The following is a 144,179-nucleotide window of genomic DNA, read 5'->3' on the forward strand; positions in this document are numbered from 1 at the left end:
TATATTTTTTTTCTTGCGCAAAGCGGTCTTTTAAAAAGTGTTTTTCTTACTGCCTCCCCGCCACCGCCGGCACCTTTTCAGTCGCTATCTAAGGGCGTCCTCCGGAGGAGCATCCGGCCCTCCGAGCGGGTTTAAAATGTTCAAATGACTATATTGTTTTTCCACTGCCATTGTAAATATGTTCGTGTGATTATGTAAATATATTTTTAAATTTGTAATGCACTTAACTATATATTAAAGAAAACAGGTATATTATATTTTGACTATTTATTCAAGAGATTGAGGTTAGATTTCGTTTGTTGTAATTTGAAATTGAAGGAGTATGTATCAATTTTAAACATCATTCAGATCATTTCTTTGCGAATTATCAATGTCTGGCAAGACAACACTATTAATGAAAATAATTCAAAACCGTGACTAAAAGGATTTTAAAGAATCCGAAAAATATCTATTATTGCTATAGTGTATGGCAAGAGTCCTATGACAAAATAAAGAGTATTGCACCAAGCATAAAATTCATACGAGGACTTGACGTGTTTAATAGGGTTGCGCCAAACTCTTCGTTGATTATTGATGATTTAGCTGAATCTATTGAAGAATGGTCTCAGGAGATGTTACAGTTATTCATCGTCCGATCACATCATGAAAAAATATCCCTTAACCGCTGTTTTCCATAATGTTTTTCATCAGAGTAAATGTATGAGAACACTTACTTTGAATTGTACTTACTATAATATATAAGGTTTTTCGCTATTCAAGTTCTCTTATAACTCTAAACAAACAAATCTACTCTGGCGAACCAAAAGTTTTACTCTCCGCATACAATCAAGCTACTAATAAACCTTATGGGTATATTCTACTGGATTTGAGTCAAAACACACCTGAAGAGTTACGCGTAGACATTGATATTTTTGATAATGAAATTTATGTGTATCTACCCGTGAATAGTAAAAAAAATCATTAGTCGTCATCACGATGTTGAAGAATACATGAAAACAGACATTTATTTTCCGCCCTAGCTAATTCAAAACCAAAGCTATACTCAAACATGGTATTGACAATGAATTCATTAATCTCTTATCTGAACTTTGTTTAAATTACACGGAAGGCAATACTCAACTGCCAGAAGGTGCTAGACAACAGACAAAGCAACATCGTACACTTGTACGTGCCCTAGCCTGCAAAACAAAAATTAATAGCAAAAGAAAACGACTTTTTCAAGTAGAAGGTAGTTTGTTTTCATTGTTACTGCCGATAAATCACCCGAATTGTAAACACTATTCTCTAGAAATGGCTAAATCCAATAAATTGACTCCAATTGAACTTTCTCTTTCACCAACAGAGCACTTGGAAGATAATATTGATAAATTTATTAACAATGAAACAATTGCCAATGATCAAAAAGTAATGTTGCTTCAAAATGCCCTTTGACAGGTCAACAAACATAAACCTTACCGTGAAAGACCACTAAAAATCAATGTCATTGATCAACCTTCTGAAAGTAATGAAGTTTTTGAAACTTTGAAAACACCTAAAAAAGAAGAAGAGGATTTATTAACAAGTGTTGTAGACATGTTACCCTCATTCTACCGTGAGCAAAGTAAAGGACTCTAGACATATTTCGATGAAAATGAACAAATTGACGATAAGAAAATGAAGTTATAATCCAAGGCAAAGGTTACAATTTAATTGATTTGTTATCAGATTTGATTGAAAATCGTAAGACTTGAATCCTTTGATAGTCATTTCTATAAATTTTTAAAGTCGCCAAATTTTCCCAAAAGTCTTATTAGGAATAAGCATGATAAAACAATTAAAGGAATTAGGAGAAATATCACGAGATTTGTCAATGGATAGCACGACAAGTGGGCCTGGTAAGGGTATCAAACGAACGCGTCTCTCCACCTCATTTAGTATGCAAAAGGATTGCGGGCGCTTCACACCACGATTATGTTCAAAATAGATCAAGTTTTGAAACGGGTTTATAAAAGTATTGGAGAGGTGAGAAGTTTGAGTTCTCCCACTAAACTTTATAAAGTCGCTCGAGTTGAAAAGAAGGTAGCAAAAGAGTATTTACAGAAGGAACCCAGTTACACACTTCATTGAAATCATAGGACCAGAGGTTGTGACTATCGAAATACTAAAGCCTTTTTCCAATTGCTTATATTACAAAGTTGATCTTCTGACTCTATACAAGATTCAAAGACGTCATAATATACCTTTCAGGTATATCTTATTTGCCATAGGTATTTTTAGTCGCCATGCATATGCAGTTACATTGCAGTCAAAGAGAGGCGATGAAGTTGCTAAGGCTCTTGAAAGTATTCTTGAACAGGATTCATACAGGAAAATTTAAACAGATCGGAGATGTTAATTTGTTCATCCACATGTTAAAAGGTTTTATTGAGATATAATACAATACTCTATCATAATCATTGTCATAGTGGCATTGGCTGAACATTTGATAAGAACTGTTCGACTTTTAATTTCAAGATATTGTACACTAATAAATACTGCTGCTTTTATCCATGATTTAGATAAAATCATATTGATTTATATCCTCATCGATCCTTGTCCAATGTTAGTGCTCTTGAAGTTCATCATTGCTTGTTCGCTGGCTAGGATGCAACGATAATTTTAATTCCTGGATTGGTGTTGAAGACGTTCAAAATGACTAATGATTTTTGTGTGACATTCATGTCTAATGTTTCTGAACCTCTCTATCACGATATGAATAAAACGAGCAGTTTTTGGACAAAAATCTCCCCTGCTGTCAAATTTGAGGGAAGGTATGAAGTTGCTCTTGTTGATTGTTTTCTTAGAAATAAACATGATATCCTAAGAAAGGATCGTCCACATGAGATTAAAGTATGACCGTTTGACTTTTCCGACGAGGGTGCAGAGGCAAATTTTGACTCTGATGATTACCCCTTTGCAATTATACCTTATGAGGAATACAGCAATATGAGTGATTTATGTCGAGTTATCAACAAAAATATTGCATGTCGAAAAAAAGGGCGGATTCACATTCAGCTAGTCACTGGAACAGAGAAGAATTTACATTACCAATCCATTTGAGAATGAAAAAGATTCTTCAGTGAGGTTTTACGTGAGTCTCTCGGTTTTAAAGATTGTATTATTAAAGTAAACAATTTCAATGGCAAGCAGCATGTTATTTATGCAGACTATGCACCCGCCTTCTCATGTGACATTTGTATATTTCTTTAAATCAAAAAATTTTGATTGGATGTGTTTCGGGAAATGGTATGCCCACCAATCACTGTCGACTATTAAAAACGGCACTAGCCCTTTCAATTTCCAACCAAATGAGCCCCTTTTTAAGTTTCTACGACAACACTTTCTAAAAAGTGTATGCCAACACTTATATGCCCCAAGGGCATAACTTGCAATCCTTGCCCTGAGGGATATGGGTTGCCATCCTCAAAAAGATATTTTCCAGAACTTTCAACTGCGTTGAAAAACATGGTTATCTCAAAATTTTGATTGGATGTGTTTGGGGAAATGGTGGGCGTGAGAGGGGGTTAGTTGCCTTCTCATCACTTTCTACTGTTAAAAAGGGCATTAGCCGTTTCAATTGCCAATCGAATTCTACGACAAACCTTTCTATAAGAACCTTATATGCCCCCAGGGCATAATCTACAACCCTTACCCTGAGGGCTCTGGAGGGGGGTGTCATCCTACAAGACGTAATTTCCAGATTTTGCAACTACGTTGCAAAAAATCTTAAATGGCTAATTAATGCCTATCTAAAATCTTAATTGGATGTGCTTGGGGAAATGGTGGGCGTGAGAGAGGGGTTAGTTGCCGTCCAATCACTTTCGACTATTAAAATGGGCACTAGCCCTTTCAATTTCCAATTGAATGGAACCTTTTTGCAGTTTCTACGACAACTCTATCTATAAAAACCTTATATTCCCCCAGGGCATAAATTACAACCTTTGCCCTGAAGGGTCTGGGGGGTTTGTCATCCTCAAAGACATAATTTCCAGAACTTTCAACTACGCCGAACAAAATGGCTATCTCAAAATTTTTATTGGATGTCTGGAGAAATAGTGGTCGTGAGAGGGGGGGGGGGGTTAGTTGCTCTCCAATCACTTTTGACTATTAAAAAGGGCGCAAGTCCTTTCAATTTCCAATCAAATTAGCCCTTTTTGAAGTTTCTACGACAATACTTTCTGTAAAAACCTTATATACTCCCAGGGTAAACTTAAAACCTTTGACCTGAGGGCTCCGAGGAGGTTATCATCTTCAAATACCTAATTTCCAGAACTTTCAACAACGTTGAACAAAATAGATACTCAAAAATAGATAATCAAAATTTTAAAAACCTTATTTTTCCCCCAGGGCATAACTTACAACCCTTTCCCTGAGGGCTGTGGGGTAGGGGGGTTGTCATCCTCAAAGACCTAATTTCCAGAACTGTCAACAACGTTAAACAAAATGGCTATCTCAAAATTTTGATTGTATGTATGTTGGGAAATAGTGGTCGTGAAAGGGGGGTTAGTTGCCCTCCAATCACTTTCAACTATTAAAAAGGGCACTAGCTTTTTGAATTTCCAATCGAATGAGCTCTTTTTGAAGTTTCTACGACAACACTTTCTATAAAAAACCTTATATACCCCCAGGGCATAATTTACAACCCTTGCCCTGAGGGCTGTGGGGGGAGTGTCCTCCTCAAAGACATAATTTCCAGATCTTTCAATTGGGTTGAACAAAATGGCTGTCCCAAAATTTTGATTGGATGTGTTTGGGGAAATCGTGGGCGTGAAGGGGTGTTAGTTGCCTCCCAATCACTTTCGGCTATTAAAAAGGGCACAAGGCCTTCCATTTTCCAATCGAATGAGCACTTTTCAAAGTTTATACTACAACTCCTTCGATACGAAGTGCCCTGGTCTAAAACAAAGAAAGAAATAAATAATACATTGTACCAACATCGTTTTTTGCTTAGGCAGCGCTATTGCGCTGCCTATGATATTTGATTATTAAAGCAAGTCCGATTTTTAACAACGATATCTACTAGGCTTCAAACTTTTGCAACTACAAGCCACCGTCCCTCGGCACTTGGCAAGCGGAAGACTTCTATATATGGATTCTCATTGTCCCTTGTCTTCTAACCGCAGACAGTTTGCTGTCTTTTCAAACTGATGTGTTTTCAAAGATATTTGATTATTAAAGCAAGTCTGATTTCTTGCATCGGTATCTACTAAGCTTCAAACTTTTAGTTTTCTTTTTTATGGTTTTTAAATTGTTGTAATCCCTTGCTAAATTATGTATAAATATTTTTGTAACTACCAATTTTTTCTCTTTGCGCAATTTAATGTATTTTAATGCTGGATCTTTTCAAAGATATCTGATTATTAAAGCTAGTCCAATTTCTAACAACGATTTCTACTAAGCTTCAAAATTTTGGTTTTCTTTTTAAGGTTTTTGAATTATGTAATCCCTTTTAAAATATATACAAATATTTTTGCAATTACCAGTTTTTTTTTCTTTAAGCAATTTATTATCTTTTCATAGTGAAATTTGTTCAAAGATATTTGATCATTGAAGCTAGTCTTATTTCTAACAACGATATGTACTAAGCTTCAAACTTTTGATTTTCTTTTTTAAGATTTTTTAATTGTTGTAATCACTTGTCAAAACAGAGAATCGTCATTTGTAATAGTTGCAAATTATCGTTTTTTGGACGACATTGAATCATCATTTGTAATAATCACAAATTTTCGTTTTTTGGGCCTTCTTACTGACATTATATAAGTGGTTGCGTTCAAACCTGTAAGCTTCATCCCGTAGCGGGTTGATATTATCTAACAAATAAAAAACTAGTTTTAAAATTTTCAGGTATTTTTCCAGTTTGAAATGAAATATTAAAATTATTGCTCAGGCACCGTAAATATTTTTGCAGTTTAAATAATAACCTTAGCAATTCTGAACTGAACTTGAATACTTTGCATTTGTAATGTTATATGTGTCATAGATAGAGAATATTGGTTTATTACAGAAAGTCCGATTTCTAGCAACGATTTCTACTAAGGTTCAAAATTTGGTTCTCTTTTTTATGGTTTTGAAATTGTTGTAATCTCTTGTTAAAATATATACGAATATTTTTGCAATTACCAGTGTTATGTTCTTTAGGCAATTCAATGTCTTTTCATACGGCAGTCTATAAAAAAATATTTGATTTTTACAGCAAGTCCAATTTCTAACAAAGATTGCCACTAGGCTTCAAACTTTTGGTTTTCATTTTTAAGATTTTGGAATTGTTGTAATTCCTTGTCAAAATATATAAAATATTTTTGCAATTACCAGTTTTTTGCTATTTCAGCATGTGACAACGTTATTGCAATACTGATGTATATAAAAATGACGCCACTCATATAAATAGTTTTTTCCAAAATTAAGGCTCTTAACGAACTTTCTCAAACATCTGAGCTTTCTAAATCGTTTTTTTTCAGGCCAGAATATATCAGGATGCCAATTTTCCCGAAAAAGTAAGGAGGTGTTTTCGAGAAAAAAAATACACAATTATTGCTCACTTGTAAGGATATTATATTATATATATACATATATATATATATATATATATATATATATATATATATATATATATATATATATATATATATATATATATATATATATATATATATATATATATATATATATATATATATATATATATATATATATATATATATATATACTGAAGTACAATTAACAAAAACTGTTATTAAGATCGATTTCGGAAGCGTAAGGGATAGTTGCAGATAAAAAGGAAATGAAATAGAAAAACTACAATAAAGATCAAATTGACAGCTAAAGATAACCCCCACCTGTCCAATATTTCTCTAGCAAAAAATAAATTCTAACCTCTTCCTTTTACTCACCCTTCTGCTCATTCCTTTTATTTCCACGTTTTATTCTTCTTAGCATGGACTAAGAGCTGCATTTACCTGCGTTTCACTTACTGAAACAGCTCATTATAAACTTCTCTTTACCCCACCCTAGTTCAGGCATCACCTCAAACCTAGAAATACCATCAGGTCGACTTACTTGTAACCGCTTCATCGATTTTCGAAATAACCAATAAGGCACACAGTTTTAGAAGGTTGTATTCCTTCATTCTTTATTATTATTGAAGCCGTAGGTCTATATCCTCCAGAAGCCATGGAAGAACTAAAATGTCCCAGCTCTAGTTTTCTGGAGAGTTCTGTGTGGCGCAATAAGTGACCAAGAATATTTGCAATCAGCTCTAAAAAAAAGAATAACAAGGACGATATTGCTAATGCCCGAGGAAAGAATAATGAAAATCAAGACTAAGGTAATAAAAGTATTAGGAGGAGGATTCCGAGGATAAATTACTTGTGTTAATCAGGAAATTGGAAACAAAAGTAATTAATTCTGTTGTGCTTTTATCCTCTTATAGACTTGCGTCAGATATATAGATAATATAGAAAGTAGCTTTTACAAACAGAGAATATGAGATAAAACCACCATTCACAGTCAGGTTTGTCTAATGCCGAGTTTCGGCTAACATCAGGATTTTAGTAAACGTCAGGCCCATTTGTAATACACTTCACCTAATTGGCCAGTTTAAGGCTAGTTAAGGTAGAAAATGTTCGCCATTTAGTTAAATTCCTCTAAATTTTCGTATATAAGCAGCTAAGGTTGGTAATGAGGCTCTCTGATTCGCTGGCTTTAACTAAATTCCAAAAAAGTTCAAATAAATTAAACCTGGGTGCTGGCTGTAGCAAGCCCTAGAATTTAACTAGATCTTACTGTGAATGAGTCCAGCCGTAACTAAGATCTTAGTGGTAGATATATCTCCACGTTAACTAAATCTCAATGTGAATGAGACTCTAGCCTTTTCTAGTTCAATCATTACAGCTAAATAATGATCCACCACTACCATAGATAGCCCAAGACCTTTTGTTCTTTTTCGCAGTTCTGTTTTGCACGCCTCAATTTAGTGCTATTACGAAGACTGGTCAATTACACCCAGCATTAGATCCAAATTAGTAACAGCTAACAAGGTAAGTACATGAAAGTAAAACTGAACTGCAAAAGCAGCTGCAGCAGTAGAATACGCCTAGGAATAGTATTTCAAAATGTATTTTGATCCCTATTGATCTTCTGATGTTGAAAGTGAAAGCTGATTCTATTGTGGCCAGAAAGATAAAGATTTGTCAACCATACGAAACTAAACCACACAAATCTAACTTTTTTCGTGATATTATTAGGTACATCATGTACAGCTATCGAGCCTACTCTATTGATTGTATAGGAGATTAAACAAAAAAGAAAAAAGTTTGTTTAATTGAAAGTAAGGAGCGACATTAGAACTTAAAACGAACAGAAATTATTCCGTATATGAAAGAGGCTGTCCCCTCTTCAACGCCTCACTCTTTACGCTAAAATTTTGACTTTCTCACAACTCTACTTTTTAAAACAATAAAAAACTTTAGCGTAAAGAGCGAGGCGTTGAGGAGGGGGCAGCCCCTTTTATTTACGGAATAATTTCTCTTCATTTTAATGTTTAATGTTGCTCCTTACTTTCAGTTAAAAAAAAACTTTTTTTTTATTAAATTTCTGAAGGTTTTCGAATTAATGCAGGTTTTGATTTTGGCTCACCGTGCATTAATAATTAAAACGAATTTTGCCTGTTAATTTTACTTTTTTTGCCTAAATGGCTTTCCCAAAATTTTGATCGGACGATTTTGAGAAAAAGGGGCGGAGAGGGGGCCTAGTTGCCCTCCAATTTTTTTGGTTACTTAAAACGGGCACTAGAACTTTTAATTTTATTTACGTTTTTTTTAGCAATGAAAATACGTAACTTATGAATTAACTTACATAACAGACTTCTATACTCGTATAATTTTATTACGTATATGAGGGGGTTCGCCCCCTCGTCAATACCTCGCTCTTTACACTAACGTTCGAATTTTGTTCCAATTCTTTAACAATGACCCCTCAATCACAAAAGCTATTTAATAAGAATAAATAGCTCTTTTTAAATTACTAAAAATACTTTGGCTTAATGAGCGACGTACTGAGGAGGAGACGAACACCCTCATATACGTAATAATTTCTCTTCGTTTTAATGTTGCTTCTTACTTTCAGTTGAAAATTTGATTTCTTTTTATTTAATTTTTGATTTTTTTTTTCTTTAAATAATGCTGGGAAATCCAGCGTCTCCTTCATAGAAATTCTATTCCCCCATGAAAAACTCCTCCATGGAAAGATCTTACCAAATAACCATGGAAAGATCTTCCTAAGTTACAAAATAAGCGTAGGAGAGCGCCTAGTTGCCTTCCAAATTTTCGGTCACTTGAAAAGGACACTAGAACTTTTAATTTCTGTTCAAATGAGCCCTCTCATTCTAGGACGACTGGGTCGATACGATCACCCCTGGGAAAAAATAAAAAAACAAATAAACACGCATCCGTTATCTATCTTCTGGCAAAAAAAAAATAATACAAAATTCCACATTTTTGCAGATAGGAGCTTAATACCTCTTTCAGTAGGGTTCTCTGATGCACTGAATCTGATGGTGTGACAAGCATTAAGATTCTATGACATTAGAGGGTGTTCCCCCTTTTTTGAACACAGGGCAAATTTTCACAGGCTCGTAACTTTTGATGGGTAACTCTAAACTTGATGAAACTAATACATTTGAAATTAGCATAAAAATACTATTTTTGTAATGTATCTATTGGTATCAAAATTCCGTTTTTTAGAGTTTCTGTTACTATTGAGTCAGGTCGCTCCTTACTTACAGTTCGTTAACCACGAACTGTTTGAAAATTTTCATTTTTTGTAATTCAACCAGGATATGTATCATCAGGATATGTATGTATGAGATGGCTAGGGCATGTTCTGCGGATGAGGGATGACAGATTGCCAAAGATTGTCCTTTTCGGCCAACCGTCTAGGGCTAAACAGAAAGCAGGTGGTCCTCGTCTGGGGTGGGAGGATGTCATAAGGAAAGATTTAAAGGAAATTGGAACTTCCTGGGAGACTTTGAATAGATCGGGATGGAGGAGGAGCTTGCGTAGCTATGATGGCCTCGCGCGGCTTGATGCTGCGGTGAGTTTTTAGTTGTAGTATATATCATCATTTCCATCTAACCTGGTAACTTTATTAGGATTCATTCTTGTTTATGTTCCTATAGTTGAGGTTTTTTTTTAACTAATTACAGATCTGTGGCCATCATGGGTATGACCAAAGTGCTGACTATTTAAGAGGCGACAGTTGCCAAACATCCCTTCTAATTCTCTAAATTTCGGCTCGAAACTCTAAGCAACGTAAACATTTATGTTTTTTTTCAAGAGCAGTCAATACTTATTAAAGACCCAATTTTCCGTGGAAGGCTCAATTGCCCCCTATGGGGTGTTATTGTAGATTTTTATGGCATTTTTAGCGTAGCATTGAAAGCCAATAGTATTAGAAACGTGTCTCTAACCTCTGTTCATTTCATTTGATAATAACCTAGAATTCTTAATGGGTCTACTTAGTTTTCTCAGAAGTGCTATTTTTGGATCCAAAGTTTATTTTCCTTCATTCTAATTCTAACAGACATTTTGAACAGCAGATTATAAACTATTAAATTACATTCAAATTTTCTGGCTGAAAAATAAATAGATTTCAATTTTTCCCAGAATGAAAATAATAAAAATGAAAATCATTCAAAGTCGGCACATTAAATGATTCAAAAAACATTCTTTAACCGTATTCGACCATGACTGGAGGATGGTTTCAGGCCTTTCCCGAGAGAAACACACATTTTGAAACTGGTATCTAGTGACCAAAAGACCCCTAAACCCTTTCACAGAACAACGCAATATTTCTTTCCTTTAATAATTTGAGAATTGTTTAAATTCTGGAATTCAATCTTTATTAGAATTTCGAGCCCCAACAAAAAATGGTTCCAACTTAAGTGCCTGCATCGGCTACACTGTTTCTCATAAGAATGAAGAATCAAACTTGCTTCTTTTTTTTAGATCGCTGTCACTCAGCAAACTGGAGGTAGACTGGCTATGCCAACTGCACAACCAAAAACCATGTTTTTGAAAAATCGAAAACTGTGAAAAAAAAAATGCCAAAATATCATTGATCCAGGTTCCCAAAGTAGTGCAAGAGTTACCAAGGCTATTGTGAATAAACTAAATGTAGGGTTTCCCCAGTAAGGAAGGATTATGCATACCAGGCTCACAGAAGAACTCAATATTCATGGTTCTATGACTTACCGAGTGATCAAAATATCTCTAGTTCTCCAATTTTCCTTCTTTTTTCGCGTGTTCTTTTTGCTGCAAGGTCAGAAGATGAAAGCCCCAAAATAAACAGGTATAGATGTGTTTTGCATCACATGAAGTCCTTAGGCTAAAAGGACATAATCCTTTGGTGGTCATCGTACTCACTAACATGTTCGACTTAGATTACGTAGAACTAAAACAATTTCAATCTAAAAAAACGAAAAACACTTAGTGTGAACAAGGGTGTCAATTCTCCCCCCCCCCCCAACTGGAAACCAAAAGTGTGTAGAACTTTCCATGTTTTGCTTATTTGGGCATTCAAGCAATTTTCTTTGAGCCGACATTTTGAGTAAATTTTGCATATTTAGAATCAGCATGAACAATGTATTTCGTTGTTACGTGCATTATAATCAAAACTTCATTCCTTAGAGTTTGGTTTTCTGTTGACAAGGATCGCTCTTTACCTACGGTTTGTTGTTGCGAGGTTTTTGATCCAAGACTCCCTAAATGTAAAGTTTGTAGAGGCTACTCCTCCCTTCTTCAACCCCTATTTTTTACATTCAAGTTGAATATTCGTTTAACAATGCTTTGAGAATGATATTTATCCATGAAAAGAAAATGCATCTCTCCAAATATTTATTAGGAGGCTGGTCTTAAATACAAAAAAATAAACAATAGTTTCATCTTTTCCAGGATTTTCAATGAATTCTTTGACCCATTTCCGGGAAATTTTCTGAGATTACTCATAATCCCCCCCCCCACCGCCTTTTATGCTGGTAAGTATGTGAACGTAATCTTTTATGGCACACAGAAAAAAATTGCCTGCAAATATTTTGCAGCAACCATATTAAAAGCGTGAGCTTAAACAATCTTGTGAATCATGTGAGGTTGCGGAATAAATTCGTCCCCTCCCCTCTTCAAAAATCTTCTCTTAGTTTTGCTTTTATATTTACCTGAAGGCTCACGGAGAGGTAGGAGTCTATGGCATAAAAAACACTTTTGAGGTTCAAGAAAACTACCCCATCTACATAAATACCCACTGGCTCTTCTTTATAATGGCTGATGTGAAACTATACACCAGTGAAAGTAATTTACCAAGCCTTAAACGAATCAGCTTGGTTAAATGAACATTAAATAAATGTCAAGACGAACCGTCTGTATTGATTTCATACATCTTTAGGGAAGAATTTGTCACCGCGCTGCATTGTTGCTTCTGAAACTAGAAATCTCAAAAAGCAATTTTTAACATAATTTTAAATCTATTGGCTATTCGAAAATCAACATCCGATGATAGTTCTCAAATTTTGCACCACAAAATGGCAGAAAATGCCGGTATAGTGTGGAACAATCTTTATTACTACTTAAAAGAGGCACTAGAGCTATTAATTATCGTTCGAACGAACCTTTTCCGTATTTTTTTATGACCACTGGTTCAATATGTCCCCCCCACACCCAAAAAAAACAAGAAAAAACGCATTGTGACTTTTTTTTTCTTGGAAAAATTGAAAAATTCCGCATTTTTGTAGATAGGTGCTTGACAACTCTTTAATAGGGTTCTCTGATATGCTGAACAGAATCAGGTAGTTTTCATTAGCGTCACTTATTCCTTTGGTGGTGTTATGCCCTTTTTTCAAATAGAGCAAGTTTTCTGAGGCTCACAATTTCTAATAGGTAACTTCAAACTCAATCTTTTTCGCGGTAACACACTGTAAGTAAGGGGCGACTCGGCTCAATAGCGACCAAAACTCTAAAAAACGGAATTTTGATACCAATAGATATATCGAAATTGGCTTATTATGCTGATTTTAAATATATAAGTTTCATTAAGTATAGGCTTACCTATTAACGGCTACGAGCCTGAGAAAATTTGTCTGATTTTCGAAAAAAGGGGGAATCACCCCCTAAAAGTTAATTAATCTTAAAACTTAAAACGAACAGAAATAATCACGTACATGAATGGGATTGCCTCCTCCTCAATACATCGCTATTTGTGCTAAAGTTTAAATTTTATCTTTAAGAACGACTCCGAAAACACAAGGTTCGTTTAATTGACTTCTGAAGGGGGGGGGGGTCTCAAACAGCAACTGCTTTTAAACCATCAAACAGTTCGTGATAACGAATTGTAAGTAAGGGGCAAACCGGCTCAATAGTAACATAAAACTCTAAAAAAAATGGAATTTGATACCAATAGACATATCAAAAGAATTGGCTTATTATGCTGATTTCAAATATATAAGTTTCGTTAAGTATAGTCTTACCTATTAACGGCTACGAGCCTGAGAAAATTTGCCTGATCAGAGGCAACGCTGTAGCGTTGCCTATAGTAAAGGCCATACGGCTCCAATGTTTTATGATTATTTATTATTTATTTTTTTCCCAGAGGCACTTCATATGGAAGGGGTCGTCGTAGAAGCTTCAAAGGGGGCTCATTCGATTGGAAATCGAGATTTTTTGTGTCTTTCTTAATAGTGGAAAGTGATTGGAGGGCCAATAGCCCCCCCCCACACCCATCAGTTCCCCCAACACATCCCATCAAAATTTTGAGATAGCCATTTTATTTAACGTAATTGCTTTGCCGATATAAAATATTTTTTTGAGGAGGATACTCCACCACAACCCTCAGGGCAAGGGTTTTAAGTTATACCCTGGGGGCATATAAGGTTTTTATAGAAGGCATTGTCATAGAAACTTCAAAATAGGCTCATTCGATTGGAAATTAAAAGGCTAGTGCCCTTTTTAATAGTCGAAAGTGATTGGAGTGTAAATAGCCCCCTCCCCCCCCCACGCCCATAATTTCCCCAAACACATCCAATGAAAATTTTCAGATAGCCATTTTTTTCAGCGTAGTTGATTTCCAGATAGAAAATATGTTTTTGAGGAGGATACTCCCCCACAACCTTCAGGGCAAGGGTTTTAAGATATGACCTGGGGGCATATAAGGTTTTTATAGAAGGCGTTGTCGTAGAAACTTTAAAAAAGGATAATTCGATTGTGAATTCAAAGGAATTGTGTCCTTTTTGATAGTTGAAAGTGACTGGAGGGCAACAAGCCCCCCCTCCACGCCCATTATTCCCCCAGTCAACTCAAATGAAAATTCTGAGATAGCTATTTCCTTCAGCGTAGTTGATTTTAAAATAGAAAATATATATTTTTGAGGGAGGACACTCCCCCACAACCCTCAGGGCAAGGTTTTAAGTTATGCCCTGGGGGCATATAAGGTTTTTACAGAAGGCGGTGTCGTAGAAACTTCAAAAAAGGCCCATTCGAATGGAAATACAAAGGGCTAGTGCCCTTTTCAATATTCGAAAGTGAGTTGAGGGCAAATAGCCCCCCTCTCACGGCCACATTTTCCCCAAACACATCCAATCAAGATATTGTGGCAACCATTTTAATAAACGTAGTTTTAAGTTCCGAAAATTAAGTCTTTGAGGATGACAACTTCTCCACAGCCTCAGGGCAAGAGTTGTAATTTAAGGATTCTCCGAATCCTTCCTATTATTTCTTATGGAAGGGATGCTTGTATAAATTTTGGAGAGGTCTCATTTGATTGAAAATTGAAATTTCTTGTCCACTTTTTAGGATTCAAAAGAGATTGGTGGGTGACTAGCCCCCCCCCCTCCTCCACGCCCGAAATGCCTCCGGTAAAAATTTTGAGATTGACATTTTGTTAAAATAATTCAAAGGTCTTATAACAAAAAACTCCGGTGTCGACACAGCCCACCCGGGCCCGGCGGTAGGCGTTGTAAGTTATGCCCTGGGGCATAACTTATTAAAGGGGTTTATAACTTATAGGAAGGGGTTTTGTATGGGAAGACAACATAGGAAATCTATTATAATTATCTAATTATAAGGTTAAAATACATACTCTGAGATAGATGTAAAATTGCTTTGGCACACAAAATCCTATTAAGGTCAATTCCAAACAGTCGTGATCCCTTTGTGTCAGCAAGTGAAATGGTTTAAACCCCCTTATTGGAGGTATTTTTTCAATCCATTCATTGTTGTCAATCGCTGTCCACAAGTTATGCAGGCTGTCTATTGTTCATATATAATGTTTTTATAAAAGAGGTAATCTTATATACTTTTAAAAAAGTCTAATTCGATTTCAATTGACAGTTCTAGATCCGGTTTTTAAAGTAAAAATCAAATGTAAAGAAAGAACCCCCCCCCCATGCCATACAAACTTGAAAATTTTTGCAATCAAAAACGAGCAAAAATTAATTAGAAAAAAACTTTCAAAAAAATAAGTTTTTAAAATAAATTTAAAGGCAATTTTAAAATTAACCTAAGTATATAAAAATAACTGTAAAAATTCAAACAAAAAACGACCATGAATTATTATTAAATAATAAATGAAATACAAAACGAAAGTAAATTAAATAAAAAACCATAGCAAAAACATACAACAAGTAATAATATAAATGAATAAATATATCTTAAAGCGAGTAATGCTTAAAACGAAAACAAATATTTTGCTATTAAAGTATAAATGAAACTTAAAACGAACAGAAATTAAATAACAATCAATGCGAACAAATATACAATATATATTAATGTAAATGAATAAATAAATCTTAAAACGAGTGAAACTTAAATTGAATATGCAAGTTAAGTTTGAATCGAATAAAAATAACTACAAACAAGAGTTTGGGTATCGCCTCACTGCAGAAGCCTAAAACCTGCTGCGTCATTGGCGCTTTACTGAAAACGAATTATATTACAAATGTTTTCTTTTGTACTTAATATTGAAAATAAATATTAAAATTACAGTAAAATTTTGAACTGATGAGCTTTTAGCAATTAATATCATTATACATCAAATATTCAGTTTAATTTATTAGTTCTTTTCAAGATTGGTCAAGACAAATAGTTTAACTACAAACAAAATTTGGATACTGCCCCCTTCGTAATTGGCGCTTCACTGAAAACGAATTACTCGTATATTACAAATTTATTATTTTCCAGCTCTTACAGCATTGAAAAGGACAATTAAATTACAGTAAAAAAAAAATCTTGAACTGATGGATCTTTCAACAATTAATATCATTATATATCTAATTTTCAATTTGATTTTGTTTATGATATCTAAGACTGTTCAAGACTCATATAGTTTTGCCATTTTTTTTTAACTCTGCCATTTTTACTAACTAATCGTGTTGGTTTGTTATATTCTATGGCTTCTAGGCATTTCTATTTGAGCGGAAAACTGCACCTCAAACTTTGTGGAACATGCATTTTCTTGCATGAAACACCACAATATAATAAAATATAAAGTTTCGGAATGTTCCACCACTCGCAAGTAAGTTCCATTGGTATTTTTGATTCCACATGGTCAATTTAGGGGGTGGAGGGTAGGATAATTCTCGTAGCAGCCCCATTCCGTCGTGGTATGATTCACACTTTCAACACATGGCGTCCGGACTATCATATAATCTACCAAGCATACAACTACCCCAAATCAGTATCAATAAATAAATGAAACCCAAAACGAACAAATATTAAAATAAATATTAGAGTCAAACTCAAAACGATCATAAATTAATGTGAGTAGGGTTCAAAACCCCTATGCTTTCTAAAAGCCAGAATATATTTTGTAATTTACTGAAAAAAAAATTCAAATGAGTTTACTGAAAAAAAAATGTGCATTGTCAATTTAATATACATATGCTGATATTTATTCCCTAAAATTTTAATTAATGAAAGAATTGTTTTCAGTAAAGCGCCAATGACGCAGCAGGTTTTAGGCTTCTGCAATGAGGCGATACCCAATCTCTTATTTGTAGTTACTTTTATTCGATTCAACCTTGCTTTGCATATTCAATTTAAGCCTCACTCGTTTTAAGATTTATTTATTAATTTACATTAATATATATTATATGTTTGTTCGCATTGATTGTTTATTTAATTTCTGTTCGTTTTAAGTTTCTTTTATACTTAAATAGCAAACTATTTTGTCCGTTTTCAGCTTTATTTTCATATTCAAGCTAAGCATTACTCACTTTATGATCTATTCTTTCATTTATATCATTACTTGTTGAATGTTTTTTGCTATGATTGATCGTTTAATTTTTGGTCGTTTTGGGTTTTATTTATTCTTTTATAGTAATTTCTGGTCGTTTTGGGTTTGAATTTTAACAGTTATTGGTATAAACATAGCTTAAGTTTAAAAATGCCATTAATTATCTTTGAAAAACTTATTTTTAAGACAGTTTTTTTTTTAATTAATTTTCAAAAAAAAGGGAATCACCCCCTAAAGGTTATAGAATCTTAGAACTTAAAACGAACAGAAATTAAGTACTTTAAGGGTGTTGCCTCCTCCTCAACACCTCACTCTTTATGCTTAAGTTTAAATTCTATCCTGTTTCTATAAGAACGACTCCAAAAACTCAAGGGTCGTTTAATTAGAACAATAAGAAGCTTTTTTTTAAAAGTACCAAAAACCTTTAGCGTAAAGAGTGAGGTGTTGATGAGGGGGCAACCCCCTTCAAATATATAATAATTCCTGCTCGTTTTTAGTTTTAATGCTGCTCCTTACTTTCAGTTAAAAAAACTTGTTTTTTTATTTAACCATCCAAAGCTCATACGGGATCTACCGTTATTAAAAAAAAAAACTTTTCAGATTTTATTTGAGCTTTTCCTATGTTGGTCTTGTTTTTTTTTTTAAGTAAGAGCTTATATATTTGATTGTAGCTCACAAAATCACTTACATTTAAACCATGAATGTGAGAATAAGCATTGCATCTAGACAGGAAGAATCATTACAGCTTTTCATACATGAAGAACATGGTGGACTTGCTGTTACTGGGAAAAGTTAGTGATACCAGCCAATATTAAGCAACTTTTATAGCTAAGATCGAATAATATCGATAAGTTTTAAGCCTAATTAAACAGAAATTGAAAAAAAACTACTTAAACTTCATTATATGTTCAAAAACCTGCCGTATAAACTTCGGAAGGGGCATAATCGATTAGATATCAGAAGTTCTAGTGCTCTTTTTAAGAGTCAAAAGTGATCGCAGCACCACCAGCCCCTCTCCCCTCCCATGCCTCCTCCCCAAATGCATCCGATTAATTCTTTGAGCTTGCCGTTTTGTTCAAAATAGTACAAAGGTCAATTAACTGTGCCTTCGGGGTTGATCGTCCCCAGGACAAGGACTGTAAGTTATTGTCAACATACAAGGTTTTATGGAAGAGGTGATCGCATCAACTTTGTAGGGGGCTCTTTCGATAGGAAATCGAAAATTCGAGTTATGTTTTTAAGAGTATAAAGTGACCGGGGGCAACCAGCCCTCCCCCCCCCCCCAGCTCTTTTTCGTCAAATGCATCCGATCAAAGTTTTGATATAGCTATTTTGTTCAAAACAGTTCAAAGGTTAAATAACTGTGCCTCCAGGGCTGGCAGCCCTCCTTCCCCCATTTCCCAGGGTAAGGGTTGTAAGTTATGCAAGTTGCCAATTTTTAACATATAAGGATTTTTATGGGAAAAGAGGGCATGTTTCATCCTGAGCCTTCAAAAAAGCTTAGGGTGTTAAGCTGAAACTTTAAGAAACTGTTGAGAGAATTGCTAAATACAAACACTACGAGCTTGCTGGCTGTGAAAAGCAATATCTAAAGAACGACTGAGGGTATTAAGATGGAACTTTCGGGGTATACTGAGGAGATGTTAAAGAGAGACTGGAGGGCAACCAGACCCGCCTCCTCGCCCTTTTTAGATATACCTCTCTGCTCAATGTTGATTAAAATTTTGGATTTGCCATTTTGTTCAAACTAGTCAAAAGGTATAATAAGTATACTTCCAGGCATACTATGCCCCGTAGTACCGGGGCAAGAATTGTAAATTATGCAATTTGCCCATTGTTTACGTGCAAGACCTATCATTAGGATAAGGGGAAATAATTGATTCAGGGTGTATCAGAAAAGGTTAAGGCCATTAACATGAAACTTTGGAGAATGTTCAGGGGTATGTTATACTAAATCAAAAGGCACTATATGCATCCAGTTTATCAAAAAGAAGGATCTGCAATATTTTAAGAATCGCTGAGGCTGTTAAGTTGAAAATTTCAGGACATGTTGAGCTGGATGTTGGAAAGTGGTTGGAGGGCTGCCATACCCACCACATGCCCTTTTTAGATGACCTCCCTCCAAAAAGATTCGATCAAGTTTTGATATAAAAATCTTGTTCAAAATAGTCTAAAACTCAAATAAATATACCTGTCGGGATGACATGTACGAAAACAGCTGTAGAGGGTTCTAGGCGTTTACCCCCCCCCCCCCTGGAAAATACCCACCGTGGAAAACACCCCCAATAGAAAATGCCCCCCCCCCCCCGAAAAATATCCCTCCCCCGTGGAAAATGAGGCTTTCCAAATTTGAGAATTTTATTTGAGTTTTTTTTCCGTAGGGAAAAGTAATTTTGGTACTTATGTATTATACGCCACTCACTCAAGTTTACGCTGTGTAAAACTCGAGAACAAACCGGTTTCTTCATTAGTTTCTTTCAGATTAGCATGAGACAAGACAAGACAAAGACAAGTGAAAGAATAGATGGAAAATACATATTTAAATATATAAATTTGGGTTATATATTTGCACACAAGCGGAGGGGGGGGGGTAAAGTATTAGGACGGTTTGAAGCCAGAAAACAATTCTTACTCAATAATATGCAGAATAATTGCACCTATCACATTTTGCATGCAGACCAGCTATACTTTATCCCCCCCCCCCTAATGTGCAAACATATAGTCCAAATTCGTTTCTAAAGTAACGAAGAAACTAACGAAGAAAACGGTTTGTTCTCGAGTTTTACACATCGTAAACTTGAGTGATTGGCGTATCAAACAGTTCGTGGTAACGAACTTTAAGTAAAGAGTGACCCGGCTCAGTAGTAACCGAAACTCTAAAAAACGAAATTTTGATACCAATTGATTCATCAAAATAATCAGATTTTTATGCTAATTTCAAATATATAAGTTTGATCAAGTTTAATCTTACATATCAAAAGTAACGCGCCTGAGAAAATTTGGCTGATTTTCAAAAAAAGGGGGAAAGACCCCCTAAAAGTTATAGAACCTTAATGAAAATCACACCATCATATTCATCACATCAGAGAACCCTACTGCAGAGGTTTCAAGCTCCTATCTACAAAAATGTGGAATTTTGCATTTTTTGCCAGAAGAAAAATCACGGATGCGTGTTTATTAGTTTTTTGTTTTTGTTTTTCTTTTTCCCAGGGGTAATCATATTGACCCAGTGGTCCTAGAATATCGTAGAAGGGCTCATTGGAACGGAAATTAAAAGTTCTAGTTCCCTTTTTAAGTGACCAAAAAAATGGAGGGCAACTAGGCCCCTTCCCACGCTAATTTTTTTCTCAAAGTCACCGAATTGAAATTTTGAGATAGCCATTTTGTTCAGCATAGTCGAAAATCTAATAAATATGTCTTTTAGGAAGACTTAATCCCCACAGTTCCCAGGGGAAGGGTTGCAAGTTATGAACTTTGCCCATTGCTTACATATTGTATTGGTTATTGGGAAGTATACAGACATTTTCAGGAAGGATTTTTTTCTAGTAGGGGGGAGGGGCTAAAGGAGGGGGTGACTTGGGAGAATCTTTCCGTGGAGGATGTTTCTTTGGGGTAAGGGACATTTCTATGAAGGGGGCGCCGGATTTCCAAGCATTATTTAAAAAACGATCAGAAATTAAATTTAAAAAAAAAACTAGTTCTTTCAACTGAAATTAGGAAGCAACATTAGAACTTAAAACGAACAGAAATTATTACGTATATGAGGGGGTTCTGCCCCCAGTCAACACCTCGCTCGTTACGCTACAGTTTTTTTTAGTGCTTTCAAAAGAGCTATCTATTCTAATTAAACGGCCTTTGTGATTCAGGGGTTTAGGAATTAAAAAGTTTTTTAACTTTTAACGTAAAGAGCGTGTTATTTACTAAGGGGAGAACCCCCTCATATACGTAATAAAATATACGTAATAAAAAAAACACAAAAAAAAAAAAACAAGCGATAAGGCTCAATAGTAATCGAATCTTCTAAAAATGGAGTTTTGATGTCAATAAAATTATCAAAAGAATGGGTCTATAATGCTTATCCTGAATATACAAAATGTATTCTGTTTATCACTGCTTATCAAGTGCTAAAAACCTCAAGCAACTTATATTATTTTTTAAAGAGGGGGGAAAAATCCCCTGCAAGTGAAAGAATTTAAATGAAAATCACACCGTCAGATTCAGCGTATCAGAAAAGCCTATTACATAGGTTTCAAGCTCATATCTGCAAAAATCTGCAACTTTGTATTTTTTGCCAGAAGAAAAATATACGAATATAGAACTTCGTTACGTAAGTTACTTTGTAAATTACGTCAGAACCAAATTTAGAGACAGCCATTTAGCAAAAGAAAAGTAAAATTTTTATGCAAATTTTGTTTACTTATTCAATGACGTGAGCCAAAATAAAAGCTGCATTAACTAAAAAACGATCAGAAATTTTCAGAAAAAAAAAAAGTTTTTTAAACTGAAAGTAAGGAACGACATTAAAACTTAAAACGAACAGAAATTATTCCGTATATGAAAGGGGCTATCCCCTCCTCAACGCCTCGCTCTTTACGCTAAAGTTTGCCTCTGTCTCACAACTTTATTTTTTAAAACAATAAAAAAAAACTTTAGCGTAAAGAGCGAGGCGTTGAGGAGGGGCCAGCCCCTTTCATATACGGAATAATTTCTGTTCGTTTTAAGTTTTAATGTCGTTCCTTACTTTCAGTTTAAAAAACTTATTTTTTTTATTTAATAATAAACAAGTATCGGAATTTTTCATGGACAGAGAGCCAGATTTCCCGGTATTATTTAAAAAAGATAAGAAATTAAATTTAAAAAAAAACAAGCTTTTACAACTGAAAGTAAGGAGCAACATCAAAACTTAAAACGAACAGAAATTATTACGTATATGAAAGGAGTTGGCCCTTCCACAATATTTTCAAATCATTTTTCAAAACAAAATAGAAATCTCCTTCTCTGCAATACCACGCCCCTCCCTCCTTGGGTCGTTGATCCTGTTAAAAATTCTTCCATGGATAATTTATGCCTGGAAAATTACCCCATGAAAAATTTATCTCGTAGAAATCCCCCCGCCATGAAAAAATCGCCTAGGAAATACCAACCCAGCTGAAAATTTCTCCTCGAAAATTTTCCAGGAACAACTCCACATGCAAAATTGAGACGGCAAAGAGAGAGTATGACATATACAAAATAGTTTCGCATAGAAATTCTGTCAAATTGCCCTAGCACAAGATTTCCCAATGAAAGATCACCCCCGGAAATTTCCTTCCCAGTGGAAAATTCTCCCCATGGAAAACTACCCCTCCCACACATAAACTGTTAGTATACCTCCCAATAAAATGTTTGTATGTATATAAATTTCCAAACTTACAGCTCTTTCCCCAGAGGCTGGGGAGGGTCATGGTATCCCCAAAGGCATAGTTGCTAGACCTTTCATTTATTCTGACAGAAATGGCTATCTCAAAATTCTTGTCAGACGACGTTAGGGAAAAGGGTGTGGGAGGGAGAGTAGTTACCAGCCAATATTTTTATTCACTTACAAAGGGCAGTAGAGCTTTTAATTTCCGTTCAAATCATCCCACTTCCAATCTTTTAGGTCAATTGGGCCGACAAAACCACCCCTGGGAAAAATAAATAGTAAAAATAACACGCTCATTGGATTGGAAAATGAAATTTCTAGTGCCCTTTGAAATAGTCGAAAGTGACTCGAGGGCAACAACAGCACCCCCCCCCCCGCCCATCATATCCCCAAACCCTTATATTAAGACTACTACAAATGCGTCAGCTCTTTAATAGCTTTAAATTTACAGATAAATAGATTCAGCGTGCTTAGGCAGAGTGGAGTTAGATATTAATAATAGTGCAATATTGTTAACTGGTGGAAATCCATTTGGAACTAATATAGAAATAAGAAGAACTTTGGGTCCAGAATGCTTATATCTGAAATTAATCCTTACTTTGATTATTATTTTCTCATCATAAAAGTCATATCTAACATCACCTGTTATCACTTCGGCAGTAGCGGGTGCCAAATTAAAAAAAAAAAGATTGAAGTAGAAAAAAAGTATAGGCGAACAATCATCAAAATTAAGCGAAAACAAATGGCACCAAAAAGTTTAAGAAGGTTTAGCTATCCTTTGAAAGGATAGTTGGCTTTGGGAACCAACAAATTCTAAACTGTTTTAAGATTTTACGGACGAAAGCGTTGTCAAATCCTACGAGTTTGTTTTTCTTATCTTCCAGGTGAAAAACTACCACAAATCACCATTAACAAATAAACAAAACTCAAAACTAACCGAGATTACAATAGAGAGCCTAGTCAAACTCATAACGAGCAAAAATTAAAAGCATCATGGCTGACAACACCCATGTCTTCTTCAGGCCAAAAAATAATTTGCATTTTACTTAAAAAAAAAACAAAAAAAAAAAAAAAAAAAATAACCACGTATTGTCAGTTTGATATACATATTCTGATATCTATTCCTTTTATTCTTAATAATTCTTTTTTTGTTAGTAAAAAAAGGGAAAAGATTTAAAATGTATTTTGTTTTCAGTAAAGTGTAAATTATGTTCTGGTCTTGAGGCGGGGGGGGGGTGTCAGCCCTACTCATGCTAATTGTTGCAATTTTTAGTTTGAATAGGTTATTTATTGCAATTTCTGTTCGCTTTGGGTTTTATTTATTTATTTATTGTGATTTGCGGTAGTTTTACGCTTGGAAAATTATTTGAATTTATTTCTACTCATTTTTGGCTTAAAGAGGATGTTTACTATTGTTTGACAAACTTGTTTTGCGGAAAAAGTTTTTTTATATTTAATTTCCGTTCATTTTTTATTGACATCTTTTTCACATAAGAATATTTCATATCTTTTTAATTTTTTTTCTATTAGACTCCATAGTTTTTATTTAAAGATTATTTGACTTTATTTCTGCTCGTTTTTGGTTTAATGAGGCTCTTTAATTTTCTTTAGAAAACCTATGAATCCCATTGACAAATACTATCTGTAAATAATTCAATAAAAAAAACAAGTTTTTCGACTGAAAGTGAGGAGCAACATCAAACCTTAAAACGAACTGAAATTATGACATACACAAGTCCAAATTATTACATATACAATATATTACATACAATTATTACCTGTATGAAAGGGGTTGCCTTCTCCTCAAGACCTCGCTCTTTACGTTAAGTTTTTTTTATAGAATTTTAAAACAAAGCTTATTGTTCTAATTAAACTGCCATTGTGTTTCAGGAATTGTTCTTAAAAACTTGGGACAGAAATTCAAAACTTTAACGTAAAGAGCAAGTTCTTGTGGAAGGGGAAACTTCTTTCATATACGTAATAATTTCTGTTCGTTTAAGTTTTGAGTTTGCTCCATACTTTCAGTTGAAAAAACTTGTTTTTTTTCATTTAATTTCTGATCGTTTTTAAAACAATACCGGGAAACCCAAATCTCTTTCCATGAAAAATTCCGATACTTGTTTGTTAAACGCCACTCACTCAAGATTACGATGTGTAAAAATCGAGAACAAACTCGTTTCTTCGTTACTTAGGAAACAAATCTGGGCTATATATTTGCACATTAAAGGGGGGGTGTAAAGTAGGTACAATTATTCTGGATATTATGAAGTAAGAATTGTTTTCTGACTTCAAACTGTCCAAATACTTTACCCCTCCCCCCTTATGTGCAAATGTATAGTCCAAATTATATATTTCCCATCTATTGTATCACTTGTCTTTTGCCTTGTCTCGTGCTACCCCGAAAGAAAGTAACGAAGAAACCGGTTTGTTCTCGAGTTTTACACAGCGTAAACTTGAGTGAGTGGCGTATAATGCACAAGTACCAAAACTTCTTCCCCTACGGAAAAAAACTCAGTATTTTCTGGGGGGTATTTTCCACGGGAGGTCTTTTCCGTGGGGGGGGGGATTTCCGCGGGGGGTATTTTCCGTGGGGGGGGGGGGTATTTCCCGGTCGGGTAAACGCTGGCCACCGCTGTAGAGAGGGATGCCTAGCACAATAAAACACACTATGTACAAGCTGGTTGTCAAAAGGGCGCATCACCAAAACCTAAGGAACAGCTTAAGGTAACAAGTTGAAAATTTCAGGGGATGTTGAAGAGCTATCGGTGGGCAACCAATCCAGCTTGCCGTTTTTAGATGCTCCCTTTCCTCATCACAGATTAAAATTTGAAAAATCGATTTGACTAAGGACATTCACAAAGTCTATTAACTATTCCTCCGGGGATGCAATGCCCCCGCAACCCCCAGGGCAAGGATTGTAAATTTTGCAATAGGCCCTTTTTAACATGCGAGATTATTAATGGAAAAAGGGGGAGATGTTTGATTCTAGATGTTCGAAAAGGCTAAGGGTATTAAGGTGAAACTTCAGGGAATGTCGATGGGCATGTGAAACTAAGTCAAAAGATACTACGTGTATCCAGTTTATCAAAAAGGCGTATCTGCAATATCTCAAGAACAGCAGAGGGGATTCAGTTTACACTTTCAGGACATGTTAAAATGTGGTCGAAGGACAACCAGTCCCCCTTCCAGTCACTTTTTAAGTAGGCTATTTTTTATCAGATGTCTCCAATGATATCTGATCGAAACTTTGGAATAGCCACATTGTTCAAAATAGTCGAAAAGTCAAATAATTATAGCTCTGGCGATTAAATAACCCCACCCGCACCTGCAGAAAGTGTTATAAGTTATATAAGTTGCCCATTGATTATATACGAGGTGGGTTTTTGGGAGAAGGGGACATGTTTGATTCCAATTCTCCAAAAAGGCCAAGAGTATTGAGATCCAACCTTCCGAAAATATTGATGGGAATGACAAACAAAATAAAAACACACAATATACAGGAAGGATGTGAAAAGGACACAACTGCAATATCTAGAGGTATTCAGTTAAAACTTTAAAGGTACGTTGAATAAGCAACGAAGGGAAACCAGACCTCCCCCCTCCTGTCCTTTTAGATACCCCCTAACACTGATAGAGATCTTCAAAAGCCATTTTATTGTAAATAGTTACAGCATCTAATAGCTGTGTCTCTGTGGATGCCATGCCCCCACAGCCCATGGGGCAAGGAATGTGAATTATGACGTTTGTCCATTTTCTCACGCAGGATTTATCATTCGGAAAGGGGGGAATGTTTGATCCTGGGTGTGTCCGAAAAGGCTAAGGGTAAGGAGGCAAAATTTCGGGGAAAGTTTAGAGGCACGTTGAGCTAAATCCAAAGAAACTGTCTGCATCCAAGTTATCAAAAAGGCATATTTACAATATCTTAGGAACGGGTAAGGGTATTAACTTGAAACTTTCAGGGCCACTACTATTACTGCTACTATTGTGGCTGCAAATGAGACTGGTTGCGACTGCAACTGCTACTACTTCCAACTCCGACAGCTTTCAACTCTGCCTCCGACTGCTTGCAACTGCTACTACACCTACTTTCAAGGTGATGACTACTTTCAGGAAAAGTTGAGTGGGATGTTGAACTTTGAAACTTTGATTTTGAAAAACATTACCTTGATGTTTTGAAACTTTGATGCTGAAAAAAAACTATGATGTTGAAATAGGGGATGTTGAACAAAATTACTATTAAAAAATAAATGAAACCCTACACGAACAGAAATTAAATAAACAGTCATAGCAAACATAAAGATCCACTTTACTGAAAACGAACTATATTACAAATATTGTCTTTTACGACATTAAAAAATAAAAATGAAACTACAGTGAAATAAAATCTTGAATTGCTGAGCTTTCATCAATTAATGTTCTATTTCAAATATTCAGTTTATTTTTATTAGCTCTTTCCAAGGAATGTTCAAGACTCATATAGTTTTCAATAAAACGCAAATGATACAATATGCTTTATTTTTATGGTAAGGCGAGCGGGAAGGGGGCAGTAGCCAAACTCCTGTTTGTAGTGATTTTTGTTAGTTTGAAGTTTGACTTGAATACTTGTTTTTACCTGTTTCAAGAAGTTTTACTTGTTTTAAGATTTATTTATTTATTTGTGTTAGTACCTGTTTTCTGTATGTTTGCTCTGATTGTTCGTTTAATTTCTGTTCGTTTTGGATATCATTTCTTCTTAAATAGTAATTTCTATTCGTTTTGAGTTTGATTTATTATAGGAATTTATTCCTGCTGGTCTTAAGTTTAATATGGCTCTTAGACTTTTTTTGAAAAACTTCTTTTTCGGACCGTTTTTTTTAATTAATTCTTTTAAAAAGTGGAGCTAATACGAACAGAGGAAAAACAACTAGTGGCAAAACGAACAATATTTGAGATTCAATTTCGAAGATAGTCTAAAATCTGTCAGATCATTGACATTTTTTCAAGGATGAAGGACCCAGCTTGAGGACGTCGTCAAGGTTGAAACTTGAGTGATATTATAATCTGTGCATAATTGTAATAAATCAGTCGTCTAGTTAAAAAAATCAGTTTGAAAAAAACTCAGGATAGCACACATCTTCTATGATTTTAGACGGCTACTTACAATAATCCAAGAAACTGCCCTTTAAAGGTTTATACCTATACAACAAGGCAGGAACCAGGTTAAGGAAGATCAATTACTCTATGAAGACAATACTTCTATAATAACATAGCTTAAACGTTACAAAATCCAAACATTTTGATTTACAGATGTGTAGAACAGTCCTTCAGATACGAGATTCTTTCAAAGATATTACTGACATATATTATTGCATACCATAGAGCAAGTTAGAAGAAACAGAATTCACACAAAAGTTTAACTTGAAAAGGCTTGTATTCCAGTTATAGCTCGTCCCAAAATCAATGCATGGATATCGTGTGTACCTGAAAAATAATAACAGATGCTTTAAAAAAAAGAAACTACAATTTAATATTGCTTTACTTATCCTGAATGTTGGTTACAAAATAGATAACTTATCTTTAACACTCTGTGCATTAGGCTTGATGAGTTGGCAACTTCGTGTATTTATTTGAGATAGAGCTTGAGACAGATTTTAGTTTGTTGTTAAGACCACCACTGTCATTAAAAGATAAGACAAAATTGCTATTTGGTATCTACAGCGTTCAGAAATAGAGGGAAAGTCAAATTTAACAGCATTTCAGCTACAGAAAGGGCATCAGAAAAAAAACACTAAAATTCTCTTGATTTTTGCTTAGCGCCATTAAAAATTCGGTTTCACCAACCAGACACCAGATTACACTCTTTTTCTTTGAGAATCAGGCAAAACAGAAATTGCAATGATGTAACCGATTCCTTGCATTAATTTTGGTAGTCATGGAATTCCTATTAGTCCTTCCACAAAGTAGCCAAATTGTCATTATTGCATTGATTTTTTTCTTTTCCTTTTGCATTTCAGACATCCCAGGGATCTGAAGGTTGAGTCCCAAATCCATCTTGTTGGAAACTTGTTTCACAAAGATTATAACGGAGAGTTACAAAAAGATAATTCTCAAAGTACCAAGGACACTAAAACTAACAAATTGATTCTTTAAACTGGTAAAGTTAAGCCTATACAGTCACATGTGTCTTATCAGAGACAACGCTATAGCGTTGCCTATAGTAAAAGCCATACGGCTCCAATGTTTTTATTTTATTTTTCCAGAGGTACTTCACATGGAAGGATCCGACGCATAAACTTCGGAAGGGGTCATTCAATGGAAATCGGAAGTTCTAGTGCCCTTTTTAAGAGTCAAAAGTGATCAGAGGGCCACTAGCCCCCCTCCCCACGCCCTTTTTTCCCAATCAATCCGATAAAAATTTTGAGATAGCCACTTTGTTGAAAATATTTCAAAGATCATATAACAAAACTACGGTATCGACACAACCCCCTAGGGCCTGGGGCCAGGCCTTGCAAGTTATGCCCTTGGGGCATGTATGGTTTTTATGGAAGGGATGCTCGTATAAACTTCAGAGAGGGCTCATTTAATTGGAAATCGAAATTTATAGTTCACTTTTTAAGAGTCAAAAGAGATCAGAGGACAACTTACTCCCCCCCCCTCCACGCCCTTTTTTCCTCAAACCCACCCGATAAGAATTTTGAGATAACCATTTTGTTTAATATAGTTCGACGATTATAAAACAAAAACTCTGCTGTCGACACAACCCCCAGAGCCCGGGGGCAGGCGTTGTAAGTGCTCTGGGGGCATATATGATTCTTTTTGAAGGGATGCTCGTATAAACTTCAGAGAGGGCTCATTTGATTGGAAATTGAAAGTTCTAGTTCACTTTTTCAAAGTCAAAAGAGATCTGAGGGCAACTAGATCTGAGGCGCATTTTAAGAGTCAAAAGAGATCAAAGGGCAATTAGCTCTCCCTCCCACCACGCCCCTTTTTCTACAAATGCATCCGAAAAAGTTTTGAGATAGCCATTTCGTTAAAACTAGTTTAAAGGTTCGATAACAAAAACTCAGGTGTCGACACAACTCCCCAGGGTCCGGGGGCAGGCCAACTGTAATTTATGCCCTGGGGGCATATATGGTCCTTATGAAAAAAAAAAATACTCGTATAAACTTCAGAGAGGGCTCATTTGATTGGAAATTGAAATTTCTAGTTCACTTTTTAAGAATCAAAAGAGATCTGAGGGCAACTAGTCCCCTCCTGCACTTTTTCCCCAGACCATTCGATACAAATTTTGAGAGAGCAATTTTTTAAAAATAGTTCAAAATTAGATAACCAAAAACTCCGGTGTCGACACAACCCAAAGGGCCCGGGGGGCAGGCGTTGTAAGTTATGTCCTGAGGGGGGGGGGCGTATATGGTTCTTATGAAGGGGATGCTCGTATAAACTCCCGAGAGGACTCATTTGGTTAGAAATTGAAAGTTCTAATTCCTTTTTTTAAAGTCAAAAGAGACCCGAGGGCAACTAGCCCCCCCAACATCCTTTTCCTCCAAACGCATCCGAATTTTTTTTGCCATTTTGTTAAAAATCGTTCTAAGGTCAGAAAAGAAAAGCTCCTGTGTCGACGTAACCCCCCCGGGCCCGGGGCAGGTGTTGTTAGTTATGCTCTGGGGTCATATATGGTTCTTACGGAAGGAATGCTGGTATAAACTTCGGAGAGAGCTCATTTGATTGGAAATTGAAAGTTCTTTTACACTTTTTAAGAGTCATAAGAGATCAGAGGGCAGCTACCCCCCCCCCCCCTCCACGCCCTATTTTCCTCAAACCCATCCGACAAGAACTTTGAGACAGCCACTGTTTTAAAAATAGTTCAAAGATCATATAATGAAAACTCTGTGGTCGATAGAGCCCCCCAGAGACCGGGGGCAGGCGTTGTAAGTTATGCCCTGGGAGCAAATACGGTTCTAATAGAAGGGATGGTTGTACTAACTTCAGAGAGGGCTCATTTGATTGCAAATTGAAAGTTCTAGTTAATTTTCTGAGAGTCAAAAGAAATTGGAGGGCAGCTAGACCTTCCCCACGCCCTCTTTCCTCCAAATGCATCCGATAAAAATTTTGAGATAGCCATTTTGTTAAAAATAATTCAAAGGTCGGATAACAAAAACTTAGGTGTCGACACAACCCCCCAGGGTCCGGGGGCAGGTGATGTAAGTTATGCCCTGGGGGTATATATGGTTCTTATGAAAGGAATACTCGTATAAACTTCAGAAAGGGCTCATTTGATTGGAAATTGAAAGTTCTAGTTCACTTTTTAAAAGTGAACCCCTAGCCCTTTTTCCCCACAACCCATCCGAATTTTGAGACATATATTTTGTTAAAAATAGTTCAAAGGTCAGATAAGAAAAACCCTGGTGTCAATACAACCCCCAGGGCCCGGGAGCAGGCGTACTAAGTTATACTCTGGAGACATATATGGTTCATACAGAAGGGATGCTTGTAAAACCTTCATAGAGGGCTCATATTTGATTGGAAATCGAAAATTCTAATTCACTTTTTAAGAGTCAAAATAGATAGGATGGAAACTAGCCCCCCCCCCCCCCTCCCACGCTTTTTTTCTCCAAACCCATCTGATACAAACTTTGAGAGAGCTATTTTTTTTTATAATAGTTCAAAAATTAGATAACAAAAACTCCGGTGGCGAAAAAAAAACCTAGGGCCCGGGGGACAGGTTTTGTAAGTTATGTCCTGAGGGCGTACATGATTCTAATGAAAGGGATGCTCGTAAAAACTTCAAAGAGGACTCATTTGATTGGATATTGAAAGTTCTAGTTCCTTTTTTAAGAGTCAAAAGAGATACGAGGGCAACTAGCCCCCCCCCCCCCCCCAACATGCTTTCTTCCCCAAACCCATCCGACTAAAGTATTAAGACAGCCATTTTGTTGAAAATAGTTCAAAGGTCAGATAAGAAAAACTCTTGTGTCGACGCAACCCCCCAGGGCCCGGGGAAAGGCGTTATAAGTTATGCTCTGGGGGCATATATGGTTCTTATAGAAGGGACGCTCGTATAAACTTTGGAGAGGGCTCATAATACTTCTAGTTCTTTTTTAAGAGTCAAAAGAGATCGAAGGGCATCTAGCCGCCCCAACGCCCCTTTTCCCCAAATGCATCTGATAAATATTCTGAGAGAGCCATTTTGTTAAAAATAGTTTAAAGATCAGTTTAAAAAAAAAACTCCGGTGTCGACACAACCCCCCAGTGCCCGGGAACAGACGATGTAATTTATGCCCTGGGGACATATATGGTTCTTTGGAAAGGATGCTTGTAAAAACTTCAGAGAGGGCTCATTTGATTTCAAATTGAAATTTCTAGTTCACTTTGTAAGAGGCCACGCCCTTTTGTCCCCAAACCCATCTGATACAAACTTTGAGATAGTTACTTGATTAAAAATAGCTCAAAGATCATATAACAAAACTACAGGGTCGACACAACCCTCCAGGGCCTGGGGCGTTGTAAGTTATTTCCTGGGGACATATATGGTTCTTATTGAAGTAATGCTCGTATAAACTTTAGAGAGAGCTCATTTGGATGGAAATTGAAAGTTCTAGTTCACTTTTTAAGAGTCAAAAGAGATCGAAGGGCAACCAGTCCCCCTCTACGCCTTTTTCCCCCAAACCCATCCGATACAACTTTTTAGATAGCCATTTTTTTAAATAGTTCAAGGTCAGATAACAAAAACTACAACTATAAGATAACAAAAACTTCATCGTCAACATACCCGCCCCCCCCCCCCCGAGAGCCAGAGGAAAAGCTGCAACTTATGTCACGGGGATATAGTTTTTATGGAAAAGGTGGTAGTATAAACTTTGGAGGCGGCTAAAATGATTAGATATTGGAAGTTCTAATTGACCTTTTAAGAGTCAAAAGTGATGCGAGGGCGACAAGCACCCCCCCCCCCAATCCCTCACCACCATCTTTTCACCAAATGCGTCCAATCGAATTTTTATATAGCTATTTAGATCAAAATCTACCAAATATATTACAACAAAAACTCAACGGATAAAACGGCCCTCCCCAGAATCCGAGAACTTGTTGTAAAATGTGCCTTGGGGACATATATGGTTCTTATGGAAGGGATGGTTGTATACACTTCGGAGGGGGCTTATTAGATTTTAAATCATAATTTCTAGTGCCCTTTTTAAGAGTCAAAAATAATCGGAGGGCAACTAGCCCTCCCTCCCTCTCCAAGACCCTTTTCCCACAAAAGCATCCAATAAAAATGTTTAGATAGCTATTTTCTTCCAAACAGCTAAAAGATCAAATAACAGAACTCCGGGGTCGACAAATTCCCCGGAGCCTGGAGGTAAGGATTTTAACTTATGTAAGTTGCCCATTATAAGAATATAAGTTTCTGTTGAAGGGGTAGTCGTTTCAACTTTGGAGGGGGCCCGCCCATTCGATCGTAAATTGAAACTTCTAGCTCTTTCTTAAGAGTCAAAAATGATCAATGGCCAACTAGCCCACGTTCCGCTTTCCCAAAAGGCATGTCGTCAAAATTTGGAGATAGCCATTTTGTTCAAAATAGTTCAAAGGCCAAATAACTATGCTTCCGGGGTTGACCCCCCCCACCGCCCAAGGAAATGGTCCTGAGTTATGGAACTTAATTATTGTTACTCTGATACTTCTTTTTACTTTGGTACTTGGATTTAGTGATTTACGTCGTGTCTTTGATTTACGGTACGAGGACGGTAAGTTGTGCAAGTCGCTTATTGTTGGTTTGATGCTTTATTTACTTTTAAGCTTAGTTAACTTTTATCCTTCTTTACTTTGATACTTTGGTGCTTTGATATTGTTACTTTGATTATAGTTTTGATACTTTGATGAAATTTTGATTTTGAAAAAAAAAAAATCTTATTTTGAAATAAGGGGTTTTTTAAGAACTTAAAACTTTTAGCAATAAAAAACGAAACAAAATTAATTGAAAAAAAAATTCGGAATTTTTTCCCCGCTTTTTTCCGAAAGAATTGGGGTTATGTACTTCAAATGAATGGTGTCTTCACCGCAAAAAACGATAAAAGTATCATTCTCTTACTTAAATAACCAATTCTCTTACTTAGAATCATCATTCTCTTACTTAACTGGCTACAAAGTTCTGTAAAATTAGTTTACCTTTTTTTTATTATAATAATTGGGAGATCAGAATTCAAAGACATGTGAGAAATGGATTAAGGATTTGTTTTTAGACCGCAGTCATTTTCAGGGAGTAGGGGTTATGTACTTCTAATAAATGGTGTCTTCACTACAAACAAGAGTATGGCTACTGCCTGTTTTCATAACTGTAGAAGTATCATTCTCTTACTTAAATAACCAATTCTCTTACTGAGAATTATCATTCTCTTACTTAAGTGGGTAAAAAGATCTGCAAAATTAGTTTACCTTTTATTATTATAATAATTAGGAGAACAGAAATCAAACAGAAGTAAGGGATTGGGGAAAAGAAGGTTGGGAGGGAGGGGCGCTAGTCCCCATCAGACCACTTTTGACTCTTAAAAGGTGAATTAGACCTTTCAATTTCTAATCATTTTAGTCTCCTCTAAAGTTTATATAACCAACTATTCCATAAAAGTTAAACTCTTCCTCTGGCTCTGGGGGGGGGGGGGTATTTTGACAACGAATTTTTGTTATCTTATCGTTGGATCATTTCAAACGAATTGGGTATCTCAAAATTTTCATTTGATGCATTTAGGGAAAAGAGGGTGTTTGTGTCAGGGGGGAGTAGATGTCCTTCGTTCTCTGAACTTTCGATTTCCAATCAAATGGGCCATCTTTGAAGTTCATACGACCATCCCTTACATAAAAACCTTACACGACCCCGGGGCATAACTTAAAACACTTGCCCCGGGCTCTGTTTCGACCCCAGAGTTTTTGTTATTTGACGTTTGAACTATTTTTGAAAAATGGCTACCTCAAAATCTGTATCGGATGGATTTGGGAAAAAAAGGGCTAGGAGGGGGGCTAGTTGGGCTCGGATCTCTTTTAACTCTTAAAAAGTGAACTAGAACTTTCAACTTCTAATCAAATGAGCCACCTTCGAAGTTTATACGACCACCCCTTACGTAAAAATCTTAGACGCCTCCGGGGCATAACTTAAAACACTTGCCCCCGGGCCCTGGGGAATTGTGTCGACCCCGAAGTTTTTATTATCTCACGTTTGAACTATCTGAAAAAATAGCTACCTCAAAATTTGAAAGAACCATATACAAGGTATGCCCCCAGAGAACAACTTACAACGCCTGCTCCCGGGCCCTGGGGGGTTGCGTCGACACCAGAGTTCTTCGTATCTGACCTTTGAACTATTTTTAACAAAATTGCTATCTCAAATTTTTATCAGATGGGTTTTGGGAAAAAAGAGCAAGGAGGGGGGGGGGGGCGGGCTAGTTGCCATCGGGTCTCTTTTGACCCTTTAAAAATAGAACTAGAACTGTCAATTTCCAATAAAATGAGCCCTCTCTGAAGTTTATAAGAGCATCCCGTTCATAAGAACATATATGCCCCACGGAAATAACTTACAACGCCTGCCCCCAAACCCTGTGGGGTTGTGTGGACACCAGACTTTTGAACTATTTTTTTTTAATGGCTATCTCAAATTTGTATCAGATGAGTTTGGGGAAAAAGGGCGTGGGGAGACTAGTTGCCCTCTGATCTCTTTGACTCTTAAAAAGTGAACAAGAACTTTCAGTTTACAAGTGAGCCCTATCTAAAGTTTGTGCGAGCATCCCTCATGCCCCCATACATGCCCCCAGGACAAAACTTACAACGCCCCAGGCCCTGGGGGGGGGGGGGGTGTCAACCCCAGAGTTTTCGTTATATAGTCTATGAATTATTTTTAACAAAACAGCTATCTCAAAATTTTTATCGAATGTGTTTGGGAAGACCAGGTGGGGGAGGGGCTAGTTGCGATCGGATATCTTTTGACTCTTAAAAAAATGAACTACAATTTACCATTTCCAATCAAATGAGCCCTCTCTCAAGCTTATACTAGCATCCTTTCCATAAGAACCATATATGACCCGAGGGCAGAACTTACAACGCCTGCCCCCGTGTCCTGGGGGGGGTGTTGACACCAGTTTTTATTATCTGACCTTTGGACTATTTTTAACATAATGCTTATCTCAAAATATTTATCGGATGAATTAGGTGAAAAGGGACATAGGAAGAGGGGGGGGGGGGGCTAGGTGCCCACCGATCTCTTTTGACTATTAAAATCTGAACTCGAACTTTCAATTTCCAATCAAATGAGTCCTCTATGAAGTTTCTACGAGCATCTCTTCCATAACAACCATATATGTCCCCAGAGCATAATTTAAAAAGCCTGCCCCTGGGCCCTGAGGGGTTGTGTTGACCCCGGAGTTTTTGTTATATAGTCTTTGAACTATTTTTAACAAAATGGATATCTTAAAATTTTTGTCGGATAGGTTTGGGGGGAAACGGTGTGGGGGGAGGCTAGTTGCCCTCGGATCTCTTTTGATTCTTAAAAAGGGAACTAGAACTTTCAATTTCAAATCAAATTACTCCTCTCTGAAGTTTCTACGAGCATCCCTATCATAAGAACCATACAGGTCTACGCCCCCAGGACATAACTTACAACGCCTGCCCCCCCCCCCCGGCCCTGGGGGGCTGTGTCGGCATCCGAGCTTTTGTTATCTAATTTTTGACTATTTAAAAAATGGCTATCTCAAAATTTGAATCGGATTAATTTTGGGAAAAAGTGCGTGGGGGGGGGGCTAATTGCCCTACGATCTCTTTTGACTCTCAAAAAGTGAATTAGAACTTTCAATTTCCAATAAAATGAGCCCTCTATGAATTTTGTACAAGCATCCCTTCTAAAAAACAATATATGCCCCCAGGGCACAACTTAGAACGCCTGCCCCGGGCCCTGGGGGTTTTATCGACACCGGAATTTCTTATCTGACCTTTGAACTATTTTTAACAAAACGTCTATCTCAAAATATTTATAAGATGGGTTTGGGGAAAAAAGGGCTAGGGGGGGGATAGTTACCCCGGGGTCTCTTTTGACTCTTAAAAAGTGAACTAGAACTTTCAATTTCCAATCAAATCAGCCCTCTCTGAATTTTATACGAGTATTCCTTTCACAAGAACCATATATTCCCCCAGGGCATAACTTACAACGCCTGCCCCCGGGCCCTGGGAGGTTGTGTCAACACCTGAGTTTTTGTTATTCGACCTTTGAACTCTTTTTAACAAAATGGCTATCTTAAAATTTTATCGGATGCATTTGGAGAAAAAGGGACTTGGGGTGGGGGCTAGTTGCCCTCCAATTAACAGCTTGAAAAATTTGTTCAACAAGACAGGCTTGCTTCCTAATAGTAACAGCCGGGGCTCGTCCAAAAAAGAAGAAAAAGAGACCTTGTAGTAAATATGACCTTAATAACATTTCTTTAGTAATATTAATAAATGCAAATCTAATACTAATACCAACAGTTCCAAATCCGAAAAAAGCAACGACGAAGTCTTGCTAGTGGGGACGCAAACACATGTGAAAAGGCAATACACAAAGTTGACAGGCCTTAGGCTTACACAGAGATGACCGATGGCGGCACTTAAGAGGGGTTAGAGTTAGCCTCCAAGACCATTTTAGGCAAAAAACGCCTTTTTTCCAGGCCTTTGCTCATTCTCTCTGGGAGAGCAGTTCTGGGAACCGAGTAAGCGTGTGAAATAAGCAGTTTATTTTTGTTTTCAGGGTGTTCGAAAGATAGCTGAAATAAAATTTGAAATACAAAAAAAACAAAAAAAAAACAACTACTCAATGGGATATGGTTATTTCATGTCCTGAAATACGGAATTCCTATTTTATATAATCCAAACCTTTTACAGAACATTTTTGACACATTCAATTTTCATGACGTCCATTGTTATGATTTAATTGTAATTGGAAGGGCGCAGACACCGTTAGTTTTCTCAACAGAGAAAGAGACTTCTCAAACTAAAGAATGCCTTTGAGAAAAAAAAAACTTTAAGAAGCTACAAAGTGGAGTCACATTGGTGTTCCTAAATAAATAGAACGAAAATAAATGCCAGTGCCAGGGCAAAAGCTTGAAGACGACTCCTCTAAATATCTCTTGCTCTGTTCTTGCCCTTGCAGTTCTTGCTCTGTAACTTCTTCGTCTTATGATTTATATGTTTCCCTTGTATTTTGCATCTTATTCCGGTATATTCGAGTCTTCATTATCATATTTTCCTCGCTCTAATATAATAAAAATCCTACTGTATATTAAAGGCTACATCACGGGTATGTATCGTATCACCAATAATATTTATAATTCGGAAACTACACTTTGAATCTTTAGTTCGAAAGATAATTTGTATTTAGATAAATAGAATACCAAGCAACGATTGTAATTTGTGCTCAGTCATACCTTACGCTTAATATTAATCAAAGATATTGCAAGTTAAAAACTGTTTATTTTTCTACGGCAGTTGCCCTGACTGTTTCTCTTATATTATTGACGTCTTGAACTACTTGGAAAAAAGAAAAAGCTGGAAGAAGTTCGAAAACCTTTCTAGTCATATTATCAATAATATGGCAAATAATAACTCATGCTCGTTCTTTTTTTGATTCATCCCGAAAATACGAATGTACGAATAAATCGTCTTAATAGACATTGTGACCAATAATTTTGGTACAAATTGTCATTCCTAGCAAGAAAAATGCTCATAAAAACAAAAATGAAAGAGTAGTTGGTATGCATTCGTTATTACATCAATATTAACGCTTTATTCCAGAATAACAAAGAAAGGGTAGAAGCAGTAATACAGAATTCTTTTTCATTTGCACACAAATAAAATCGAAATTTAGCTACTTATCGATTAGAAACTGTTTCACAAGAAAGAAATTGGCAACATAAATTTCAACTTTAAAGACATTAAAGAAGACAAAGTACTTAAGAAGCAGTTTTGCTCAACTTAGAGCGTTCATTTGAAACGGTTCTCATCGAGATAGACAAAGATTCAAAGATTCAAAACATTATGAAGAAACTAAACACAGGATTAGTGGCCCATCGAGTGTAATTAAAGAGGAGAAAATGGCAATAAAAATGCAAAAACGAGGAAAAAACAAGAAGCGAACCAGTACTTGAGAAATGGATTTGTTCAGTTGTGCAGATCAATTTCAAGCTAGAAATAAGGGAAAAACAGGGTATTTTTTATGTGACTGGCAGACTGAACTACGTTATTAAAAACATCAAAGCCAAGTCAGACACTACGGTCCGTTTCCGTTAGCATATTTATCAAAAGAAAAAATCAAGTTAATGGTATCTCAATTTTAGTACCGAGCGGGAAAGACTTTTGCTCTAAAATTCTCAAACAGCTTTCAATCTATTATTTCAAAATAGCCATGTACGCTATATGGAGGTCTCAGATATGTGCCCCTTTCAAAACAAGTTGGCGTTTCAAAAACGTTGTTAAATTGATAAAATGTTCCACATTAAACAACGGGGAAGCCGGGTTCTGTTATGGAAACTCTCTTTCAAGCTACAGGGGCCAAAAGTAGCTTATTCTAAATCCCCTAGTTTTAAGATCTATTCTTACACTGATGTCTTTTTCAGGCATGAGCTGGTTTCTCCCAAGGTATTTGTCCCACGTCTGCTGCAGGAGGTAATAAAGCACATCTTTCTGGGTATTAGGCGAGTCGTACATCATACCTTATATGCTGTGATAATCATGATATTAAAGATGGATCCATTCAATCTCGGCACTCCAATCTAAGACATGTCACCTCGTTGATAGCAGTGCTGTAAGCCCGATTTACATACGTGGCTCTTGAGGCCTTTTATCAGGTGGACATTAAATAGCTTCGTGTTTTTTTTTTTTTTTTTTTTTTTTTTTTTTTTTTTTTTTTTTATCATGGTCTCTATCCGACATAAAATACCAAGCTTATAACGGTGGAATTTGTGGCAGTAAAACTTAGCAACAGCTGAAAATAGTTGATCAAATATACATTCCGAGTAACTACTTTGAGAGTCGTATTCATCAAAATGACTCTGCTGACATCTAATATTTTGCTCGAAGCGTCGACTTTCAACGTGCCAAGGACTTAAAAAGATGAGCTGAACATACTCTAATAAAAAAATTATAATATTGTGGCAAAGAAAGTAAATCTATTCGACGCTATCGTATATATTATTTAAAAAGACACTGGCCAACTATTATAACTACCGTCCAAAATCAAAACGCATTCATTGCAAATATTCTTTTTGCTTTATCGATTGGTAATATCCATACCATTGCTAGATCTACCCTTTTATTTATGTTTATCTTAACATTAGGCGGGAGTACGGCCTCAACCTCGGATTGCGCAAAGCTTTGATTCTGATTCGGGGTGAGCGGTTCGGTCTAAAAAACATAACGAATTGGTGAGTTTCTTTCGTCAATATCTAAACACATACAAGATAAAGACAGGAAAAAAAAAATTAATGATCTCATTCATTTATTCAACAAACAAACTTGTTTTATTTGCCTTATTCATTTCCCTTCTCTTTAGCAGTTTAGAATCCTTCCAAATAACAAGAAGATTCCTCTTCTTGGGAGCTAATTAAAAATTTCCCTCATAAGACTCTAGAATCCTGTTTTACTAGCTTAATTTGAAATTCCAAATCTGGAGACCGTTTTCAATTTTAAGGGATGAGATAAGTAAAGAAAAGTTGAACATATATAATGCAAAGTGTTGTCTTGTTTTTCTTTTCTCTTGCATATTTAAATCTGAGATCAAAATATACCAAAACAATGTCAAGAGAGAGGAATATACTCAGAAGCCAGAAAATTCCAAACCATAAAAATAAGATATGCTTTATTTATCCATAAAACTACGCAGGCGGGCCAAGGCCTTTTGTATCGTGAATAATGGTCTAAATATCGAAGTATTGACAATGGCGTAGCCATAATTGTATTTCGGGTTTATTTAAATTCTCTTCGGACAAAAGGAGGATCGAAATACTGAAAAGACCATTTTACTACCAAAGGATATTTTGAACACATACACCAGACTTAGAAAATCAAGTCTGAACCCCTCCACTCAACTCGCCCACAAAAATTTACGTTTGTTGCGGGCCCAAGAAATAGTTTTAGCAATATGTTATTTACAACCCATATCATAAACACCAAACATCAGTTTGATGTCTGGACTTTTTTATTCTTTTGTAGGTATTATAATGGAGCTCGTAAAATCTACAAGCCGAGACAAATGGCTCTGCATGCACACAGGTGGAGGAATGCATTTAAAATAGTATCCAAGAAAAAAAAATAAAGATTTTAGGTATTAAAATAAATTTTTTCAGATGCTCCGTAGAGACATTTTCTGATATCCCTCAAGTACATATGGCAATAACATAACTTTTGAGAAGCGAAAAAATTCTAAGGTTAAGGTAACGAATATATCTTTCAAATAAATGTGAGCTTCTTTTGAAAATATGTCAATTATATTTTCCTTATTGTGAAAAATTCTATTCTTAAACTTATCTGATTTTTAAATGAAAAAAAAGTTTTCAGGCGGAATTAAAGATCAAAGTTGAAATTTAAAACGAGCAAAAATTATTGCTCCGCAGCCAATGCAGCATAAGCAAACATAAACCGCTCTAGGATTTTTTACAATATAATAATAATAAAAAAATTGAGTTTCTATATATGGTTTGAATTGGCGTAATTTGATACGACTTCTGCAGACTTAGCCAAACCTTTTTCCGCTAGAAAAATGAATATTTAGCTGCTATTTTTTAGACAAGTCCGAAATGAAGCCGGTTTGGTACTTTTAGGCCTTAAAAAATAACTTCAGAATTCACATTAAAATTTAAAATTCTACGTTCTAAAGACAGAAATAAATAGATATATGAAGCTTATATTATGGTTTAGTTCTTTGTTTTGAGTAGAACTAAAGCTTTTGTATAAACTTTTCAGTTTCTAAAAATATGGCTGCTTAAAAACATAGAGGGACTTCAATATTCGTTTATTATTTTCTGCAGATTCATTAATGACTTTTTGGCTCCTAAAGAATATTAATTTTCTATGCTTGGGTTTTGTGTTTTCATTAAAGCACTGGCTTTGCATGATAGGAAAAAGAAAATGAATTATCATCAGTCAATTTATTTACACTATTTTTATAGATATGCTGAATAGACCTCAAAGCATTAATTTTTGTTCTTTTTAAGCTTCAACTTAACTCTTTATTTCCATCAGAAAAACTCTGTTTGCCTTTAAATTAGTTTTTCTAATTTTTAATTCAGAAAAATAAATACACAACGAATGTGACAAAAGATCTTTTGTGGAACTTAGGCGAATATTCAAAACAGGTGAACGATATAGTAATTACTAAAACAGGGTAATATAAGTTTGACTTCCTATGTCGGTCCAACCTCCCCACAAACATGTGTCATCTAATCAATACATAAGAATCCCGAGAGAATACTATCGCTAGATGGAAAATTTCTGGCACAGGTAGAAAATTTAACCGATTGTAAAGAGTCTTCCTCCAGCTATGAAATTACATTTATCAGGTAACTTTCATTAGAATCACTTAGTCGAAAAGTTTAGTTCTTAGTCATTCCAATAAAACTATCTCTTGTTTTTCTTTAGGGCAATTGAGAAAGTCATTTACATACACATGAGAGGGGGGGGGGGTGGACAAACTTGTCAAATATGCAAAAAACGGGCGTAGTTTATAAGAACAAGTAAGAAAAAAGATATTTTTCAGTTCTGATACGCACAGTGTTTGTGCGTGCCTTTTCAATAATTCTCCACACATTGGCTATTTCAGAGTTTCACTCAATGGCATTCTAGTCTTATTTAGCAAAAATTGTTGTTTCGTGACAGAAAATAACACTTTGTTATGGCGCGATCTCTTCTTTGAATCATGGTTGTTATGGTAGTGAAGACCTAGTAAAGAGCGTACCACGAATGGTAACCATTATTTTGAATAATCTTGATAGTAGTATGTTATTGAGAAAAAAAATTTATAGGGGTTTCGAAAGAGAGGAGGAAACCCCTCAAAAATGGTGCCGGATGAAAATGAAAAAGGTGCCATTTACGACGGCGCCCTTTCAACATCTCAGGTTTGTAAAATCGATGTATAATATTATATAGAATAATATTTATCAAATTATCTTTCATAAATAATAAACAATTTTGTTTATAAGAACCTCAAAGATGCCAAGGATAATATACTCCATGGAGATTTTATGTGACAAATATTGGAAATCTTTTTATAAATTCTTATTGTCTAAATTTTTAAAAACTAAAAAACACAAAAAAACTAAAAAACACAACCAAGTTAATTTAAAAAAGAAGTTTTTTCTAGTGAAAGTAGAGAACTAAGTAGAAACTCAAAACGAACAAAAAAAAGTTTCTATGCCTAGGTTAGAAAATTATATTTTATAATTTTTTTTGTCTAGAATTTTAAAAACTAAAAAATACAAAGAAAAATAAAACATGCAACCAAGTTAATTTAAAAAAATAAATTTCTAGTGAAAGTAAAGAACTAAGTTGAAACACAAAACGAACAAAAATTACTGCTTCGCAGTTTATACAGGATGTTTTTGAAAAACTCTTTCAAATAAATTGGCTCGCAATATGTCCCTGCATTTTGTAGAATTCCGAAACACTAGCACTTTACTGAAAACTAAGCTTGTTTGATTTTTCTCGAAAATCAATATTGTATAGTAAAATTTGTTGCTCTCATGGCCGGTAAAAGCCTACTGATAGCTTTGTAAATTAGTCTTTTATTTTCAGCAGGTCACATAAGAATTTTCTGCTTCTAACCCTGTTCTGTTGCGTCCGTTTTGTGTTTTAGTGAAGCTCTAGCTTTTTAGAATTCCACAAATATAGGGAAATATCACAGACAAGTTTATTTGAAATATCTTTTTCATGAAACATGTTGCATAAACTGCGAAGCAGCAATTTGTTTTCGTTTTAAGTCTCATTTTCGCTCTTTAATTTCATCAAAAAAACATTCATTTTAGTCAATTAAAAAAGGCACTAAAACATTCCTCCTCTTCTTCGTCTCCTCTTCTTGATTTTATCTACGATGTCTGGTTCGGTGGCCGAAGTTTAACCCCCCCCCCCCGGAAAATACCCCCGCGGAAAATACCTCCCGCGGAAAATACCCCCGTGGAAAATAAGACTTTCCAAATTTGAAACTTTTATTTGTTTTTTTTTTTTTGTGTTTTTTTTTTAACTCAAAAAGATAATCCCTTCAAAACGATAACCACTGGTTCAAAACGATAAACCCTTGGGAAAAAAATAGGAATAAAAGAGATACATCAGTGTTATCCCATTGATAAATAGAATTTTCATTGCTGTCCAAGGTAGGGGACTGTAAGCCTCAATTCGGGGTATGTCACAGTGTAATTAATATTGTACTTTTACTTTGGCTCTTTTTGAAATTCTCAAAAATTTCGTCTTGTATTTTCAAAATATATTTCAGTTGAATTTGAATGAAAAGTAATATTTTTAGAACTGAAACTACTGTGGGTTGTTCGCTCTTTACTAGGTAGCAGCTATTGCTGCAACCATGCTATTAGCTAAAAGTTGTTAAATAAAACAGATTTCAGAAGAAAAAGTAGATTTTAGTAAAACGAATCTAGCAGATGAAATTAAATTTTATATCTGCACAGTAATTTTAAAACATTTCTATCATGTTACAACGGTCAAAAAAATCCTGCAACGTTCACACGAATGTTTAAGCCTAATAAAACAAAAGTGAAAGAAATGGCATAAATTTCAGCGAGTATTCCGATCCATCCTTACTTGCCATAACAGCAAAATAAAAAAACGAAAAGGAAATACCTAGCGTTTCTTTCACTTCCGTTTTTACCCACCTACCCTGCTTTGATTATTTAACAATATTGGATCTTTGCATGAGATATTTGGCTCAAAACTCAATATGAAATGCGCCAAATTTAATATCAAACCATTGCTAATCTGCCCCACCTCACAGGTATGGCAGTTAGTACAAGTACAATCAGAATAGCAGTAAAAAAGCATAATCTATGTCAAGAACTCTGAGGAAATAGGCATCATTGGGACAAATGAGAGAGATATAGATCAACTGAGATGGAATTCTCTTGTTTGGTTATTGATCTATCCAAATTCCCCGTCACGTTCAAGCACGGACCGTAACGGTTACGCACCATGGCTCTTACTTTCAGTTAACCAAGCATTGAATAAATCTCCCTTTGCTTAAAATATAATATTAGCTAATATATTGTACTAAACATCCATGCGTTTAAATTTCAAGCATTTATTGGAAGTACTAATTCCGAACAACTCATTAATATATTTGTATACACACACACATATATATATATATATATATATATATATATATATATATATATATATATATATATATATATATATATATATATGTATCCAAATATATTAATGAGTTGTTCGGAATATAATAATAATAATAATAATTTAATTTCAACCCTTCATACAAATACAATGTAAATGATCGAAGGAGTTATAAAAACGAAAGAAAAAAACCAAAAAATCTCACAACAAAACAAAATTAATCTGCAATAACTATGAAAGAGAGAAAAACAAACGAAAGCAAAATCACGATTTTACTACACAAGACTAGCCAATGGAAAGTCGTGGACTGTTCTATTTCGACTTGTGAAACGGGCTGACAACTCATCCATTTTCTTACTTATCTCAAAAATATGGTATCTCTGCGAGACATAAGAGTTTCTGAACCATATGGGAACCCCAATAAATATTTGCAATAATGAAAAAAATTTAAACGAATTTGGTTACGTTCGGTTTTACTAAAGCAATTCCATAAAGGGGTATAAAAAAAGACATGTGGCGCAAACATGGCATTACAGAGACGACCGAGCGTAATTTTGTCAAATTGACCTTCAGTTCGTGCTAACATACCGTAAGTTTTCCGCAGTTTTTCTTGTGGCCACAATAACTAGATTTTTAGTAGATTCGATAGAATTCCCATATCGGAGTCCGAGATACTCAAACGCATCCTTTTGGACAACTGTCTTCCCGCAAACATCAACAACACGATTTGGCAGTGTTTCGTCGTTCAAAACGACGAATTCAGTCTTAGACGACTCTATTGTTAGCCCAAAATCTCCAAGTACAGACGAAACGGCGTTAATAGCTTTCTGTAGAGATTCTAAATTATCACTTATCAAAAGTAGATCATCTGCGCAAGATAGATGACTAGCATCAATTTCATCTTCTATCAAAAATTCTTCTATCGATTTTGTCGCACACCGTAATGCATTGTTAAATATCACAGGGCTGATTACTGAGCCTTGTTTAACACCTCTAAGTATGTCTATAGGTCCAAAAAGCTGACCTGCAGACCGAATTCTTACTTGAGATTTTCGATACAATTAACACAGACATTTACAGACAAAGGGACCAACTCCTGCCCTTAGTAGTGACAGGACTGCTTGCGAATTGTGGACAGATTCAAACGCCTTAGATATGTCTATTGCGCAGACAAATAACGGAGTTTCTCGTTTCTAAAAACTTTTCAACAATTGAGATAAAAAAAACATGTACATTCTGAACAGCGAGACCGGACCGGAAACCGAACTGATTGTCACCCACATCCGCTCGCACTATCACTATAGGCCACAGTATCTTCTGCAGTAACTTTGCTAGAACTGAACATATAGTGATTGGCCTATACGAAGAACAATCTTTAGGGTCTTTCCCCTTCTTATGTATAAATGTAACGAGCTCCTGACACAAACCTTGTAGGACAGACTGTTGTGATACTATTGCTTGGACAATAAAGCTATGTGACAAAACAGTCTAGGGGTACTCTACCTCAAATGTTCCGGCTGAATACCATCTGTCCCAGGGGATTTACCTAGAGAAAGACGACGAACAAAAGATTCAACACACGACGGGGTAATAATAAGCCAGTTACTGTATTGGTTTAGTCGATCAAAATGCTGCATAAAAATGTCCCGGAAATTACTTTCTAATGATGGAGGATCAGCCGCAAAAATTGAAGAAAAATGTTCAAACCATTTATTTATTTCAATGCTATCGGGCGGCGACGAAGAAGAAGAACGGATAAGTTTAGACACTTCTCGCCATAGCTGATGAGGATTATTTTTTGTTTCCCGCGATAGCTCCTTAACACGACATCTTTTCCAGGATTTCACCTTCTTTTGATATAGGTGTTTATTCGACTTCATAATTTTGAGAACCCATCCTGATCGTGGTCTTTCACAACATCCCAGATTTGTCTCCAAAACACATGGCGACTTTTCAACCTTCAAACCAGGAAAATCTTATCAGCCTCTCTTACGGGTATTCAGCTTTATTTTTTCCAGGAACTGCAACAGATGCAGCCGTTTTCATACTATGCATCAAATCTAGCAAATAAAATTCAAATCGAGAAGCCGGTCAGATTTTACCCGCGAAAGCAAATGAAACGGAACCCTTATCTCATCTAAGTATGAATCAAGTAACATCTGGTAAGTAAATATATAAATACGACTCCAGTTCTGTTTAGTGAACCAATTGGTTCTAGAAGGAGCAAATGTCTCAAAAGAACTGAGTGGTAGATGAAACTCAAGATGCAAATGGTCGCTTAAAATAAAGTCGTCAGAAATATTAACTATCTGCCGCTGGCGATTCCCCATATCAGTAAACACAAAATCGAGATCAGAAGTGCTACCACTATTCTGTACACAGGTAAATGATCTTTTCTTCTTTAGACAATAGAAATTTTGTGGCAATATAGCATTTAACATTTGTGAGCGACCAATGGTATTATCATTAATGTCCGTATTACAATCACCCATAATAACACAAGCTTTAGGGGTAGGAGCTATTCTTTCAAGTAGTTTCGACAATGACGAGCAAGCAGACGCAAACTTCTGACTCGATCGGTCATTTCTATAATTTGTAGGCATATACACACAAACAACAATAAAACCACTAAATTCTACCGCAATACATATATCATTAGACTCAAACAGATTACATTGTACTTATATCTAACAGCTATCATTAAGCCCCCCCCCCCGAGGGTCGACCCCCAGTACTTTTAGCTGGGCAGATAAAAAACTGATGATCAGAAGAAGTAATCAGTCTTGTGCTAATATCTTCATTAAGCAGATGCTCATTAACACAAATTATATCGAAAGCACCATAAACTATTTGAAGTATGTCTAATTTTTCTCTAGCACCGTTTATGTTTTGACAGAACACAAGTACTTCACCATTTATTAAGCCGTTTTACGATTTGAGTTCTTCGGCGCAGCTTGGTCTGGAGTTGTACCACGAGCTGCATTTTTCAGGTTCGGGCACCGAAAGCAGTTATTTGCATGGTTGGATCCGCAGTTGGCACATTTGAGCACGTCTGAGGTGCACTCGGAGTAACTATGATCACCGGCACACTTGCTACATTTAGTGTCCTTCTGACACAGGTTTGCACGATGACCGAAACCTTGACATTTGTAGCACTGCAGCGGCTTTGCAAGTGGCTGATACAGAAAAAATGGTGTATTCCACTTTGATTCCAAACTTGAGAGCCTGATCGAAGTCAAGCTTGGTAACGAACGTGAGCTGGACAACTGAGGAATTCCCGAAGCACTTGGTTTGGGAAACACCGCTAATTAGGTTGGGAATTAAGACGGCGCATAAGACGGGGCAATTTTAAATAATCTAATTTTAAATTAATTTATTCCAATACATATAAGAAAATCGGTAATTAGAAGTGCAATGTTATTATTAGATGTTTTTTAGGAATTACAAGTATATTTCGAAGTCTTGAGTTGGTTTCAAAGGCATTTTGAGAAAGTTTCAGCCAAAATACGTGTTCCAGGGTAATTGGGCCGCTGATGGAAGATCAAATGAGAGGAGCTGTTTATATATATATATATATATATATAAATAAAAATTGATCTCATCTGGAACCCTTATCGCTATCTAAATTCACAAAGTGCAATGATTTTTAAACAGAGGTTTTTATTCTTTAACATTCAGGAAGCGTCTAAGAATTTGATACAAAAACTTTCGTACACCCCCAAAGTAGTTCTTATCTCGGCTCCCTGCCAAAACAGGTTATTACCCTTTGTCAAGTCACACACAAACTACAATATGAGAAAATATAAATCACGGCGTGTAATATATTAAAAAAAAATGATAACTATCACAGCTATTCCACCATTTATTAGAAGAAAAAAAAAGATCTTCTATCAAATTTCGAATGACATTTCTATGGCCCAAAAAAGAGCATAAACGAGGAAAAATTAAATGAAAATTAACGGAAATTAAAAGGGAAACAAAATAAAATGGAAATTAAAGGGACATTTTTCTTTACCAATAAAAAAACAATAAGAACAAGTTTTGACGCTCCATGGCGCAATATTACTATCTAAAACCACAGACTATTGCGAAACCTAATAGATAATCTGTGCTAAAACTATTTGGTTGTCCTTTTGTGGTAAAAGATTTTGTAACCAATTTCAAAAACTCCCGCCTCTTTGTAAATCTCTTTCTTATATGAAGTGTTGGGTATTTATGTTTTCGGTATTGATTAGAAGTTAGCACTAGAAATTTCCTTATTTTCACATATTTCATGAATCCCCCGCCGACGGGTTTAGAAATCCTACATAGGCCATTCAGTTAAGTCCACTGTATATAAATAATAGATTAAGTCATAATTTGTATATAAATTAAGTCATACCTTTGAGAGGGGACAGTTGTAAACCACTTCGCCGGCTCACCAAGTTTCTTTCTGCTTTCGCAATTACGAATAATACAATTTCGAACTATTTTTCATTGATTGAAGAATATATACTAATCCACTAATGCAAGAGGAAGAGGGAGGAGCTGTTAGTGCATGCACCGAGAATGAAGCGCCAGAAATCATCTACGGTGAACTTACTGTTATATTATCTTCATACAGTGCTTCTGACCTATCTAGATCGTTTTTTTATGCGAGAATATCCCAAAATACCAATTTTCCCGATAAAATATGGAGCCGTTTTCGAGAAGATACATACATACATACACAATTATTACTCATAGATAAAGATAGAATATACATATATATATATATATATATATATATATATATATATATATATATATATATATATATATATATATATATATATATATATATATATATATATATATATATATATATTACAACATCTGACAAGCCCTTGCAGGTGCCCTTCTGAAATAGGACATAGTAGCATCAAAATGACAAACATTCAGCAAGGAAATATTTCATTAGCTTCAAATTCCTGCCGTTTGCCTTATATTGCCTTCCTCTCGCTTTATTCCCAAAGAGACTAAATTCACTCAAATGAAAAACCTTGTCTTTGCTTCATCTTAGGCGGTGTGGGGGAGGGGGGACACAGGGACCTGAAATCGGCCCTTCCAATCATACATACTCAAAATCCTGCATATTCAGGTTCCAGTAGGTTTTAGTAACTCCAATATTGGGGAAAACTGTACTAACTTTGGTTTTAAAGTAGAATGCGGTTGGCCGAAAAGGACAATCTTTGGCAATCTGTCATCCTTCATCCGCAAAGCGTGCCCAAGTCATCTCAGCCTTCCTCTCATTATAGCCCTAGAAAGCCACACTTTTCGTACCGCGAAAAAAATCATACTTTTTGTACAGCTTATGTCGCATTGCAGAAATTACGTGAAAGCGGAAAACAGGCAAACAAGTCCTGGGATTCCGATTGATTCGATCAGTAATTTTTACAGCTCCGATTTCCAAATATTTCTAAAACTGAGAAATGAAGACATAAAACATTTTAAGAGTAACAGAGACTTAATCAAAAAAGATCCAGGAAAGAAATCTGACCAATCGATACATTATACTGAGTTTGAGGGAGGGTGAGCTACAATTTTCATTTTCAAACAGTATATTACATGATCTCTTTTGAATTAATGTAGCCATATTGTGATTTTCTCAGTCCAGTCTGGCTGCATAGCTGTTTTAGTAGTTAGAGGGTGGACTAAATCAAAGGCAGCGCAATAGCGCTGTCTAAGAACAGACCGATGTGGGCAAAATGTATTATATATATATATATATATATATATATATATATATATATATATATATATATATATATATATATATATATATATATATATATATATATATATATATATATATATATATATATATATATATATATATATATATATATATATATATATATATATATATATATATATATATATATATATATATATATATATATATATATATATATATATATATATATATATATATATATATATATATATATATATATATATATATATATATATATATATATATGTTTCAGACCAGGGCACTTCGTATAGAAGTTGTCGTAGAAACTTGGAAAGGGGCTCATTTCATTGGAAATTGCAAGTTCTAGTGCCCTGGACAACAACTCCCCCCCCCTCCATGCCCGTTATTTCAACAAACACATCCAATTAAAATTTTTAGATAGCCATTTTGCTCAGCGTACTTGAAAGGTCAAGTAATTATGTCTTTGAAGATGACAGCACGCCCACAGCCCTCATGTCAAGGGTTGTAAATTATGCCTCTGGGGCATATAAAGTTCTATTGGAAAAGGGTGGTCATATAAACTTCGAAAGCAAAAAAAAAAACAAATGATCGTGGAACGCCAGTTTCATACATATATACTGGTATTTATTCCTGAAAGTCTTAATAATTTTTTATTTATTAAACTAAAAAAAGTTAAAATACTTTTTATGCATTTTATTTTCAGTAAAGTGCAAATTATGTTCTGGTGTTGAGAAGGCATCGGGGGGGTGTCAACCCTACTCATGTTAATTTTTGCTCGTTTTGAGCTTTACTAGGTTATTTATTGTAATTGCTGTTCGCTTTGGGTTTCATTTATTGATTGATGGTGATTTGTGGTAGTTTTACACTTGCAAGATTATTTGACTTTATTTCTGCTCATTTTTGATTAGATGGAGCTCTTTACTTTTCTTTGAAAAACCTGTTTTGTGGATGAAGATTTTAAAATAATACTAAACAAAGGTTTAAATATTTTCTGTAAATGTTTCCTTTGTCGGGCAACATTGAGACACAACGCAAACAATTTTCAACGCTCCAATTCAAAGGAAACAGAAAACAGCAATTTATTCTCAGGAGAATTTACGGATCTTCAAAGATATGATATTAAACCAGAAGGAAAATATCTACTTTAGAAATTACTTGAAATATGAATTGAAGCAAAAACAATGATAAGAAAAAGCTATAAGACGCTAAAAATTTATTCTACGAAATAGCGAAAAAAGGTCAGCCAAAATTAAAAACCATAAATGACTTGTTATTTCTAGGAAATTAATTTGCAATCTCAGTAGTAACAGTAAACATAGGTATATTACCAGTGATAGAAGCGCTAGTAAAAGCAATTTCATCCACAGGCATAATAATTTCAAAATAAGAACAAATACATTCGTTTCTACCTCATTTATCAACAAACTTTCTAATCTTTTTAATTGCGTCTTCATATATGGATTATCTGATTTAGAGTAATATTTACAATTTATTCTGTGAAAAATGGGAACGATTCTAATGGAGACAGAATTATCATACTTCCACTTCATATCCCTGACTTCTCTTGCACCACGTTATCGTGTTTGATTTTATTGCTAACTAAAGAAAGTGATAATGAAAAGAATGACCCAGAATCAGAATAGTTCATAAAAAAAAATACTTCACTGGCTTTACTGATAAAAAGAATGAAATTCATAAAAGCTTTAAATTTCCACTTTATCATGTTTCAATCAGTTTGTTTACATATTTTTTGGCACAAACAAAATCAATTTAATTTTCTTTTCGAGAAGTCTGAAAAACGACAAGAAAACCGTGTTTAAAAATGGACGATTTCATCATAACGTCATGCATCACTAGGGAAGATTTTATAATCGCACTAATTTGCATGGATATAACTTCAATGTGTAAATTGAAAAAAAAAACAACAAGCCAAATAGTTCCTCTGCTTCAACCTTATACCCTAGTTTTAATTTTGACACTTCTCAGAGTACATTATTTAAAAAAGATAAAAAAAACACAGAGATTTTCTCCCAAATCAACCAGCCCCCTCTCCACATTACTGTGACATTCCTATCAGTGGAGTTATGCCATTAGAAGATAGACGAGGAAGGAAGGGCCCAACTGCCCTCTCCCTTAGCCAATATTTTACTAATGGCTTTTTCGTCGTAGCGTGTAATGCATTTTTCTACTAAAAATTGATTTTCAATCGTCTCTTTTTTCCCCACAAAAGCCTAAAGAAAAGAGCGAAAAATAATGCCTAAAACAAGCATAAATAAAGTAACGTAACAGGAGGAACTTAAAACAAACAGGAATTACTATAAACAAATAAACTAGAAAAACTAAAATTAAAATGAGTGATCAACTTAAAATTAGAACAAACAGAAACTAGATAACAAGAGGTCCACCATCACTAGCAGAGGTTCAACTGCTCTGAGGCTACTCCTTCCTGGGAAATTTGCCAAGCACCTTGCTAGCAAATTCACTAAAGCTGTAACAAAACACACAAGGAAAGGAAGGTTCAAATATTGCTGCGACTTCTGTCTGCTTCGCCGTCGAGAGTTCCGTGGGAGCAACATTTTGATTTTTTTTTTGCCATGAATTCAATGCCATAATTTTCACCCCCCCCCCCAAAAAAAAACACAAACAAAATTGAATGATATGCCTCAAGAAGAGTTCGTTCAAAAATAAATAAAAAAAGAAACACATACGATATATTTCTTATAGATAGTTTCAAAATACGCTTTAGTTCCAAAAAAGCATCATATACAGAAGCTAATGTTTTATTATTTGGTACCATAACTTATTATTATTTAATAATAAGTTTTATAATATTTAATAATATTTAATAATATTTAATAATTATTTAATAATAAGTTAATAAGATGGTAATAAGTTTTATATATTGGTAACATAAAACCTATCACATTGTTGCATTGCATCAAATCGATTGAAACAAAAACACTACTTATAATTAAGAAAAATATGTCATTGCATTGCCTTGTTATTTATGACCGTTGTGTAAAAATTGCACGAAGACAAATTTCTTTACTCTAAAATATAGAAACGAATAAAAGGTAATCCAGTTAGCCAGAGCATGTAGCCTCAGAAGAACAGGCTTAACGATTCTCGCTTACAAGTCAATCCTCGTGAGTAAGTAGAAAAGACATCCCTGAACAACGAAATTTTAAAGCCGACTATTGCCTGAGCTGTGGAGGTTAATAGACTGAAGTTCCGTGATTAACATTATGTTGGATGTAGCTGCCCTCCTACCACATTCCAACTGAATGCGGGTCCATTTATCTGAAAGCTACTAAAATGCTTTTAACAACCTCATGCCTCAAATAATGAAGATTAAGAATCACTGCTTGTTTTCTATTTAAAGAAGGCACAACAAGCCTAACTTTCCACTTAAACTCAGGGTCAAACATGCCTACTCTTCTGCTAGAATGGTGGTGGTGAGAAGTACATCAAGATATTAATGGTTTAACTTCTCCTCCCTCCCTCCTCTCCCTCTACTCCACCCTCTCTCTCTCCGTCCTTTATATAGTGTTGCACTAAAAATCTGTTTCTTTCTCTCCCTCCCTTTCGGTTCTTTTTATACTGTTACAGACTAATTAATTTGTGCTTCTTCTAATCTCTTAGCATATATACAGGCATATATATATACTTAGCATATATTTCTGTTTTATTGCATGTACTTTCTTTTAATTTACCTTCCAAGAATACTCGTCATGAAAATTACCAAAAAATGAAACAAGATAACCAGGATTTTTCAGCATTCGGGAAGAGTTAGGGACAGACACTCCCCCCTACAGATCCCCATTATTAAGACCTACAAATCTCTTTGTATTTGTCATTTGGCTGAGAATATTTTACTAATACATGTTAGTAGCAACAGAATGAGCTTACCTTCATAAGTATTAACTGCTTCCAAATTCATGACATGTCTAATAACATGATATTCATCGGAAATTCCGTTCCCTCCAAGCATGTCCCGAGCAGTACGGGCAATATCCAGAGCTTTTCCGCAAGAATTACGCTTCAACAGGGATATCATTTCTGGAGTAGCTCTGAAATAAAACATAATAGATATTAAATGGGGCTTAATTATCACTTTCAAGTCCAGAATTGGTTGTTGGGCGGGTGTTCAAACCTCGTACCTCGTATCAGTCAATTTTGATGTGATATAGTTGAGGAGTTTTTAATATCATGCAATCTATCAATCCACGTCAAGGGTGTCTCACCCATTGGCTATTTAGTAGTAATATTTATGGACATAGTCCTTGTCGCTCGTGAGGGCATGTGTGAGCTAACTTAATCGCTCTACTTTACGTACATACTGAACAGAAATTAAATTGTTCATAACTAGCAGCATTTTATTTGACAACCTTTTGCATTTATTATTTAAATTCCCACCAGCCAAAAAGTAAAGGACCGTGTCTATTTCTTCAACTGTTCCATACACTACAGTGCTGAGTGAAATAAACAAATGTCACTAAACAATATTCCGAGCAATCAACATTTTAATGAGGCGGTCTATCATAATTATAAGTTGGAAACAGTTTTTTACCTATTTAGCTAGACTATTTCCTTAGCGCGCCAGACTTGAAATCTTGAAATCGCTGGTTATTTTGTTTGGAATGGGGGTCAATGGCGTGACCCTGAGAGCTCAGCCAGAGTAGACCCAACTCTAAATTAGTACCTGGAAAAATTTGGGGGGAAAACAGGGGAAGCGTCGGATGACTTGCCCCAACCATGCATCGTACTCCAGTCCGAAGGCAGAAAATCCGGAAATTGGTACCTGCGCTACGAAGACCATTGGTCCCGCGAAAAAGTTTAAGTAAGTTTAATTTTGGTGTTTATAGATTAAAAAGAACATTTCTTATTCAGGAATTTTTTTTTAGCACAATTTTGTATGCTAGATTCGAAAATGTAGTAATATTTTTCTTGCACCTACAAAATCTTCGTAATGTTTTTTTTAAAGCTTTTTGGCAAATTGTTGCCTTTTCAGACAGAAAACCCAAACCATCCTGCAACAGACTGTGACCAATAAAAAAAAATGCAGTTGAATCTCCATATCAATGTAAAAAAATTCATTGATTTGTACACTTGACCAAATCAATGTACGCTTTTATTCGGGTATGCTTTTATATCTTAATTCTTTTTCTCTCTTTTTTTCACAACACAACGGGAGAAATCTTTTTTTTTCTTATTTAGAAAGATATTCCCTAAACCAGCGTCAGAGCTCCATTTACTGAGCTCGCCTTATCGCCTTTATTCTTTGGTCCTAGACCATTCTTGTTTCCATCAAGAAAAGAAATTCACAAAACTTGTGTCAACATCCATTTAGCCTCTTAATTTTGTTCGTGACACGAATGCAAGGAGCTAAACACTAGGAAACATTAAAAGCAAATGAAAACATAATTCTTTAAGGAAAATAAAACAGTCACTATTAAGTTTACGGATAGAAAATATTGATGATAATGGAGCGAAAACGTTTATCTATTTCCCCCTCCCCTCCCCACCTAGCTTATTAAAAAAGATAAATAGTTAACCCGTTAATCAGAAGCTATCAGATAAACAGAAAAAAAAATTATGTACATTAACGAAACGAGAGAAAAACTAAGAGGATAAAACTTTAAGGAATTAGATACACATTTATATTAAATTAATTAAAAAAAACTTTCCGAAAAATAATTTTTCAAAGAAAAGTAAAGGCCATTTTAAACGTAAGCTCAGCAGATACAAATACCTGTTAAAACTCAAAACGACCAAAAATTACTATTAGAGAATAAATGAAACCCAAAACAAACAGAAATTAAATAAACAATCATAGCAAAAAATATACAAGAAATAATAATATAAATGAATAAATAGATTTTAAAGCGAGTAACGCTCAGATTGAATACGAAAATCAAGCTTAAAACGAAAAAAATACTTTGTTATTAAAGTATAAATGAAACCTTAAAACGAACAGAAATTAAATAAACAATCAATGCAAACAAACATACAATAGATATTGATGTTAATCAATAAATAAATCTTAAAACGAGTGAAACTTAAATTGAATATGCAAGTCAAGTTCGAATCGAATAAAAATAACTACAAACAACAGTTTGGGTATCGTCTCACTGCAGAAGCCTAAAACCTACTGCGTCATTGGCGCTTTACTGAAAACAATTCTTAGAAATATTTTCACTTTTGTAACTTTAAGAAATCAAAAATTAATTAAGATTTTAGGGAATAAATATTAGCATATGTATATTAAATTGACAATGCACATTTTTTTTTTCAGTAAACTCATTTGAATTTTTTTTTCACTTAAGTACAAATTACATTCTGGCTTTTAGAAAGCATAGGGGTTTTGAACCTTACTCACATTAATTTATGCTCGTTTTGGGTTTGACTCTAATATTTATTTTAATTTTTGTTCGTTTTGGGTTTCATTTATTTATTGATACTGATATTGGGTAGTTGTATGCTTAGTAGACTATTTGATAGTCCGGACGCCAGGTGTGGAAAATATGAACCATACCACGACGGAATGGGGCTGCTACGAGAATTAGCCTACCCTCCACCCCCTAAATTGACCATGCAGATTCAAAAATACCAATGGCACTTGCTTGCGAGTGGTGGAACACTCCAAAACCTGACATTTTATCATATTTTGGTGTTTCATGCAAGAAAATACATGTTCCACAAAGTTTGAGGTGCGGTTTTCCGCTCAAATAGACATGCCTAGAAGCCACAGAATGTTTTCATAACAAACTAACACGATTAGTTACAAAAAATGGCAGAGTTAAAAAAAATGGTAAAACTATATGAGTCTTGAACAGTCTTCGAAAGCATAAACAAAATCAAATTGAATATTACATATATAATGATAATAATTGTAGGAAGGTCTATCAGTTCAAGATTTTTTTTTCACTGTATTTTTTATTTTCATTTTCAATGCTGTAAGAACTGGAAAATAATAAATTTGTAATATACGAGTAATTGGTTTTCAGTGAAGCACCAATGACGCAGAAGGCTTTAGGTTTTTACAGTTAAAGAAGGGGGCAGTATCCAAATTTTGCTTGTAGTGAAACTATATTTGTCTTGACCAATCTTGAAAAGAATTAATACATTAAACTGAATATTTGATGCATAATGATATTAATTGCTAAAATCTCATCAGTTCAAAATTTTACTGTAATTTTAATATTTATTTTCAATATTAAATACAAACGAAAACGTTCGTATCAAGTTTTATTTTCAGTAAAGCGCCACTGGCACAGAAGGTTTTAAGCTTCTGCAGAGAGGCAATACCCAGACTCTTGTGAGCTGCTATTTTTATTCGATCCAAACTTGATTTGCATGTTTAATTTAAATTTCAGTCGTTTTAAGATTTATTTATTGATTTACATTAATATATATTGTATGCTTGTTCGCATTGATTGTTTATTTAAATTATGTTCCTTTTAAGTTTCATTTATACTTTAATAGCAAAATATTTTTTTTCGTTTTAAGCTTGATTTTCATATTAAATCTAATTATTGCTCTCTTTAAGTTCTCTCGATTAATTTATATTATTACTTTTTGTATTTTGTTTGCTTTCATTGTATATTTAATTTCTATTCGTTTTTGGTTTCATTTATTCTTTAATAGTAATTTCTGGTCATTTTGAGTTAGAATTTTAACAGGTATTTGTATCTCCTGAGGTGAAGTTTAAAATGGCCTTTACTTTTCTTTGAAAAACTTATTTTTCGGAAAGTTGTTTTTAATTAATTTTTGTTCGTTTTTGATTGCAAAAAGTTTCAAGTTTTTATGGCATGGGGGGGTGCTTACTGTCCGATTATCCTTGACTTTAAAAAACGGATCTAGAACTATCAATTTAAATCGAATGAGGCTTTTTGCAAAGTCTATAACATTACTTCTTTGATAAGAACCTTATATTGAATAAACAGCTTGCATAACTTGTGGACAGCGATTGACAAAATTGAATGGATTGAAAAAATAACTCCAATAAGAGGGTTTAGACCATTTCCCTTGCTGACACAAGGGGATCACGACTGTTTGGAACTGACCTTAATTTGTGCGCCAAAGCAATTTTGCATCTATCACAGAGTATGTAGTTTAACCTTATAATTGGATAATTATAATAGATTTCCTATGTGTTCTTCCCCTACAAAACCCCTTCCAATAAGTTATAAACCCCCCTTAATAAGTTATGCCCCAGGGAATAGCTTACAACGCCTACCACCGGGCCCTGGTGGGCTGTGTTGATACCAGATTTTTTTTTTATCAGAACTTTGAACTATTTTAACAAAATGTCTATCTCAAAATTTTTATCTGATGCATTTAGGGCGTGGAGGAGGGAAAGGGGCTAGTTGCCCTTCAATCTCTTTTGACTCTTAAAAAGTGAACAAGAAGTTTCAATTTTCAATCAAATGAGCCCTCTCTAATGTTTATACGAGCATCCCTTCTCTAAGAAATAATATGAAGGATTCGGAGAATCCTTAAATTACAACCCTTACCCTGAGGGCTTTGGGGGAGTTGCAATCCTCAAAGACCTAATTTCCAGAACTTAAAACTACGTTTAATAAAATGGCTGTCTTAAAATTTTAATTGAATGTGTCTGGGGAAAAGGTGGGCGTGAAAGGGGGGTTAGTTGCCCTCAAATCACTTTCGACAATTAAAAAGGGCACTAGTCATCGGAATTTCCAATCGAATGAGCCTTTTTTGAAGTTTCTACGACACCGCATTCTATAAAAACCTTAAATACCCCAAGGGCATAACTTAAAACCCTTGCCCTGAGGGTTGTGTGGGAGTGTCCTCCTCAAAATCATATTTTCTATCTGGAAATCAACTACGTTGAAAAAAATTGTTATCTCAAAATTTTGATGACATGTGTTGAGAGAACTGCGGCGCGTGGGGGGGGCTATTTGACCTCCAATCACTTTTAAATATTACAAAAGGCACTAGCCCTTTAAATTTCAAATTGAATGTACCTGTTATAAAGTTTCTACGATAATGCCTTCTATAAAAACCTTATATGCCACAAGGGCATAACTTAAGACTCTTGCCCTGAGGGTTGTGGGGGAGTGTCCTCCTCAAAAACATATTTTCTATCTGGAAATCAACTACAGTGAACAAAATGGATATCTCAAAAGTTTGATTGGATGTGTTTGGGGAAATGATGGGCGGGGGGGGGGGGACTAGTTGCCCACCAATCACTTTCGACTATTAAAAAGGGCACTAGCCCTTTAATTTCCAATCGAATTAGCCTGTTTTGAAGTTTCTACGACAACGTCTTTAAAAAAAAACCTTATATGCCCCCAGGGCATAACTTAAAACCCTTGCCCTGAGGGTTGTGGGGAAGTGTCCTCCTCAAAAATATAATTTCAATCTGGAAATCAAATACGCTGAACAAAATGTTTGTTCAAAAATCAGTATTGAATGCGTTTGGGGAAATGATTAGTATGGGGGAGGGGGGGATAGTAGCCCAACAAAACCATTTTAATGAACAAAATTGCAATATCCCTTTGAAATTCCATACGAATTAGCCTTTTTTGAAGTTTCTATGACAGCACCTTCTATAAAAACCTTATATGCCCCCTGGGCATAACTTAAAACCCTTGCCCTGAGGGTTGTGGGGGATTGTCCTCCTCAAAAACATGTTTTCTATCTGAAAATCAACTACGTTGAACAAAATGGCTATCTCAAAATTTTGATTGGATGTGTTTTGGGGAATGATGGTCGGGGGGGGGGGGGGGGGGCTAGTTGCCCTCCAATCATTTTCGACTATTAAAAAGGGCACTAGCCCTTTGAATTTCCAATCGAATGAGCCTTTTTTGAAGTTTCTACGACAGCGCCTTCTATAAACACCTTATATGCCCCCAGGGCATATCTTAAAACCCTCGCCCTTAAGGTTCTGGGGGAGTGTCCTCCTCAAAAACATATTTTCTATCTGGAAATCAACTACGCTGAACAAAAAGACTATCTCAAAATTTTGATTGGATGTTTTTGGGGAAATGATGGGCGTGGGGGGGGGGGGGGGTTAGTTGCTCTCCATTCACGTTCGACTATTAAAGAGGGCACTAGACCTTTCAATTTCCAATCAAATGAGCCTGTTTTGAAGTTTCTACGACAAAACTTTCCATAAAAACCTTATATGCTCCCAGGGCATAACTTAAAACCCTTGTCCTGAGGGTTGTGGGGGATTGTCCTCCTCAAAAATACATTTTCTATCAGGAAATCAACAACGCTGAACAAAATGGCTATCTCAAAATTTTGATTGGATGTGTTTGGGGAAATGTTGGGCGTGGGGGGGGGGGGGAACGGGGGCTAGTTACACTCCAATCACTTTCGAATATTAAAAGGGCACTAGCCCTTTAATTTCCAATCGAATGAGCATGTTTTGAAGTTTCTACGACAACGCCTTCTATAAAAACCTTACATGCCACCAGGGCATAACTTAAAACCCTTGCCCTGAGGGTTGTGGGAGAGTGTCCTCCTCAAAATATATTTTCTATTTTGAAATCAACTACGCTGAACAAAATGGTTATCTGAAAATTTTGATTGGATGTGTTCGGGGAAATGTTGGGCGTGGGGGGGGGGGGGAGGGGGGTAGTTACACTCCAATCATTTTCCACTATTAAAAAGGGCACTAGCTCTTTAATTTCCAGTCAAACGAGCCTGTTTTGAAATTTATACAATAACACCTTCTATAAAAACCTTGTCTACCCACAGGGCATAAATTAAAACCTTTGCCCTGACGGTTGTGGGGGATTTTCATCCTCAAAAATATATTTTCTATTTGGAAATTAACTACGCTAAACATAATGGCTATCTCAAAATTTTTATTGGATGTGTTTGGGGAAATGATGGGCGTGGGGGGGGGGGGAGGGGGGCTAGTTACACTCCAATCACTTTCGACTATTAAAAAGGGCACAAGCCCCATAATTTCAAATTAAATGAGCCTGTTTTTAAGTTTCTACGACAACACCTTCTATAAAAACCTTACATGCTCCCAGGGCATAACTTAAAACCCTTGCCCTGAGGGTTGTGGGGGAGTATCCTCCTTCAAAATGTATTTTATATCTGGAAATCGACTACGCTGAACAAAATAACTCTCAAAATTTTGATTGGATGTGTTTGGGGGAATGAGGGGTGTGGGGGGGGGGCTAGTTACCCTCCAATCATTTTTGACTATTAAAAAGGGCACTAGAACTCTCGATTTCCAATCGAATGAGCCCCTTTCAAAGCTTCTACGACGACCCCTTCCATATGAAGTGCCTCTGGAAAAAAAAAAATAATAAAAAAACATTGGAGCCGTATGGCCTTTACTATAGGCAACGCTACAGCGTTGCCGCTGATATACAGATTACGTTTAAAACACAACTTATGTACTGTTCACTAAGTATATATGTTACATATTTTAAATACATGTATTTTTTTTATGTGTGTAGACATCAAATACACAAAATTTTTATTTGCCCTAAATCCCATCCAGACGATAAGCAAGAAGGAAAACTGAGCAACTCAAATATAAGTCGCAAAAACATCTAACTTTTCGACACATGAAAAAAAACTTCCGACAACTATGCTCTTCTTACATAGAAGCCAAAATAAAACACGTTGGCTTGAAATTAAATATTCATAGAATACTTTTTTTGTGGTTGTCACAATAATGGCACAAATATAAACATAGAGAAACACATTTATTTTTAAAGAAGAAAAGTTTTTTAGTTTTCACAAACAAGGAAATGGATTTTCGTTAATATACGGTCAGAATTTCTTCCCTTCCCCCTCCCCACACCTCATGCACAAACCCAAGCACGTTTCCTCTGTACACAGAATAGTCACATTAAAACATCAAGAGCATTTTTGACACGTCAAAACATTCCGGTTATCTTACGGCAGAATAAGATGTCATTTTTTAAAATGTAATTTCAACATTAACAAATTTGCAAACAATATTTTATTTTTGCAACTATGACACAAATTAAAAAAACAACAATTAATAGTTTCATATCCAATCATTTTTCGCAAGTGGAAACAATTACCAGAGTATCATGGTCCAATTGCTCATGAATCATCAACCATCATGAATTTTATCCTAGAAACTCTAACAAGAAACCATTACAGGAAAACTTTAGAGGATATCCATCTATCCCTTCATTTTTCTGCAGATACGCAAGTTTTACTTTCCGTCATGCTCCTCTGATAGAGCGAGTCTGCCAGAGTACCTCTTCGCATAAGAACAATATCAATTTTTCAATCATGGCATTATCTAAACCATTAAGGTTGGTTTGAAGTACTCTAAAGGCTGACAGATAAAAAACAGATAAAAAAGAATAAAAAATTATTAAGAATAGCTGATTGATAGAGTTAAAGCCTTGTTTTTTTAGTTCTGGAGTTCTCCTGGTGTTGGAAACTAGAAGATTGAATTCTACCAGAAAGCACCTTTTGGGCTTTTGACTTTCAAATCCAGGAACTAATTTTTGTTTCATGCTCTTTTTGCAATGTGTGTTTTGATTCGGAGTTTAGTGCATTTTCTCAAGGATTCCAACTTTATAGCCAACCGAGTTCATTTCTGGTGTTCAGAGATCAAGAAGTGATATATTCAAAGAAGAACTGCATGAATGTAAATGCAATGTCAGGAACAGCAGAGCACCTCTTCCTTGTCCATAATTTCTTCGTACATTTCTGGCTTCAGTATTCCTTCCCGTATTTCCCTGTCCTATCGGGCAGTAATACAACTGGAGCCTTATAAAAAGCGTAAATTTTTTCTAGCGTTGAAATCCAGGTTGGAAACTGAAAATTCAACAACGAGGGTTTAATTTAGAATTCAAGTTTAATCCTTTGACTACTTGTAAAAAAAACACAGGAAAGGACTACCACAATAGATCTTCCGAAGTAAATGTGAATTAGTTTTTGCGTTTTTTTTTAGCACTAGCGGGTCAGAATCTTCTAAAAACGAGGCATTTAATCTTTTAACTACTTATAAGAGACACAGGAAACGGCTGCCAAAATAGGCTTTCCAAACAATATGAGTTAGTTTTTTTATTGTTTTATTTTCATCACTTACGAATCGGGATTATTTATTACTAGATATTAAAGTAACTAAGAAAGGATTTTTCCCAAGACATTAAAATATTCTCCAGTATAACATGTTGTAATCGAGCATAGTTACTTTGGTTTCTGCAATACTTTAACACTGTACTTATACTAAAAAATATTGAGCAATACATAATTTCGTTATGCAGTATAGTTAAAGAGGTGACTAAAGCGGAAGATTTTATTCTGGTCACGAAATGGAGGCCTCAAAATGTGTAAACTAGCCACTAATTGGGAGACTGCCGATTATTCTGCAAGGTATGCCGTAAGGTCGAAAACAAAAATGCGGATGAGCCATTTTTTTTCAAAAATCAACTGATCGTATTTGCATAGATGCATGGGAGAGCAACCATGATTCCCAATATTGGACTATACACTGCCATTTTTTGCCCTTTTTTTCTTTTTTTTAAACCATAAAAGAAAATGCTTGTTTTTGGAAAAGTATAAACCATAGTTTCATTCGGCTTTCGTTTTGGGACCGACAGTATCAAAACAAGAAAGGAGAAAAATCAAAACCGTGAGCGGTACCAATACAAATTGAAAGTAACCAATATAAAACAGACGATCTTCCCTTTCGATTTTGAAAATCGTCGTTCACAAAGAAAAAAGTATCAGATAAAAAACATGAAGAGGATCAAAAGTGCGAGCGGTAAGACCAAAGTAACTAAAGAAAAATTTAACTTCCATTTTCAATTTTAAAATCGCAACCAATACAAAGGGAAAGAATAGCTTTCATAGAAAATGAGGTGAGCTGTTAAGTATTATATGGTTCAAAGTCACGGGATACTTCTACCATTACCGCCCTTAAGACAATTTAAAAGTAAGAGTAATAAGGAGTACAAACAAGGTTAAGTCATTAAAAGCATCAATAACAATGAAAACTAATTTTATACCAGGGATTGATACTTCAAAATGAAATTAACACAAAGAACACGAGCCGTCGTTTGGCATACTATTAATTTTCTTGAGGACAAATTTGTAAAGATTTCAAAAAAAATAAGTACATAAAAGTTAATATTTTAGGTTTCTTTTTGTATAATTTATGCAACAGCAGACATAACTAAGGAGCTATCGAAGTGCATTGAAAACTAATGATTTCCTCTTGTAGCAAGAGTGAGCCAAATCCATTTCCTGTCGTTTTGGTTTATTGCTTTCGGCTCTTAACGAAAACATATCAGCTTCTCATTACAGATTAGCCTTACAATATCAATTGATCTAAGACAACTGTCACAAATAGTACGAGATTACATTCCAGATATTTGAAGTTCAGGGAAATGCAGTTTCCAGAGCTTTTCTACTAGAGCAACTTTAAACGTGCTAAACTATGATTTAACTTCTAAACGACTATAAAAAATACTAAGCTTTATTTGTTTGAGAGCAGACTTCTAACAGTTGGCTGCATAAAAAAAGTTCTGTTACAGGAATAGCTTATTAAAATTTCGACCAGATTATAATGGCACTTCAAGCTACAATATATTTTGCAGGGTTGAGCAATGATATTCATGAGCTTTTCAAGTAGGGACCATCTTATAGAAACTTGTTCAGCAGGGACAAACATTAAAAAAAGAATTTATGCTGAAACAGTGTAAAACTAGTGACTCACTTATGGCATTAATTCACAGAAATAATGTCAAGAAATAATGACAAGAATATTTTTTTCAAAATCTAAGGAGAGCAATTTTTTCAATTTTTTCTGTGAAAATAAAAGCAGAAAAAAAAATATTTTCAATAAAAACACCAAATACATTTATTTTTCAACATCTAAGAGGGGAGGAGGATCTTAGCGTTAGAGCAAATTTAGTGTGGTTTGTAGTCAAAATCACTCTTACTCACGGAAATAGGTTCTAAGACCACGGATGCTAAAATCCTAGGATGCCAATTTTCAAAAATTAATATTTTTCTGACAAGTTTTGATTCTCGCCGTCGCTTGTAATTCTCGCTGCCGCTTATGGTCTAAACGTATATTTATTTGTTCTCGTTGTGGCATATCTTTTAATCACATATTCCTATGTGCTTCACTTTCATTCTAATTCGTTTTGTTTCTCGTTGTCGTATGTTTTTTAACCGCATATTTCTTTGTTCTTCATTTTTGCTTTTGACTCGCTTAACGCTCGCTATCGCTTATCTTCTAACAGGATTCTTTTTTGCTCTTTACTTTTGATTTTGACTCGTTGCACTTGTCGCTGGTATTCTAACCATGGATTTCTTTGTTCTTCACGGTCTAGGTAATTCATTTGTCCTCTAGGTATTATGAAACTGCTGAAAACATTTTATGCCAATAGACTTATTACATATGGTATTTTACACTCAGCTATGTTTCTTGTGTAATTTTGCCTGCGTCACAGACACTGAAAACGATACAACCACTCCTGTGACAAAAATAAAGTATGTAAGCTCTAGAAATATGCTAAAACATGATGTCAAGTATGATTTTTTCCAAATTAAGGTTCTTAACGAATTTTTCAATCTCGTGACCAACATCGTTTTTATTATCGTTATTTTAGGCTAGAAAATCCCAGGATGCCAATTTTCCAAAAAAAAAAAGATGGAGCCGCTTTCAAGAAAAATAAATACTTACATACACAATTATTGCTCGTTTAAAGAGATAATAGGGTCTTCTAACCGCATATATCGTTGTGCATTATTTTCACTTGTGATTTGTCGTGATTCTCGCTGTCGCATGTCTCCTAACCACATTTTTCGTTGTACTTCATTTTCTTCTAATTTATCATGATTTATACAAATTTATTTTTCATGGGAACTTAGCAGGATGTTATGAATAAGCCTTCTTCCGATATTATGGGACCATAGGTTCAATACGGTCACCCGTGAAAAAACACAATTATTGAAGCTCGCTGTCACCTTTCTTCCGACCGCAGATTTCACACGTCTTTTAACCGCAGATTTCGTCGTTTGGTCCTCAAGGTGATCTTTCCTTCATACATCCAACAAATTAATTCAAAACTGATTACAAAGATGATAATTTTCCTTTCGATTTCTTTTTGTTTAGTTGATTGACACTCTATAAGTTTAATTTAGAATGATCGACTAAAAAATTTATTTTGTACTTTCTCCTAAGTTATCCTGATTCATGCGAATTAGTTTTTTTAAAGCGTCCTTGTTTTTCTTATACTGCTCTTTCCTTCACACATTCAATACATTTATTCAAAACTGATTAAAAAGACGATATATTTTCTTTGTATTCCTTTTTGTCTTAGTTAAGTGACGCTCTATAAGTTTAATTCAGAACGAGCAACATAAATTTTTTTAAGCTTTCTCCCAATTGATTTTTAATGCACACAATTGCAAAATTCAATTTTAGATCTGCAGAAAGCAGCCCATTCAAAATAAAAATTGTAGTGCTTTATATAATAATTACAATAAGTTACCTGGGGATATCTGAAGAATTTTAATCATACAGAAAACGCACAAAAAAAAAAAAAAAAAAAAAAAAAAAAAAAAAAATCACTTTACAAGAACCAACTTACCCACAAAATGAAATTACAAGTATAATTTCAATTACTAATTGTCCCACATTAAATGTTTTAATTTGAGATCCTAGCTTTGCAAAAAGCATCCAACCAAAAATCGTGAAATTACAAGCAACATAACTTTCTTTACAGATATGTATTTCAGTACTATAGTTTGCAGCTACATTACAACAATTCATAACAGTTTACGATTTGAGAAATTAAACTTTACAGAAAGCATTCAACCGATAAGAAATGAAACCAGAAGCTATAGTATTTTTATATTTAATTATTTTTACTTAGAATGTAAAAAGAACTAAGTTCTAGCTTAGCAGGAACCACCCAACCAAAAAACGTTTGCCTTGAAAAATATTTGTAACTGGTAAATGCCCTCCATTGAATTTATTACGTCAATACCACAGGAGACAAAGAAATCCAACATACAGTCCTTGATCCTTAAGACGTCCAACTTGGAGACAACCTTGAAGAGCAAGTGATATTTCAGTTAGCATGTCCGCCATCTTCTTCTGCATTAGTTGATTAGCAGCTAAGGGCCGAGCAAATTGAATTCGATCCATGGTGTATTGACGAGCTGTAGTTAAACAAAATTCAGCCGCACCCAATGTTCCCCAAGAGATACCGTAACGGGCATTATTCAAACAGCCAAAAGGACCCTGAAATTGTTTTCCTTTGAGTAAATAATAAAGATTTTCTATAATATGAAAAAAGAAACACAGGCAAACCACACTAAGCTTCTTTTTTTTTTAAACCTGTCTTTTTATTATGGAATATGTTCTAAATAAACACAACGAGTTTCAAAAGTGGTCCTTCTACAATCAATCTGACTGCCATCATTAACTCATACAATTTTTTTTATGTTTTTGGTTGAATTAAAAAATAAAGTAATACCAGTTGATAGGCTAAATCAAAAGGAGTTTGAAGTTCAAAATTTTAGAACAAAATCTGCGGATAACAAAAGACATTGCTTGTTCGGGGTTAACATTTAAGACTCGTGCTTTCATACTCAAGGTTATTTAATACCCTGATATCAATCATATTAACTGACAGCATATGATATCGATTGTATGGGTAGTGTAGAAGATACGAAATTTTGACATGATGAACAAGATTACTGCTTTTACAGTCATCCAAAGATCTCAATCCAAAACGGTGTTCATATGCACCACGATAGCGCTGCCTAACTAAAGACCGACGTGGCTCACATTTATTATAGTCTATTCGCTCGTTTTTGTTTCTTTGTAAGGGTTATGGTACAGGACGGGTGGTCTTAATGACTTCGAGAAGGGTTCTTTCATTCAATCGCAAATGCTCACTTCTACTGCACATTAAGGGTAAAACCGATAGAAGGCCAACGTGACACACCTTCAAAGTCCAACTGACCTCCGGGCGTCCCCACTGCCCCGGAAGACATCAGAAAGACATTCTAAAATTGCAGCTTTTAATCAGATCAATTAACAGGCCCAAAAACGAACCTTCGCTGATAATACGATAAGTACAATCTCAAGAGTGAGGGTGCCAAATTATCCAAATAGCGCATTTAAAACAGATTTGTAAAAAAAAAAGTATTTTAATAAAAAGCAGAAATACTAGACCTTGTTTAAATACCAGTCATACAAAGACGTTCGATTCGCGAGTGAAGAGTCTACAATGGGACCCTTGGGGGCACCCTCCACCTCCCTTGCCCCATCTTTCTACTGTCATTAAAATTAGCATTTAACGGTTTCTGAGCTTGCTTATTACAAAGTAACTTGCTTATTATGGCAAGTTGTGCACCATAAATCTCCAAAATCGGAACGCTAAATAAATATTATACAGATGATGGACATGAAATAATGTCCCTGGGCCCGTGTCTTCTCTCCCCTACTCCTCTAGCCCACACTTCTAGGTATAGACAGGCTGTACCTCTGTTGACCCAAGATATTCGGCGATTTTTTAGTATATAGTGATAAAAGTGTTTTATTTTTAAATGTTTCAGATTGCAAAAAAACACGGTCCTACTACAATTCCTACTAAGTGTATTTTAAAAATCAATACACAAACAGTGTTTGATTTCCAAAAAGATTAGTTAATCAGAATTTCTGAGTTTATATATATATATATATATATATATATATATATATATATATATATATATATATATATATATATATATATATATATATATATACATATATATATACATATATATATATATATATATATATATATATATATATATATATATATATATATATGTATATATACATAAATATCATGCAATATATATATATATATATATATATATATATATATATATATATATATATATATAGATAGATAGTGTAATCTAACTTCTAAAATAAGAACACATTAAGTATATACTCACAATGTTAAATCTTGTTGAAAATCACAGTCATGCAAGGAATTTCAAACTGTGAGATTGAATGGCCATGAAAGAGGCCCTTCTGCCCACGCCCCCTCAACCCTCCTCTCAAAGTCATATATATAGGCATATTCTACCTCTTTTGAATCGTGCTGAGATTATGCAAGGAATTGTCCTACATTATTCAGCCCTAGTCTTTTAAATCATTGAGATCACAATGTGACTAATGTAAATCAAAAGACATTAAGTACATACTTCACATATTGCATACGATTTCTCCAAAAGCTCAATTAGTTTTCTGAGCTTGTTGGTTACAAATCTGAGGCTTGTATTGCAAAAAAGAGGAAAAAATACAAACATGGCAAGTGTGTATTTCCCAAACAAAGTTCGATAATCACTTAAGTTTACTACTTAAATATTTGGAGCTAACATTGCAATATAGAAGTACAATATAAAGACCATTATATACATACTTCCCAAAGAGAATTATGTTTTTACCCTATTTGGTGATTAAGAATTCCTGAGATTTTTTCTTACAGATCTACATGTAAAATATATTGCATATATTACAAAATAGAAGTCGAAAATCATTTAACGGCTACTCTTGCATAGAGAGCTCTCATCATAATCCCCACCGCACTTTTACTATTAATGAAAACAAATTTTTATGATTAATAAAACTTATTACTCAACATCACTGCTATTAATATATACAAAAACGTTATCAATACATAAAGCGAGCGTAGACTTTTACAACAAATGAAGCCAAACCTGATAAAAACGTAAATTGTCACAAGTAAAGACTGTGTTGCCGGCCCTCCCATCCCCCCAAAAATAGAGTATATATGTTACCGTGAATGTTCGAAATTCTGAAATACCTAAATGTTCGTGAATGTCTGAAATACCATTTTTTTTCTCGTTGGATTTAGTCAGCGTTACCAGTCAACTTTTTCTGTTTAAGGCAAGGTTTGATGATGACAAGTTAGGTTAGATTAGGTTTGGTTACGTTGGGTTAGGTTATCTTAGGTTAGGTTTTTAACCCATTTATGATATTTATAACGAAACTTTCCCTGACCTAACCTAACCTAATCTAACCTTACCTACCTTTAACTTTTACCATCATAGCCCGTATAAGACTGTAAACGGTGACTCGCAAAGCTAATTGAGCACAAGCAGGGAAAAGGGAATTTCGAAGTTTCACCGAATGTCGATATTAATTGGATTTCGGACATTCACCGTAACATATAAGCTAATGTCTCCTCGTTTTAACTTTTAAATTTGTTCTTTACTTTCATAGAATTTTTTTTTTTTTTTTTTACTTAATAACTCAAATGGACCTTTATATTATTATTGCCCCAATCACCAGATCAGACGAGAATATTTTAGCTCCGGAATTTAACCAAATTCTACTTATTCTAAATTTATAAAGACAGAAAATATTGTTTAACATCAACAACAAGAAGAACAATAGGGAATTTTTTTTCTCATAAGACAGTAGAGTTCTATATTCGTATGAATATTTCAACCCTATGTCCAAGGTCCAAAGCAAAACATAAATACATAAAGAAATTTACATTAAAATACGACCATGAAAACTAAAAATATTTTAAAACAGTCCCAGCATCCTAACTTCAGCGAAGTTCAACCAGGAGGTTGAGTCCAGGAAAATATTGTTCGGATTGACTTCAAATTTCATGAGAGATACAAACTATACAAACTTCTCTATGCTTACATTATTTTCCTTCTTCTTTCTTTCACATATTCATTAGACGAGAATTCTTTCTACCTTCTTTTTATATAATTTTAGATTCTACTCACCTTTATTCTTAAATTAAAATAAGCAAAACCTAGCACAATCAGGTACAGGGTAAAGGACACTACGCTCCTAGAATTTGATTAGAACCCCTCCAATGAAAACCAAAATTTTGGAAAAATTTCAACGAGAGTTCAAAATAGAGGAGTTTTTGCTTCACAAACGTTAAAGAGGGACGGGTCATGATTAGAACAAAAACATTTCTTCACCTCTAGCCAGGACAATCCAGTGCAACTCTCGGCTCTATGTACCAGAACTGTTCAATCACATATTTTAATTTTTACGGCTTAGTTGATACAGGAAAAATTTATTTTTCCCATTAACAGCTGAACGAAATTTATTTTAAGTGTACTATCAAATTATGAATATTTAGGACATGCCTATTAGTTATGTGTACAGCAATTTAATATTATTACTTCCTTCTCCTAATTGTTACTCTTCTTATTTCATGTCCGTTTCTCTCTGTCACTCTCGAGCTTCTTCCCTCTCTTGCTCTGTCTCTAAATTCATCCCTATCTCTTTCTCTCTTATCCCCTCCCTCTCTATTCAGTATCAAATAATACATACGGGCCAGACAAAGGCTTTGCGACTTTTTATTTATCAAAAAACGAGCAGATGCTATATAAAAATAAATGAAGCCTACGGGGGAAACACAATTGAACATTATTTTAGGAAATCTTTTAAATTGCAAGTAGGCACGTGGCTTTCCTCTTTGCCGTACAAAGAACAGAGCAGCGAAATTGATTACTTTCTTATGCATTCAACTTTTTATGAAAGCTTCTAAATGAATCTTAGAGAAATTCAAATTTTGCATAAAAGGGAACTTCTTATTCCCCTTTTTAATTAACTACGAATACAAAACTGCTTATCCATCATGCAAGGACAAATCAACTCGAATGCATTGGCTTATTCAAGACAGTGGCAAGCTAAGCTATGCCTATGAATGGTTTGCCTTAACAACCAATGGGCCTTAACGACCAAAATAAACCAATAAATAACGACGCTAAAACTCTCTTAATTTTGGTGCTTTGTTTTAGTTTCATTTTTACTTATTCTTTTTTTGTTACATGGGTTCTTCATTTTTACTACTTGTCACTGTCTTCACAAACTCTTCGTATATTTAAATTGTTCTGTTCGTTGCATCTGGTAACTTAACTTTCACAAAAAAATTCCTTTACAAAGAATCATTTAATTGCAAAACTAAAGCTTTTTGTCCACCACTAACGTTATTCCATTCAATCCTACATACAAAATGGATCAATTAAAAATAGTTTTATTTCGTTACGTGAAGTTTTTCACATAAGCAGTGGCTAATCATGGCAACAATTAACAGAGAATTTCATAAACCATAATTCAACCCAAAACCCACGACAGAAGAGAAAATAAAAAATTAAATGAAGATCTGATTTGTAAAAGAGGTTATTTTTTTTTACATAACCTTCAACATGGGGGCTCTTGAGAAAATAAGTTACAAAATAACAAAACTACGCGATGGGAAGTTCTTCGTGTTTTTCTTTTTCATTATATTTTTTATTAAAAGCTGCATCACCAAAAACAATTCAACGTAATCCCCGTTAAAAACTGAAACGCTCGGCACAATGACGCACCAGTTTATGTCCTTCCATAAAAATTTGCCGCGTCAGACTTGATATACATTGCTTACGTGTGGAATGGTGGCTTTCAATGTCAGAGCGTTCATTCATATGGCAAATTTCCTTCTATAAAAGCAGCTGAACCGGTAATGAAGAGAGAAGATCCCAGGCTGAACAATCGTAAAAAAGGCAGAAGCCTCAGTCGGTAAAATTTTATTAACATGGTATTAATACACTGTTGTCCCATTGTAACTTCTGTCTTAAATTGAACGAGATCAATATAAAGTAGTTTTAAAGGATAACTTTGAAATGAAAGCAAATAAGAAAAAAAACAACATTTTCTTCATTTGCTTTTATTGTATTCCAAAACTCAATTTAACTCCTGAACACTTGGCGCATACAAATGTGTGAATAGGAGGAAGATAAAACCACAACTTTAGAGTGGTCAGAGGATTTCTTAACCGGGTAGGCTGGTCTGGACACTGAAGCTTCAAAAAATAAAATTTTAATATCTCAAATGTTTACTATTTTAACGAGTTTGTTTTTTTTTATGAGAAAAGATCTTCATATTTTCCAGGAAAGGTTGTCTTCCGAAATTTTTTACGATGAAAAATCTTCATGTCACCTTGCATAGGACTAACGAAATGCATTCGAGGTCAAGACACTTAAAATGGAAACACTTAAAAATTCATCATTGGTTTCTTAGTAAAGCTGGTTTATTAGTCAAAATTTAGAATTTACAAATTCTCAAGAACCACTAAGTAACCTTTTATTTTAAACAACAGGTGACCTCTTCTTATTTTATAACTTAGGATTGACCATTTCTTAATACTTATGGAAAAAAGACAAAATTCATTCTATATACAATGCAGAGTTCATCAGATCCCGGCACTGACTGCATGCATGACTGATTCGTTTGAATCAATCTCCCTTTTTTATTAGTTCTTCCTAGGCATGCTATTTCTCAAGAGCAAGCAGTAATTTTTAGGCCATGTACATACACAAAACATGCTATGGCTTTTCCGTTACCTGGATTAGTTTATGCTTCAATCTAGTTCTTTTTTCTTCAAAATGTTACTTTAGAAAAAAAACAACTTTAGACTGATACTCGAACTAAAGTAGATCTTAACCATTTTTTTTTCATAAGTATAAATAGCATATGCAAATAAAAACGCTAACATCGTAAAAATGAAAACCTGTATGTCGAAAAAAAATATTTAGACGGTTACAAATTTGAGTTTAAAAGCCCTAGTAAATGAGAGGCCTCATTGAATGTGGAATGTCATGAGTTAAGTCGCAGTATTTTCGGAGTATTTCTGCTGCAATCGAGTTACGTAAAAATAAGGATATGCTCATTAAACAAAAACTTTAAGAAATAAATACATCCTGCCAAAAAACAAATGCACCCACTTACGGATTTGAATTTATAAAATCCTGCGGAAAGATGTTGGCTTTAATTGGCGATTAAAAATCTTGTTAAAGTTTACCTTGAGTCCTGTCACATTCGGGAGCAAATTTTCTTCGGGTACAACAACATCATCAAGAAGTATCATACCAGTATCAGATGCTCGAAGAGAAAACTTGCCTTCAATCTTAGGTGTTTCCAAACCTTTCATGCTTCTTTCCACAATAAAACCTCGCACTTGATCATCTTCACACCGGGCCCAAACAACACAAATGTCAGCAATTGGTGAGTTCGTAATCCTACAAAAGTGATTCTTAGAAAATCTTAGAATTGTTTGTCTTTAAACTCAAAAGATACAAGTATACATGGTGGGACCATTTAGGCCCGTCTCCCCTTCCTCCCATTTCAAGATTTTGACGAGTACGAGATGTTGGAAGGGATTAGCATCTGCTGTTTTTAGGGGAGTCTGTACTTCGTCCGGATTGATGAATATGAAGTCATATTTTAGAAAGCTGCAAATATTTCTTGTCTCAGGCTAAAAGGGATGATTTTCGTTTATCCTTAAGGCACAACCTAGGGTGGGGAGGGGGGCTGACTTGAAGTTTTATAGTTCATGCAAGAAGAACTATCTGAAGTTGTTCTGCCAAGCTTCCGTTTGTTAGACCAATGATTCTCCTTTCGAATGGAAAGCTTTGTTCAAGTTGGTAGAAAGGCTGGCGCCAAGTTCGTAGGTGCGAGCTGGTACCAATTTAAAACTGAAGTTACATTAAAATATAAAAGTGCTTAACTCATGTGGTGGCGCAGTGGGCTTGATCTCAGTTGGTTAATCTGGGACCTAAAGCTCGAGCTCAGCTGTTGCAACAAACCGCAGGACCCCCGAAGTCAAGAAGCATCGTTAATCCATTACAATAAAAAAGTGCTTTAATGTGTGTCGGTTGCATGGCCCGTACAGCCAAATTTTTTTTTTTTTTTTAATAAATAGAACATTTTAGAGATCCAAAAAAGGAGCACTTTCCAATGGGTCAAAAAATGCTATCATGTAATTTTGCAAGCCAATTTCGTTGGTGGATTCAGTTGAATTTGCTATTTCATTTTCTACATTTATAACTAAGGCAGAGGAATAGCATCATATAAGCATCCCGAAATTTAGTTCCCTCATTGTTGAAGATATTACAGCTTGTCTCTTGTTCGTTTTAAACTAGTAATATTAGAAAGCGGTTCCATGACAAAGAAATGAATTTTTAATTCTGAGAGATTAGATCTTGTTTCAAGACATTGAAAGCCAAAATTAAGTACGTGACTCCCACAGCACCCTCCGCCAACCTTCTTTTCTTCTTCTTTTTTTTTGATGAAAGGCAGACACTTTGCGCCTTATTCCAAGCAAAACCATGCAACGGCTCTCAATCTATATAAGTGGAGGCATAAATTGGGTATGTGACCGGCAAACATCCCCTACCCATCCTGCTGCCAACTTGTCAGCAAAAAAGTGGGCGTATCGCACCTTATTTGAACCGGAATCACTCCTTTCCCACCACAACTTTCCCGCAGAAAGATTGAGATTCCTTTTCTTCACAGGTTGGTTTGAAATTTTGGGGCAAAAACGTTGGGTAAATGGGACATGAGAATGATGACTTTCAGAGGCATACTAGTCTTATCAGATTTTAGCAAGCAATTACTCATTAGGAGCTTCATCGATGCCGTTGATCTGAAGCAAGATTATCCAGTGAGTGGACGTTTTAAAGAAGAGGCGGATAAAGATTTAAACTGCTTTTAGCTACAAATTTGTCCATGTAGAATTCCGTTTTGTTTCTCGTTTGTTTCCATTCAGTAAAATACAAGACGATTGCAGTCAATGATGAAGAGTCAATATGACCGAGAAGTCATTTAATGAGGGATCGAATCCCCTCTCCCTGACCTAAGAGCTTCAAGCTACGCCTGTCTGCATTATCATAGAAAACTATTTTTCGAAACAGAAATACAATATGAGTTGAACCAAAAAAAAAAAAAAAAAAAAAAAAAAAAAAATAAAAATTCCTTACTAGAGAAGATAGGCTGGTCAGTTCGTACAGGTAATTTAATAGCGCTCATGAGTAATTTTTGACGGAGTCAACAACATAAGGAGCAATTTGCTAATATGGGCTAGTTTTCAAAGGAGCGATTTGCTAATTCAGAATTGAATTAGCCTTTGAACTGTGAGGACACAAACTGGCTTTAACTTTGAACTTAATTGGTTTGCAAAAGCGAAATTGTTAGACAGCAAGATATGGCGAAACATTATAAATTTTCAGCATTCAAAGAATGTAGACGTACAGTGGGTTAATAAGATATACCTAATAAAATGAACAAACTTTTGGCTTGGATATTGGACTAATTTGGACCTCGGATTGCCAGGTTCCGTATTACTAAGCGGTTCTGTCTTACTTTAAATGGTTGTATTTGTGCATTCGTAGGCCCTTAATTTTTTGAAAACATATATCCGCTCTGGGCTTGATAATGATGTGATTCCTCATCAAACCACTGTGTTTTCCCGGATAATGAACTAGAGGATGCAAAAGCTGTGTTTCGAGCTCAAGTTTTCTCCGGTGATACGCATGTGCCGCGAAGGGCAGGAGATCGGGCATCTTACAGGTATGCAAAAGACATACTTGAACCGCTCCGCTTCAACTTAAATGTTATCATTTCCCCAAAGGAAGTACCAGTTATTCCTGCCGTGGGCTACCATAAATTTGCCTCAAAATTTCAGCTCTGGAGTCTACATTAAATTTCATCAAAGAGGAAGTGATTGTTTAAGATGTAAACTTTCCGTCCCTCCCGAACATACCTATCAAAAACATCGAATGTTGTGATTTCTATGGTTCCTTTCGATCTAAATAATCCTCTGAAACGCAGCACAATTATTGAAAAAATTATCGATCACGAGGCCGTCCAAAGTGCAATACCATCGGGTTATGTATTACTTGTGCAAACAAATCAATCTGCAGCGAAGGATTTTACAGTTGTTGTGCCAAATGTTTTTAAAGACTGTGACGTCAGGCTTCGCGGAGTGACTGTTATCGAAGCGGTATGCCTGGGAAGCTCGCAGGCAGTGAAAATAACCGTTTCTAATAGAATGGCACGAGCTAATGCCTTGAGTATCGGGATTAAAGTGAGTTATGAAATGTTCGGAGTATCTGAATTCTTGACGTCTCCTCTTTGTTGCCATAAATGCCATTCGCCAAACCATGTCAAATCTACTAAAAAGTTGCGCCGAAGAATATGTATCTACGCGAGATACACCTTGTCATGCGAACACAAAGTGCGCAAATTGCGGAGGAGCACATGTTTCATATAGCCTTAAATGCCAACTGTTATGGAATGCTCTAATTAAACGTTCTGACTGAAAATGACTGTTAACGTGAATACATCAGTTTGTCCATTTAATATCAATGACACAAATGATAAATATCACACAATCGATTAAAAACTGAACGATTTCCATGTTCTGCTCCTACAGGAACATATTTTCCAGGATGCTTCCGTAGATTCTCTGGGGGGAAGTCCCTAAGGTTTATGTCTTGCATGCATGTTTTTGGCAATTTTCTTTTCAGACCGCGTACCGTCGTCAAGTTTCAACGAAAAACGACAATTTTGGTATTATTCGATAGCTGATATTTAGCTTTAGAGATTTACCGCATTATATTTTTTAAATTTGCTTCACATTTTTTCAGAAAGTAAATTTTTTTCAAAACACGGATTTTGCGACAAAGATGAAGCTCCAATTTCAACCGAATAGACAAGATATTTGTACCATATTGTTCATCAGCTTCAGATCTATCCATTCCGTGCCAGATTTGTGATATTACTTAAAATTGTTCGCACAAGATATTTTAAACGTGTTTAAAAAAGGAAAAATTGTTACCGCTAGATGGACTAAGCCTCGTTAGTTCTCATTCTAAGAAATATGGTGAGATTCGTAGTGAAGGGTGTTTGCGCAATGCCTCCAGTGTATGCAGTTAGGGGTGGTTTAACAGAACCCAGTTTTGTCTTACAGTCAGACAAAGCAAAAAAGTTCTTGATTAGATTGATTTTGAATATTATTTTCTGTGGTTTATCAGACTACTGAACTTGTAACTGGCTCGTAACGTCTCCTGATGGGGTATGCAACACTGGGATTCTGGAAGTGAAAACTGTAACAGCTATTACTGAAGCTACTCAACTGTATTTACTAAGAGGTTTTTTTCTTCTTTGGGACCCCGAGAAAGGTTGATTAATGCGCAAACGGAAGCCCAAATACTTCTACCAAATTCAAGGACAGCTTAACATTTTAGATAAAGAGAACTGCTTCCTTGTAGTTTTTGTTGACAAAGGCGACATAGAAATCATTTTAGTTAAGGGTCATATTTACTTCTGAAAAAAGATATTACCCAAGCTAGATCACTTCTGGGATAAATGTTTGTTGCCCAAACTTTTCGATCCAAGACTGAAACGAAACATGAATGTTTATGAGTTTCTTGAAGTTTTGGAGGCGCAATCAAAATTAAATGATAAGAAGCGTAAGTTGGAAGAGGCAAATGTTGATGAAGAAGTGAAAGAGTCCGATTCAAAGTGTCTATACTTGTTTCTAAAGAGGCAAACAAGCGTCATACAATAAAAATATGTGTTACTAATATGTTATATTGGCTTTGTTGTACATGTTTTGTGTTATTGATGATAAAACTATGATAGGAGTTATGAATATAACTTCTGAATATGTAAATTGTTAGTTAACTCCAATGATAGCTGTAAACGAACGAGTGATACAAGCTTTTCAAACCACTTTCTTGGTATCTTAAGTTTCTGCTTCTGAATTACGAGCCTGACGCTGAAATCAATTAAAAACCTATATCATTAAAAAAAAACCTTGGCTATTTTTTATAACAAATGTGACTTTCATGCGGCTGCGGCAGAAAATGTAGCATTATCGTCTATGCTTGTCTCCTAACGATTAGCTCGTAGTGGTTCTTAAAGTACCTACGATCTTCTTGTGTTGCTTTTGTTTTTATTCACCATTATTACTTGCTCATGAAATCCTCGCTCCATATTACTTGCTGCACCTTCTGTTCTGGTATGAATATGAAAAAGATCTTTTATGTTACAAAGAAAACATTTTGTGCAATAAGAAGAAAGCTATCACCCCGTAGAACTGCGGCTTAGTTCAAATAAAGAGAGATCAGATTTGATTCTTACCCCAACCCCCTAGACCTCTATATATTTGTCTAGAGACTAATGGAGTCTTAAAATGCATTCTGTAAAGCATCTGGCACCCCCCCCCCTATTTCTTTTATAGACTGCGCGACTTTTTAGGAACGAATGCAGCACCGTGCTATATTCCTTCCTCTAAAACTGGGATTATCAATGTATAGTTCATAGATGATCTCAGAATATTCGAACCATGGTAATTTGGTCTTCTTTGGGGCAAAAACTACAAAATTCCATAATCTTATAGATAGGAGCTTAAAACCTCTGCACTAGGGTTCTCTGATACGCTGAACTTGATAGTGCGATTTTTGTCAATATCACTTGGCTTTGGGGGGGGGGGGGGTATTTATCCCTTTTTTTAAATTTGGTGAGTTTTCTCAACTCGTGGGTTTTGATGGTTAAACGTAAAGTTAAATAATGTGATATGTTTCCAATCAGCATCACCAAAATCTTTTTTTTATAAATGATTATCAATACTTACTTTTTTTAAATTTCGGTTAGTATTGGCCCAAGTCTTTTTGGTAACTTAAAAAAGGTACTAGAGACTTTAATTTTCGTAAAAGAGAGTCCTCCCTTAATTTTCTAGGACTATTAATTCTATACGATAATCTCAGAGAAACAAAGGTAAATAAAACGTATCCATGATCATTCTTCAGGGAAATAATTTTTTTTTCATTTTCATGGAGGAAGTGGTGGGTAAAACAAAAGAATAACGGAGCAAAATTAGGCTAATGGATACTTAGATAACTCGAGCCTATGCGCTATTTTAGACGTTAAGCATCCCTCATCCTCCCACAGGAATAACGATTGACTGCTCCCTCCCCCTGCATAATAGCAGATCCGGAATTAGTTCATTACCAAAAACTGTTTTATATTTATTTTCTTTGTTTTTGATGTACCAAATAATAACATTATTGTCTATGCTTAGTGTCTCCAAAAGAGGTAAACTAGCGTCATACAACAAGAATATGTATCTTGCTAATATTAAATAAAAAACAAGTTTTTTAACTGAAAGTAAGGAGCGACAATAAAACTTAAAATGAACAGAAATTATTCCGTTTATGAAAGGGGCTGTCCCCTCCTCAACATCTCGCTCTTTCCGCTACATTTTTTTATTGTTTTGAAAAATAGAATTGTGAGAAAGAGTCTAACTTTAGCGTAAAGAGCGAGGCGTTGAGGAGGAGACAGCCCCTTTCATATACGGAATAATTTCTGTTCGTTTTAAGTTTTAATTTCGCTCCTTACTTTTAGTTAAAAAAACTTGTTTTTTTTATTTAATTTTTGAACGTTTTTAAATTAATGCAGGTTTTTATTTTGGCTCACCGTACATGAATAATTGAAACGAAATTTGAATATTCATTTTACTTTTATTTGGTTAAATGGCTTTCTCGAAAGTTGTTTAATTTTATTTACGAACGTTAGTAATAAATATACGTAACTTACGAATGAACTTATGTAATGAACTTCTACATTCATATGTTTTTAATACGTATATTAGGGGGTTCGCCCCCTAGTCAATACCTCGCTCTTTACGCTAAAGTTCGAATTTTGTTCCAATTCTTTAAAAATGACCCCTTAATCACAAAGGCCGCTAATTAGAATAAATAGCTCTTATGAAAGTGCTAAGGAATCTTTGGCTTAAAGAGCGAGGTATTGACTAGGGGGTGGATCTAGTCATATACGGAATAATTTTTGTTCGTTTTAAGTTTTGATGTTGCTCCTTACTTTCAGTTGAAAAGCTTTTATTGTCTGATCTTTTCTTAAATAATGCTGGGAAATCCGGCGCCTCCTTCATAGCAATGTCCCTTCTCCCATGAAAACTTTCTGCATGGAGAGATCCTCCCACATAACCCCCGACCCCCCCCCCCCACAATCAGAAAAAAATCCCCCCTGAAAACGTCTGTATACTTCCCAATAACCAATACTATATGTAAACATTGGGGAAAGTTCATAACTTTCAGCCCTTTCCCCGGGGACTTTGGGAGATTAAATCATCCTAAAAGACATAGTTTTTATATTTTCGACCATGCTGAACCAAAATGGCTATCTCAAAATTTTGATCGGGTGACTTTGGGAACAAATGAGCGTGGGAGGGGGCCTAGTGACCCTCCATTTTTTTGGTCATTTAAAAAAGGCACTAGAACTTTTAATTTCCGTTCGAATGAGCCCTCCCACGATATTATAGGACCACTGGGTGGATACGATCACCCCTGGAAAAAAAAAAAAATAAACACGCAGCCGTGATCTTTCTTCTGGAACAAAATACAAAATTCCACATTTCTGTAGATAGGAGCTTGAAACCTCTACAGTAGGACTCTCTGATACGCTGAATCGGATGGTGCTATTTTCATTAAGATTTATAACTTTTAGGGGGTGTTTCCCCCTTTTTTTGAAAATCCGGCAAATTTTCTCAGGCAAGTAACTTTTGATGGGTAGGACTAAACTTGATGAAACTTGTATATTTGAAATCAGCATTAAAATCTGTTTCTTTTGCTGTATCTACTGGTATCAAAATCCCGTTTTTTAGAGTTTTGGTAACTATTGAGACGGGTTGCTCCTTACTTACAGTTCATTACCATGAACTGTTTGATATTATATTTGCTTTGTTGTATATATCTTGTGTTCTCGATGATAAAACTATGATATGAGTTATGAATAAAACTCTTATCAACGTTTAAATTGTTAGTAAGTTTCAACAATAGTTGGAAACAAATGAGTTTTACAAGCTTTTTAAACCAATTTCTTAACATTTTAGGTTTCTGCTTCTGCAATAATAGCCTGACGCTAAAATCAAGAAAACCCCCACATCATTCATACGGGCTTTTCCAAGATTATTATGGGGGGGGGGGGTATTTTTTTCGGAGAGGGGGATGCAAAAAAAATAAAAAAATACATCTAAAAATAGTTATGGCATTTTCGTTACGTTTTAACGATTAAGACAAAACTTCGGGTGGAGGGTTCAAACCCGGTAACCCCCTCCCCCTACACATGGATACGGCCTTAATTATTCATAACACTTGGTTTTTTGCCAACAAACGTGACTTTGATGCTGCTCGGGCATAAAATGTAGCACTACTACCTAAGCTCGTCTACTCTCAAAGTAAGCAAGTGTCTATGATAAAAAGGTGAAACCGTGGTTAATTCCTCTTCATTCCATTACTGGAGGCCTGTACCTCTATATCTAGATTTCTTTCTAATTTTTAGAAGTGTTTGGTGTTCTGTACGAATATGAATGAGATCTCTTATGTGAGAACAAACACCTTTTTCTGCAATAAAACTGAAAAACATTTTGGGAAGCAGACTGAAACATTGCTATCAAACCTTATCGTCACCACGGAGACTTCCAAAAAGTCTTGGAATAGGCTTAAATAGCCTGATAAGCGTATAATTGCTTTCCTTAATTGTTATATAATTTCACTTGCCAAAGAAACGAATTTCTTATCTTTAAGCTGACGCAGAAGCGACAAAAATATCTATCTACGAGGATATCTATACTCCGCCCCCTCCTGAGGCAAGATGCTTCTTCTGTCAAAGCATAGTTTCTCTCCTTGGTGTAAAAATTAATTCTTATCCGAATTATTTACATTGAATTAATGGACTACTGGTTAAAAAATCAAGTTAAATTGTAAGAGCGACAGTGGATAAGGGGATAGACCACAGTGGCCACTGAATATCAGGCTCACAAAGACCACGTTTAGTTTAGCACAATTAAACAAGATATTCTTAGGCTCATAAAATAACAAAAAGATATTCTATTTTAATAAAGTTAAAAACCTTACCAAGTTTTGCTACCATTTAAGATGAACACCTTGTCTTTCGCGTTGTATTTTGCTCTTGTTTCCATACCAGCAGGGTCACTTCCATGATTCGGTTCGGTCAAGCCAAAACATCCAATCAACTCTCCTCTAGCTATATTATAATCATACAGTTTAGTATATATACAGATAGTAATACTTCAACCAAGGCACGTACACATAAATTTATTTCTGGAGAAGAAGGAGGTTGTCAAAACAGTAAAATACAAAATACTATTTCAACTATCGTAAATAGTTATGATATTTAAGAGAGCAGGCCAAGAGTCCGCTCACTCATCCTCCAAGGCAAGTGCTTGCTTTAAAGGGAGACTCGACATTCAAGGGACTTACTATATAATTATACTACATTTATCTCATGTCGGTGATTTACCGAGGTTTAAAAAAGTATGAAAGAAGAAACTACATTAAAGAGAATAATGTACAAAACAGAATTATACGGGTGACGGGAAGCCTCCCTTACTCGGCTCGTCCAAGTACCCAACCCTAGAGAATCTACTAGATAAATACTACAGAAATGTGCAAAATCCCGATAATTGGACTGCAACACGCACTTTTTGAAGTAACGCACCCTACACATTTAAGGAAAAATTTCTTGATCCCGCAAGAGGGTTAATGTGGCATGCACCCAGTGGCGTCGTTTGGGGGTGGCAAGGGGAGGGGGTAGTTGCCCCCCTCCAATAAATTGAAAAAAAGCTATTATATAGCCCATGCTCCTTGACTCTCTGGACGTGGAGCTTGTTTGCCCCCTCAATAAAAATGCTGGATGCTACGCCCCTGCATGCACCCATGTAAAAGTACACAAATATTCATCAATAGTATATGTCCATGGAAAAGTGCTCATACAAATAATTATTTGACTCAATTGAATCGGCTTAAATGAAAGTTGCTTAACATCCAAAACTAAAAGTGTTAGTCATTTTAGCCATATGCTCGAAGTAGTGGATTCAAATATGCTAGACGGTTGTAAAGCCACAAAACTAATTAGGAAAATAAGTTCTCTTTTCCCATCCTATTCCCAGCCGATTCTCCAAATCTTTCGACAAATTTTCTACAAGCCTTATCTTTTGGCAACTAAATTTAAAGAGTTATTAAAAGTCGTGCTAGAGAACTTTCCATTTTTATGTGCTATCTTTTTTTTTTAAACAAGAAAGTCCTTTAAAAATCTTTACTTTCCTTTCTGCTTTTCTCTTCTCCTTTTTTTTTCTGTAAACAGCTTTTGGTTATAGAGGTAGGATTGTGGTAAATAATAACTCAAGTTTAAGGGAGCTGAAAACGTTCTTTCATGAAAATTGACAATGCGCTTAACATATTAGAAGATTGTCTATAACACAAAACAATAGAAACGAATAGAAAATAAATTTTCTTCTCACATTTAAACAGTCCCCAAATCTTTTAAAGTGTTCTAAAAGGAAGGCCAATTATTTAGCTATTTCCAATTTTAGAGCCATTAAAACTTAAGCTAAACCCAAGCTAAATACTTCTTTTAGTTTAGTTCAGATAGCATAGTTTCATCAAATCTAAAATTGTTTGTGACTTACCAGTTTAAAAAAATCTCGTTAGTTGTTTGTACATTTAAGATGTATTTTTAAATTGGTTTATTTTTTTTCGTTTTCAGTTTTACGTGGTACTGTTGTACTTTTAATTATCATTAACGCAAAAACTTAAGGAATGACGTTATTGTTCCTGCATAAGTTTAAAGACGAGAATCTTATTCCATACTAATCAAGCAATTCAAAGGCATAATACTTACAAAAAAGTTATACAGTCTCATACTTGTCATGATTTTAGGCAAGAGATAGTTCTTTCAGTAATATTATCTCTTCCCCAATTTAGCCAATTAATCAAAAAGAAGTTACCGCAAGAACCAATCTTAATGTTTCTGTTTCTTATGAAATAGGTGAACTGCGACAAACTTACAGCTATAACTTGCATGAAAATAACAAGATATAAATCGGCTAACCAGGCTCATCCAACATATTTTTCAACTAAAAAAAACAGAGCTCGAAAGTCAGAACTTAATAGGAAAATAAAACAAAAACCAAGGGTACTCACCCAGTTTAGGAAGAAACTTTTCTTTTTGAGCTTCAGTACCATAGGCATAAATGGGCCACATGACCAATGACGATTGAACAGAAAACGCACTTCTGTAGGCGCTGTCAACACGTTCAACTTCCCTTGCCAGAAGACCGTAAGCGACAGAGGATGCTCCAGCACATCCATAGCCCTTGATGGTTGGCCCGAGGATGCCTAATGCTCCCAGTTCGTAAAATATGTCACGGTCAAACACTACGAATAAATTCAGAAAGGCTCAAATCCTACAAAAATCACTAGAGCATGAAATTACACACAATTCTCTTTTTTATATACGTTTTCAAAAATTATAGGTGACTTAGATTCGACAAGGGTGAGACCTTCAAAACTACCTAAAACCTTCAAAAATTTTGAAAGTAGTAGATAAAGCAAAAGCTAAAATCAATGTAAGATGAAAGAGATGTTTGCCAATTTTAGCCATACATAGCTTAACGCTGTGACGAGTTCGCCAATATACTAATAAATTGAAAACAATAAGAAATTTCTGACAAAAGAAAAAAAGCGAAGATAAAGCCTAAGACGAAAAATTATTGTTTTGCAGTTTGTACAGCATATACTTGCAATATGGGTACAAACAAACTGAGTTGTAATATTTACCTAAACTTGTAGAATTCTAAAAACTAGTGTTTTACTGAAAACTGATCTTACTTAAGGTTTCGAGAAAACCAAAATTGGATAATTAAATTTACTGATTTCATGGCTGATGAAAGTTTTCTCTTTAGGGTAGGTAATTGTTTTCTGCTTCTAGTCGTGTTTTATGCCATCAATTTTGTATTTTCAGTAAAGAGCTACTTTTTAGATTTCTACAAATTTGGGGAAACATTACGAGTCAGTGTATTCGTACCGATATTGCAGATATATAATGCGTACACTGCAAAGCAACAATTTTTGCTCGTTTTATGTTTCACCTTTACTCTTTTTTTCATCAGAAAAGCTTTGTTTTATTTAGTTAAGTTCTGCTCATTTTTAGGTTTTAAAAATATACATAATTCACCTTGCACAAAGATCTTTGTTTCGAGGCAATGACTAAACAAGTCACGGGAGTTTTTGTTAAAATAGGGCGTTATACAGATATAAGTTTTGCTTCACATTCCTTGTATTTTACTCGTCAAACAAAGAGTCAAGAGGATTATACTTTGGTATCTTTGAGAATTTGAAGATAAATTTACCGTTGTTTGTGAAATATTGTCCCATATGAAATATATAGAGATTTTAGAAAACTGAAGAGTATCAAACAAACTCTAAATGCGCAGTTCCTGCAGCAAATGAAACGCTAATTTGACGTCCTATGCACTAGCAATGGGTCATTTTTCAAAACGGGTGTTAAACTTTCGGTTACTATGGGCTATGGCTTTCTCTTTACTAGGTTATTAAGAGGGCTGACAGGGGCTGCAATATAAAAGAGGATTATAAAACTCTGGTTATTAGTATTCAACCATGCAGATTTTTACGGTACCCTTTTCATGCTTCTCAGAATGAGTACTCTAGGAGATATACCAAAAAAACGCCATTTTTGGTGGTATATGGCACTTTATGATGGAGAAGTCAAGACAAATTTACAAAAGATCACATTTTCGTAATGATCTATTTTTGTATGATCAATATTTCTGTAATGAGCTATTAAACATCTCTCTATGATGCTACGGTGGGCAGCTACTTCTGCTATTCAGTCCACGATTTATGAGACTTACTAGGGGGGCGAGAGGGAGAGTATACAAGAGGGAGGATTGTATTGCTAAGATACGTAGTTTTGACCATGCAGATTACGACAGTACCCCTTTCATTCTACTAGCATTTCCTAGATATGACACAAGAAAGTACGATTCTCAGTTCCATATGGGACTTTATGACAGAGTTATCAAGAAGAATTTGAAAAACTCCACTAAATACAATCTTTTACATCATTTCTTTTACATGAGTGAACACATCTTTTAAGTGAGACCTTAAAGACATCTCTATGATGTTGTAATAGTCTGCTGGTTCTGATGGTCAGTAGACGATTTATAAAAAAACAACTTCACTTGTTTGTTCATAAATTATCTGATGCAAATGAGTCTCATTGATTCCAGATAGGACTAATGTTTCACATTGAGTTAAAACAATTTGAATCTAGGTAACAATAAAAAAAAATGACTGGCCTAAGCTATATATGCATAAAACGAAGCTTTAGACAATCGGATTTCAGACAAAGTTTAAAATCAACTCATATATTTTCAGCTCAGGCTTGCAGAATATAGCCACTCATGGCCCAGAGATAAACCTTGACTTCAGAAAATTGTAATTTAAATATGACAACTACAATAGCAACAATCAAATATCTTCTTTTATTGCAGACATTTCTCCTCCCAATTCATTGGGACCCTTATAAATTATGTATTCTGTCAAGATCTTGGAAAACAACAAAAGAAACTGTAAAATTAAAATTGTTATTTTAAAATCAAAATTGTAAAATCAGTAATCACTTAGTTAACTACTATAATCTCAGTTGACTAGACTCACCTTCATTTCTGTTAGCCATTACAATCCTTGGCATCAGTTTACTCAGACAATAATCTCTGAAGGTATCTCGAATCATAATTTCTTCTTCAGTTAACTGTGACTCCAAATTCAAAGCATCACGCCAATCAAACTTAACTGCATTAAAGAGAAACTATTGTTAGAAAAGCATGTACTTCAACTTATAATTATATTAGTCAAAAAAATTAGTAGAAAAGTATTTATTTTAACTTATATTTATATCAATCAAGTTTGACTCACTTCCTAAGGGTACATAGGCATATCTGATTCTTTTTGGTTTTTTTAAAGAACCAAGGTCACTAAAAAGGAATTCTGGTTCTTTAAATTGATTTAGTAGAAACTTAAACAACCATAGCCTACATCTCTTGAAAAATTAGGAAAACACATTTCATATTACAGATTTATGTTACAATCCTATTTACAGCATGAAGTGCTTGAACCCCAAATTTCTCTTATTTTGAGAGAAGAAAACTGCACATTGAAGCAGGGGGAGGGATAAAACACCAATGATCTTTCAAAGATCCCTTTTTAACAGCAATATATACCACAATATCTTCTTATTGGCCAAATTAGGAACTGCATTCACACAACAAGATTAACAAGCAAAACGAAGGAGACAAACATGTCTAAAATTGAAATGCAAAGACTCATAGTGTATACATATCAGGGTGAAGGTTTACCAGGGTATATGTAATAAAATTCAAAAGGGTTTTATGTAAATAAATTTTTCAACTGCAATAGCAGTAAAAGGTTTTGAGAAATCACATTATTTGCAAAAAAAGACAAAAATTTCACAATGTACACTACATATAGGTTATGAACTAAATAGCCTTATGGTTAGGAGGTTTTGTATACTTATAGCCTTAAACTAGCGTACTGACAATCAAACATACTTTTAAACAAACATAGGCTACTTAAAGTACTTGTAGAAGAAAATCTTTGTTTCTATACAAGTTTAGTATTTGTTGCATTATATGACAAAACCTTGATGCAGTAAAAGAAGGAATAAGTTAGAGTTGAGAAACATTCACAGAAAAAGAAACAAGGTTCTTGCCCCACAAATTATTTATTGGAGGAATGTTTAGAATTCCCTTTTCATATGCACCAAGGCTATCTAATTACCATGCTTGAGAGTTGGATAAATTAGATGGCATTAGCATGCATGACCAAGATATTTTCAAAACTTTTTGAGAAAATAACATTGTTTGATTGTATATCAATCTTGTGATGGATTCTCTTGTATCAGGTTCCATGCAGCTCATCAGTATTGGGTCAGACTTGATGATTGCTTTCTGTGAAAACTAATCAAATAGGTGTTCTGTAGGCATAAATATTTAAAGTTCCTCATCATTCAGCTTAGTGTTGATACAAAAGTGCAGAACAAATCCACTCTTTCAAGAAAGCATAGCTGAACACCACTAAATATAGATAAATCTCACACTATTTCATTCTCCCAAACATAATATTTTATTGTTCTATATCAAACAGGTCTCACAAAGACAATTCTCAAGTCTACTGAACCAGGCAAAAAATCTGATATCTTTTATTAACAACCTTTAACCAGCTCAGTGGCTCAGTGCACCTATGACAGAGCTGATCAAAGTATGAAGGCCTTTTTTTAGTTACCTTTGGAAAGCTTTTTTGCTGCTTCAACTCCAACATCTTCTTGTACCTTTGGGGCAGCTGATCCTGAAGCACCTGTAAGGAAAAATAACATTTGAGGACAATTCAGAGCTGATAAAAAAAAAAAATCAAAATGGAACAGCTAGAGCACTAAAAGACTAATTTTGGACTCTTTAAGAAAAAATAGTAAGCAAGGAGGAAATTTGAATAGTTTTATAAAACAGCAACAACACTTCATCAACAAAGCTCCTAAAACACTTCTGTCAGCAAATCTGACAAAAGATTGTTGTAATACTTTTTGTTACCCTACCAATGTAAGTTTGGTTTCTTTCAAGTGTTGGAGGGGAAAATTGTATAATTGTAGTGGCCTACATATTAGAGGTATTCAATCCTGAGGACTAAATAACTATTCATCCTATTCTCTTTCTGTGAGTTTTAATATAATATTAAAACATACTGTTTTATTTTTAAGTAACAATGGGTTTATTTATTAGCTGGAAGCTACACAAAAAGTGAAGTTTGGTTAATGCTAATGAAATAAAACAAAACAGGATGAAAATATAATAGTTTAAAAACAAGTTTTGGCTATATATTTGCACACTAGGAGGGTGGAGGGGGGGGGGTTATATATATATATATATATATATATATATATATATATATATATATATATATATATATATATATACACACACACACATATATATATATATATATATATATATATATATATATATATATATATATATATATATATATATATATATATATATATATATATATATATATATATATATATATATATATATATATATATATATATATATATATATATACCTAACATAGGTACCTTTTTCCCCCTACACCCCAAATAGCTAAAGTTTAAATATAGTAAATGCAGTGAGAAACCACTGTTACCCTACCAATGTAAGTTTGGTTTCTTTAAGTTTTGGTTTTCTACCAAATATATATATATATATATATATATATATATATATATATATATATATATATATATATATATATATATATATATATATATATATATATATATATATATATATATATATATATATATATATATATATATATATATATATATATATATATATATATATATATATATATATATATATATATATATATATATATATATATATATATATATATATATATATATATATATATATATATATATATATATGTATGTATGTATAAATTTATTTCCCATCATAAATGTAAAATACAACACTGATCGAGTATAAATAAAGAAAATGGAAAAAAAAAAAAACAAATAAATTCTTACAAAAACAAACAAAACCAAAACATACACAAAAAGACAAGAAAAAAAAAAAAAAAAAAATACAAATAGGGGCAATTATAAATCAATCAAACAATCAAAAAATTTATTTCCCTAAATAAACACATGATGTAAACTCGGATTAAATATAAAGGAAAAAAAAAAAAAAAAAAAAAAAAAAAAAAAACTTTAGACGGTAACAATTTAAATAAAGGCACTAAAAAAGGTATTCGTCGGATCCAGCGACTTCTAAAATCGCAGTCTCCGTTCCGCGATTGCTTTAAGAGGATCTGTGACCCCATATACAGAAACCAGGCACCGGTTTCTGGCTCAAAGAGGTATGCCAAGGAGGAACTTGGCATACCGAAAAAAACAACGTTCGTAGCGTCTTCTTATCCGAGATAGTTAATATACTCCAAAAGGGTGAAAAAGCAAGCAAAAGGGGCATAGCAAATGCATTGTAAATTTTTGATAATATACTTCTTTTGTATCGAGCTTTACAGGGAACAAGCATACCATATGTCTTACGAAGCTTCGAACCAACAAATTCTAGCAAAAGCGATCGGGTATGCCTCAGATCACTCCCAATCGGAAGTCCAAGGTAACTGATACTTGGCGATAGAGGTATCGGATGACCATCTAGACAAACATTATTCGGGGAGGGCCGGTTACGCGATTTACCAAATGCGACAACCTCACTCTTCTCAGCATTAAACTTCAATCCGATTTTCCTATACTCAATACATAAAATATCAAAATTTTCCTCTATACCCGAGACAGTCCTGCTGAGATTCAATATATCGTCAGCGTAGTTCAGAAGCGACATATCAAGGCCTCGGTAGATAAATGTCGTGCGAACTTTCTTCTGGGCCTCCAGGACACTGTTATTATATAGTGGGGGTGAAGATATACCCCCTGCCTAATACCTTTCCATACACGTATTACACACTTCGAAATTGCAAAACCATCTCGTGTCGGCACTTTAATAACAACATACAGTTTGCTGTACATATTCCTGTAAACACGTAAAATTGAGCGATCAAGACCACGATCCTTAGCGCTGATTAAAAGCTGAGGATGAATTCCCGAGTCAAACGCACGCGAAACGTCGTGACCGGCCATAATAAGAATATCGTCTTTCTCTTCAACATCAACTAAAACATTAGCAATAACTCTATGTACATGTTCACGACTGTAACCATTTTTAAAACCGAACTGATTCTCTGGTGTCGAACAGACTTCTGTTATCTCATCAATAGCTATCAGCTCTAGCAATTTACACATTACCGAGGAAACCGTGATTGGCCGATATGAACTACATTTACTTTTATCCTTTCCTTTCTTAACCACCGGGGTTACAACACCAGCACAGAACACATCGGGGACTAACCCACAGTTGAATATAGTTTGGAATAGTAGACCCAAGTGATGCAACAGATTTATACTTCCGTGCACGAGGTGCATACCGCATAACTGATCGATTCCACATGACAATTTCTTTTTCAGTTTTAGAATGCACTGTTTAATTTTTTCCAGACTAACTGTGAAACTGGGACCCGAATCACAATCACCCAAAGTCGCAACAAGCTGCGTAGAGAAATCTTCTTCCAAAACGGTATCTGGGGGTGAAAATTCACTAGTATAATATTTAACCCATTCTTGCTCTGATGGTATCTTTTGATCACTTGACTCGCAATCACCTTTCTTCTTTGAAATGAACTTCCATATTTCATTGGGATTTCCTGACAATCTTTCACTATATCCATCAATCACAGCTCTTTTGTGTTTAGTAAGAATTTTAGAAAACTGACGCTTGGTGTAGAGTCTTACATCATTCACAGCGCCAGAACGGGGTCTACCACAGCTATTCCACAAACGATACCAAAATTTGGAAGACTCGCACGCGTGAGCCAGCTCTGGATTAAGAGACCACTTAGGAACTTCAGACCCCACGCGCACTTTGCGTTTGGGTACAGCAGCTGTTTCGGCACACCGCATCGCATGGGTAAGCTCAGAGCAATATATGTTTAGAAGAATCTGCTTTTCACTGACTGATATTTTAGCGTTCTGCTGTAGTAACTGGACCGGTATCTTGATTTTCGCCAACACGCTATCAAGAACACTAGAATATGCACTAGGGTTGACTTTATTCCAATCAGATTTAAAATACCACTTCCTTTTCCTTGGGTAGCTGATTTCAGGCATAGCAATTTCAAATGAGCAGGTTATAGGGAAATGATCGGATACCGATAAGCCAGTATCGACACGGCTAACACTAAGTGATTTCACACTGTTCGAGCAGACGAAGAAATCCAAAGAGCTTGTTGAGCCTGAATTGTGCACATATGTGAAACAGCAGTCATTTGGTACGGGGTGCATGTCGGCAAGAGCGGGCAACAGGATTTGAGACCTTGCGCTATTACTATCGTTTAAGTCACAGTTGAAATCTCCCACAATAATCACCTGCCCATGCTTATCATGACAGTCCTGAACGGAACGCACCAGTTGGGAGCATGCAACACTGAATCTCTCCTCTGAAGCAATGTCGCGGTAATCGGTTGGGAGATAAACAGAGAATACGTAAGCTTCACCGATTTTTACAGCCACAAAACATTCATTTTGACTAAACAGCTGGACAGCCAGGTGAGAGTTAACGAGTATGGCAACGCCACCTGATGGTCTTCCTCGACCCGAAGCCACAGCAGGCATCGAAAATACTTGAATATTGTCACTGAACTTCAGAAGAGAAACCGAGGATGTCGACAGGAAGTGCTCCTGCAAACAGAGCACATCGTTGCAACATAGCGCACTTTCGAGAAACGGTAGCTTTTCAATAACATTTCCGTTAATGTTCCACGAGCAAACCTTTAGTTGGGGAGCAATCATTTACTAGCCATGATTTTCATTGCTACTGGGCATTTGATACTAAAGCAAGGATGGTCCGCAGAACTGCATAGTGCGCATTTCACATCATTATTGCAAGGGTCCTCTTTCGAATTTTTATGACAAGCGGCACAGCGAGAGCACTTGGTAACATTTTTGCACGTTTGAGCTGCATGTCCAAACTGTTGACAGTTATAGCAACGCATGGGCAGGAATTTATACTCCTGAATTCGGTGTTTCTCATAGCCAAAGGTCACAGGGTTTTCCATTGCTTTGAGTAAGTGCATCTTACTGTCGAAAAGCAGCTTGAACGATCGAGTTTTTCGTATCCTTTCTGCTTTAACACAGTTCTGAATCAAACCACATAGATCACTGTCCTCGATATCATCTGGGATATGACGTATAATACCAAAGCATGAAGGCGACTTCAATTTAGCATCCTTAACTGCATTAGCAAGTGTAGTCGCGGCGTCCTTATCGTCAAGGACAATCCGCCACTCTTTCTGAAGAGGTTTCAGGTCCATAATATGAGAACAACAAGCGGCATCCGCGAGGCTCTCAATATAGCCTTTGCGGTCATCCGGCTTTACAAGACCTTTCGCTGGTTGTTTCAAGATAACCGAGTACGTAGGTTTCGGCTGAGAAGTGACACTGGGGACCTGAGGCACAAAGCTAGGCTGAGACTTTAGAGTGGTTATATGTTGTTTAAGGTCTTCAACACTGCTGCAGACTTCGTTCAGTTTCCTGGTGAGAGTAGCAGTAACCTCACCAGGAATTATCGGCACTTCATCCGGTTCATATATGACAAACTTAGGAAGAGCTATTTTCTTTTCGTCACACTGCCGAACAGCTCCGATCAGATCAGTCACAATATCAAGCGCCTTGACACGCTCTGACACACGAGTAGTCTTTCCAGCCATCGGCCAGATAATTTCCTTGGCTTTCAACAGTATATCAGGCTTATAATATTGTGTCGCTTTCGAGATAATATCTACACTTGCGTTTCCCGCCTTATTCGCACGATAAACAAAGTTCAGGACAGGATTATAGATCATTTTTATCTCTCTCGAATCAGTCCCCATTTCACCCGCGGAATGAAACAGCAGAGCGTCCAAAAATCACAGTCGGTGGGCAGGGATTCGTCTGAGAAGTCACAGTCCAATCAGAATAGCCGGGGGCGGAGCACAGTTCGGAGCACAGGAAAGAATGCTCGGAGCGTACGTCGATCACCGGGAGCAAGGGAAGCGTCGAGACCTGCTCACCTGTTCCCTGCAATTTAAGGCTAATTAACCGGCAGGTACCAATACGGCGCTTCCGGCAGGTTCTCTCCCCTCTTCTGCTTGGTCCCAAGCGATCCAATCAGTCCACAAGACTTCACTTATTAAGAAGAAACACACGCCGATTTTGACCTTTTTTTCGCGCCCGAAAACCAAACTCACAAACAAGAATGGCAACGCTGCGCGGCCAAAAATCACGCAATCAGCGCGTGCGCATCCAATAAACACACCGGATTCCTAAAAAATGGCTCTTCTTAACTCAATTTTTCTCAGAAAATCGTTAATTTGTTCTATAGATAAGAGCCCTTATAATAGGCTATTTCTAAGTCCTGAGAATTGAATCTGAATATGAGAGTGATGAACGCACTCTTAAATCCGCTATTAAGAATTATTATAGATGGCGCTGTTTTGCTTCCAAGCAAGGAGCGTAAATTAGTAATAATGTTATAAGGCAACTCCAATTAAATAAATCTATTCTTCAACACAAATTATATGAGAAGAATTGAAAACTATGTTTCCTTACTGTTCCTGGGATCACAGATTCCAAATCGAGCACAATCTTGGTTAAAGAATCAAACTATTTCTATATGAAATTAACTTATTTCAAACTTGGTAATTTATTTGCTTCCACTAATTAGAAAGTTACTTATATATATATATATATATATATATATATATATATATATATATATATATATATATATATATATATATATATATATATATATATATATATATATATATATATATATATATATATATATATATATATATATATATATATATATATATATATATATATATATATATATATATATATATATATATATATATATATATATATATATATATATATATATATATATATATATATATATATATATATTCTCTCTCTCTCTCTCTCTCTCTCTCTCTCTCTCTCTCTCTCTCTCTCTCTCTCTCTCTCTCTCTCTCTCTCTCTCTCTCTCTCTCTCTCTCTCTCTCTCTCTCTCTCTCTCTCTCTCTCTCTCTCTCTCTCTCTCTCTCTCTCTCTCTCTCTCTCTCTCTCTCTCTCTCTCTCTCTCTCTCTCTCTCTCTCTCTCTCTCTCTCTCTCTCTCTCTCTCTCTCTCTCTCTCTCTCTCTCTCTCTCTCTCTCTCTCTCTCTCTCTCTCTCTCTCTCTCTCTCTCTCTCTCTCTCTCTCTCTCTCTCTCTCTCTCTCTCTCTCTCTCTCTCTCTCTCTCTCTCTCTCTCTCTCTCTCTCTCTCTCTCTCTCTCTCTCTCTCTCTCTCTCTCTCTCTCTCTCTCTCTCTCTCTCTCTCTCTCTCTCTCTCTCTCTCTCTCTCTCTCTCTCTCTCTCTCTCTCTCTCTCTCTCTCTCTCTCTCTCTCTCTCTCTCTCTCTCTCTCTCTCTCTCTCTCTCTCTCTCTCTCTCTCTCTCTCTCTCTCTCTCTCTCTCTCTCTCTCTCTCTCTCTCTCTCTCTCTCTCTCTCTATATATATATATATATACGTATAAACTTACCTCTATAGTCTGAATTGCATCTAAATCCAAATTTAACATTTACTTACGTAGAGTACTTTACCCTCACCTATATATATAAATATATATATATATATATATATATATATATATATATATATATATATATATATATATATATATATATATATATATATATATATATATATATATATATATATATATATATATATTTATATATAAAGGTGAGGGTAAAGTTAATTTCCAATGCAAACAAATGTTAAATTTGGATTCAGGATGGAATTCAGACTATAGAGGTAAGTTTTTTTCTTAGCTAGGTACCTGATTAGTCTATTAATATAAACATTACCCAAAACAGATTATGCTATATATAGGGCCATCAGATAGTAAAATGATGTCAAAAAAGCATAAAATAAGGTAATGATTGCATAAAATAAAATAAGCAAATGATTGTAAGAGCATAAAATAAGGAATTCAATGGTAGGCCCTGGCTACTTCTCTTTTTGATTTAATGTTATTTTAAGGAGTACAGAACCACTAAAGATTTAACAAAAGCTACCTTGAGATCCAGATATACATCTGATCTGATTTGCTTTTATTTGGCCAAAGAATGATCTAAGCATTAGACGTGTCATTTTCGTTGTCATTTCCATTATTTTTCCAGTTATATAACAAAATTTTCTATTCAAATTAGTTTGAAAAGGTCCGTAATAGAGTTTCTTAGATGACTCTGTTTTCGAAGACCAGTGATTAGCATTATAATTCTTACCTTTTCTCCAACAATGCGCTAGCGTGAAACTAGAAGGTGGACAAACCACCCGATCCGTCTTTTAACGCTGGTTCCGAATCTGAATAAAATTACCGCTTACTTCTCCATCTTAAGACTTAAAGGATCCTGTAAAGTGACTTCTTGTTCCTTATTCTTGTTTGTTAGGATTAAGAGAAAAACCAACCATTCGAATAAAATCTTATACTGACAGTCTATATACGGTAGTGTAGAGATATTTTTTTTAATTAGCTTAATTTGGAATTATAAACAAATTATTGATAAGAAATAAAAAGAAAAAATATTGCAAGTCCACAAAATCGGCAAAATTTTTCTACGTACACTTAAGATTAGAGAGCACTCGAAAAGAAGAAAAAACGAGGAAATTTATTACTAGTGAAAATGGAAATGCAATGCAAATATTTCGGCCCTCTGCTCGACTGTCCTTGGTACATGAATAAAATAAGGACCTTAAATACATATGAATAAAGACCTAACCTTTAAGAAAACACCACTAAAATAAGAGTAAGACCCTTTCCAAGCCACGGTAAAAGGCTAATTGCATAAAAAATCAAACAATGAATGACAATTCAAGAAATTAAATTCAAATTCATTTTATTTAATGCGTTTTAAAAAGACAATCGTTTACCAGGTCTATTGAAATATGGTATTTTGCAAGGTTATGAAATATTGTAATCTAGAAGAGAAAAATGTGAATTAATTATTTAATTATAAATGGGATTCAAATAAGTTTCTCCAGCATTTATATTAAGGGCCAAATATTAATCTACATATTTATTGATTTCGACTACCTCCCTGAAAACTTACAAGAGAACTTTAACGGAGCCAATAATGGAGGTATTTTCAAACAAAATGAATTGGTGTGAGATTTCGTAGACGTGTTGGATCAAAGTGAAATCAAATTTTCAGCCTTTGGTGTAGCTTCATGGCTTTGTCGATTGAAGATAGTGTTCCCACAATCTTTTTCCTAGTTGTAGGTACGTTCTACCAATTTAATAGCAACAATAAGAACGGGTATTTCTATAAACACCACTCCCTAGTAAGAGGCTGGTTTTGTCTTTCCAATTGTTGTAACAAATCTGTAATTCAACAATGAAGATCTTTTATTTTTTTAAACTAGGTGTACGAAATTTTTTATTTACAAATTTCGCGTGGATACAAGAAGATGAAAAATTGGGTGTGCGTCTAACTGAACCATTGTGTAACTGAACAAAAAGCAACTGAACCCCTGTAACGCAACCACCGTGTAACTGAACTACCGTGAACCACCATGCAACTGAACCCCTGTATAACCAAACCCCTGTGCAACTGAACCATTCGTGCGACTGAACCACGGGGCAACTGAACCCCATTTAACTAAACCCTCGTTTAACTGAACCCCCGTGCAACTGAACCACCGTGCAACTGAACCACCGTGCAACTGAACCACCGTGCAACTGAACCACCTTGCAACTGAACCCTCGTGTAACTGAATCATCGTGCAACTGAACCATTGAACTCAGTTTTTCAGTATTCTAAAAATATGAGGCAATATTATCGGGTAAAATACAAGTTAGAATTTTTACATGTTCAACCTTGTTGGAACTCTTTGTTTCTTAAAGTCATGATATAAACGCCTGTCCAGATCATTCATAAAAATTATTTGTTTTATTTTTGCAAAAAAATAAGAAGATCCGATGTCACAAACCATTAAAGCTGATTTATTTCTCTTGTTTTAGATGAATCATGCCTTTCTGGACCTTATGTAATAAACATATGTGTTCAAAATATTTGACCTTTGTGAATCTAGATAACAAATTTTGATCAGAATTCTTTGAGGAGATTGCAGCTAAAAAGAATATGGGAGGGGAACTGGTTGCACTCCAGGCTCTTTTTCAACATTCCTTCAACATGCCCTGAAAGTTTATACTTCATACCGTGAGGTTTATACCCTTAGCTGTTCTCGGCACAATGCAGATATGTCATCTTGTAAAATTGGATGCACATAGTACATCTTGATTTAATTGAAGATGGTCCTAAACATTTTCCGAATGATGTGACAGCTGATACCATCAGCCATTGTCAATATTTCTGGTATTTCACAACCAATAAAGGACAAACATGTTTTTGATTGTGTTTGGTATTCTTCTTGACATTTCCCTAAGGTTTGACCTTAATGCTTTATACTTTTTTCTTATTTATAGGATCAAACATGCCCTCTTTTCTTGATTAAAACACCATGTATGTTAACAATAGGCAACTTACATTACTTACAGCCCTTGCACCAGGGGCTAGAGGTTGTGAACCCAAGGAGGCATAGTTATTTAACCTTTAAACTGTTTTAAATAATAATGCCATCTCAAACTTATCGATCGGATGTATTTGGGGAAAAGAGGGTGGGGGTGGAAGCCCTTCGATCACTTTTACCTCTTAAAAAGTGCACTGGAAATTTTGATTCCCAATCGAATGAGCCCCCCCGCCCCAAGTTCATACAAAAGCCTTTTACATAAAAACCGCATGTGTTAACATTGAGTAACGAGCTTAACTTACAGCCCTTGCTCCAGGAGCTGCTGGTAGGATTGCTAACCCCAGAGGTATAGTTATTTTACCTTTTTACTGTTTTAAACAAATACCTTTTTTTTCATTTTGATCGGATGCATGTGGGGGGAAAATGGCGGTTAAGAGGGAGAGGCTTATTGTCCTTGGATTACTTTTGGTTCTTCAAAATTGAACTTGAAATTTCAATTTCCAATCGTATGAGCCTTCTCGAAAGTTTGCACGACCATCCCTTCTATAAAAATCTTAAATCTTAACAACGGGTAACTTGCAATAACCTACATCCCCTACCCCGAGGATTGTGGGAATTTTTGATAATCATGTTTTATTATTCGATTGTAAATCGAAAGTTTTAGCGCCCTTTTAAAAGTCCAAATTGATTGGAGGGCAACCACCCCCTACCCCCCGGGAAATACACCTCCTGTGGAAAATACCTCCGGGAAATACAACCTCGCAGAAAATATCCCCCCTCCTGGAAAATACCTCTCATGAAAAATACCCCCCCCCCCCCAAAAAAAAAGAAATGTCCCTTTCGGTTTGTTGGTATCCAATTTCTTTCAACTTATAAAAAAAGACTAGAACTGCATGGCGATTATAAAACAATTTCCACCTCCGTCCTCCTCTCGTCTCTCTCTTAGAGCTAGTTCGGTATTTATCCGAAGGCTCATAAAAGCTGAGATGTTTTGGCATTAAAATGCACCCTTTGATGTATTTCCCTCTGTCCCTAGCTACAAAACAGTCATAGAACCCCATTGGAGAAGTTTAAGTACCTTTTTATGTTTTGTAATTTGTCAAATGCTTACAGATAGTGTTTGTTATTGGGAAACATACGGACATTTTTCGCGTGGGTGTATTCTGATGGGGAGGGGGGGGGGTCTGGAGGATTCTCTATGAGAAGAACACTTTTGTATGGAGGGGGGGGGTGCAAGACTTACGCCTAAAATCTCTTTTTCGCTTTCCTTAGCACTTCTCAACTAAGCTAAAAAATAACAGAACTCAAATAAAATATTCAAACTTGGAAAACCATATTTTCCACGAGGGGGTATTTATGGAGAAGGGTTTTTGCATGGGAGAAGCGGTATAAACACTTAGACCCGTAGACAGTAACAAGGCGAAGGAAACCCCCATTAACAGACATAAAAAAGAAGAAATAAATCTGGCTTTAAGACTTTGTGACGTCCGATTTTCTTTGTTTTTGTGACAAGAAAACAGAGCTTTTTTATTCATCATCTTGACAGTCATTTTATCGTAACTTTGAAAAGCTTGCACGAAAGAGTTCCGTTACACAAGGGTTCAGTTGCACGGTGGTTCAGTTGCAATGTGGTTCAGTTACACGGTGGTCCAGTTGCACGGTGGTTCAGTTGCATGGGGGTTCAGTTACATTAGGGTTTAGTTAAATGGGGTTGAATTGGACGGGGGTTGAGTTTCACGAGGGCTCAGTAAAATGGGGTTCAGTTGCACGAGGATTCAGTTAGACGAGTGTTCAGTTATACGGTGGTTCAGTTGCACGGTGGTTCAGTTGCATGGTGCTTTAGTTGCACGGTGGTTCAGTTGCAGTAGTTTAGTTACTTGGGGTTCAGTTACACGATCGTTCAGTTTCAATGCTTGCTTTGCTTAAAGCTCTTGCTCGGCAGCGTCGCCAGCGTAGAGGGAACCAGTCGTCAGCGCCGTCAGTCTTCTCCAGAGTGGTCGGTTCAGGGCGAGGGTTGTCACTTCAGCCGGGTTGATGTTTCTGGAGGCGAGCCGATCACGGATGACGTCCGCCCATCTGGTGCTCGGTCTTCCCCTAGGACGCCTCCAGCCGTTTGCAGCTGGGTCGAAATCGAAGATGAGTCGGGCGGGTGTTTGGGCAGGCAGACGGAGCAGATGACCATACCAACGCAGCGAGCGAGACTCAAGCTGCTCGGACAGGGGTGGGAGTTTGAAGGACCTGAAGATTTCCGAATTTCGTACCCTGTCGGGCCATCGGGAGCCTTCGATTTTTTCGGAGGTGTTTCGTCTGGATGGCATCTACCTTCAGCGTCTGTGTCTGAGTCAGCGACCTAGTCTCAGCAGAATAGAGCATAACGCTGGCAACCGAAGCAGAATATATTCGTGCTTTGGTGAGACGGCTGATCTGGGGTTTATGGAAGACCGTTTTTAGAAGGCGACCGAAGACAGAGTTTGCTTTTGCCGCTCTTGCTGATATTTCGGCATCTAGGCTTCCGTTTGAGCAGACAATTGAACCAAGGTAGGTAAACTGCTTGACTACCTCTACAGTCTGGCCACAAATTTCCACAGATGACAGGGGGTTGGACGGCTTTTTCTCAACGGGCATGATCTTGGTCTTCGACCAATTTATTTTCAGACCGAATTTCTCAGCGGCAGAGGCCAGTGTTTCCAGTGTAGTTTTGAGGTCACTATTGTTTTCGCATATTAGCGCCACGTCGTCGGAAAAGTCGACTTCTGAAAGAACTCTTCCAGCAAACTCTATGCCAAACGACTGCACCTGCTGTGTTTTATTCAGGATGTGGTCTATTACACAGTTAAAAAGCTCAGGTGCAGCGGCACATCCTTGCCAGACACCATTTTTAATTTTGAAATATCCGGCAGGCCGTCCATTTACGATCACCACACTTTCAGTGTTATTATCCAGCTCTGTGAGGAGACGGATGATTTTCGTGGGTACGCCAGTAGAATGAAGGATTATCCAGAGTGACTGCATATCGACAGTGTCGAAGGCAGATCAAAAATCTACAAAGGCACTGTACGCCTTACTCTTATATTCAAGAGTTTTCTCTACTAACTGTCTAATCGTATGGATTTGCTCGGTGGTGGACCTGCCTGGCATGAAGCCAGCTTGCTGGGGGCGACGCAGGGCATGGATGTATCTTGTTGCCCGTTTGAGAAGCAGCATAGCGAAGAGCTTTCCAGGAACTGAGAGTAAAGTTATGCCACGATAATTGATACATTCTGCTTTGCTCCCCTTCCTCTTGTAGATTGGCACAAGTAGGCCCTTCTTCCAGTCTGAGGGGATTTTTTCAGAGTGCCACACAAGGTTAAACAGCATTTGTAGCCAGAGCATCATGGCTGGACCCCCATTTTTAAGGAATTCCGATGTTAGGCCACATATTCCTGGCGCTTTGTTATTCTTTAGCTTGCGGGTGGCAGCTTTTATCTCCTCCGCTGTAAATTCAGGACCATCAGGAGCAGGTAGGGTAGTAGCCGCAGCAGCTGCTAGCTCATGGTCCGTCTGGTCTGGTGGATCTGAGTTGAGCAGTTTCTCAAAGTGGTCCTCCCACTGGCGGAGGCATTGTGATTGGTCGTAGATATTCTCACCGCTAGCGCTTCGAAGGTATGGCGTAGTTTGAGTGTGCTGACCTGACAGCTCACGAAGAATCTTGTAGGTGGCTCCACTGTCCTTTTTCTTGGCGGCCTCTTGCAGTTCGGATGCCTTGCTGTCAATAAAAGCCTTGCGGTCTTTATGCAACATAGAATTACGCTCTTTGTTTAGCAGTCTGTATGTAGCCATGTCCCCACCAAGACGTGCTTCTCGCCTGAGCTCTATGATGGCAAGGGAGTGATTACTGATCCAGTCCTTTTTCTTCCGTTGCCTCATTCCAACAACGTCAGTTGCTGCCGCAAGAGTGTTCTCTTTGAAGGACTTCCATGCACCTTCACTATCATCGCATTGGCCAAGGACCTCAAATCTGTTGGATATCACCACATGGTACCGCTCAGCCAGAGCGGGGTCCTGTTGGATGCGACCGGCATCAATTTTCTGAGAAGACTGGCTGTTCTTCATAGCTTTGAGGCGGAGCTTAATTTTGGCTGCTACCAGCCGGTGGTCGGTGTTCCCGAGCTCGGCACCACGGTAGGTGCGGCAATTCTGGACAGACGACAGCTATCGTCGACGTAAGATGATGTAGTCGAGCATCTTCTTTGTTGATCCATCATTGCTATACCAGGTGTACTTGGCTATATTTGGTCTCTGGAACCATGTGTTTGCAATCGTTAGATTGTGGGCCAGACAACAATTCAGCAGCCTCTCTCCATTATCGTTTAGGTTATCCACTGTAACAGGTCCAACAGCGAGATCCCACAGGCCTGATTTGTTTGAAACACTTGCATTCATGTCTCCTAGGAGGAGGAGGTAGTCATGGGGAGGTACAGAAGATAGTTCAGAACTAAGCAGGTTATAGAAATCGTCTTTGTCTTTCTTCATCAGCGTCGTTTGTGGGGGCATAGCCCGTAATGACAGTTATTTTGCCGTGCTTCCCATCCAGTCTTGCGGTCAGGAGTCTAGGCGATACTGGTTTGAATGACAGGAGGGCCCTACGTGCAGTATTGTTCAGTACTAGGCCAACGCCTCCTCTTTTTTGGCTACCGCCCGACCACATCAATGTGCGTCCTTCACCTATGTCCTCTTCGCCATGTCCTGGGAGGTGCGTTTCGGTGACTCCAGCTATTGTGACTTTATATTTTTTTTAGTTCTTTTGCTAAAAGAAGCTTCGAACCGGGTTGGTTCAGCGTCAGCACGTTCCAGGTGGCCACATTGGTGCCACCTTGGTCAACGATGTTCAGACGGGATTTTCCTTGGGCGGTCCGAGGTCGATACGGGGTTTGAGATGATATATCCGAGGCTGAATTTCTGGTTCCATTCGTAGCAATAGAAGTTTCAGGAGGAGGGCTGCCAACCCAACCGTCCCTAGATGCATTTGGTTCTCTGGTGGCTATCCAGAGGCACGTGGAGGTCGTTCTTCATGCGCCAATTTGCATGGGAACTAACTCCGGACGAGCATCATTACCGAAAAAATGTGGAGAACCATTTTCGTATTCTGGCAGCAAGAGAGCTATAAGAAGCCACAATTGGTCATAGAGGGACAACCTCTTTGTGTGTTTTTGGAAGACTAAGAGATTTAGGAGCAGAGCAATCTTTTGGATAAAAATAATATGGTTCTGTGGAGTGATGATCCTTACAGTTTTCAAAGTTTCTAGTTCTCTTTTTATTTTTCGTGTGAAATTATCGGTGAGGTCTGAGCGTATAGATTTAAATGTGTGCTTGTCTGATAAGATATTCATAACTTTTTTATCATATGAAGATTTATCAAGAACAACTACTTTATTCACTTTGTCAGTCTAGTTATGATGATGTTTGTATCCTTTTTCAACTTTTTAAGAATTCGTGTCCCTCTTAAGAAGTGAATTTGGTGTAACTGGGAGTAATCAAGAAGAAATTTCACCACCTTACCTCGAAGTAAATCTTAGGTTTCTGCTTACCTCTAGACCCAAGTATACCTGCCTCCGCACTGGAGACTATCTCTGAGAAATTCAACCTTGTTTGAGGCAAGCGAAACTTCAGACGCTTATACAAAATTTTGGGTTCATCTAGTGTAAGAACTTCAGAAGAAAGATTCTTAATTGATGGACCTGGATAGAATCTAGTGGGGAGACATCTAAAATTTTGGAATTTTTTACCATCAAATTTCAGAAATTTCTCTGGTAATTGTGACCTACCATATGGAATTCGTGGTGAAAAGAATTTCGCGCTATTTTTGAAATTTGCAGAAAATTACGAATAACTCTCTTCAACCTATGCTGCTGTAAAGTTCTTGCTGGTTACTAAGGTTTGCATGTTTATTTTTTAGAAAAATCAATTTTTTTTATCTTGTCGTCTTTAGTCAGTGTGGTCTCATAAATTCTTTACATAGCATCGGGCTAGATTGTGAAATGTTTTTGATTAGTGTACAATTATGAAGGCAGTTATGATTATGTTTGGAAAGAGCGTAGAAATAATTTTGGTCCCTGTGATTATTTTGATTTTTTTCGTTTTTATCGCTTGAAAGGTATCTGGGAGTCGACTCATCTTCCGTCAATTTTGTAAGAATTAATTAAAGAAAAATTTCCACAAAGTAAGTTTTTCAAAAAAAGTAAAGAACTCCATTAAACAAAAAATGAGCAAAAATAAAATCAAATAGTCTACTAAGCGTGAAACTACCACAAATCAGCATCGATAAATAAATGAAACCCAAAACGAACAGAATTTACAATAAATAACCGAGTAAAACTCAAAGCGAGCAGAAATTAACATAACTTGGGCGCAAAACCCCTATGCCTTCCCAAGGCCAGAACAAAATTTGCACTATACAGAAAAAAATATAAATGTTTTTACTTTTATAACTTTAATAAATCAAATAATATTAACATTTTGATTACTAAATATTAGTATATGTATATTAAACTGACAATGCACATTCATTTGTATTTTTTCAGTAAATTGCAAATTTTGTTATGGCCTTGGGAATAGTCCCCGAAGCCGCGCCACGCCGACATGACGGCGGCGAATGTGTGATTTCGTATCGGTAGTGGCGCGCCGCCAGGCGTGCCGAATTTTGTTTGGCGGCGCGGCACCGATTTCTGACCGGCGGCGCGCCACGGCGTGCCGATTTTTCTGATTAAAAATAATAATAAAAATTCCACTTCACCAAGCACGTTCACCCTCAACTTGATTTTAGTAAGGATTTTCAAATGGTTGGCTAAGAACATACAAGAACAATATGACAAAACAGGAATTTGTTGGGCCGTGCTGAAAGTGTTTATGTTCACCGTCGATCAGACCAAGTAGAATTTTCATTTTTAACCACTAGAGCAGTAAGCTTGTATAAGATTTGAGGGATACACGAAAGGGTACATTCAAGCGTACATTCACGCCGACAAGAATATGTTCAAAAGTATATTAGATATGAACCATACAAGAAACTGGTTTTTTGTTATTGATATGAAGTGTATAAGAATGCCCCGTTTTACGTAGAGATCTTCTAGGAGCCAATCAGAGACAGCAGTGGTTTCTCAATATACGATTGCTCGATTGGTAATTGGGATATGAATAAAAGAGATGGTTTTCATTGCAATTCATATTAGTAAGAGAATTGAATTCAGAGAGAATAGTTTATTTGAGAGGATATTAGTAGAGAAAAATAAGTGTTGCATTTACATTATTGGAGATTAATGATGGAGCCGGTAGCAGTAACGATATACGAGCACCAAATGTGGCTGTGGAAATAACTGGTGGTTGTGGACTATGCCTTGAAAGGGACGATGTATATGCTAGATACGTGATATCATTAAGCAAATTTAAGCAGGAGGAACAACTAAATTTTGCTGGAAAAGTGAATATTGTCCATATAAATAAGCTTTGGGCAGCATCACATGTGCTAACGAAATATATTGATGAGAACAAAATGCATCAGTGAATATTATTATTGTAATTATGCTCAATAAAATTGTTTCTAAATTAATGGTATTTATGTTTCTATAGTAGACTAGCGTATATTTTTTAGAGTAGAAAAAATTCTGGTTAGTCTGTAGTTGGTTGTGAGAGTGTTAGGACTCTAAAAAATGGATAGATTTGAGAAAGAGCGAATCATGAGGAATATAGTGCTTATAGAAAAACTTTGATTCTAGATGAAGATTTTCTAGAGCTGTCTATTCAAAGAAAGATATTTTCCCGGGGAAGACTTGTCGATATAATGAAAACTGATTCTCCCTCACTTGACTATTGTATGAAGCTTCTACATCGTGGTCCACATGCTTTTACACAATTTATTGATATATTGATCGCGACACGGCAAAATTATATTGTGGATATGCTCTTAAACATTAGTTTAAAAATTTAGGACTTTTTTTCTCATGAGAAAGATGGTGTTCACGAATGATTTACTCCTCTCTCTCTCTCTCAGTCAATTTTTTGTTGCTGGTAGCTCAGTTTCATTGTGGCAGTGAGAGTGTCAACACATGAAAAAATGTTCCATACATGTCCGCTATGTATATACACACTGGGCAGTTGGTCATCATGTGAGAATTGCACAATGATTGATGAGTATGATGAAAAGTGTAGATTATGCAACCCGTGTAAATTGCATAGAGGATATGCTGTACAAATTAAAGATTGTAATTCCTGTCTTGAAGAGGTGTGTGACTCTCATCCTAGAGGGCACCTATTCTCCAATTGTCACAATGATAAATGTAATCAATGGGAGAATACATATCCCGGTATGATTGGAAAGAATCCTAAGCGCGATTTTAGTTTATTGCTACGAGATTGGCATCGTCGGGGTTTTAGATTGTTCTGGGAGGAGGAACCGGGTCAACGATTTAACTGTTGGAACAACAAAAAAATATGGCTTCTACGCCATTGCTGTGAAGACAATGGATGTTATGATTATAAGCCCACTGATTTTTATTTGGCTGTGACGGAGTGTGATTCGACACTTGAGGACACTGTTTGTGAAATTGCTTCAAATAAGCAAATTGAAACATATGAATTCTACAGAATGAATGAGAATAGTATCATTGACTATAAAAAGAGATATGAGAAGAGCGAATTTACACTCTATTGTAGATAATGTGAGTCTAATAATTCAGTACATCAGTAATAGTACACTGTGAATTCAGATAATCTACCTGCATTAGTCGTTGTAAAAAAATACCAAGATTTAGTAGAAGAAGCGGTACAAAGAGTTGAAACGTCGTTTTTTATCGTGTACTTAAATTTCATTCCTTTATTGATAAACAAATCTGCATACATTTTTATAACATTTTATTCGTAGAGTCTAAAACTTAACATCAAATGCGCGTATAGGTGCATCTTCCAACAGAAAGTTTCATTCATTCTTATAGATATATTTCTATACTAGCTCTAGATCTTTTCCAGATTAATTAAAAAAACCTTTTTCCACAAAATAAGTTTTTCAAAGAAAAGTAAAGAACTCCATTAAACAAAAAATGAGTAAAAATAAAATCAAATAATCTAACAGGCGTGAAACCACCATAAATCAGCATAAATAAATAAACGAAACCCAAAACGAACAGAATTTGCGATAAATAACAAAGTCAAACTCAAAACGAGCAGAAATTAACATAAGTTGGGCTCAAAACCCCTATGCCTTCAAGGCCAAAACAGAATTTGCACTTAACTGAAAAATTATAAATGTTTTTACTTTTATAACTTTAATAAATCAAATAATATTAACATTTTGATTGCTAAATATCAGTATATGTATATTAAACTGACAATGCAAATTCATTTGTATTTTTTTCAGTAAAGTACAAATTATGTTCTGGCCTTGGGAAGGTAAAGGGGGTTTGAGCCCAACTTATGTTAATTTCTGCTCGTTTTGAGTTTGACTCGGTTATTTATTGTAATTTCTGTTTGTTTTGGGTTTCATTTATTTATCGATGCTGATTTGTGGTAGTTTTATGCTTGGTAGTTTGATTTTAATTTTGCTCATTTTTTGTTTAATGGAGTTCTTTACTTTCCTTTGAAAAACTTATTTTGTGGAAAAAGTTTGTTTTAATTAATTTATGTTCGTGTTATAGTGACATAGTCTTTTCAGGGAAAAAGAAAATAATACTTTAAATCTTTTCGTTTTTTTAAGAATTTATAGTTTGGCCTGCTATTTGTGTACTGGAAAAAAAAAATTCTGCAATTTTTAACAACATAGGCCCTTTTAAAAATCTGGACACAGATAGTAGTGTTTAATTTAGTTTCATACCTCCTCTAGTTGACCTGAAGTGGAAAACTTGATACCATTCGTAAAAATACCTGTTTACTTTCTTTGATAGCTTGGATACACTTACGCTATTATGATTTGATTAAATTTTAAGAGCAAAAGTAGCCCCGAAAGTTTGAACATAATACCCTCAGTCGTTCTTGGGATAATGCTGAAATTAGCATTAATACAGTGCATTTTGATTTATTCTTAAGGCAACATTTAGTTTTTAAACATAAAGGCAAATGGGAGGGTCGGCGTCGGAGGGGGATTAGTTTCCCTTCAATCATTTTCGACTATTAAAAAGGGTACTAGCCCTTTCAATTTCCAATTGAATGATCCCCTTTTGAAGTTTCTAAAACATCGCTTTCTAGAAGAACCTTATATGCCCCCAGGGCATAATTTACAACCCTTGCCCCAAGGACTGTGGGGATGGAGGGGTTGTCATCTTTAAAGACCTTATTTCCAAAACTTTCAGCTACGTTGAATAAAATGGCTATCAAAAAAAATTTATCGGATGTGTTTGGGGAAAACGTTGGTGTGAGAGGGGGGTTAATTGCCTTCAAATCACTTTCGAGACTATTAAAAAGGGCACTAGCCCTTTGAATTCCCAGCCCAATGAGCCCTTTTTCAAGTTTCTACGACAAAGATTTCAATAAAAACTTATATGCACCCAGGGCATAACTTATCACCCTTTCCCTGAAGACTGTGGGGGGAGTGTCCCGGTCGAAGCTATAGTTTCCTGAACTTGCGTGGAACAAAATGACTATCTCAAAATTTTGATTTTGTTGCCTTCCAATCACTTTCGACTATTAAAAAGGGCACTAGCCTTTTCAATTTCCAATTGAACGAGCCCCTTTTAAATTTTCTACGACAACACGTTCTATAAAAACCTTATATGACCCCAGGGAATAACTTACAATCCTCGCCCTGAAAGCTGTGGGAGAGTGTCCTCCTCAAAAACATAATTTCTATCTGAAAATCAACTACGCTGAACAAAATGGCTATCTCAAAATTTTGATTGGATGTGTTTCGGGAAATGGTGGAGGTGGAAGGGGTTTTAATTGCCTTCCAATCACTTTCGACTATTTAACAGGGCACAAGTCTCTCCAATTTCCAATAGAATGAGCCCTTTCGAAGTTTCTAAGACAACTTCTTCGATACGAAGTGCCCTGGTCGAAAGGAAAAAAAATGATACATTGTGCCAACATCGTTTTTATATGCCCCCAGGGCACAACTTACAACCCTTGCCCTGTGTGTTGTGGGGTTATGACCTCCTCAAAAACATATTTTCTATCTGGAAATCGACTACGCTGAACAAAATGGCTATCTCAAAATTTTGATTGGATGTGTTTCGGGAAATGGTAGGCGTGAAAGGGGTGTTAGTTGCCTTCCAATCACTTTCAACTATTAAAAAGGGCAAAAACCACTCCAATTCCCAATTGAATGAGCCCTTTTCGAAGTTTCTACGACAACTTGTTCGATACGAAGTGCCCTGGTCTAAAGGAAAAAAAAATAATAAATAATACATTGTGCTAACATCGTTCTTCACTTAGGCAGCGCGATTGCGCTGCATATGTTAACATCCTTAATTGCCTAATGCTCTTTTACCTACCTCTTTCATCCAAAAAGTCAGAAAGAAAAATGAACCGACTTTCAAAGTGGAAGGTAGAATCTTTGTTTCAAGAAAAATTTCTTTTTCTTCTTCCTATGAACCGATATACATGGCGAGCCCAAGATGACAGTATTTATCTTTTAAGAAACAGATTAGCTGGGATGACGGTTGAAGCCCGGAGTTCGATATCGTTAGGAAAAACAGAGAGAGAAAAAAAGTAAAGAAAAAAAAACGGCGGCGTATCAGTGACGCCGCCGCCGATAGACTCAGCGGTGGCGTCATTGCGCTGATGCAAGCTCGGCGGCGTGCCACCGTTTTTTCTGCGGCACGCCACCACCTTTTCGGCGCGGCTTCGGGGTGTACTTGGGAAGGCATAGGGCTTTTGCACCCAACTTATGTTAATTTCTGCTCGTTTTGAGTTTGACTCGGTTATTTATTGTAATTTCTGTTCGTTTTGGGTTTCATTTATTTATTGATGCTGATTGGTGGTAGTTTCACGCTTGGTAGATTATTTGATTTTATTTTTGCTCATTTTGTTTTTAATGGAGTTTTTTACTTTTCTTTGAAAAACTTATTTTGTGGAAAAAGTTTTTTTTTAATTAATTTCTGTTCAGTTTTAATTGACATAGTGTTTTCAGGGAAAAAGAAAATAATACTTTAAATCTTTTCGTTTTTTAAGAATTTATAGTCTGGCCTGCTATTTGTATACTGGAGAACAATTTTCAGCAATTTTTAACAAAATACACCCTTTCATAAATCTGGACACAAAAAGTGCTGTTAAATTTAGTTTCATACCTACTCTAGTTGACCTGAAATGGAAATTTTGATACCATTCGCAAAAAAAAAAATCTGTTTACTTTCTTTGATAGCTTGGATACACTTACGCTATCTTGATTTGGTTAAATTTTAAGAGCAGAAGTACCCCTGAAAGTTTGAACATACTACCCTCAGTCGTTCTTGGGTTACTGCTGAGACACCTTATCGGGAATTCGCATTATCGCAGTGCATTTTGATTTAATCTAAAGGCAACATTTAGTTTTTAAACATAATGGGCAAATCGGAGGGTGGGCGTGGGAGGTTGGGAGTGGAAGGGGCGACTAGTTGCCCTCCAGCCCCTTTCGACTATTAGAAAGGGCATCAGCCCTTACTATTTTCAATCCAGTGAGCGTCTTCCTAATTTTCCACAAAAACACCTCCAATGCGAAGTGCATTGGTCTAGCCAACAACAACAACAAAAAATATCTTAAGTAACTTTTTACTTTTAAGACGGACAGCAGTCCTTTACTTTTTCAATCGACTGAGCCTTTTTTCAAGTTTCTACAACAATAATTTCAATAAAAACCTTAAATGCCCCCAGGGCATAACTTATAACCCTTGCCCTGAGGGTTGTGGGGGACCCCCCCACGCCCATCATTCCCCCAAACACAGCCCATCAAAATTTTGAGATAGCCATGTTGTTCAGCGTAGTTAATTTCCAGATAGAAAATATTTTTTTGAGGAGGACAATCCCCCATATCCCTCAGGGCAAGGGTTTTAAGTTATGCCCTAGGGGCATATAAGGTTTTTTATAGAAAGCGTTGTCGTAGAAACTTCAAAAAAGGCTCATTCGATTGGAAATTCAAAGAGCTAGTGCCTTTTTTAATAGTCGAAAATGATTGGAGGTCCCTCCCCGCGCCCATCATTTCCCCACACACATCCAATCAAAATTTTGAGATAGCCATTTGGTTCAGCGTAGTTGATTTCCAGACAGAAAATATATTTTTGAGGAGGGCACTCCCCCAGAGCCCACAGGGCAACGGTTTTAAGTTATGTCCTTGGGGTATATAAGATTTTTATAGAAGGCGTTGTCGTAGAAACTTCAAAAAAGGCTCATTCGATTGGAAATTCGAAGGGCTAGTTGCCTTTATAATAGTCAAAAGTGATTGGATGGCAACTAGCCCCCCCCCCCCCGCGCCCATCAGTCCCCCAAACATATCCTATAAAAATTTTGAGATAGCCATTTTGTTCAGCGTAGTTCATTTCCCGATAGAAAATATATTTTCGAGGAGGACACTCCCCCACAACCCTCAGGGCAAGGGTTTTAATTCAGAATAGAACTTGAGCTTTTCTTCACTTTGTTGATAAAATTAAAAATTGAACTAGAACGTTTTATCTTCCGGGAAAATATTCACAACTATGGTATAGCTTTTTCTATTTACTACGGAAAAATTTAGAATAAAACTTTAAATTTCTTTATGTCTTTGGGGAACTTAAAACTGAAGTGGAAGATTTTTATTTTCTCCGGAGAAATTAGAATTGAAGTGTGTTCTTTGGTAAAATTCAGAAGAGAACTTGAACTTTTCTTCACTTCGTTGAGAAAATTTTCAATTGAAATAGAACTTTTTATGTTCCGGGAAAATATTCACAAGTAAGGTATTACTTTTTCTATCTTCCACCGAAAAATTTAGAATTGAACTTTAAATTTCTTTATGTCTTTGTGAAATAAAGAACTGAAGTGGAAGATTTTTATTTTCTATGGAGAAATTAGAATTTAAGTGTGTTCTTTGTTAAATTCAGAAGAGAACTTGAACTTTTTTATCTTCTGTGAAAAATTTGGAACAGTATTTTAAATTTTTCATCTCTTCGAGACAGATCTGAACTAAAGTGGAACATTTTTATATTATTTGGAAGAATAGAAATGATCAATAAGTAATTTCATTTTCATTGAGAAAATTCAGAATAGAACTTGAACTTTTCTTCACTTCGTTGAGAAAATTAAAAATTAACTAGAACTTTTTATATTCCAGGAAAATATTCACAACTATGGTATAGCTTTTTCTATTTACTACGGAAAAAATTTAGAATAGAACTTTAAATTTCTTTATTTCTTTGGGGAACTTAAAACTGAAGTGGAAGATTTTTATTTTCTCTGGAGAAATTAGAATTGAAGTGTGTTCTTTGGTAAAATTCAGAAGAGAACTTGAACTTTTCTTCACTTCGTTGAGAAAATTTTAAATTGCACTCGAAATTTTTATCTTCCGGGAAAATATTCACAAGTATGGTATTACTTTTTCTATCTTCCATCGAAAAATATAGAATTGAACTTTAAATTTCTTTATGTCTTTGTGAAATAAAGAACTGAAGTGGGAGGTTTTTGTTTTCTCTGGAGAAATTAGAATTGAATTGTGTTCTTAGGTAAAATTCAGAAGAGAACTTGAACTTTTTTATCTTTTGTAAAAAGTTTGGAACAGTATTTTAAATTTTCATCTCTTCGAGACAGATCTGAACTAAAGTGGAAAATTTTTATATTATTTGGAAAAATAGAAATGATCAATAACTAATTTCTTTTTCATTGAGAAAATTCAGAATAGAACTTGAACTTTTCTTCACTTCGTTGAGAAAATTATAAATTGAAGTAGAACTTTTTATCTTCCGGGAAAATATTCACAACTATGGTATAGCTTTTTTATCTACTACGGATAAATTTAGAATAGAACTTTAAATTTCTTTATGTCTTTGGGGAACTTAAAACTGAAGTGGAAGATTTTTATTTTCTCTGGAGAAATTACAATTGAAGTGTGTTCTTTGGTAAAATTCAGAAGAGAACTTGAATTTTTCTATTTTCCATGAAAAATTTGGAAGAGTATTTAAAATTTTTCATCTCTTTGAGATAGATCTGAACTGGTGGAAAATTTTTATATTATTTGGAAAAACAGAAATGATCAATAACTAATTTCTTTTTCATTGAGAAAATTCAGAATAGAACTTGAACTTTCCTTGACTTCGTTGAGAAAATTGAAAATTGAACTAGAACTTTTTGTCTTCCGGGGAAATATTCACAACTACGGTATAGCTTTTTCTATCTACTACAGATAAATTTAGAATAGAACTTTAAAGTTCTTTATGTCTTTGGTGAACTTAAAACTGAAGTGGAAGATTTTTATTTTCTCTGGAGAAATTAGAATTGAATTGTGTTCTTTGGTAAAATTCAGAAGAGAACTTGAACTTTTCTATCTTCTATGAAAAATTTGGAGCGGTATTTTAAATTTTTTCATCCCTTTGAGAAAAATCTGAACCGAAGTGGAAAAATTTTATATTATTTGGAAAAATAGAATTGATTAATAACTAATTTCTTTTTCATTGAGAAAATTCAGAAGAGAACTTGAACTTTTCTTCACTTCATTGGGAAAATTTAAAATTGAAATAGAACTGCTTATCTTTCGAGAAAATATTCACAACTATGATATAGTTTTTTCTATCTACTACAGAAAAATTTAGAATAGAACTTTAAATTTCTTTATGTCTTTGGTGAACTTAAAACTGAAGTGGAAGATTTTTATTTTCTCTGGAGAAAATAAAATTGAAGTGTGTTCTTTGGTAAAATACAGAAGATAACTTGAACTTTTCTTCTCTTCGTTGAGAAAATTTAAAATTGAAATAGAACTGCTTATCTTTCGAGGAAATATTCACAACTATGGTATATCTTTTTCTATCTACTAAGGAAAAATTTAGAATTTGTAAAATTGGTTTAAGAAGGATATTAAGAAAAGAACTTGTTCTGAAAAGATATAATAAAGCCTTTTGAAAAGTATTGCTTGATCTTGGGGTGTGCAAAAAAGTCGCAAAGTAAAGTTGTGGTGAAAAAGATAACTACTTCAACTTGTAAAATTGGTTTAGGAACGATATTAAGAAAAAAACTTGTTCTGAAAACATATAACAAAGCCCTTTGGAAAGTATTGCTTGATGTTTGGGTGTGCAAAAAAGTCGTAAAGTAAAGTTGTGGGGAAAAAGATAAGTACTTCAACTTGTAAAATGGGTTTAGGAAGAAAATTACGTAAAGAACTTGTTCTGAAAAATATATTCAAGGGGGAGCCAAAAGATGGGGGGATGGGGCCCTTTTGTGTCTCAAATCATCTTCTAAAATGCCTGAAACTGTTTCGCCCAAATAATTCCCTAAAATGCCTAAAACGGTTTTGCCCAAATAATCTCTAAACATAATTTCAGCGTGTTCCCTTTGTTTTGACATCCCTGCGCTGTCACATTTGAAAATCCTTGGAAACCCTTTCCCGCGTTAATCTCTTCATTTCTAAGTTCAAAACATTCTTCCCCACCTCCCCCTTAGAAACAACAAATTAATTCCCCTTTCGTAGATCAATAATTCCCCTTAGAAACAACAAATAAATTCCCCTTTCTTGAATCAATAATTCCCCTTAGAAACAACAAATTAATTCCCCTTTCGTGAATCAATAATAAACTTCACCCAGAAACAATTCTCCTGGATGAGCACCAAAGACATTAATAAACTTCGCCCGGAAACAATTTTCCTGGACGAGCACCAAAGACATTAATAAACTTCGCCCGGAAACAATTTTCCTGGACGAACACCAAAGACATTAATAAACTTCGCCCGGAGACAATTCTCCTTGAAAATACATCAAAGTGAGAAAAATCCTGTTTTTTCATTCTCAGTGACAAAAACCATTCTGATTGGCTTAGAAGGAGACACGTGATTTTGTTTCCCGTTATTGGATCAATAAAATTCCCAATCGATTACGCAATCAAGTTCTCGGAAATCCATTTTCCCCTCGATTACGCAATCAATTTCTCAGAAATCCATCTCCCCTATGGAGGCTATGCCCATATATGGACTCCCCGTACGAGCTCATGAGGTTGGGCTAGGTTACGCAATCAATTTCTCGGAAACGTGTTCTCCCTGGGGATTCCATGCCCATATATGGTGCCCCGTCGGACTGACAGCACAGGTGTTCTCCCTAGGGACTCTATGCCCATATATGGTGTACTCGTAGGACCTCATGATAGGTATCTACTTGTGATCTACTTTTGCTTTTTTTAAATAGAGATTTCACAAAGGAGAAATCGGAATGTAAAAAACACCTTAAATTTTTTGTTTACAACAGTATTAAAAGGAAAAAGGAAGTAAGTTGTTCCTGCTATTAAAAATTATATAAAAAAAATTCACACACAGAGATGAATTAGTTATAGACAATGAGTATGCTCTCATTTTGACTCAGTAACTTTTGACGGCTGGATGAGCCTACAGTTGAGCCTATGTCACACACAGCCCACAGTTAGATGTCATTTTTGGTATTTTCATTGGAAAGTGACAACTTTGGCACCCTAGACACTGAAAAATACTTTTAGCCCCTGAAATTTTCAGAAATTGACGCCACTGCCAGGGTATCCATTACATTTAGTATGCTCCTAGAATTTTTTCAGAAACCGAGCAAACTCAGTTTTCAGAAACGCGCTTTTACCAAGAAAGCCCTTTTTAATAGAAGCCCTTACGACAAGAATTTGGAAACCAGGAAAGCAATTGTGTATCCTCGTGCCAAGGCCGTATCCAGGGAAGGGGCAGCGTACTGGGTCTATATTATAGGGTATAATATGAGTTCAATACGTTATCCAAAATCTCATTAGGCTATTGAGGGAATTTCTCATCTCTTGAAGATTACCCATGCACGATTTTGGAAATACAGCTTAATATATTAAAATTGTCTTTAAATGCCTTAAAGGCTTAAATGCCAACCCTTATACAAACACTTGGTCATTATTAACGGTAAAATGCCGGAAAGTCATCATTTTTAAGGGTTTTTTTGCTTTCCGGTAAAATCTATTTCGGCAAACGTAACGCTTCTTTGACTTCCGTAGCTAAAGTGGATATACACATTGGAGCCAAAACCCAACTTATTGGGTTTCGTATCTTTTCAAGTATTTATTACCCTTGGAGCCACTCAAATTATTTTACCAAGTATTATAATGTTAGTTATTATAATATATTAATAAGTTTACAAATAATTAATCATAGTAAATTACTGTATATTATATTTAAAATAATTGTTATTATGTTATTATAATCAAAGATTTCGTGGTAACGAACTGTTTGATGAGGGCTCATTTGATGAGGGCTCATATGGTGAGAAGACTCATTGTTTGAGAGGGCTCATTCGATCAGAAATCAAAAGTTCTAGTGCTCTTTTCAAGGGACCAACAAGATTGGGGGCAACTAGCCCCACTGGCACGCCTCTTTTTCCCCATAGTTGTCAGATCGATATTTTCAGATAGCGAATTTGTTCAGCATAGTTGAAAGGTCCAATAACCATCTTTTTAGGGATAGACTGACCCCCAGAGCACCTGGGGAAAGGGCTGCAAGTTACGAAATTTGCCCTTTGTTTACGTTTAGTATTGACTACTGGGAAGTATAAAGATTTTTTTTTTTGGGGGGGGGGTCTCTACTTGGATGAATTTTCCGGAGTAAGAGTTATCAGTAGGGAGGGAAGTTTCCAGTTGTGAACTTTCCAGGAAAAATATCACACTGAGGGAAAATTCTTTGTCGACTCAATTTTACATGCGGGGATGTAACAGGGAAATTTTTTTAGAGGGGTTGGAATTTTCTAGAGGTATTTTTTGGCATGATTTGAAAAGCGATCAGAAATTAAGGTCTTTTTCAAATGATTAATTAAAAAAAAATTCCACAAAATAAGTTTATCAAAGAAAAGCAAAGAACTCCATTAAACCAAAAATGAGCAAAAATAAAATCAAATAATCTACCAAGCGTGGAACTGCCACAAATCAGCATCGATAAATAAATGAAACTAAAAAAAAACAGAAATTACAATAAATAACCGAGTCAAACTCAAAACGAGCAGAAATTAACATGAGTAGGGTTAGTCTATTAACATAAACTAACATGAGTGCCAGAACATAATTTGCACTTTATTGAAAAAAAATACAAATGAAAGTGCATTGTCAGTTTAATATACATATACTGATGTTTAGTAATCCAAATGTTAATATTATTTGATTTATTAAAGTTATAAAATTAAAAACATTTATATCTTTTCAGTAAAGTGCAAAATATGTCCAAATATGTACTTATTTTGTGGAATTTTTTTTTTTATTAATTTATGTTCGTTTTATATTGACATCGTCTTTTCTGGGGAAAAAAAAATACTACTTTAAATCTTTTCGTTTTTTTAAGACTTTATAGAAATTTTTAACAACATACACCCTTTTAAAAATCTGGACACAAATAGTAGTGTTTAATTTAGTTTCATACCTCCTCTAGTTGACCTGAAATAGAAAACTTGATACCATTCGAAAAAAAAATCTGTTTACTTTCTTTGATAGCTTGGATACACTTACGCTATTTTCATTTGGTTAAATTTAAAAGAGCAGAAGTAGCCCCGAAAGTTTGAACATAATACCCTAAGTCGTTCTTGGGATACTGCTGATATGCCTTATTGGGAATTAGCATTAACAAACTGCATTTTGATTTAGTCCTAACGCAACATTTAGTTTTTAAATATAATGGGCAAATGGGAGGGTGGGCGTGGGAAGGGACTAGTTGACCTCCAATCACTTTCGACTATTAAAAGGGGCATTAGCCCTTTCTATTTTCAATCGAAAGATCCCTTTTCGAAGTTCATACGACAACTCCTTCGATACGAAGTGACCTGGTCTTAACAAAAAAAAATAATAATAATAATACATTGTACCCACATCCATCTTTACTATAAAAATGTCAAGCCTTCCAATCACTTTCGACTATTAAAAAGGGCATTAGCCCTTTCAATTTCCAATCGAATGAGCCCTTTTTGAGTTTCTACGACAACTCTTTCTATTAACACCTTATATGCCCCCCGGGGCATAAATTACAACCCTTGCCCTGAGGGCTGTGGGGGAGTGTCCTCCTCAAAAACATAATTTCTATGTGGAAATCAACTACGCTGAACAAAATGGCTATCTCAAAATTTTAATTGGGTGTGTTTGGGGAAATGGTGGGCGTGGAAGGGGTGTTAGTTGCCTTTCACTTTCGACTATTTAAAAGGGCACAAGCCACTCAAATTTCCAATCGAATGAGCCCTTTTGAGTTTCTACGACAAGACTTTCTATTAACACCTTATATGCCCCCCGGGGCATAAATTAAAACCCTTGCCCTGAGGGCTGTGAGGGAGTGTCCTCCTCAAAAACATTATTTCTATGTGGAAATCAACTACGCTGAACAAAATGGCTATCTCAAAATTTTAATTGGATGTGTTTGGGGAAATGGTGGGCGTGGAAGGGGTGTTAGTTGCCTTCCAATCACTTTCGACTATTGAAAAGGGCACAATCCACTCCAATTTCCAATCGAATAGGCACTTTTCGAAGTTTCTACGACAACTCCTTCGATACGAAGTGCCCTGGTCTAAAGAAAAAAAAATAATAATAATACATTGTGCCAACATCGTTCTTTACTTAGGCAGCGCGATTGCGCTGCCTATGATTGTATGCTAAGAAGAATTTACAGGAGAAATCGTCCAAAAGAAATTTCTTAGGGGGAATTTTAAGCGAGGATAAAATTGTCTGAGGAAATTTTCTAGGGAGGGGGGAGGTATACTTTAAGCGGGATAAACTTTACTTGTGGGAATGTTAAGCGAAGGGAAATAATTTTTCAGGAAGGGGAGTCGGATTTCCCAGCATTATTTGAAAAACGATCAGGAAATTAAATAAAAAGGATTTTAGTTTTTTTCAACTGAAAGTAAGAAGCATCATACAAACTTAAACAAACAGAAATTATTCCGTATATGAAGGGGCTTCCCCCTCCTCAATATCTCACTCTTTATGCTAAAATTTGGCTTGTCCCAATTCTTTAAGAATCACTCCTGAATCACTCCAGTCCCCTCATATACGGAATAATTTCTGTTTGTTTGAGTTTGGATGATGCTTCAAATTGGAAAAAGAAGCTTCTTGTAACAGTGAAAAACATTTAAAGAGCGAGGTATATAGGAGGAGTCAAACCCTCTTATATACGGAATAATTTCCGTTCGTTTTATGTGACAACCCTGGCTTCAAATTAGAAAAATATTCACAAGCAGTGCTACTAGATTAAACACATTTGCGTATTTTTGGCGGTTACTCATTAAATTTCTCAGGTCGGCACATTTTTCAAAGCAAGTTTGTCATATTTGCCGCCTGAAAATGGAGCCTTCAGTCCAATTTAACTATTGTGGCATTAACAGTCATCTGGTAACAAGTGGCAACAATTCAGGAAAGTAGGGGGTAGGGTATTTTCAAAATTTGGGGATATAGATATGGATCCCCTTATAAATATAGGGGGGATTATTTTCTATGAAATTATCGCAAAAAGAAATATTTCACTAAAAAACCAAAAAGAAGTTTTTTCCCAAAATCTAGGGGGAGCAAAAAACTAGGGGCAAATGCTCTTTAGCCCAACTGACGTCCCTAATGGAAAGACTATTTCCTAGCAAAGGAGTAGGAACCCATTATTGAATCGTGACGGGGCACCTCTGATGCCATCTATAACCAGTCTAACTTTACAAGATCACGCGTTTCTTTCTAGGCCAATCAGGGACTTAGAATACTCAAGGGAAAATGCACATGCGCACTGAATACTAACGGGACAATGTTATTGATCCACTAACGGGACATGACCACGTGTCTCTTTCTAGACCAATCAGAGATGTTTCTAAGTGTATTGATTACGAGGGGGAATCCACATTTCTAAGAAATTCTAGCCTAGATTTACATAACAGGCTATGATTAAAATCAAGTTAGACAATTCTATTTTTAAATATGGCTTCTCTGGAAACATTTCTATAACTACATTATACATCTCGCTTAATGTAACAGTTCATTTTAAGCTATTGAACAATAAGCACTATGGAAAATCTTGACAATATTGTTAACCAATTATATGCCGTAAGTTTATTTTATAAATAATCAATTGAGGTGTTTCGGTACTCGTGCATTATACGTATACTTCTTAAAAATTAAATTTTGGTTAATAAAATGAAAATGGATTAATAATAGTTTATAGACAAATTCGGGGCATATATATTTGCACTTTGTGGGGGGTGGGAGGGTAAAGCATAGCATATATATTAAATATAACCCAGGTAGCATTTTTCTTATGATGATAATAATTTATTTGGGGTCTAGACTAGCCTAGCAATGAAAATGTTTCTTGATGTAAATTTTAGGCCTATATGCTGAGGATCTATTTGCACATTGTGGGGGTGGTTGGGTAAAGCATAAAGTATATTAAATGTAACCCTGGTAACACTTTTTTCTTTAATCATATTAATTTATTTGGACCTGTTCGCAGTGAAATGTCGCTCGATGCAAATTTTATGCCTATTTGCTGAGGGTATGTGTTAACAAGCTTTTTTTTCTAATTATAGGTCTATATATTGGTAGCGTGTTATCAAGTCTTTTTAACTATATAGTCTTTGTTTCTAGAGTTTATAACATTTCGAAGGTTTTATAATGGGGGTCTATAGCGTAGCCTAGAATAACAATGAAACTTATCTCCTCTTAATTCTGTTTTAGAAACATAATTTCTTTATTGCTTATTGACTACCTCATAATGGTTAATGACTGCAAAAAAATCTTTATTTCAACTTATTTCAGTTTTAGATCTAATATCTGATAGTATATGAATGGCTTCTTTCATCTTTGATAAACTCGTTATTATCCAAAAAGAAGAAAAAAAATTGTTTTACTAGACACTTAATAACAAAGTGTCTTTGCTTGAACTGTACAAAATGTCAAAATATTTTTTACACTCCATAATCTAAGAACAGATATCTTCGTTAGAGAGGGATAGACTTTTAAAATCAGTTCGCTCTTTTGAACTTCAGATGTGCTATTGACATTTCGTTTTCACTATAGTAGAATTTTTTTTGCATTAATATAGATGAGGGGGGAGGGGGGGGGCTGTGTAAAAGGGAGAGTTTTTTTCTCACTATGGCTTTTACTCTACAAAAAACTATAGTTTAATTTCTTTTAAGGAAAATTTTTAGCAATGTTCCCCCCCCCCCACAAAAAAAGAGGGCTAGGGTCCAAGATGCTACTCCCGTGCAGCGGTCTGAGATGGCTGGTTCTTCCATGCCCCCAAAACCCCAAAGGAGAAATGCTGTCCCATCTATCCTCTACAAACAAGACAGTGAAGTCACCGGCCATTCAAGACCTTCAGTTTTTGTCCATTCCTATCAAATCAATGGCCCGCAAGCTGCTGATGTAATTAATGCAAGTTTTAATTTATTGATGTTTCTCAAAAATAGGCTAACAGTCGTTAATGCTTTCAAAGGGAAATAAATCCCTTTGGACTCTAATGCTTCAGAGCTATTCAATATCCCCGTTAAACAGGTTGTAATTATCGAATTATAACCTGCTAAATTACAACCTGCTTACAGCCTGCTAAATTCTCGTGAATTAGGTTAGCGAAGCCAAAAAGGCAATATATTCCGGTCATATTTTTCTAGAGTATATACCAAAATCTATTGCAAGATGCGGAAATGGGGGGGAAGGTTTTGCAAAAAAGAAAAAAACATAATGCACACGCATTGAATTTAAGGACCATGATATAATTCTGAAGCAAAATGACAACTTCATATATAATATCGAAACATACTGTTGTTTCTCAAGTAAAAACTGTTTTATTAACGAATGGTTCATCTTGCCTCTACAGATACCATAAAAACAAAGTTCTATCAGAATGAGTTGTGTCCCATGACAGGAGATGGCCTGAAATGGAATAGGCTATCCATTTAAGCATAAAGAAAAAACTTTCACTTATTTACATTTTCTTGATTATTATTTTTTAATTCTTTTTCTTGCATAAAGAAAAAAAAACTTTCGCTTCTCCCCGTTTTCTTGATTATTATTAAACAACAACTATGTTTGCGTGTGTGTGGAGATCCTATAACATCTACACCCCATTGAACATAGCTCGTAATTTATGCAATTTGACATAGTTTTAAGAATATATTTTATTACGGTGGGAAAGATGATGTGGTGAAGGGGGGCAAGTAAGATCCTGGATTTTCCAAACCAGATAAAGAGTATTAAGATGAAACTTTCAGGAAATGGTGGACAAAATCAGAACTTGATATGTTCATTTAGGTTGTAAATATGATATAACAGTAATACATAGGGTTAGGTTAAAATTGGAACTTACAGGATATATATATATATATAGAGAGAGTGGTTAGGGGGGACAGTGAACTAACAAAATGCCATTATGTGCACACAGATAGTAATATTACTACTGCTGCTACTACTACTACTACTACTACTACTACTACTACTACTACTACTACTACTACTACTACTACTACTACTACTACTACTACTACTACTACTACTACTAAGCGTGTTTTTTTAAGCACATCTTTTAAACAATTAGAAAATGTAGTTCGCTACTAATCCAATTTTCGACTTTTAAAAATAGGGTCATTTAGACACTTTTAAATTAAGTGATTGTTTCTTTATAGGCTACAATGGTTCCGTATGCACTAACCCCCCCCCCTCCACCCCAAGTATCAAGCCAAGAACTATGTGTTCGCATTGACGAGACAGCTTCAATTGAACCGCCAATGGAGTTTCGTGACAATCAGGTCACTGAAATACCGGCTACCGACAAAAAAGATCTCGAACGATAAGGTAAATTCTTACGGGAGTGTTATGGTAGTGTTAATTTAAATGAAACTTCTGACATTGACACGGAATGGGCAGACAATTTATTGAGTAATTATTTAGATGTAGACGCTAGTACAGTTGAACAAGACAATGCAGTTACGTCAGAGGGTGATTTACCGTGGTTAAGTCCGAACACAATCAAAGTTTTAGATAATGTTTCCAAAGAGTTAAATGGGAATCCATCACCCTCAGATTTAATGAATATACTCCCTATTCAATCAAAATTAATTGAAGAACAAAATAAATTTGCTTGGTTAGATTCTCACAGCCCAGATACACTCGAGGGTAGGCTAAGTGAGCTGGGAGATTTTAGTACGCAGACCAGCCCTATTGTTGAACAAAGCGGGGGGGGGGGTTAGGTAGTAATCGAAAAGGGGAGAGGGTTTAGCTAATGAGGATAGTCAAGGAGGAGGGGGTAATGATACAAAGTCTCGTCGCTACCGGAATTTCAACAAACAAATTCGATATTGAATACAATAGACGTTTTTACTGCAAAATTTTGTGATCCATTTAATACACTTATGGGGGGAAATTTTTTAACCAGCCCCATTTATATTATTCTTGAATATGTAGAAAAGATTCGTGCACTTTTAGAAAACTGAATTCAAGCCTGGGGGGCCGGGACAGTATCAAAGCCTCAATTGTTTTAAAATTATTTTATCTAAATGAGAGTCATGGGGAGGTGTATGATCATTATGTGCACACCGAGATGTTGGTGGTCTATCCTCATTTGGAAAATTACGAGACTCTCTTTATGCAATGGATTGACAATATTATCACTCATTTGGAAAATTATAATGAGAATGGGAGTGGTTCCGTAGTTTTATTTATTGAAAATTTAAGTGTAAATATATATAAATTTTAAAAATATTTTATTTTAAGAGGGGGGAGAGAGATACAGTTTCAAAATATAATTCCGATTTAGAAGGATGCAAGGGCGTTCAATGAATCTGTTTCGAAACAGGCTAAAAAAATTTCATGTACGCTTTCCTCATATCAACTTTCAAACCTCAAACACGTGACGCTACAAAGAAAAATTTTGACTACTGGCAGTGCATGGAATGGAGGGGTCTGATTTTCTCGTAGTAGATTTCTCTTGTTTAGCGGGAAAATTTCCAGTAATAATCAGAGCAATAGATATTTTTGAACGGGTCAACGCTCATCTAAATATCGGTCTTACTGTGCTCCAATACGAAACAGAATTTCAAAAGGGTATGTGCTCTAATAAAAAGGGTGTGATATTCCCAGTAAGGAGCCCGTCGATTGAATCGATGAAACACTGAGTTTGGTTGTTGTAAACACCACCTAGTGAAACCAACTCAATTCGTCTTTTCAATCCTATGACGGATATTAGTAGAGTTCTGGGATGGGGTAAGAAAATGGGGCTATGTAACTACTGCCCAATATGCCTGTCTAGATTTCGTAGTGATTTAAAGCTACAAAATCACATATTACATTTTAAAAGACACGGCTATCAATCGGTGGAAACAATTTTGGGTGACTGGTCAATTTTATGTTTTAAAAATTTTCAGAATACGCTAATGCAAAGCAATAAAATAAGTTTGGATTTTGAGGCTAAGCTAATGGGTGTGAGTGACCCCCAATTTCGAATTGAAACAAAGAACATCAAGCCATAGCAGTTTCCTATGCCCAGGCACAAAGAGACAGCTATAACACTATGCAATTGTTAGAAATAGTTTAAACATTGGATGAGAATGATTGCATGATCAAAGCACTGAATAAATTAATTGTCACTGCAAATGGAACTATTTCATGTTTGAGAAATACCCACTGTCTGATGTTATTGTCAGCAGAGGATCACCTGGCCATTAAAAATAAGAAAATATGTTGGGTTTGTAACTGGAAATTTGAAGAGGGGACTAAGGGGAAAGGGACTAGGGGGGCTAAGACTAAGGGGGTGGGAAGGGGAAAGTCAAGGATCATGATCACCTATGGCAGGAAATATCGTCAGGGGGTAGTAATTTTCTTGGTGTAGCACACCAATCGTGCAATGTGAATGTAAACCAACAATTTTTTATACCGGTTTTCATTCACAATTCAAATTATGATTTCAAATTTATTTCACCGGCTTTGGCACTAATGCACAGAGAGGGAGGGGATGCAGATAGTCCGTGGGGAAATAATTTAAGTATAATATAATCCCCAAATCTGCTGAGAAGCTTATACTTTTAGAGTTGAAATGGCAGGTAGTGGATAATAGGCATACGTGTTGGAATAAAATCTGTTTTTTTAGATTCTTACAGTTTTCCCCAAGGCTCTGAGTCAACTTATTCAACTGCAGAAAAGTGACAATTTTGATAGTTTCCCTCTGCTTAAACAGCGCCTTCCAGACACTGAAATGTATGACTTACTGACTTGTAAAAATATGCGTATGACTAATACAGGTCTGGTGCAAGGTTAAGTGAGGAGAAACTCCCTCCCATTCAAGCATTCTATAATTCACTTACCAATATTGAATTCACTGTCGAGGACTATCAATTTGCTAAGAGGGTATGGGCTAAGAGTAATTGCAAAAATGGTTGGGATTATTGTAGAATGTACTTGGCCAGTTATGTGTTAACTCTTTTAGATATTGTCTGCAAAGACACAGATCAAATTTATTCAGAAATGTCGGGCTAGACATTGGCTATTTTTTTCAACACCATACCTCGTCATGGACTTAATTCTAAAAATTAGTAGGGAGGAAACAGGTTTGATCACCGATGTGGATCAACGCCTATTTGTAGGAAGATATATGAGAGGGTGGTATGTTTTTCATGGGGATCGCGTTCTCACAACGAATCCAACTGGGCAGATCTCTGCTGATAGTGTAAAGTCCAATGCTGTTTTTCTTGACATGAATCCATTGTACCCCTTGGCGATGTCCTACTACTGTTTACCATGTGGCAATTACAAATTGCTTGAAAATCCTTGTGACATCCCCTACATTCACACTGTCGCGGAAAATGGTCCACAATGATGGTTCTTTGAAATTGACGGACACATACCAGTGGAAGTTCACGACTCTGTAAAAGATTTTGTTTTTCCGTGCGTGAATAGACCTGTGACCAAGGAGTCTTTGAGCCCATACAATCGGTCTTTGGTGATGGTGAGCAATGGTTTAAGGGTCACAAAAATGCATAGGGTCCTGTAATTTGATCAGAAACCCTACTTGAAGACGTTTATTGACCTCTTTGTCAGTAGATGCTCACAGGTAAAAAATAAAGTCGAAAAGGTAATGTATGAGCTCATTTTAAATCCAGCTTTCGGAAAATTGTGTGAAATTATACGAAACAGATCATGTTGTGACGTTGTAAATTCTCCTCAAGACTGTGTACAAATTATTACTGATCCCAGCTTTACAACATTCATGAGCATAGAGCCGAATATGGCTCTTCTACACAGAAAAAAGACAAATGTTGTTCTGAATAAGAATATTGCGGGGGGTAGTTCAGTACTTGAAATTTCCTTCTACAATGTGTGCAAGGTACAATGTTGTTGTTGCTATTGTTCTTGTACAAAAAGTGTTGTTAATAAATGAAAAATATTGCTATTGTTCTTGTTGTACAGAAAGTGTTATTAATAAATGAAAATATTGTTCTTGTTGCTATTGTTGTACAAAAAGTGTTGTCAATAAATGAAAAATATTGTTCTTGTTCTTGCTGTATTTTAAGTTTTTTTTTTCAGTTAATAAAAAAAATATTGCTATTGTTGTTCTTGTTGGATAACGTACTAGGTGGATCTAAGGGAAAATTATTATTATTATTTATTCATTGGACAAGTATGGTTTAAAGTTAGTTGTAGTCCAACTTCTGTCATCAGCAGTATGTATCAATTTAAAACACCATTCAGGTCATTTCTCTGTAGCCCGTCAATGTCAGGGGAAACAACACTTTTAGCTAAAATAATTAAAAATTGTAATAAAATGTTTTTGGAAAAACCAAAGAAAATTTTGGCAAGAGTCCTACGATAAAATAAAAGCTATTGCACCTGCCACATCCATGCCAACACAATTCATACGTGGACTAGACGTTTTCAATAGTATTGAACCAAATTAATGGCTGATTATTGGTGATTTAGCTGAATCGATTGAACAATTCTCACAGGAAATGCTACAACTGTTTACTGATCGTTCTCATCAAAAAAACGTTTTCATAGGCCTAGCTCAACACTATCTCTTTCTTGAAAGTAACTGTATGAGGACCCTTTGCTTTGAACTGCACAATCTATATTAAACACCGATCTGTTCGTGATTCAAGTTCTCTAATAACTCTCAATAAGCAAATATACCCTGGTGCTCCCAAATTTCTACTTGCAGCGTACAATCAGGCGACAAATAAGCCCTTTGGCTACATTTTGCTAGATCTTAATCAGAATACACCCGAGAATGTACGTGTAGTCACAGATATTTTCGACAAAGAAATTGCTGTCTATCTTCCGGTGAACAGTAAAAAAGGCTATTAGTTGCCATCATGACACTGAAGAAACTACACGAAAATAGACATTTATTTTCAGTTCTAGGCACTTCAAAACCCCCACTCAGGCAGGACATACTCAGACATGGCGTTGACAAAGAATTTATTAATCTAATATCTGAACTTTGTTTAAATTTAACTGAGGGCACTGTACAGTTGCCAGAAGGTGTTAGACAACAGACAAAGCAATATCGTTCTACTGTACGTGCCTTGGCTTGCAAAAACAAAGGAAAAAATTTTAAAAGAAAACGTCTCCTTCAAGCGGGCGGTAGCTTTTTACACTTTTACTGCCGATAATCGTAGGACTTGTAAACAATTTTCTCTAGATGGCTAAACTCTACAAATTGACTCAAATAGAACTGTCCTCTCACCCGTGGAACACTTTGAAGTCAATCTAAGCAAATTCATTAATGACGAAAATATTGTCGATGATAAAAAGCTAGTTTTACTTCAAGATGCACTGCGTCGTGTGGACAAACATATACCTTATCATGAGTGATTCGCCGTCACAGATCCCCCTAAATAGGAAACATCTCCTCAAGATTCTGCAGCAACAACAGCCGCAAAGGAGAAGAAATTAAATTCCATAGTGACAACAATTGGAAACCTATTACCAGTGACCTATCAAGAACAGAGTAGAAGAGTATTAACATAACTCATGTTGGAAAGTGATGATTATCAAGTTCAAGTCAATAGCACTGGGAAAAAAATTATAATTCGGGGAATATGTTATAATCTACTTTGCGATAAACTAATTTGTGATATGGTTACGAATCGTAAAGGACTTTTATCATTTGACAATAATCTATACACCTTTTTAAATGCATCAAACTTCCCCGAAAGTCTTATTGGCAATATGCAAATTCTAAAGAAATTAAGATGATATAGTAGAGGTGCCAGCCCTCTAACAACGCCAACAGCAACACCATTTAAAGAAGAAGAAGATTTTAAATCAATCTTGGAAAATGCTAGCGCTCCTAGTAGCAGCAGCAATGATTTTCTAACACCAACGATGATGACGATGGCTAGACAAAAGCGAAGACTTATTGATATCAGCTCACCGTCAAAAGCACCACCCTCCAGTGTACAAAAGGGGAGTGGACATTACACTACGTGCTTACGTTCAAAATAGATGAAGTTTTCAAACATGTCTATGAAAATATTAGTGAAGTGGGAAGTCTAAGTTCCCCCACAACACTTTCTAAAGTTGCCTCTGACATAGTTGGCATCACATTAAAAATGCAAAAGATTGTCTAGAAAATGAATCTAGTTACACTCTGCATCGGAATCGTAGGCTTCGTGGCAAACAATATCGACAAACTAAGGCCTTTTTCCCTCTGCATATAGTGCAAAATGATCTTCTAACTTTAGACGCGATTCAACGGCGTCACAATATACCCTAAAAATATATTCTAGTGGCAATCAGTGTCTTTAGTCACTATGCATATGCCATTTCATTGCAATTAAAGCGAGTTTTTGAAGTTGCTCATGCTTTAGAAAGTCTTTTTGAACAAGATTACTGTAAAAAAATTCAATTGGATCATAATTGCGAATTTGTTCATCCTCATGTGCGAAAGGTTCTATTGAAAGATAATACAAATCTATATAATAGTCACAGTCCGATAAAGGCTGCATTGGTTGAATGATTGATAAGAACGATTCGTCTATAAATTTCGAAATATTGTACGCTGAAAAATTCTGCTGCTTTTATTCATGTTTTATATAAAATTATGCAAATAAATAACCAACGACCGTATAGATCCCTGTCCAATGTTAGCCCTCGGGAAGTTCATTGCAGTAAAAATACATTTGATGCTTTTCTAAAGCAATATTCCAGTGAAAAAACAGCAACAACAAAAAATGTGAAGAAAAAATTTAATGTTGGCGATACTGTTCAAATTAATAGAACCACCAATATTTTTGAAAAGGGGAATTATTTATGGAGCACTGAACTTTTTTAAAGTGAACTTATCAAATTGAAAAATATTAAAGAGCCGCACTTGCAGGGGCAAGAGACAATTGCTTGTTCATTGTCTTGGATGCAACTCTGATTTTGATTTTTAGGTTATAGTTGAAGACATTAACAATGCCCAATGATTTGTATGTGACATTCATGTCCAATGTTTCCAATCCTCTCTACAATGATTTGAATAAAACAAGTGATTTTTGGACGAAACTCTCTCCCACTCTCAAATTCGACGGTGTATATGAAGTGGCACTTGTCGACTGTATTCTCAAAAATACATACGATATCCTGAGAAAGGATCGTGTGTATAAGATAAAAGTTATACCAATCGATTGGTCACTCTTTGCCGAGTATGAATGGGTGGAAGCACTTAAATCTAGTGAATATCCTCATGTCACATTGAAATATAAAGGATATTGTACTATGACATATTTGTGTGCAAAAATCAATAGAAAAATCTCATATCGTAGGAATGGTTCATTCCATTTTAACTATTCAATGGAATACGATAGGATTTACATTACCTCACCTGTTGACACTGAAATGATTCATCTCAATGATAATCTGAGACATGTTCTTGGCTTTAAACAGAATATGATCAATGGTAGAAATGCTACAACTGTTAACGGGATGGACCATGTTATTTTTGCTGATTATCGACCTGGTTTCACCTCGGACACTTGTATATTTCTCTATGCTTCATTTGTTGAAACATCCAGAGTTGGCATTCGCAATGTTCCCCTCCTACGAGTTTTTGAAGGAAAAATCAGTCAAGAACATATTCATCATTACAATATAAAGCATCTTCAGTATATCGCCGTAAACACTTCCTATTTGGATCTCTGTCAGTTAACACTAATAACTGAATTAGGTGATCTCCTAGCAATATCAAAAGGTTTGGCTGTGGTTACATGCCCTTTTCGACCCTTCGTTGTCGATGTTCAAAACAAACAAGATGTCTAATAGAAAAGTGGTATTCATTTGTCCTGATATTGACTGGAGATATGCCAGCTATTTGAGTCTAATGGTATGGCTAGTATAATAAAATGCTTAAATAAATTAACAAAAAATAATTTAATAAAATTATTTTGGAATATAGATAATAAAACACCATGTAATTAAAAAATTAAACTAAATTATGATACAGTATGTATTTTAGCTAGAACTAAAGGTATTTCAAAAGATAAAAAGTCTGATAGGACTGTTAATAAGGAGAAGAGATTATATTTATCTATTAATTTTAGAAGTAAACAAATAGAGGATATAAATTTACCTGGAATTTTAAACCAGGTTGATATGATTCAAGCCATTACTAATAATTTATATTATAAGAATAATCCGATCATAACATATAAGTTTTCAAAAACGATAGGGCAAATGATTTTTAATTATAATTTAATACTTACGAATTTTTACACGGATAGTAATTGGAAACCTATTTGTAAATGTGAGGAATTTTTATCATTTGTTAAACCTGCTTACGAACATATTATTACAGGTGATTTAGCAATAATAAAACAAATGGATTTGCAGAATATAATGAAAATGGGGGCTAAATGCCGGCTTTCAAATCATCTAAAACCCTCGAATCTGCTTAGTGGATTAAATAATAATCTAGAAGCATTTATCGGTAATTGGTGCAAAAAAGAGAAAATTAATTAAAATAGTTGTCAGAATTGGAAAAATTTAATTATTCATAGGGGTAGAAATAAGATATATAAGATGACAAATAAACGTAATAATGAGGTATTTTTTTGTAATTCTAAAATAAAACAAGCGATTGCTAATATAAAGAGGGATTTTGTAATTGTACCCATTGAAGAAGCGAATAATAATTTTGCAATAGTTTGCCAGAAGCTATATTGTGATGTTTTAACAAAGGAGCTTAGCACAACAAATACACATAAAAAGGTTCAAGATGTTAATAATAGTCTATTGAAGGGAATAGAGGATACACTTTTTAAAAAATTTACCTGGAATTAATGTTAATATTAATGTTAATGTAAATATTAATGTTAATGATAATGATAAAAATTTTCCATTTTTATATTGGACGGCAAAATTTCATAAAAATCCCCCGAAAACCACGCTTTATTGCGGGTGCAGCAAGATGCCCGACCAGAGCTGCGGCTACTGACCTTTCGTGTATTTTAGGAGAAATTAAAAATAAATTTAAGGCATATTGCTCGGAAATTAAAACATTTTCTAAGTTTAATCCATATTGGAGCGTTAATAATTTGCTGCAAGTAATAGATTCTCTGGCTTATTGTTTCAGCCAAAAGAGTGGTCTCATTTGATTTCACTACATTATATACAAATTTACCAATTAATTTAGTATTTATAAATTTAAAAAAGATTATTAAGAAAGCTTTTCTTTTGTCTAATTTGCCTTTTTTAAAAATTGATACGTTTAATAAGAAGGCGACGTAAACCAATTATTTTAACAGTACCAATAGTTCAAGATGTTATAGCTTAGATATGATTTATGATCTACTAGAATTTGTTCTATAATACTTTTATAAAATTTAATGGTAATCTATATAATCAAAGTATTGGAATTCCTATGGGGGTTAATGCCAGTCCAGTTATAGCGGACCTGTTTTTAAGCTATTTAGAATACGATTATATGATGGATAAAGAGAATCCAAGTAACATAAATTATTTGCTTTTAAATAATAAAGTATATTTAGATGATCTTCTGCTGAAAAATTGTTAAGATTTCCTAGAATTTTGAAATAAAGTACATTCACCGGAGTTAAAGGTGGAATCTAAAAAACGGAATGGCATTCATGACCATTTTCTAGATTTAGATATTAATATTGCACCTGTTAATACAATCATTTTTAAAATATTTAATAAAACAGACGATTTTAATTTTGAAATATTTAATTTTCCATTTCCTAAAAGTAATATATATTCGAAAATAACATATTCATCGTATTTTTCCCAACTATTTAGGTATGCAAGAATTTGTACTAATTACATCGATTTTAAAAATAGATGTAAAGTACTTAGCAATAAGCTAATCGTAAGAGGTTTTACCGCCAATAAACTTGCTTGGCAATTAAAAAGCTTTATTTTCAGTATAATCAACTTTTACATAAGTATAATAAAAGTTATCTAGATAATTTGAATGATATTTTGCGGTAACCTGTCGGAGGAATATGTTTTCGCTTCCCGGTATATTTTGGAGTTTAGGGCTGGTTGCGACACATGCTGGTAAAGAATAACGTATGATATATGGAATTTAATTCTTAGAATTTGACTGAAAGTGAAAAGGTTCCGGGGGATGGTTAAAGTTATGTAAATATTTGGAGTTAATTTGGCTGAAGCTTCGGCTTTTTGTGTTAAATGAAGGTTGGTTAATTAAGCTCGGATTAAATTTCTTGGGGGTATATTTTTATATTTTTGGGGTATTTTTGATTTTGTTTATAGTTATTCCATAGGTGTCACTAAATAGGGGCATGCCATATTATGGCATGGCAGCTCATTTTGCCTGGGTAATGAAATTTAAGTGCCGAAACCCATTTAGGAAAAGAGTTTTCATCTGATGAGCCCTGATATGTGGTGATCACCTAGGGAATATCAAATTGTTGTATATTTAAGGTGCTATAGATTGATTTTCGGACATTGACTTATACTTATTGGTGTTGACTTTGCTCTATTTTGGACTTGATTTTCGGATTATCTGATTGGATATACTGTTTGGTCCTTGGGGACTGAATGGATGAGTAAGGTCTAGACCTTGTTCAAGTGCTCATTTATTTCAGTTACTAAAGTAGGAAGACAGTTTTTTTTTTTTTTTTTTTTTTTTTTTTTTTTTTTTTTTTTTAGACAAGTAATTACCGTAATACATTATAATTTATTTCTTCAAGTCAGTGTCTACATAAATGGCAATTTGGTGAGCACAAGCAACAACCTCTCAAATTATACAAGCTATATGCAATTCATGCTGATGACACCCAAGTCATACAAGGAATTGAGAGGCACCTCCAACGGTTATGAATATATTACTAATACTAATAGGACAGATGCACTTAAAAATGCTACAACTAGTGAATTACATCTAGTTGGAAAAATATATCATGAGATATTCAATATAGCCCAATATCTACCACCCAATATTAAAATGGACATGAAATTTACGCTTGTTCCATCCAACTTCATTTTACAGAAGAGACCTCCTGCCAATCCAGATGTAACCCTCCCGCTCACCTCCGTAATACTACATGAACGAAAGCATCAGGTTATGTGTTCTGTTGCTTTGGCAGTGGAAAAACCGAGTGGAAATAATATTAAACTACTTCTTCCTCATACAATCACCATTCAACGTCATATTGCCACAGGCTCTTGCACCTTCACCGACTCATCCTTTATCAATGGCGAAATTCCATCAAAGTTAGCATTGGCATTTCTAAAAAGCGCTAGTGCAATAGGATCTTGGACCGGTTGCCCACATAAATTTGAGATGTTTGGGCTTTCATTTCTTGTCTGCAAAGTAAATGGAATCCCACTCTACAATCTATCTTTTTATAAATCCTACAAGACATTGTTTGAGTTGACAGTGCAAACCCTAGACCATGATTCATAACTATTTGAAAATGGTATAACCGAAGAAATGTTCGCAAAAACACATGGTATCATTGTACTAGACCTGTCTGGCACCCAGGATATGAGTATAGTACGAACGGGGAGTGTGCGTTTAGAGTCTTTTGCCGACCCATTTGCCGACCCATTAGCTGAGAGTATTGCACTAATCTCATTAAATCAATTTGAAACCTATTGGGAAACACTGCCGAAGGCAGTGTTCTACTCGACCTTGCACCATGAACACCAGTCATATAATCAATGTATTTAATATGGACCCCTACCTGTCCAAATACATATCCTATTGTCTGCGCTCGGACTTCCTTGGAAAAATTCAAAGTGCAAACAATACCCTAATCATTGTTAATAGCAGTCCGTCGACTGTGAATACTGGCCAATGGTTTTGCATCTTTCAAACAATGAATACGATTGAATTTTTGATCCTCTCGGCCTACCCTATACATTCTGCGCTCCACACATCAGGATCTGACGACTAAAAGCTGTGGTTTCCATTCGGTACTATATTTCGTGTTCAGATGTCGCGGCTATACTTATAAGCAGTTTCTCAACATTTATGTAGACAATCCATGTCTGAAGGACTTTATGATGGAAAATATCCTCTCAGATATGTATAATATTGATTTTAGTGCCCTACGAGTAAAGTGCTTAAAAATGTATGTGAATTTGTTTATTAATAAATCAAAATTGTATATATACAACATTGTCTTTATTCTTCACTTTAGATTTCTTCTTCTTTGGTGTATAGACAACTGTCGAGAGTCACTAATGCTGGTAGATTATTTGAATTCACTGTATATTGATCTTTATTGGCTACAAAGTCAGGGTCACATTTTCTACAGTACAATGTAACTTCACTCTTATCGTATCTCTTTGTATAGTCAATGATATTATTTGCTTTCTTATTGTGAAATTCACTAGTTTCAATTTGTCCATTTGAAGCAATATCACATACAGTGTTTTCAAATGGTGAATCACATTCGGTAACTGCCAAATAAAAATCACTAGGTTTATAGTCATAATAGGCAGTGTCATCACAACGATGACGTAGAAACCAAATTCTCTTTCTACCCCAACAGTTGAATCGTAGACCTGATTCGTAGACCCTCCCAAAATAAGTTAAAACCACGAAGATACCAATCTCGTAGAAATAAACTAAAATCACGCTTAGGGTTTTTTCCAATCATACCAGGATAAGTAGTATCCCACTGATCACATTTGTCTTAGTAGCAATTGGAGCAAAGTTCCCCTCTAGGGTGGGAGTCACAAATCTCTTCAAGACATGAATTACAGCCTTTAATTTGTACTGCATGTCCTCTATGTAATTTACACGGATTGTATAATTTGCACTTTTCATTATATTCATCTATAATTGTACAATTCCCACATGATGACCAACTGCCAAGAGTGTACACACATAGTGGACATGTATAGAACTTTTTTTTGGTTTCCGATGTAAACTCTCTCACAGCTAAAAAGAAACTGATCCAAGTTCGATAAATTCAGGGGGGATGGGATGGGAGTAATTCTGTAACGTTACATAACCTCTTTCGAAGGGGGAACCATCTACATAGAATCTATGGCAATGTTTTCAAAAGTATATCCACGATATTATTCTGCTTTGTTTCCATTAATATAGCAATAAATTGAGTAAAAGCATCTGAGTCACGTCGTAAAAGCTTCATACAATAGTCCAATGGGGGAGAATCAGTTTTCATTATATTGTCAAGTGTTCCTTGTGTTAATACCTTCCGTAGAAGGGATAACTCGAGAAAATCGTCATCCAGAATCAAATGTTCTTCCATAATCATAACATTCGATCTAATTCTCTCTTTCTCAAATTTATTCATTTTCCAATCCTATCACTCTCACTGCTGACTCTAGACTAACCATGATTCGTTCTACTTCAAGAATATTCAATAACGCCAAAAATCTAAAAAAAGAAAGGGGACATTTCCGAATTCGAAACAATTTTATTGTGTGTGATCAAAATTACCACAATAATAATATATTACACATATACAATTAGCGATATAACTTGTTGTCCTCTATATACTTCACTATTGCATTTAAAGCACTTTAAAGTCTATTCACATGTGCTATATCAACTTTTGCAGCGAAGCATAATTGATCCTCCAATTTAAAGTTGCTCAATCTTGCATATACTTCATCCCATTCAAGACAAAGCCTTGATCTTCTCGTGATTTCTACCGCAATGTTTGGTGCTCTTGCATCATTGCTGCTGCTGCTACCAACTCCACTATAAACTTCTAATAGTGTAAACATTCCACTCATTATTGTAAATATATCTTAATGAGTAAAGTCAAACTGTTATCACTCCTTGAATTCTATTCTCACACTAATAACAACTATACCAAAAATTCTTCCTTATATTCACTGCGATCTTGTTCCGTTAGTGGATCAATAACATTGCCCCGTTAGTATTCAGTGCGCATGTGCATTTTCCCCACAGTTTCCTAAGTCCCTGATTGGCCTAGAAAGAGGCACATGATCTTGTACAGTTAGACTGGTTATAGATGGCAGCGGAGGTGCCCCGCCACTATTCAATAATGGGTCCTAATCACAGGATATGATTTACAAAAAGAAAGCAAAGAATCTTACCTGGTCGAGGGTACTGAATTTCTTTACTGTTAGCGTCCTCAGTGACCTCTGGCGTTCTAATTTTGACGGAAGCGATGGGATAACCTCCAATAATTTCCCAGTTAACCTTGGATAAATTATTTTATCCAAAGGACTTCCTGAAATTAATCGCAAATATACTTAAATTTTTTTGTCACTTGATGACTGGGCGGAAACTCAAAAACAATCATGATAATTTCCACAAGTCTTTCCTTCTTAATTGAATAACTATGATTATTTGTTTGAGTAGGCTTCCCACTAATAATCAGGCCCAACGACAGAGCTGCAATTTATCCCGAGCAACTACAATTCTTCTACCCCTCCCTCTTCTCTTTGTCACGGCTACAGAAATTCAAAATGTTTTTGAATTTCATTTCATTTTTTATACAGAAAATCAAAGTATATAGATTTATGAGTAACAGGTCAAACCTTTAATCGAGAAAGCAATGCTATATCCAAGGGGATAGGGGATTTTACTCCTCCCCCCCGAAATATCTTTCCGACTCCTAAACACGTAGCAAAATATAAAAATTTTTTTGATGTTTTTTAAAGTTTCTTTTGTACCCCCCCCCCCTTCTGTAAACAAAAATCCTGGATACGGCCCTGCCAGACAGTGAAAATATACTTTAAAAAAATTACCGAAAGGTTCGGTTTCGCCTCTAGAAGTATTACGAGCGGAAACAAAGGCGTAACTAGTTATTTACAGAAACTATTCACATTTTCTGCGGAACTTATATTTATTACTCATCCACTAAAAACTCAGAAACATAATACTTAAGTTTTCTAAGTAACTTTATGGAGACAATAAATTTGTACATATGGCCCAATTCTACTTTTCTCATCAGTAGAGGTGACCCTAAAGCTCGTGACAGGGCTCCTTATATGGGCATAGAATACTGACAGGGCTCCATATATGGGCATAGCCTCCTTAGGGAGAACACGTGGTTAATAGGGTAAATGACCTAAATTTCAAATTCAAAAACAACAACAACGACATTGACATTCGCTGAGAGCGTGCACTTGCAACAACAACAACATCGACCGTGGAACACCTGTGCTGTCGACCTCAATTCACCTATCGTGAATCAATAATTCCCCTTAGAAACAAAAAATTAATTCCCCTTTCTTGACAGATCAATCAACCAATGACATCATCTGTCAGACTTTAAAAATTTTCGCCTAGAAACGATTCTCCAGGAATAGATCCAAGTCATTAATGTCATTGCCTCGGAAACAACTCTTTTGGTCGAACTCCAAAGGATATTAATAGCCAAAGGCCATGGAAACAATTCCCCAAGAAACATCTTAGCGATGAATTGTTTTAGCGCGGGAATCAGGGTTCTTATTAATTTGAAATGCATTAGCGCAGAGATGCCAAAAACAAAAGGAACACGCTGAATTACGTTTAGGGATTATTTGGGCGAAACTGTTTTAGACAGGTTATGTAATTATTTCGGCGAAACAGATAGAGACAGTTTAAAAGATGATTTTTGAAGAGATTTTAGAAGAGAATTTAATGGTGAAACTCTGTGGTCGTTATAATACACAAGTTTCATTTGAACAGTGTTGTGAGGTCCTCTAACCCAACCCCAAAGGGTTCCAATCCTCCTACCCCAACCCCGAAGGAAGCCCCCGGTCCTCAAAGGGCCCCCAAGCTCTCCACGGGCCCCCGGAGCCCCCCACGGCCCCCCCCGACCCCCCAATGCCCACCCCCCGCCCCCCCAAGGCACCTCCCGCGCACCCAGGCCCCCCCGGGGCCCCCAGGCCCTCCCCCGGGCCCCAAATGTCCTCCAGGCCCCCAACTGCCCCCCCCCGGACCCTCAAAGGCCCTCCCTGTGCCCCAAAGGCCCTCCCCCGGCCCCCAAAGGTCCCCCGGACCAGAGAAGCGCCTCCGGGATGCGCCGTGGGCCAGGAAAGTGCCGCAGGATGCGCCGCAGGGATGCGCCGTGGGTCAGGAAAGCGCCGCGGGGGATGCGCCGCAAGGAGGCACAGCGGAAAGCGCTACAGGATGTGCCGCAGGGATGCACCGCAAAAAAAAGTAAACTAAAAAGTAAAAATTTCGAAATATTATCCCCCAAACGCCCTCCTCAGACCCCCAAAGGCCCTCCCCTGGTCCCCAAAGGTCCCCCCGAGCTCGAAAAGGACCACCGGCCCTCAAGGGACCCACAGACCCTCAAAGGCTCTCCCCGAGCACCCGTCTTTCGTTGATGTGTGTTGTCTGAAACCTATGATTTGGGATGTGTAGTTTGCTACTTCAAGCTTTTCTGAGCTAAGGTTTCCTAGTATTTCCTCGGTGAATGTTGTCTGAAACCAATAGTTTGGGATGAGTAGTTTGCTATTTTAGGATTTTATGAGCTAGGTTTCTTAGCCTTTCGTTGGTGTGTGTTGACTGAAACTTATGATTTGGGATATGTAGTTTGCTATTTTTGACTTTTCTGAGTTGGATTTCTTAGTCTTTCATAGGTGTGTGGTGTCTGAAACCTATGATTTGGGATGTGTAATTTGCTATTTTCGACTTTTCTGAGCTGGATTTCTTAGCCTTTCATAGGTATGCGTTGTCAGAAAATTGTGATTTGGGATGTATAGTTTGCTATTTCAGGCTTTTCTGAGCTAAGGTTTTCTAGTATTTCGTAGGTGAATGTTGTCTGAAACCAATAGTTTGGGATGAGTAGTTTACTATTTTTGACTTTTCTGAGCTAGGTTTCTTAGCCTTTCGTTGGTGTGTGTTGACTGAAACCGATGATTTGGGATATTTAGTTTGCTATTTTTGACTTTTCTGAGCTGGATTTCTTAGTCTTTCATAGGTTTGTGTTGTATGAAACCTATGATTTGGGATGGATGGATTGCTACTTTTGACTTTTCTAAGCTGGATTTCTTAGCCATTCATAGGTGTGTGTTGACTGAAACCTATATTTTGGGATGAGTAGTTTGCTATTTTTGACTATTCTGAGCTAGCGTTCTGAGACGTTCATAGTTGAGTGTTGTCTGAAACCTATGATTTGGGATATGTAATTTGCTATTTCCGACTTTTCATAACCGGATTTCTTAGTCTTTCGTAGGTGTGTGTTGACTGAAACCTATGATTTGGGAAGTGTGGGTTGCTATTTTTTTTACTTTACTGTGCTGGATTTCTTAGCCATTCGTAGGTGTGTGTTGACTGAAACCTATGATTTGGGATGGTTAATTTGCTATTTTTGACTTTTCTGAGCTAGATTTCTTAGCCTATCATATGTGTGTCCTTTCAGAAAATTATGATTTGGGAGGTGTAGTTTGCTTTTTGGACTCTTCAGAGCTAGGATTCTTAGTCACTCATAGGTGTTTGTTGTCTGAAACTTCGAGTTTGGGATGAGTAGTTGGCTATTTCAGACTTTTCTGAGCTAAGGTTTCTTAGTATTTCGTAGGTGAATGCTGTCTGAAACTTATGATTTGGGAATATGTAAATTACTATTTCGGGCTTTTCTGAGTTGGATTTCTTAGTCTTTCATAGGTGTGTAGTGTCTGAAACCTACGATTTGGGATGTGTAGTTTGCTATTTTCGACTTTTCTGAGCTAGGTTTCTTAGCCTTTCATAGGTATGTGTTGTCAGAACATTATGATTTGGGATGTGTAGTTTGCTATTTCAGGCTTTTCTGAGCTAAGGTTTTCTAGTATTTCATAGGTGTTTGTTGTCTGAAACTTATAGTTTGGGATGACTAGTTTGCTATTTTTGACTTTTCTGAGCTAGGTTTCTTAGCCGTTCATAGGTGAGTGTTGTCTGAAACCTATGATTTGGGATATGTAATTTGCTATTTCTGACTTTTCATAACCGGATTTCTTAGTCTTTCGTAGGTGTTTGATGTCTGAAACCTATGATTTGGGGTTGTGTGGGTTGATATTTTTTGACTTTTCTGAGCAGGATTTCTTAGCCATTCGTAGGTGTGTGTTGACTGAAACCTATGATTTGGGATGGTTAAGTTGCTATTTTTGACTTTTCTGAGCTAGATTTCTTAGCCTTTCATAGGTGTGTCCTTTCAGAAAATTATGATTTGGGAGGTATAGTTTGCTTTTGGACTTTTCAGAGCTAGGATTCTTAGTCACTCATAGGTGTTTGTTGTCTGAAACTTCGAGTTTGGGATGAGTAGTTGGCTATTTCAGACTTTTCTGGGCTAAGGTTTCTTAGTATTTCGTAGGTGAATGCTGTCTGAAACTTATGATTTGGGATATAGTATTTCGTAGGTGAATGATGTCTGAAACTTATGATATGGGATATGTAAATTACTATTTCGGGCTTTTCTGAGTTGGATTTCTTAGTCTTTCATAGGTGTGTGGTGTCTGAAACCTATGATTTGGGATGCGTAGTTTGCTATTTTCAACCTTTCTGAGCTAGGTTTCTTAGCCTTTCATAGGTATGTGTTGTCAGAAAATTATGATTTGGGATGTGTAGTTTGCTATTTCAGGCTTTTCTGAGCTAAGGTTTTCTAGTATTTTGTAGGTGAATGTTGTCTGAAACCAATAGTTTGGGAATGAGTAGTTTGCTATTTTTGACTTTTCTCAGCTAGGTTTCTTAGTCTTTCGTTGGTGTGTGTTGACTGAAACCTATGATTTGGGATATGTAGTTTGCTATTTTTGAATTTTCTGAGCTGGATTTATGAACCTTTCATAGGTGTGTGTTGACTGAAACCTATGATTGGGATGAGTGTTTTGCTATTTTTGTCTTTCCTGAGCTAGATTTCTTAGCCGTTCATAGGTGTGTGTTGTCTGAAACTTATGATTTGGGGTGTGTAGTTTGCTATTTGAACTTTTCAGAGCTATGATTCTTAGTCCGTCATAGGCGTTTGTTGTCTGAAACTTCTAGTGAGGGATGAGTAGTTTCGATATTTCAGGCTTTTCTGAGCTAAGGTTTCTTAGTCTTTCATAGGTGAATGATGTCTGAAACCTATGATTTGGGATATGTAAATTACTATTTCGGGCTTTTCTGAGTGGGATTCTTAGTCTTTCATAGGTGTGTGTTGTCTGAAACCTATGATTGGGGATGGGTGGATTGCTACTTTTGACTTTTCTGAGCTGAATTTCTTAGCCTTTCATAGGTGTTTGTTGTCTGAAACCTATAGTTTGGGATGACTAGTTTGCTATTTTTGACTTTTCTGAGCTAGGTTTCTTAGCCGTTTATAGGTGAGTGTTGTCTGAAACCTATGATTTGGGATATGTAAATTACTATTTCGGGCTTTTCTGAGCTAGATTTCTTAGTCTTTCCTTGGTGTGTGTTGTCTGAAACCTATGATTTGTGATGGATGGATGGCTACTTTTGACTTTTCTGAGCTGGATTTCTTAGCCTTTCATAGGTGTTTGTTGTCTGAAACCTATAGTTTGGGGTGACTAGTTTGCTATTTTTGACTTTTCTGAGCTAGATTTCTTAGCCTTTCATAGGTGTGTCCTTTCAGAAAATTATGACTTGGGATATGTAAATTACTATTTCGGGCTTTTCTGAGATGGATTTCTTAGGCCTTAATAGGTATGTGTTGTCTGAAACCTATGATTTGGGATGTGTGGGTTGCTATTTTTTGACTTTTCCGAGCTGGATTTCTTAGCCGTTCATAGGTGAGTGTTGTCTGAAACCTATGATTTGGGATGGTTAATTTGCTATTTCTGACTTTTATTAGCTAGGTTTCATAGCCTTTCATAGGTGTATGTTGTCAGAAAATTACGATTTGGGATGTGTAGTTTGCTATTTGAACTTTTCAGAGCTAGGATTCTTAGTCCATCATAGGTGTTTTTTGTCTGAAACCAATAGTTTGGGATGACTAGTTTGCTATTTCAGACTTTTCTGAGCTAGATTTCT

General features: G+C 35.6%; 3 protein-coding genes across 4 annotated transcripts in view; all 3 read right to left on the minus strand.

Annotated features, from left to right (window-relative positions):
- The window catches only part of Hasp (Hig-anchoring scaffold protein), a 359,559-nt gene extending 352,380 nt beyond the window's left edge, over positions 1–7,179 (minus strand). For both annotated transcript variants that reach the window (XM_089094509.1, XM_089094508.1), the window contains exon 1: positions 7,075–7,179. In XM_089094509.1, coding sequence (XP_088950635.1) covers positions 7,075–7,144 — 70 coding nt within the window. In that variant the 5' untranslated portion in view covers positions 7,145–7,179. The remainder of the gene's footprint in view (positions 1–7,074) is intronic.
- A 20,727-nt stretch (positions 7,180–27,906) lies between these two features.
- On the minus strand, positions 27,907–97,424 carry LOC148948613 (glutaryl-CoA dehydrogenase, mitochondrial-like). Its single transcript, XM_089094014.1, has 9 exons — positions 97,289–97,424; positions 89,793–89,864; positions 88,149–88,283; positions 85,611–85,844; positions 83,523–83,652; positions 74,609–74,825; positions 67,778–68,007; positions 54,672–54,832; positions 27,907–28,153 (listed from the first exon to the last, which is right to left on the minus strand). The coding sequence occupies exons 1-9, from the start codon at positions 97,380–97,382 to the stop codon at positions 28,086–28,088; spliced, it is 1,341 nt and encodes a 446-aa protein (XP_088950140.1). The 5' UTR covers positions 97,383–97,424; the 3' UTR covers positions 27,907–28,085.
- On the minus strand, positions 93,972–95,646 carry LOC148948614 (uncharacterized). The gene has a single exon (XM_089094513.1). It carries the CDS (start codon positions 95,052–95,054, stop codon positions 93,972–93,974), a length of 1,083 nt encoding a protein of 360 aa, XP_088950639.1. The 5' UTR covers positions 95,055–95,646.
- Positions 97,425–144,179: the final 46,755 nt, after the last annotated feature.

Source organism: Artemia sp. Qi Xiang Cuo, chromosome 9, assembly GCF_049724085.1.
Source record: "Artemia sp. Qi Xiang Cuo chromosome 9, ASM4972408v1, whole genome shotgun sequence".
Lineage (NCBI taxonomy): Eukaryota > Metazoa > Arthropoda > Branchiopoda > Anostraca > Artemiidae > Artemia > Artemia sp. Qi Xiang Cuo.

Coding starts and splice junctions, on each gene's coding strand:
- LOC148948614 (XM_089094513.1), bottom strand. CDS start 95,054: ATGGGGACTGATTCGAGAGAGATAAAAATGATCTATAATCCTGTCCTG.
- LOC148948613 (XM_089094014.1), bottom strand. CDS start 97,382: ATGGAAATGACAACGAAAATGACACGTCTAATGCTTAGATCATTCTTT. Junction 85,845..88,148: donor AATGGCTAACAGAAATGAAG/GTGAGTCTAGTC, acceptor ATTTATTCGTAG/TGTTTGACCGTGACATATTT. Junction 28,154..54,671: donor AGCAGTTAATACTTATGAAG/GTAAGCTCATTC, acceptor ATTATTTTTCAG/GTACACACGATATCCATGCA.